General features: G+C 43.3%; 3 protein-coding genes across 3 annotated transcripts; 1 reads left to right on the top strand and 2 right to left on the bottom strand.

The window, feature by feature from the left end:
• Positions 1 to 37,447: 37,447 nt before the first annotated feature.
• On the bottom strand, positions 37,448 to 66,100 carry LOC132328012 (tyrosine 3-monooxygenase-like). Its single transcript, XM_059847801.1, has 12 exons — positions 65,924 to 66,100; positions 64,868 to 65,042; positions 62,864 to 62,952; positions 60,722 to 60,789; positions 59,505 to 59,555; positions 55,793 to 55,938; positions 50,777 to 50,912; positions 50,062 to 50,131; positions 48,322 to 48,378; positions 45,252 to 45,347; positions 39,722 to 39,855; positions 37,448 to 37,955 (listed from the first exon to the last, which is right to left on the bottom strand). The coding sequence occupies exons 1-12, from the start codon at positions 66,098 to 66,100 to the stop codon at positions 37,796 to 37,798; spliced, it is 1,359 nt and encodes a 452-aa protein (XP_059703784.1). The 3' UTR covers positions 37,448 to 37,795.
• Positions 66,101 to 68,529: 2,429 nt separating this feature from the next.
• PAH (phenylalanine hydroxylase) lies at positions 68,530 to 103,725 on the bottom strand. Its single transcript, XM_059845834.1, has 13 exons — positions 103,567 to 103,725; positions 99,409 to 99,516; positions 88,792 to 88,975; positions 83,402 to 83,490; positions 81,164 to 81,231; positions 78,626 to 78,822; positions 77,564 to 77,699; positions 76,547 to 76,616; positions 74,985 to 75,041; positions 73,919 to 74,014; positions 73,465 to 73,598; positions 71,197 to 71,312; positions 68,530 to 70,661 (listed from the first exon to the last, which is right to left on the bottom strand). The coding sequence occupies exons 1-13, from the start codon at positions 103,606 to 103,608 to the stop codon at positions 70,618 to 70,620; spliced, it is 1,341 nt and encodes a 446-aa protein (XP_059701817.1). The 5' UTR covers positions 103,609 to 103,725; the 3' UTR covers positions 68,530 to 70,617.
• An 8,245-nt stretch (positions 103,726 to 111,970) lies between these two features.
• ASCL1 (achaete-scute family bHLH transcription factor 1) lies at positions 111,971 to 114,788 on the top strand. The gene is made up of 2 exons (XM_059847858.1): positions 111,971 to 113,370; positions 113,590 to 114,788. Exon 1 carries the CDS (start codon positions 112,692 to 112,694, stop codon positions 113,346 to 113,348), a length of 657 nt encoding a protein of 218 aa, XP_059703841.1. The 5' UTR covers positions 111,971 to 112,691; the 3' UTR covers positions 113,349 to 113,370; positions 113,590 to 114,788.
• The last annotated feature ends 29,391 nt before the right edge of the window (positions 114,789 to 144,179 follow it).

Below are 144,179 nucleotides of genomic sequence, written 5' to 3'. Positions count from 1 at the left end.
ATGATTCTGAAAGTCACATTTGACTTCATCTCAAGAGGGTTTTCTCTGACTCTGTTATGATCGCTCAGAATCGCTCACCCCTCCAGAGTGTGCTGGTACCACTACCAGCAACAGAAGTAATTTCTTTTGCAAGGAAACCATGGTCTGTGCTAAGCCAGCAGCTGTTTCTGTACATGCCTGGAGCTGTAGCATGACTGAGACCTCTTCCCCAGTTAAGTTGAAATGGAGGGTGTTCAGTAGATCTCTGCTGGGACTCTGTTGCTTATAAAAATAAGAACGCATGACTTTTTACAGAAATTGTCATGGCTGTAACACATTCTTTAACTTACAAAAGTTATGAAAAACTCACCATTGAAATTATTTAAGTAGCTCTGTTGGAAATTCTTTTCCTTTAAAGATCTCAGGCCAAAAAATTGGATGCATTTCTAATTTCTTTTTTTTTTTTTAAGAAAAAGAAAATCCTCTACAGAAAGAAAGTATCCTTGTGAAAAGTTGTTGGTTTTGTTTGTTTTCCTTGCCAAATCCCCAATTTTCTATCACATAGTTTCAACAAATCTTTTTCTGAGAGCCCAAAGACCAAGAGATCAAATGAAATCTATGAAGTGCTCTTAAAATTGAGAGGAAGGGTAAAATCCTGCAAATAAAAAAAAAAGTTAAGTTGTTTGGACCACAAAAGAATACTTGGGGTGATTACTAAGGCTTGTCTGTGTCTTGTTGATTTGCCCTGAAACTGCTAAACAGCTAATGAAGCAAAAGTTCAACTCGAACAGTTTAATCTAGAGCTGACGGAAAAAATACTTGGAGTAAAACATTTCAATATAAAATGGCTTTTTTCCAAAACCAGAACTTTCAGGAAAAGCTTTCAGTTTCTTCTAAATTATCTTTTTTTTTTTCAATTGGAAACAAATATTTAGTTCTTCTATTAATACTGTTTTCCTCCCTCCCTGCACCCTACTTTCTTTTGCCTCTGAATGCAATGTAAAGACTAATGTCTAGGGACTGTTCACTCCTGAAATTTCCTTTATAATTTTCTTTCTTTGTTTTGTAGGGGGTTTTGTTTATTTCTCAGCTTTGAAAAGCCTCCAACGTTACAAATAGAGAAATATTTGAAAATTCACAGATTAGATTTTCTGCTGAATAAAATTAATGTTGTCAAGAGAAGAAGAATGGGCTCAAAAATTGAAATTTAATTTAAAATTTGACAAAAGCTTCATAGGTCAAGCCACATATGAAAGAACAATGTCAAAATGTTTTTTCCAGACCATCAGATTATTCTGTTTTCCTGTAGATTGCAGACCATAGCATGTTACCAGTTATTCCTGCTTGAGCTTAGTTACTGTGCCCAACAAATGTGGGACTTCTGGGACTGCTTGTGGACCTCCCTTGTGTTTGTGAGGTTTCAAAGTCTGGCAGATGCTGTCAATTACCACTTGAAACTTGACTGATAATCTTGCCACTGTGCAACAAACACTGGAGAGCTATAGGAGTGCTCTGTATTTTCTTCAAACTTCACAAGGCAACATTCAACAGGAATGGTTGAATTCCCTTGTAGACATGCCTGGGCTCCTTCAGAAATACTTGGTTTTGGCACCAGGATTCAAGGCTGCAAAACACAAGGACCTGTGCAGATGCTTTGACATTTTGCCTGTGCTGAACCTCAGTCTGCTGCAGATGAACTCCTGCCTGAGGCACCTTAGGTCTCTCTGTACAGCTGTTCTCACTGTTGAACAGAGATATCTTTAGATATGAGTTTAAATATTTTACTGACTCTGGACCTCAGTTAATGTGAGATATCAGTCAGAGGAGCTGGTGCCTCTGGGAAGGCACAATCAGCCGGCATAACCCACGGGCTGAACAGAAATGAAACACGGATGCTAACTGAACATCTGGAGCAGCACCTGAAAAAGGACAGCAAATAACTGCTGGTTTTGGGTGAAAAGAGGTGTCAGGCTGTGGATGGGTCAGGCTCCCCCTGAGGTGTCACTGCAAAATCTCAAGGTTTGCTAGGTTTCCTCACCTGCCAGTTGGCAAGCACCAGTGCTGCAGTCCCACCATGATGGAACCACTGGCATTGCTGTGAGAAACTCTATTTTGCTCCCCTCTGCTGCAAATAACTTAGGTGCTCTCCCTTACTGTTTTTTATTTGAGAATGGATAATAGAAAGTCTGGGAGAAGAGTCAAGGGGTGCTGAGACAAGAGGCAATGGAACTAGGTTATTATGAAAGAAACAGGAAAGATTTTTTTGTGGTAGTCTGAATTTTAAAGGATGGGTTCAGGAAAAGTGTATTGAGAGAAGGCAACAAGTAACTGTGAGATTAGTAAGAAGTCAAAGAATTATTCTAGATTTTGAGCAATACACTATCAAGGATATGAAAGAAAATTCAAAGGAGTAAGTGAATCAAACAGAGGAGCTTTTGGTAGTTTTGAGGAAGGAGGAAAAATATGTAGGAGAGGAGAATTTAAAGCAGAAAGGCATAACACAGGAAAGAAAAGTAATGAATTGAGAAATGTGTGTCAAATTTGATTCAGAAATAATAGCTTTGAGTAGGTGTGAAGAGAAGGAAAAAGATCACAGAGGAAGTGGCAGGGGCTGCAGAAAACACATGGAGATGGAAAAAGAATCTGGAGCTCAGAGAAATGTAAAAGTGAATTGTGAAGAGGAGTATTTTGAGGTGAAAGGCATTCAATGAAACAATTTTCTTTTTCTTTTTATTTTTCCTCTGTTGTTTGTTTATTCCACTTATAGACAACCTTATTTTTCCCTCCCTGTCCATGCTTTTGCACCTCTGGCTTTGCTGGCTTGATAGCCATCCATATCTAGAGGATTTGGTGTGCAGAAACCAGAAGGATATGACTGCACAGTGTCATCTGCGTGTCCCTAGCTAACAGCACAGGAATCAAGCCTAGACTGACTCTAGCAAATTAAGCCATGCCAGGGAATGTTCCTGAGAGCTGAAGACCACTTTTTGCTATGAAATTTTTAGCATGGATGCTGGCCACACTCTGACCCAGGTCAGGTAGCACTGTCCTAGATGATTCCCTAATATGGCTGGGGAGCTTGTGCATGCCAAAGGCAGCTCCCAGGAGGCAGCTTGGCGGGTAAAGGAAGTGAATGGGATTGAGGCAGCCTGTTCTGTGCCAGATGCTGCTGTGGGCCAGGGAACATTCCTTAGCACATTTAGTTTACTAGCATGGATGCAGCCAAAGAGTGCATTGTTTCTTCTCTTTAAAAGAGAGGATGCAGTTGCTCCTTAGCTTGGAACAAGGTCACTTTCCTTTAGATAGAAAAAGGTGCAGAGTTAGAAGCCTTCTGGAAGGAGCATGTGAAATGGAAGAGACAAGGTACACACAAAACTGTCAAAGAACCTCCAGGCAATGAAAGAATGGGAAACTACATAACTAGAAGTGCATGTATAAATCTGGGGTGGGGAGAGGAGCTAAACTGAAGCTAGAACTGTATCTGGATATGCTGGAACCATTGCCCACCCTGATGAAAATATCAGTGCTGTATTTGTAGAAGTGATAGCACAGGCGGTCTTTTCTGTGCTTATAAGCACTGGGACAAAACATCAGACAGGGGAATGGACAGTGTTGCTTGTTTATCATCCTCTGTAATGCTGGTGTTACTTATTTATCATCCTCTGTAATGGCTGTACTCATGAAAGCACATGTAGTGAATTATGCTGCTGTAGGCAGAACACGCAGTCTAGAAGAAACATGGATCTAGTGGGAAATGTGCACATGCTGAACCTGCAAATTGGCAGAGGATCTGATGGAGGTACTTGGATGTTAGGTACAGCTAGACCTGGAAGTAAATACACAGCTATCAAGTCTTTCTTCACTGCCTGCTAGCATTAGTAAAAGTCCAGATGTTGATGAAAAATGCCTTATAAAATTATAATTAATGTATTTAAAAATTGTTTTGTTTTACTGGCTTACCTAAATTGTACCCCATACCTAGATCCAACCAGTCAGCTAACAGAAATTATTGTTTAAAACCAGCTTTTAATGTGAATGCTCTGCCAATGAATAAAGTCTTCTGTTGTGCCAGAAGTGTTGCTTTGCTCTGTTAGCAAGGGGAGCCTGCAGGAAGATCCTGCATGTTTGCAGGACTTTGGAGAATTTAACAATGGAGCACATGCGGTGCTGTGATCTTGTCCAGTGAAATCCTCTGGCCTTGTGCTCTCCATCTGTTTCCATTCAGGTCAAGTGCATGTGCTTCTCATTTATTACTGTCTGTCATCTGCATGACAGGAGCACTGAGAGGCCCCACCTGAGATCAGCTCCTGCTGATTCTACGTAGTGTGCAGAGACTCATGATTACTCAGTTTATAGCACAAATGGCTGGGACAAACTAGGGATGAAGTAAAGGGCTTCAGGTGAAAGATCAAGAGCTCCAATGCGAGGCAATTAAGATGAAATCCTGCCCTCATGTCAAGAGGAGTTTTGCTATTTATTTCCACCTGACCTGGATTTTTACCCTGGCTGACTTGTCCAAAACTGTAGGGGAAGTCTGCATCAGAGACAGGAATTGAACTTTGAGTCCTTGTCCCATGACATCACCCTTCCTGATGAAGGGGTGGGGTGATTAGATCTGCCCTGTGCATGGTTCTCTCAACAAAATTAATGGAAGTTTTGCATTTTGAGGGACTACAGGCTTGATCTGTTTGTTCCTTGTACATCTTTTCCACTTCACTTCTTGGTAGAACCTCTGAGTTCTGACTGTGTGAGATGAGTAAACTCAGCAGGTTCACAAAGAAGGCACGTATGAACCTTCTACAGCCTGAATGAGAGCTTAAGGTTGGAAGGAATCCAAAACCACAGAAGGAAATTCAGCTGAAATGACCAACTTTTGCCTGGTTTGGGGTCAAAACCCAGGGAAAACAACACTTCAGATGGTTTCTATATAAAAAAACATGAAGCCACCCAGGTTTATAGAAAACCACTTCAAATTTTCTTACTGTGCAGCCAGGTTCAGAAAGTATGGAAAATTGAGTAATACTGCTCAAGTTCCAGATTGATGGCACAGATTCAAAATATTTTAAACCTGCTGTACTCTAGGTTCATTTCACTTTCAAAGCTTGGCAGGAATCCAGCAGCTACCTCAAATGGTATAGTACCAAGATACTTACCAGACATTTGTAGTCTTCTCCACCAAACCATTTGCTAAGCTTTCTTAGCCCTTTTTTCCTTTTTCTTTTTTTTTTTTTTTTTTTTTTTTTTGGCATTTACATTTAAACCTCAGGGACTTGTGTTGATCCTACCAGAAAACTCATGACTTCCATGTGTTCCTTGGAGTTTTATTCTCAAGAATTTTAATTTCAGACAGGTCTGCCCCAACAAAGGAGACAAAATGCTAAGGTCTAAACTAAGTACAATACAGGAGTTCTCCTTAATGACATGCCATTAGTCTACACTGCCTGTAAAACACAAGACTGTAAAAATGCAGCAAATCAGTAATTTTGGTAGAGCTAGGCTTCATGAAGACTTATTCTTGCAGCACTTGATAGTTGTCAGCTTCATCTTCAGTACTATGTGAGTGCCTTGTTTTCATGGTGAAATGTGGGACAATAATCCTTCCCGTGGACTAAAAAAGTGTTTGCTAAAACTTGATGGTGTTAGATAATGGTTTGCAAACAATGATATATTGGCCATTTACACAGAGAAAACCTGGAAAAGAACAAACATCCAAAGAGAAAATGGTCCTGACTCAAATCTCACTGAAAATATTTGCACTGCTTTCCTCATAGAATTTGAGTACTATGCTTAAGCCTGAACTGGATAGTCACTTGCTTAGAATTAAGTCAGGTGAAAAAAATCACTATGCTTTCAATAAAGCCTTTCTTCTTGGGGAAATCTGCTAATGATGAAGCTTGAATGAAGCACTCCAAACAAAAAAGTAAGAATTTTAATTCACTAGATGTGTTTAAAAGTTCTTTCTTTCTGAAAGCCTATATGCATAGACGTTCTTGAAGGATCTCAGGGAGAAGTTATCTCTGGTCCTGGGGCTGCCTGTTAGAATGATGAGCTGAGAAAAACTGCCCTTCACAGCATCTGAGCAATGTTCTTGTCACAAAAGGAAACCAGTTTAGCATCCATGAATAAGATACAAAAGCAGGTAACACAGAGACAAAATGTAGCTTCTCTCTAAGACATCACTTTACACTCTGTATGTGTTTTTAGCAGTCCTCTGGTTGCCTTTAACCTTCTCAACCAAGAACAAGGTTCTCATAGAAAATCAATGCTGTTTTCAACTTTACTGAATTTAAACTTTGCTAATGTTTGTCATGACATGTGAACAGCATTCCTTCTGCTAGTCTCTTTTATAATGATGAGAAACAAAATTGAAGTGGAGAAGAAAAAAATAAGAAGGATATAAACTGCTAGTAAACTAAATGACACCTAATCCATGACAGAAGAGGGTCCATCTTACACCATTTTACTTATGTTTCTATTGTATCAGGTAATACAGAAGGTTGTAGGATACAGATGCCCTAGGGAATTACCTGCAATTAAATCCTACCACTGCTGCAAAGGAAGAATTTTGTCCAACCTATGAGAGTGATAAGTGCTTAGATAAGAAAAGTTCTGATTTCATTTCAGTGCTACCATCTGGTGGGCAAAATGCAGACAGCAAAAATCCCATTGCTGCAACACTGGAACATTCTGATACAGTGAGTTTTTGTTTTATTTTGTGAAGGAAACATAAGATATTATTAAAACAACTTGAACATCTGGTTTGGGGATAAAGTCATTTTGCAGTGTTGCTGCCAATCCTCAGGGCCAAGTGCAAAGAGAACAACCTTCCCTTCCAGACTCTCCATAATGCATAACACCAAACTAAAATTTCATGTCCAACACAAATGAAGAACAAAATATACTGTAGCTGTACACATCTAGGGAAATTCTGCTGATGGCTTGAAAGGCAGAGAATTGTATGAGATTGAAGCTGCAGAATTTTAAAAACGAACAGCAGGGAAGAGGAGTCATGTTTATTTTGTTATGGGTAAGTTAAAGACAGAGTTACATCAGGCATTTTGAGGAAAAGAAATAGAAAGGAAAATCATAGGAAATCTATGGGATTAGTTATTGAAAGGATCTGTTAAGACACCATAATGAAGAGCAGTGCTGTTTTCTTTGGTACACTTAGAACTTACATTGTGAAGGTGGAAATAAGGGTCAGAGCCCATCTTCTCCATCTACTGCCTGAACTTTTGAGTCTGGAAGAAAAGGGAATAATTGTTCCAATTTTGTTACTTACTTTTGAATGAATCTAGCCCAAACCCTCAAACATTTATGCACACTTCTTGCCTGTTAAGATGTATGTAACTGTCATAAGCACACCACTTTAATTTTTACAAAACTTTGAGGGAGTTTTTGCTGAAAAAACTTCTTCAGGGTAGAAGTTCTGGTTTCATTTAACCTTAGTGTGGCTGAGATTTTACCCTTGGCATTCTTCAACTTTCCTATACTCATTTTCTCAGATGTAAGTAAGAACTAGCCACTGATGCTTCAAATGCTTCTAGTCCCAACACAAATGCTCCTTTTGGCTATCTGCCTGCATGCAAAAATGAACTGTCTTTTTAAAAGTGATTGAAGTTGTATTATACCATCAGGGGTTGCTGTCACTTTTAACCTGGCATAAATCTGCTAAAAGGAAACCCAGCTAGCAAAATTTAATCAATAATGAGGTTTTTGAGCAGGTGTGAATATTGGTCTCTTAGACTGATATATTCAGTCCTTTGATTTAACTTGGCAAGCTTTATATAAAATCTTCAGTGATTAAATGCTGATATTGGTGTTTTTTGAGTCTTGGGTGATGTAAATCTACTGCTTCAGAAGGTCAGCCAGTAGGTGACTTAATGTCTCTAAGAACCTCCACTAATGAGTACAACAGTAATTCATGATAATTTCAGCCTTGGTAAGAAGGTTCACAGAGATCTGGTCAAGCATTCCAGAACTCCAGCTTCATCAGGAAATTTGTACTGTGGCAGAATAAGAATAAATAACCTTCTCTGAGATTTGTCTCTAATGTTGTTCTACTGGGTTCATGCCAGTCTGTCAACTAGAAAAAAATATTAATTTCTTCCAGTATAGATTAAAGTAATTTCTATTTTTTCTACTACACACTTGGCCCTTGACTTAGAAGTGATAAAGATCAGATGCAAGAAAGATTGAGATGAGTTACTGTGTTATATGTTAAGAAATTGAAACTATTTTTTGTCTCTCAATTAAAAATATTCCTGAGGTTTCTGAGGTTTAAGCCCCTCTACACATTTAATAATGAAAAGGTGAATAGATAACAGAAATTCACAGATTTTAATTCTGGAAGAGTTGAAAGAACAACTTCTGTTCATTTAATCAGATTTCCTACAGCAAGTATTTCAAGGGAATATGGGAGCTTGTGGAGTCTGTGGTGTGTCTTGGTTTCCTTTTCTTTTAAATGCAAGTATATTCTCTTTTGAGATATCTCTTTTTGCAGTACCCCAGAACATCAATGATTCAAAGATTGCTCCCATTAAGACCTTCTATACAGAGGAAATGACACATCCTGGCTCAGAGATGCTGCTTCTCCCATATGAACTGTTCTGTATTTCTTGAGGAGCAACACTATCAGAACTCCTTTTGCCAAATGCAGAGCTTTGAAAGGAGCTCTGGGAGTTTGATACCGTGTACTTTCCCTTCAGTTTAAAGAGTTAATCAGGCACTTATTGTCAGAGACAGGCTACTGGGCTTGGCACAGCTTCTCTGGGACTGTGCTTGTGTTCAGTAGCACACTCATGTAGGCTCAGTTACTGCTTTCCTTTATGCCAAAACCACCTCAAAACCCACAAGCCCAAAAGAAGATGTGGTCTGGTATGGCACAGAGCAGCTTGGCTGCCTCTCTCCCTGGACAGAGACCCCAGAGGAATCTGGGGGTCAGGAGAAGCTCGCTCAGGCCAGAGGCCATATCCCAACTCAGTGGTACTGGCTCTTGGATCCAGCTGAATTCAAAGTTTACCACATGCCCCAACTCCCATGGGGATGAAACCTCTCCTGTTTGAGAGGCAAATGGTTTTGTGTCCCCCTTTACTGACCTGTATTGAATCTTTTCCTTTCATTTGGAGCTCCTCCTGTATGATCCCAGCCATAAATTATTCCATAGAAATTGCTTTATTTAACAAATTTCTTCATTTTGATTGAGATGGTATCTTTTAGGAGGAGATCTAGTTCTGATTTGAAAACTTGACCTGATAAATTTTCCTTCCCCTCCTCAACATTCAGTAACCCTACTACAGATGTGTATATACATTTATTTATTATTATTTATTTGGCTTTGAGTTAGGATAGTACATGTCCAGGGAAAAGACATAAAAACATGGCCAAAAGAAAAGGATGAAAAGAAAACTGCAAGGATTTCTTAGTCAGGCTTTAGTGCCTTTTGAGGAAAATTCTTTTTGACATTTTTTTCACAGATTTTGGCTTGTGCTTTGTGGTAGTTTGCAATAACCATTTTGAGGTAAATACTCCTCAGAGAGCATGACTGGAAAGATCTCCATGTCACAATAAGGCACTGGTAAAACTGTAGGAACAATATTCCTTTGAGATGACCTAGGAGGTCTGCTGGGTTTTCTGCTGCATCACCCCTTTTTTTTTCTGATGACCCACAAAAATGGGAGCACAAAGGTTGTTTTGGGCTCTGGTCTTCCATAGAAGGCGTGATTGTCATCATTGGAATGACCTGCTCCTTTATGAAGATTTTCTGGCCTTCATAATTCTCTTCATTGCAGACTTCTGGCCTTGCTGCTGGTTTCTGTATCATTAGATGTACTCCTAGAGTTGCTTGCTTCCTCCACAGGGGGCCCAAGTTGATTTTTAAACTGAGAGTAGCAAGGATGGATCCCTGCAAATATTATGTACTTTTTGATATGTCTAGCAATACTAGATTTGAGAGAGGCAATTTCCTGTCTTTAATGTTTTAGCATGCTGAGTGGTGAAGTAATGACTATTTTCAATAACAGAAGTTGTTTTTTTTCCAGTGGAAGCTCTTTCACTTTTCATACAGCAGCTGCTTCCTACAGGGCGACTTTAGGGCTGCAGACATTACAAAGAGGTATTGAAAGTGACAATGGCTGGATGTGCTTCAAGTATATGGGAAGAGAACCCTACTGGCCCTCAAAGTGCCTGGGATGGGTGGCATGGGATTAGAGGATGGGGAATGGTACTCCTATTGATCTGAAGCTGGATCCCAAGAGTCCATCTGTTCTGGGCTTTTGTTACTAATCCATGCATTAGCAATAATTTCATGTATATTCTGCCAATTCCCCAGGCCTGTCTGCTTGTAGGGTTCCTTCCGCCAGATTTTTTCGCCTGTCTTCTGGAGCCCTTCTCTGGGGGATCCCTCCCACTTCCTTCATGTCAGAATGGATAACAAGGCACTTACCTCAGTGAGCCAGCTGAGTCTGTCCAACCTTTCCCTGCAGGCTTCGCCTTGGATAACGAGGGGGATTGTCTCTGGCAAAGACTTGTGTCTTGTGATACAGCCCTTTTAAAAGCTGTGGTGAAACAGGGTTTGCAGTGATACTGGCTATTGAGAATTTCATTTCTCTGGTGCTGTTAATAGAGTTGTTTTTCCCTTCCTTCAGCTTTTTGTCTCATAGCAATACTATCCATTCATTTTATGAACATATGAATCTTCTCATGGCCAGCACTGACATCTGGCACTATAACATTTGATCACGGACAGCAGAACAGAAAGTGAAAATGTAACCTCCCTACAGAAATTTCAGAAACTTCAGGGGAGATGTATAGAATATACAGATTAGAGGAGAACCTTCTTGCAGTAGTGGCTGGCTTTCCAGGCTTTTGGTATTGGTGCAGTATAGAATAAATGTCACGGTATCACCATTTAACTTTTTGCTGCTGTGTTCTGAATAGTACCACAGCCTAATGAGTGAAATTCTTGGATTCCAGTACAAGGTTTTTTCAAGACCCGGTAGAATCTAGTGAATTTTTTTTGTTTTGTTTTGGTTTTGTTTTGTTTTGTTTTTCTTTTCTATAGTGTTAAGCTATGGAGATAAGCATTTCACCAGACCTATGTAACACATTCTAAAAACCATCCTGAGTTTTATATTTCTCCTCAGCTCTATTATTGTGATGGGGGAAAAAAGCCAGTCTCTTTTAGAAAGCTTAATTAAAATAAATGGAATGGATAAAAACTGCTTCTGACTTCATTAGACCTGGGATAAGGATGATGAGTATATAGTATTCCCAGTGTAAATCCTCCTATATACCTATGTTTGTAGACATAGTGCTTTCATTTGTAACCTAGGATTACTCAACGAGTCACAGACAACTGCAAGACAGACAGCAGGCAAAACTGCCAGCAGACAACTAAAAAAAAAAAAAAAAAAAATCAAAAGACCAAACCATAGACAATACATTTCTGTAAAGGCAAGATAAAGTTCAAAGAGAGAGCTCAGACATTCATTTGTGAGAGATTTATGACTGTATTAGAGAAATATTTAAATATTACAGTTCCCTTGTTTATGGGCAAAATAGCATGTTCCCATGCAGATAAATAAAATGCATTTCAATATTCTTACACTAGTCTTGTTTATATGAGTTTATTCCAGAATTCAGACTTTAGATAAGGATTTGCTACTGCAAATAACTAAAGATTAATTCAGATGTTGGTGTTGTTTCTTAGAGGAGTAGAAAGCAGATTTATTGAGAGCAGTAGAGCTGCTGTTGATGGTTTCTTATCTTTGGTATTACATTTTGTAATGTGTGACAGAGATGAAAGCAGTGCATAGAATGGATGAATGATATTTTAGTAATTGGTACAGAGCAGTTAGTAAGAAACAAATTTTGTACTGGAAGGCGGATAATCTTAAAGTATCCAGCCTCATCTTCAGTGTTTCTGTTGAATTATATGTCCTTATTAAAAATCTGATTTTCCTTATGTCTTTTTCATTGTTATAGGGAAAATCATGGTGGTTTTGCCATTAAGAGTTGTGGGGTTTCTTTTTAGGAAAAAAAAAAAGAAAAAGGTGTTGTTCTGCTCTGTAAATCTGAATGCTGTGTTAAAGAATGGGATGGAATGTGAGCCCTTTGACTTTACTATGGATTAACAGACAGGGAAAAACCTGCTCACTCCTAGTGCACAGAAGGACAGCTGCTACTCACTGAATGTGATTTCCTGGGCACCATGGGAGCTGGAGACCCCATTCAGTCTGACAGCCAGTTTTTAATCTTGGCTCATATTTACATAGGAGAAATACCAACAGACACTCAGTGAGACCATGAAGAGAGTGGGGATTGCAGGGAGAGGAGCACCAAAGCTCCCCTTACTCTTACAGACACATGACACCTTTTAATTTCCAGCCTAACTTTAGTCCTAGCCAATGTGCAGCCACTGACATTGTTATTGTCTAGATTTTCAAATTTCTTCTCTCTGTCTAGTTTTATACTTCTCCTTATAATCATTGGGATTCTGAACTTATAATCATTGGGAGATCCAGCAGCCATTGATTTGCTGGGCTGAACAACCAGTTGGTTTAGGCCTTCTTCTACAAGGCAGGTTCTGCTCAGCTGCGTGGCCATTCTCTCTACCTGCTTCATTTTCAGCACATCTTCGCCACACGTGGGTGGTCAGTATTGTATTGTATTCAGAGTGGAGGCTTGCCAAATCTTTCTGGAATGACAATAATGCTTCCCTTTCTTCAGCAAAACATGCTAGAGTCATAGCTGTCATCTTCTTTGTGGCTGCATTTCATTAATGACTAATCATCAGCCTCTTCCCCCTTCTGTCTTGTTAGAGCTGTCCTAACAGGATCTGTAGCTATTCACTGTAGCTAATAAGATGGATATTTTTTCTTTTACAAGACAGTGTTTGGATATTCCCATAAAAGTTTCAAAGGGGAAGTTCATTCTCTTCACACTTTCTAGGCAAAATTGACTGCTCAGTAGCCAAAAGATTCTTTTAATAGGTGTGGCATTTACAGGTAAAGACTTGGCAAGTGAGGCTGGTTTTGTGGTGTTCTTTTCCCCTTTTTCATGCTTTGTTGTGATTATGATGAAAGATCCAGGGATTAAGATGACCATCCTCTGTCAGTGGGCCCCACATCCTCTTGATTCACAGAGAGAAAGGATTCATCAGCGGAGTGGCAGGACCATGTTTTCTAGGCAATTAACATTTTCCTTTACAGTGCCACTTGGCAGCTGTGCTCATGGCCAGAGCTGGAGCCTGCTTAGCCCTGCCTGCCTTCCCTCACACCAGCCTGGAGGAGCTGCCTGGACCAGGGGTCAGTTATTAAGAAATACACATGAAATCTGACAGGTGTGGAGGAACAGAACCACAGTCAGGGGTCCCCTTGTTCTCCCAGCAGCACACATCCTGATGCTCCCTCATATTCCAAATCACAACCTGCTTCCTAATGGGACCCAATGCCCATCTCTGAAATTGTTACCTCCAGAATGTCTATTGAAAAACTTCAGAGATAGAATCATATAATGGTTTGGATTGGAAGGGACCTTTAGTGGTCATTTAGTTCAACCCACCTGATGGGTGGATCGAATGCTGATTTGTCTCTCTCTGGGAAACAAATTTAAATCAGTCTGTGCTGTTCTCTATGTTGTGGTCATGATAGTCACCACGAGTTGGAGTTAGGGACATTTGAGTAGTTGCTGTGAGCTTTTATCAATAGGATCCAGCACCACCAGTCCTTGATTCCTGCTTGATATAACATCCCAAGGCTCTTTCTCCATATTTGCAGGGATGAAGTGTCCATGTTATTTCAAGGATTCTTGGGACACTGGTTCTTCACAAAGAAGGCAAAGTCAGCGGAGAGGCAGGCTGGATCTTTTGTCAGTTCCTAAAAACCTCCTTCCCTCTCCCTTAACCTCAGAAGAGCTGCAGGCATTTCCAGGGTGCATCCCAGCCTACTGGTTTGTATTCTTCTCCAAGGAAAGTAGAGAAAAGCAAGAGGAAGCTTCTGGCCAGAATATCTAACAGCCCACGAAGCTGGGCCTGAGGATACCAGAGAATCAGCAAAACCAGCATCTATTTTCCTTTGCCTTTGCCTAACACTTAACCGGTTAGAGGATTTTAAGAAGCCTGGATAATCCTCTGCCCCTGCTTCCAGTGTTAGGAGCTTAAAATCCTAACAAACTAAGCCCTAGTCAATGACTTCAGAATGGATTATTTGGAATGCTCTAGGACTTACTAGAACTCTATTAGGAATACACTAGGAATAGAGTTTATCTCTTCACAGCCTATTGATACATTAATGCTGCTACTGCTACTACTATAATCATAAATATTACAGCTGATAAAGTATCTGAAGGACACCTAAGACTGATATAAAATACTATGTATATTTTAGATAACACTCAATTCAATTGTTAATCTACTTCACGTTCATTTTCCTCGGGCATTTGTTGTTGACATTGGTTCTCTTGTCCCTGTAGCCCAAATTTCTCTGTGAGGCACAATTCTCTGCCTTCCTCTCCTGAGTAATTTGTTTCAATTTTCAGCTTTCCAGTGGGTAGAAAATATGGCCATCAGCAACAAGTGACTCTCTCTGGCATGGAAGACACATGGCTCTCCTTTTTTTTTTTTTTTTTTTTTGTAAGGCCACTTTGGTGCCTTAAAGTGGCTTTACTGCTCTGCTCCCAGCCCTGTGATCCCAGAGCTTTTGGTCAAGCCTCTCAGTGGTTTCTCTACCACCAGAAATTCCCTGTCTTATGCTGCTCCTAGCTCCCAAGGGGCTGTTTCTCAAGCTAGAGAGCAAAGAGGTCTTTCCTTCTACACTCATCTTGCTGCCCTGTCCAATGAAGGGACTTGAGCCGAGTGCTGCAGTATTCCCAAACTGCCATCCTCTCTAATCCAGAGCCCTTCCCAAAGGCTGTGGAGCCAGGTGTGAGGTGTGTTTATGTCCCTGGGCTGCTGCACTCTAGTCTTGCTGGAGCTGGCAGGCTGGCCTGGACCATAAGTGTGCTCAGAGAGGCAGGCAATTCAGAAACTCAGGAGCCACTTCTCTGTGTGCTGGCCACAATTCCTGCTTCCCCTGCCAATGTGCTTATGGTTTGGCATTTGTAGACACACCACAGCTGTCCAGCTGATAAACTGACACACTCTGGGTGGCCCTCATCTCCTGAGATTTTACAACTGCTCTTTGCTCCACCAGACATGAATTGAAGTCTTCCAAACTCTCCCACAGAGACTTTCCTGGTACTTTGGTGTCAAGTTCAGAACAAGAATCTGGAGCAGACTTTTTATTCCTAGTAACACTTGTTTTCCTGCAGTGCTGCTCTCTTCAGCTAACCAGAGCCTGTGATGAACACGTGTTTCTGTTCACTGGTTCATCCTGCTCAGCAGAAGTCAGAAGCTATTTACAGAACCTTGCAATCCATTAGCCCTCTACCCTTGAAGGAAAAAGGTCTGTGTATGCACAGTGAAACTCAGGATTACAGATCAAATGTGCTGCTGTGTGTGTACATTTATATGACCCATGTGACTCTTTCTGGCCTTTCCTGCATGCTCCTTGTTAAAGAAAGAGGCATCACCTACTCATGAACAGTAAAATAATATTGAAAAATGCCATATGTGTAAGAGTGCTCCTGAGAAATACAACTGATGGGCTGTCTGCATGTAATGTGAATTCTGTAGCAGCTTTCAGGGAGTGGTATGTGTCTCTCATACAACTTTTCCTTTACTCACATATCACTCCTGGAATATGAGGCTACTTCATCTAGTAAAAAAGGAAGGAAAAAAAAAAACCACCGATAGGAGGTGATGTTTCAAGCATGGGGAAATTAAATAGTTTTAATTTTTAGTGGCCACCATCAAAATCTTTTCAGGCTGGCTTTTTCCAGCTCCACATCATGGCATTCAGGTAGCAGTGAAATGCATTCACAGACAACTCTCATTTAATGCCAAATTGATACCACGGTGGAGCAACTGTTGGCTTGCAGAAAGAAGGAAAGGTATTAATTTCCTTTTGCTTCTGCAGTAGATTCATTGAAATGTGTTAGCTCAGCTGTGTACAGATATGCTGATGTAATCAAGCCAGGTGCATGCACAGGATTTTCTAACAGGGGGTGGAGATGAGTCTGGATCACGTAAAGAGGAGCTGGAGAACGGTGCAGGATGTTTAGAGGTCACAAGGATGCTTAACATTTTGTATCAGACATGTGAGGAAGAAAAATAGCACAGGTGTAGAGCCATTATTGCACAAAATAGCAAGAAGGGTACAAGCTGGGCATTTCTAGGTCCAGAATTCCAGACTAGGTATGGTGCAAGGGGGAGAGGAGGAGACTATGCTCCTGAGTTTTGATAGAGAAGGCTAAAGAAGCTGGGAAAGGCAGGAAATTGAGTAAGGATTATTTAGGGAACATTTTACTATTCCACTTGAACCCAACCATACTTTTCAGTAGGCAAATATTTGTTTCAAGCAAAACACGCCCAGAAGTAGCTTTTATAAAATGTATAAGGTTTTTTTTTTCAGTTGTTCAAATACTGCATTCTAGTTCAGTCTTTGATTTTCAAGAGAATGCAATTTTTTTCTTTGCCTTAGGAGCAGAGAGAGAGATGGGGCAAGAGTGTACAAGAGGAGAGGCAGATAAACAAGGCTGAATTTGTAGAGAAAGCTCTCCAGACTGATTCTTGTCACCAGAGACTCATACACCATTAAAATTCCTAGATATCTTCTCAGATTGTATAAGTGAAAAAGACGTTACATAAACTGCCAGCATTTTTCTCCTTTTTCACTTTGAGAACCACCCTTGTGGGACAATTGTAAGGAATTTAGTGGGGTTGGCTCTAGTAAATTTCTGTGGATAGTACTCTAAAAATACGGACACAAGAGGAAGCAGTGTTGGTTTTTTCTGGTTTTGTTTTTAAGCAGTTACAGAATTCTACAAAAGGGATACAATTCTTTTAAAAAAGCTTTCTAGGTTACTGTGAGAAACCTTTCAGCTCTCATTGCATTCTGTTCCACTTTCAGTACAAAGGAGGGGCTGGCAGGTATTTTCAGTGGAAGAGAGTATGTGCTTTCAGTTCTTACCAAATCCCAGCTGGATTCTGTGTTTATTCCACAAAACTTCCTGTGACCTGATAACTGCAGGTTACTTCAGTTTTGCATTCCTAAAGAGTTCCCTGCTTTGACAGGGATTGTTATTCCATCCCTACAAGAAATGGCATGCTGCTGCTTGCAGAAACCTGCATGCCCAGCTACAAATTCACTGAAAGAGTAGTTAAACAAGGAAGTAAGACATGTTCCTCCATGCTGGTCATCAAGGGTGGCCATCACAAATTAGTATTACCTTTGGCCACCCCAAGCAATAACTCCCTACATTCACCCTTTCTTCTAGATCACAACTGCTCTCTCTTAATATTAGTGGTATTATCCAGTAGTCTGGGATAGCAATAGTCTGTGATAGAAAAAAAACCTTTCTTTTTTTCTAGTTTCAGTAAAAGTTTTGCAAGAAAAAAAATGAAGTCTTGCATGAAATCCAAATCCAGTTGCTTTAGTTTCCAGGTTATGTGGAGGTCTGAGGTCGGTTTCTCACAAAGATCTGGGATGCAGGGCAATGTGTGGCCTCACACAGAGTTCTGGCACCAAGTCACACGGGAAAGACCTGGCTCATACCTGTCTCTCTTCAGCTCTGTCTCTTGTTCCTCCATGGGGTTGTTCATAATGAACTGACTTATGCAATGAAAGCTGACTGAGGTCTCTGTTGGTAAATCCAGTATTACAGGCCTTTGCATAATAATTCCAGGACCAGTCTTTCCATCTTCCAAGAAATTTGATAGCTAAAGATTATGACACCTCTGCAGAGTGACTTTTCCAGAGCAGTGACCATTCCCTGTGAAAGTTTCTTCTGTCACTGCATGTCTACAGTAACTTTGGAAACAATTTCTTGTCTCCTTTTTAACCTACACCAGTTTGGTATTATTAAAGCTGCTTCCAAGGTCAAATCTATGGCAGTATTCTTTTTCATGAGGATCACTAGTAACCTCTTAAACACATGACCTCATAAATGACACTTTTGGTCAAAGGCTTTTTGGGGAGAACAGTACCATAGACACACACACACACTCACTCTGCAGCTGGGAAAAAAAGGCTCTTCTCAGCACCCTTCTTTATGTGTGTTTTTTGTGGCCAAAAACTAGAGTGGGAAAGGAAAAGATAACATCTGAGTTGGGATGACCAAAGTACATAGAGAGAACAATTTAGTCTCTTAAAACAATGTAAGAAGTTAGATTCCAGTAGTAATTCAAGTGAAGGCAGGAGGTTGGGCTAGATCCAAACATCTATGCAGTCCCAGTGACCCAAGCTATCACATGTGATATACCTCACTTCTTTATTTGCTTGTTTATTCTGAATGACTACAAGGGCACTGGATGTGATAAAAAGTGGACAATGTCCTGAGTTCAGCTGGAATGAGTTAGGATATTATCTTTCTGGAGCTTCTCCCTACAGTAATGATGATACCCGTTTTGGGGTTAATTTTCTGTTGAATAAGCACGTCAGGTTTTAAGGCACTGGTCCAGACTGTAAACAAGTCAGTCTCTTTGGAGCCTGCTTTGGCAGCTCTGCTGAGGTTGCTATTTGTATTAAAATATTTGCTAACCTATTCTTCATAAAGCCAGGTATGTTTCCGTGAAAAGGAGAGGCAATGTTGACATCTGTGCTCTTGCCAGCAGCAGCAATCATATTACCTTGTTATCTCAGCTAGCCCTCCCCCATGCTGATGCCCTAAATAAGGGACTGCTGGAATTCTGACCCAGGGCTCATTACATTTCTGCTCCACACACAATTCTGTGTACCTGTGCAAAATTCAGTCCCACCGTTTCAGTGGCACTGGGATCAGAAGAAACCTTACTGCTGAGAGAAATCAGTGCTAGAAAACTCTGGAATGTAAATTTTAGATGAGCTAGATATTTTCACATGTGGCGACAAGCAATTTAAAGCACTAAGGAGAGTTCAAGAGGGAGTTAAGTGGTCCACATAGATATATGGATACTGGAATAATTTGGATGCATTTAGGATACAGTATAGACAAAGAATTCATCTCGCCCCTGAGGTGTTTGGGGCTGTGACTGCATTCTGGTTCTCAGGTCGTGCAAAGTTTTCTGTAGCGAATCTGGCCCAGCTCTAATAGATCATTGTCAGGGCTTTGTTCACATTGCGAGGTTGGGGAGCGGAAAGAAAACAATCTAAACAATGTAGGACCACCACAATTACTTCAGCTGTTTTTATAGGCTACCCATAAAATTGTGGGCACTTTTCAGACACAGAAAATTACATGGACTTGGACTTGGATCTTTTAGCCTAAAGCTTTAGCCCAGTGCCTCTGCCTTCCTCCTTCAATGCTCCCATTGATGACTGTAGTAGATGTTGGAAAAAATGCAGGAAGTTTGGGATTATTATTTATGTTCCAAGATTAAATGGGGTGTCTACAAGAAGAAAAAGAGTTTGCTCTTGAGGACTGAAGGTTGCTGTCCCTTTTGTATAAATGTGCAATCTGAAGACATAGTAAGCTTTACCTGGTTGAGGGTTTGATCCTTCCATTTGCCATTGGGTAGAATAGGTAGTGATAATTTTGCTTTCCTGTAATCCATTTCCTTTCTTTTGATATACACTTCAAAGTCTGATGAAGAAATGCGAAAAATATTTGATGCTGTATACACAAAAAAGGAGTTAATTCATGCACCCTGGTGTTTGATTTTTAAATGATTGGCTATATCTATAAGGCACAGAATTTTTCTTTGAAATAGGTATGATTTATCAAAGCTGGCCTCATACTGCTCCCACCAAAATGACAGGTTAAGGTCTCCTTTCTCTTCAATAGGAGCAAAAATACATGATGAGCATACTTGGTAGCACTCCCTGTCAAGGAATTAGGACTATGGATTGCTCCTGGGCAGATCCTGAAGTGGTTTATCAGCTGATCAAATTAGATGTGTGATCACTTTATTCAGTGCAGATGGATCAATTTATATCTGACTCTTTGTTCTGGGGATTCCTAGTGACTTACTGATATAACTATGAGGGATTAAATATACAGGCAAAATTAATTTTATGGGAAGTGGTGGTATGCTTGTTATACCAAGTTGTATTGTTGGAAATTTAAACAACCTTCAGGGCATTTCAAGTCCTTTCCCCGTTTCATACCTAAAGGTTGATCTACTTTTCTGAAGACGTGCTAATTCTTTTCCTAATAGTATCAGTTGTACTGATGTGAGATACAGTCTTTCTCAGCAAAGTTAGATACGGGGATTTCTTCAAGATGTGATGGTCTGTTACCAATTTTTCTCAGGTGTCAGTCTCATACACGGCTGCCTCTCTTTTTTCACTCACTACTGCTGTTAATTTCAGCCCATTTTCCTCTCTCTCTCCCAGTTCTGCCCATTCTCATCCATTATGGTTCCCTTTTGGTAATCACTGTGCTGAACTCCTTTTAATGCTTTTTCCCTTATTTGGTGGTATGAATGGGCTTGCTCTACAAAAGACAAAGTACTCTGCAGTATCTTTATTACACGTTTTTTGATTCTCATGTCATTATAGGCTGAGTTACTTTGATTTGGATCTGATCCAACTTCTGAGTATTTTGTCAGTTTGCATACACTCAGTATTAAAAATTACTTTTTCCTTTTAAAGTGTCAAACTTGCCATATTTTTCCCACCTTTTTTTTTATTAGTTTTTCTTGACAGTAGGTCAGGTTAGGTGCTTTGCCACCTCTGCTGCTTCTGTCATCTCCTAATGTTGAAACTGTCTTTTACAGGGGCTATTTTTCTTATCTTTGGGCTTTCAGAGTAAGGTCTGTATGTGAGGTAGTTTTGTTTTCTTCTTTCTCTGTCTTCTTTGCTGTCTCTGCTTCTTGTCTTTTGGTTTGGCTTTGGCTTTTGTCTTTCTGTTTTTTGGCTCGAATGTTCAGTAGTAGAGGCGCAGTTATTGTGAGCTGGCTGAGAGAAAATACAAGATGGAGAAGCTCTTCCATAATTTAGCTTTCTGCAAGATCTTCCATTTTAAGGTTGGTTTTGATCCCACCCTAACTTTGTCAAGCTGAAATTAATCCACCTGAAATTGCACAGGGAAACTTCTATGTCAGACTACAGTTTTCCAGGAAAACGTGACTGATACTAGGCAAAATATTTGAGAGATAAAAAGATATTTTACAAAGTGGGGTGATCTCACTTTTTGGATAATTTCCTGATGTTTATTTTAAAGAAATGTCATGACTCAAAACTATCTCGACCGAGAAGCTCCAAACTTGGGTTACTTTATTGTCCCTGGCAAGGACTGGTACTTTGGACTCTGTTTGGAAGGTGGAGGAGGGGGGAGTGTTTATAATTTAGATATTACTTACAACAACGTCTACATACATTAGAAACACATCAGCTTTCCAAATACCACATTCTGGCTTGTGCATTATTTATAAACCACAGACCCAAGAGCCTTTGTGCTGTTTGACCAGTGTGCAGCACCACACTCTCCTTTGGAAGCACATAGCCAAAGGCTACCAGATGCCTGAACAGTTGCTATTATATCCATAGAGCAGGATGTGAGAAGCACTCAGTTTGAAGCATCTTCTGATCTCTACAGGAGTTTCTACAGAGTCTGTCAACTTCTTGGGCATCCTTAGGATTGTGCTGGCTGCCTCCCTCAGTGCCTCCCAAACGTGAGGTCTCAATGAACCCTCCTCCAGCCCACTGCTTGACTGGGAGTAGCTCCCTGCATTAACTGTGGCTTTTAAGAAGCACTCACACATTTCTCTTAAGGCCCAGAATGCTGAAATATGGGCATTCTCTAAGCAAGAATTGAGTCCAAGGAGAAAAGTATAGGTGAAAGCGGATGTGGAAGTGCTTGTGGATAAAAGGATAATCCTGAAATAACGTAATTATCTGAACTGCTCAAGTACTGGCAAATAAACATATGAAAAATACAAAATTAGGGCAAACTGGACCTAAACACCTTGTTAGGAAAAATGACTTTGTAATACCTGAATTTTAGTACACTTAAAGACAACTTGCTCTGACATGGAAGGTCTGCACAGCCTCTAAATATTCTGGTCCGTATTTCCTGGAGTCCCAAGCCTGCTTTTTTGTGTTGTTCTGCTCTTAATAAAACTGATGTAGGTCTGGCAAGTACTTTATTAACTGGTATTAGTATGGCACATACTGGGACGTCTTAGGAGTGAGTTTTGAGTGAGCTGTGATTCCACTGAAACGTGGAGGTGGCAGACTTGGCCTGCAGCTGCAGAGGAGTGCCAGCAGGGCAGTTCTGGTCATGGGAGCAGGAAATTCAGCAGAGGCTGCAAAACTCTCCCAAGATGGGCAAATTAGCCCTGACTAAGCTCCTTGCTGGCACAGTGAGTCAGCTACCGGTGTGCAAGCAAGGCAGCTTAGGTTAGATAAGTTTACATTGCAAAACCATTCCATCTGCCACGCAGAGAAATGTTGAAACATTTAGAAATTCCTCTAATAGCAGTACCTTTATTCATTATGAGTCTGGGAAATTGTACCACCTAGTAAAACCATAGTCCAGACATATTCAGTGTGTAAATAGTCACAGTAATTAACTCAATCTAGTGCAATCAAATCCATTTCTAAAAAAATAAGACCACACACCTCCAAGATACCAGCTTGAGTGCTTCTCTTTTGAACATCCCAGTGGTCAGGGGAAAGCAGTGAAGCTGAAATGCTTCTTTCTGAGATCCTCAGTAGAGCAGTGCACTGATGAGGAAAAGCCATCCTGTTGTGGAATTCACTCATTTTGCTATTTTGGACCCAAAACCTCTGTTCCACTCTGGAGGAATGAGAAACAAATTTATTACATTAGTGAAATGGGCAATGACTGCCTCTTCAGTAGAGACCTTGTGTACTCCAGTGATTAGATTAGGGATAAGCTGTCCAGGCAAAAGCTAAATGGAGCTAATAAATTTAAGTGCATCTTCTGAGAAGCACGAACTACCTTTTGCTCTGGGAGGGGGAAATTTTGACTGGTTAGGATTTTCTAGAACACTATTTTTCCTTCAAGAAGAGTAATTCCTTCAGTATCAGTCTCAACTGTGTTTGCTGTCTGTTTCAAGCAACAGCAGAAACACTCTGGGGATAAAGGATCATTTTCTAGAGAAGGCTTAGGTAAAATGAGGGGTCTTTAGCCAAATACGACAATAGTCAACATAGTTCCTTGTGTACTTCACAGTTAAGTAATCTTACTGAAAGTTCAAAGGATTGGATTAAATTCCTCTTGGATTTCCTGTGATAATCTCAGTTGGATCATCTGCTCCTACATGCTAAAGTTCAACAGTATCTGAATCTGTTAAGGGAAAATTGCATTTATTAGACACAACTTTCTTTTGCAAACCTTCCTCATCTGACTGGGACAACATATGCTATTTAAAGGGCTGTCTTGCAACTAATGAGAATTTTGCATAGATAACAAAAAAAATATCTCAGATGGGAAATAATGAACTCCATTAGCCCTTTACAAAAAAAAAAAAAAAAGTGTTTTTGGGCTTGGTTTGTCCCTTTCCACTTGCTAGAGTCCATTTAATTTATACTGCAAATTCTGGGGGTTTTAACAAAAGTTAAATTCATCTTGCCTTGCATAACTGTGTGAGAAGTAGTTTAGTGAGCTTTAAAGAGCAGAGTCCTTGAATATAGACTTGTATTTCAGGAGATGGGGTTTGTGGGTATTGAAGGATAAAACATCAATCAAATGGACAGATACTTCTTTTGGACAGAAGAATTATTCTTTGAATTTGCTCCTTGTATATTTATTGGCAACCCCCATTAGCTATTTTTAAGGACATCTACAGTTTGGAATGGATGCTTATATGTTTGCTGTGTTAAAATCAAAGTGGGTAAGTACTAGTTGTTCAGCTAATATAGACTAACATAACACCACTGATATTAAATTTACTCAGCTAGTTATCTCTTCTGGTCTCTGTGAAGTAATTGGGAGTTCTTCTGTCAACTTTAGAAGACCAGGTTTTGCTCTTTTAAATGTTCAAACAACTATATTTAGGAATTGTGATGCTGGTGAGTGCTTTGAATTCACATGATAATGAATGTTTGTAATGTGTTGTTCCACAGGGTGAGAATGCATACATTGTTATTTTGTGTGGTTTATTCTACTTGTATAGAGTACTTGAGGAGAAATACATAAATCTGTATAGCTTAGTCTTAGTCTATTTTATAGCTTAGTCTTTAAGTTAAATGAGAGTAGTGACCTCTTTTGGGCTAGGTCTCAGTCTCTGTATTTCTAATGCAGAATTTCTCTCGTAAAGATTTACCTCTGTGACAGAGGCAAGGTTGCTAATTCTGCCTATTAACAAATATCTATTTTACTTGAGCAAGGTTAAATGACTGAGAGTGATCTGTGTCATGACACAAATACAAGTATGGAAGGAAGTGTGTGCGGCCTTCCCTGAAAAAATGCCTGTGCTGATTTTTATAGGATTCATCCAAAACTCAAAAAGAGAACCCTTCAGCGCCATTAGAGAGGCAGAAACTTTTCCAAGAAAAAGGAAAATTCAAAAATCTGCATTTTCAGCAGTGATTATTACTGGTTTGTCCTCAGTTTCAATGTTCACAAACAGAGAATTCAAAGGAAAATTTGGAAGAGAATCCAAATGAAAAGGGGCTCTACTTTTCTGCTTTTCAGACTCCTCTTTTGAAGTGCCTCCACCCAGGCAACTGAAGCACTAGTCATTTTAGAACTCTCAATCTCATTCTTCTCTTTTCCTCATCTTTTTCTCTTTTCCTCTTCTCTTTTCTATTAAGGTCAAATCCTGCTTCTCCTGATGCCAATAATAAAACTCCCATTGATTTCAACATCAGCAGGAAATATGCAGTTTGTTATTTACCACAACCACCACAATGAATCTCTGGGAAGAATTAATTTATATTCATTCCAACAATGCCATGAAAAATGGGCCCTTGCTATTTTATCACATCCAAACTGTTGCTCTAACTCTAACATCCTAGCTGTTGCTAACAAGTCAGTGATGATTTGTAAACCAACAATTTATGGTAACCACATTCCATCCCCATTATGATGTGTGGTTTGGAAATGGAAAAGTAATCAAGACCTCCTGTTAAGAGACTTTATTTCAGTTGAGGTTTTCTGTAAATAAAAGTATTTTGAAAGGATCATTGCTATATGATTCTAACTCCAAATTGTTCATTTGATCTAGGTCCCATCTATGCTCCAAATTCCTGCCAGGCTCTGTCTGTCAGGAGTGTGAGATCCCCAACAGTGGCATGAGCATACTGGCAAAGCTGTTTTTATCAGTGCAAGTATTTTCACTCAACTGGATAGTTTCACCAGACTGGAACAGCAGTTCCATTTCTTGGAGACAGCTATGTCCATTCCTTGGAATACTCTGTAATACTTTATCAGCACACTGTAAGGGTACTCTGACATAAATAAAGGCCTCCTACTACAGTTACAGTAAGAGATGAAGGATTGTAGTCAGCCCCATGGTATGAAGTGATGCCCCAGGGAACAAAGAGCCTGCGTAGTTTGTGCAACACTTTGTCTTGGTTGTGAGGGCTGTGGGCAGTCCCTATGACACTGAGGAGGACTTTCCAGCACTTTGATGGGAGACCACCTAGAAATACTGGTAAATAAACTCAAACAAAGGAATTTTGTTCCACTACTAGGTTTTGGTACCAGCCAGGTTGAAAACCTTCTTTTGATTTCTTTGGTACTGAGACACCATGTCCTCTCAACCCTGTGTAGGATGCCCAGCAGCCTGGATTTGAGGCTAGAGACACTTTGTTTGGTGACCTGCTGAAAGAGAGAGCAATTTAGGCAGTCTAGAGAGGGCCCTACTAATCAGCCCTAACTATTATGTGACATGATGATAGAGACCACACTAATTAGGAGATAAAGCTCTCTTCCTACCTCTTTGTCTCCAGCAAAAATCACTACTTAATTAGGTGATATATCCCAGAGTTGAGCACAAGTTGCTGGGGTAGGAAGTCACCTCAAAGGGTTTACTCTGATTTTCTATTGAACAAGAGACTGACTCTACAAAAAACATTGTTTAAATTTACTTTTATTTTGTGATCAAATTCTATGAAGAGGATGGATGAATCCTCATGAGGTGTTCATTGGCTCGGCTATATTTTAATAATGGTATGAAAATGAATAGGTATTTTGTTATTACATAACTTTCTAAATAGTTATCTCTGTAACATTAAGGGGAATTACATGTTTTGAAGGGAAATTTACCTCATGTAGTACAACAGACTGAAAAATAAGACACCGATCCTGCCAGGAGACCTTGTTCACCATCAGAAACTAAGCATAACTCTATGATAAGATGGATTAATGGGTTTTGCCCTGGTTTAATGTGTTTCTCCCCACTTGTAACCCTCTGCTGTAAGTAGAATGTCTGCTTGTTTGTGATGGCACAGCAGCTCCTGAACCACCATTGCACTGCTGCAATTTGGTTGAGAAAAAGCTGTTTGTATAATGGAGGGAATAATAATGGCAAAGTAGTTTCCTGACCTGTCATAGTTATGCTGCCAGGTGTGGTGTGTAGCAGCAAGGGGTGGAAAGTCAAAGAAGGTTTTAGATGGGACTGTCTGAAACCAGTAGCAGTAGTGAAACCAGTAGTAGTAGAGCCAAGGACAAAACTGTCACTTAAAGTAGTTTTAGAAAAGACCTCAAATATTTCACTAGAGAGATGCCCAGCTTATTGTCCTACAAGCTGCTGGACATGGATTCTGGTGGGCCTTGAAAGGACAATCTGTCACACTCTGCAACCACTCGAGTGTGATGATAGGGACCACTGCAGCCCAGACACCCCGGAGCAGCATTCGATAATATCTGGCCTCCCCAGCTCTGGAAACAAGTCAAAATCTCCAGGCTGGGTTACATGATTTTATCCCTATCACTCATTCTTTCCACACAGCCCTTTAGGGCATGGAATAGATATCTCTTCTTTATCCTCAAATATTTATTCCTAAAGATGTATCGCGCTGTTCTTTAATTAGAAAGCTAGCGAGCGGGAGGAAAATTGCCCACGTTTCTGCAGCAGTAGGAAGGTGTCAGGTAGGAGGGCAGGAGCTCAGCCAAGCCGTGTTTACACCATTAATCTGATGCTGCGCTACCACCTTGTGGGCAGAAGGTAAATAGCGCGGAGGGACCGGCACGGGGGACACGGGGACAAACACCACACCCCGGGCACCCTGCTGCCCAAGGACGGCACAGCCTGCATCCTCCAGGCTGAGACACTTCGGGAGCTGGGCAGCCAAGAGAAGCCGAGCAGATTGTGAAAATCTGCTGGAGCTCTGAAGTGAAGGGTACCCTGCAAAGGGATGTGGCAGTATGGTATTCCTGTGGGATATAAAGAGAAGCAAGCAGGATGAAATCATGTTCCTGTTATACTAGAGTACCAATGCCTTTATATAAAGTAACTTTTCTGATCTGCCTGCTCCTAACCACAATCCTCAGAGCTACTTACAAGTTTCTTGACTGGCTTCCACCTGCTAACTGCACTGACAAGTCCCTTGGCAGTGTGTTGCCTTGGAGTACCAACACCTCCATGGTCTTCTCTCCACGTTCCAGGATTGCTGCAGCTCTCTAGAATTTCAGTGCCGTGCTTCAGGGAAGGATAGAAATAAGAAAGTCACCTAAAAGTCCGGTTATTGAATATGTTATTAATAAGAATACTATTGGTATCCTCTTAATCCCTTCAGAATTTAGTACCCCGTGGTACTTAACAGATTCCAAGAGAAGATCTATTCAAAATATTATCTTCCTTTCCACTGAAACTGAAGGAGTCTCCCTGAACATCTGAGGTTTTGCACAATCAGATGTACTGTCTGCTGTGCCTCCTCACACCTAACTGCAGAGGGATTTGAAAAACAAGTGTTTCTCTGACATCTGTTACATGTCAAAGACTTCCCTGGAATTGTTCAAGGAGCATCTTGACCTGGCACTTAGTGCTGTGCTTTAGTTGATAAGGTGACAGCTGGTCAAAGGCTCAATCTTGGAGGTCTTTACCAACCTTGATGATTCTATGACTCTATGATTGGCACAAGCTTTTGGGGAACTGAGCCTCCTGTTAGTCAACAGGCCAGAGTTCCAGATTTATACCCATGCCTCATTCTGGGGCGGGATGAGATGCAAAATCTTACTGAGGGTTTCCACATCCAAAGAATCTGTCCAATAAGCCCAGTTCATTTGATGTTACAGAACAAGCCTTTCTCAATTGCTCTTCATTTGCTTTTCGTTTACCCTTCACATGGTAAATTAGGTGTCTGCTGGAGTATGCATGTGAACTTGGGTCTCTAACATGACTATAGGTTGTCTTAGTGGAAGGCAGTAAAATTCTTTCTACTTTCCTTCTCTTTTACCTCCCCATCCTCTACATTTTCATAAGACAGTTTGAGCATTTAGTCCAGCATTGCCACTTCCAAGCTCAAGAATGATCCATCCTGGCAGACAGGAAGCCAAGGAAAGATGCCATGAAGCCTGCATGGATGAAACAGGAGCTCCAGACAAACCTCAAACACAAAAAAAGAAACATGCAAGAGGTGGAATTGGTTTCAGATCTCCCATAAGGAATACAGACACATTCTATCATGCAAGGATGAGGTTAGGAAAATGAAAGCCCAGCTGGAGCAGAGTCTGGTAAGGGATGTAAAGGAAAACAGGAAGGGTTTCTACGAGTGTATTTACAGGAAAATAAAATGAAAGGGGTGGGGGAGTGGGATGTAGGCTTGCTGCTGAATGAGACCATGGAATGACTGATGACTTTTTGGCTGGAGATATGGGACAACCAGAATCTTGGTAAAACAGTGCACCCGATGATTAGCCCCAGGCACCAGTACAGACCAGGGAGATCCACCAGCTGCAAAGTGGCTTGGCAGAAAGCACCTGATGGCCTGTGGGTGCTGGGGCAAAGCAAACTGACTACTAGCCAGGAACCTGCCCTCAAAGCAAAGATGGGCAGCAGCATCCTGGATGGCATGAAGATGCAGGCACAAGGAGCCAGGTGAACTCTCCTTTGTGCTCACCAGTGTTGAAACTATGTCTGGAGTGCTGCAGCCACGAGGGTGACAATAAAATCATACAGGGCAAGTCTAATGAAGGAACATGAAGATTATCCATGGATTGGAGCATGTGATGTAGAGGAAGACGCTGAGAAAGGAGGAACTATTTTGAGCCTGGGAAAGAGAAGGCTCAGAGGGATCTGAACAATCTGTATAAATACCTGATGGAGACAGTAAAAGGGTAGATACTCTTCTCAGCAGTATCCTGTGAAAAGAGTCAAGACAATGGGCCCAAAAAATCAAATACCTGAAATTCCTTTCAAATTTTAAAAGCTTTTTTTTTTATTATTATTGTGAATGGTCAAATGCTAAAACAGGCTTCCCTGAGAGTTTGTGCAGTCTCTATCCTTGGAGCCATGCAATCCCTAGCTAGTCACAATACTGAACAACTGCTCTAGTTGACCTCTCTGTGTAGGGTGTTGTAGTAGACAATGTCCAGAGGTCCCTTCCAGACTCTGTGATTCTGTACAGAAACACATTTATTATTCCAGGCACAGTTCTGATAGGACCAATGCTTCTATGTACGACTTCATTTTCCCTTTTTGGCAGAGACAAAAACCACTTCTATCTTTTGATTCTGCTTTCAGGATAACATTCAGCCCACAGTTATTGTGGGACATGAGTGAGTCCTCATGCTTTCTCCAACAATTTTCTGTGCTCTACTTCTCCTGTTGCCCAAGGAAACTTAGTGAAGCATCAGAGCTCATCTCTGTCCCCAACTTGTCTAGCAAGGACATGGAAAGGACCAAAGTATGTATTATCTTTTCATGTGGCATAAGCACAGGATACTCCTGAGGCATGAAGAACAGAATATGCACTGCAGGCACTCCTCCACTCCAGCTGTGTGTGAGAGTGGTCCTGTAATTCAGGAACAGATCACACACCCCTCACTCTGCTTCAAGCACAGCAAAATTGCTGCTCACAACTACCATGCATCCAGGGCTCTCTCCCATTTTTTTCCCACCTGCTGTGCTTTTTGCTTTTCTCTTCCACTGACCAATGGTGTGAAATGGCAGAGCTGCTGTGGAGTAACAGGTTGTGTAGGACATATCTTGAGGATGTGCTAATTTCATCTACCGAGATCTTGTTAGTGAAAGATTTTCATGTCATGCTCAAAATAACTCCTTTGCTGAGGGTGGAAGTCTGTTAATGTGACAAATGCTGAACCTGTTTCTCTGGAGAGAAGTTGCTAGCAGAAGACTGTGATGGTGTTGTAGGAGAAATTCAGAGTAAAACAGCTCTTGATGGTTTTTGTTGGTGTCCTCAGCTACATGAGTACCTTCTTCCTCATTTATATGAGTGCTGCTCCTTATGTAAAAAATATTTCCTCTTGCTCTGTGTTTCCTAAATGATACAATTTATCTTGCTCTGTGTTGCACACAAATATAAACAGGATTTCACAATATCAAATACGTTATATTAGAAAGCAAAAGACCTGAACTACCTTGCCTAAATTCTCAGGCAGCATAGCACACCATTATCATAGCCTAAGACAGCTCTTCTGAAATTCTGCTGGAATACCACTTTTTATCAGCTTAATACAGAACTAAGCACTGGTATGAATCACACAGGGGCCCACAGACCTCTGTAATAATTTAAGTGTCTTCAACTGTTAGTCAGCACTCTAAGGCTTTGGTAAACTTCTAGAATGTGAGGAAGAATTTGCAGAAGTTCATCAGGAAGTTCTTTGTAGAGCCCATCTTTTCCATTTAAGTAGTAAAGAGTGATGTGTACTCTAGCTTTCTGTGCAATGACATCATTGCTGCTTTGCTTCAGGTTTTCAGCCTAGCTCTTGGACAAATAGAGATGTCAAGGCAATAGGAAGTCAATTTTCTCCATGAATTTTTTTTCTTAATCTATCTTTAGCTCTATTTATCAGAGTAATATAGCAGTACAGAAATTAATAATGTATCACAAAGTACCGAGAAATTGCCCAGACAGCCAATATCATCAGAAAGCCAGTACCACATTAGAGATGGGCTGGAATTATTCCCAAACTGTGTATGCACATGATAGCAATATTGGATGACACATTTGTGACAGAAAACCCACTCTGGTGACCTTTAATTTGTTTTCTGCCCAAGGATAAGGATTATAATTGGAGGAAAGTTACTAAGCAACAGTGGCTAGCAAGTTTCATTTACCACACTCCTTCCTCCCCAACCTCCCTGCAGCTCACACAGAATTTCACAAAGGGGCTAAACTTCAGATTCAGTTGCAAAACCTGCCTTTGTAAGACACTGGAAACACAGGAATCGAGTTAAATAATTTTGTTTACTCAGATTTAAACCAAGAAATATGAACTAATTAAAAAGTCAGAACCAAATTGAAATGTCTGAACTGGAAGAATTAAACACTGTACAAAATTCATATCATCATCCAACACACATTCCATTTCTAACCCATCAGTTTTGGGATTCATTCAGGAAATACTTAAAAACAGGCCTTTTTTCTTTTTTTCTTTTTTCTTTTTGCTTTTTTTTAATTTTATAGGTTCTATTGAGACTGTTCCTAACAGTCTTGTACAAAACACGTTGATCATCTGTGTCATGTTGTGAGATACTATTGAAAGACAGCATTTGTTAATTAACAGATTAATAGATATTTTCCTTCAATGAATTAATTTTAATTGTCTGTTTATAGCAGAGTCTCTAAAGTCTGCAGTCTACCACTTCAAGAAATATTTCATCATTCTGACACTTGGGGTTTTTTTTCTCAGTAAATATAATAGGAAACTACTAAATCTGCACAGTGATATGACTGTAAATGGATCCTCTATTTTTACTTCCACATTTTAGCTATTAGCCAGCTCAACAGAAATTTAGCTGTTGAATGAGTCTGCAAGTGAGATCAAACTGGCTTCATTAAAGTCAGCAGAGCAATCTGTTTTATTGCATGCCATGCCCAAACTCCACAGCTTCAAGAGCTGAAAGAGAACACACCATTGTAAATGGCATCCAAAATTGTTTTAAGGCAGGATTCTTCTAGTAACTGTACCTGACAAGTGCTAGGTGCTGTTTTATATTTAGATGTTTATGCTAAATCTATCACAGTCAATGCTGTGAAAGACGTACCTTGCAGATGAACACCACTGGTTGTGGATGGGAGTAGAGATTTGTTTTGGATACCTCAGATAGTAGCTGTCACCTTCTTTACCCAAGTGTAGCCATTTTGCCAGGTCTTAATTGCCTTCCTCAGGGGCCAGGTTTATGTTTAAGAATGTCCATGTGTTGCTCACGTTCCACCCAAAACCTTGGGAAAATAATCTCGGACTTTCTCAAGTTTAATGAGCTAATTTTCCCCGTTTGCAAGCACAAATGAATGGCATCGATAAATAACATTTTAAACTAATGGAAATAAAAAAACTCTTGACAAAATGGTTAAACAGGGTAAAAGACAGCACCTTGCATTCAGTTACAGCTACAATAATTTTACCATCTTCTGCTGAGAGGGCAGTGCTTGGCCAGCTGCTCCCTTTTCTTTCCTAAGGCAGCCTTCACTCAAAATTTAGGACTCCCGTGACTTACAAGGCAGCAAGGCCTTGACAGCTTCAGCTTTCACAGAATTGTAGAATCATAGAACTGTTCAGGTTGGAAGATACCTTCAAGGTCATCCGGTCCCACTGTCCACCAGCACTGCCATTGTAACTCCTGAATGATTAAACACATCCCCCAGTGCCAGATCCAGACACTCCTTGAACACCTCCAGGGACAGTGACTCCATCACCTTCCTGAGCAGCCTGTTTCCACACCTGACCACCCTAGCAGAGAACAAATCTTTCCGATATCTTGTCTGAATATCCCCTGTCTCAGCTGAAGGTCATTTCCTCTTGTGCTCTCACTGCAGGCCCAGCAGAAGGGACTGACCCCCACGTCCCTACAGCCTCCTTTCAGGGAGTTGTAGGGAGCAGTGAGGTCCCCCAAGCCTCCTCTTCCTGATACTGAACAAAACCACCTGCCTTAGCTGTTCCACATATTTTTTCTAGACCCTTCACAAGATTTGTTGTCCTTGTTTGGGTTGTTTTCCACACACCACAAAAAAACCTCTTTTCTAAAGATCTCTTTTTCTGTTCTCTATCTTTTATATCCCGTGTTCAAAGTTAAATGCCTCAGGTAAAGCAAACATTTCTCAGGCAGGGTTAAAAAATCTTAAGTGACCTTGACTCCTCCACCCTCTAACAGGTACAAAATTGTGTCCTTTATGCTAAAAAGCTCCTGTTCAGACAGAAATGTTTCTCAAATAAAATGAAACAGCCTATGCAAAGCAAACATGTTTCAGGCATATCTATGGGTCCTTTCTGTTCCTCATGCCTTTACTCTGCCAGCTGTCAGCCTTTCTGCTCCTTTTCTAGTCTGTCTGTCTTTCCCCTGGGGAGTTTGTGTGGCAGGAGAGGGTGCCAGAGATTTGCTTTCACTTTGGGCCTTGGCCACCAGCTTTACCCAAACCTAATGTATATTTAATATGATACAGCCAATAACCCTTTCTGCCAACCTCTGATCATGTGCCAGCTGAAGAATGCTGCAGAGTAATGTCTTCTGACTACATCTCGAAGCCCACGTATAAACTCCTGATTAGTGGTGGCTGAGATTACTGGGGATGTGTGTATGTACCCCTCTGTTTCTGTGCCAACTGGAACTTCTCCATACTGTAGGATATCTATGGAAGCCTTAACAGAAGGATATCTAGAGGGCCTTCTGTTTTTGCAATAGGTGTGTAAGGCAAAGCTGCTGCAGGGTTTTTCCTGGTAGCTTCATTTCCTGACTCAAGAAGTCGTGTAACACTTCTGTGCACTTCTGTGCACGGTTAATTGGTGGCCATGATTCACTGGGGGAGTTATGGCATTTCAGGGATGGGTGTAAGGAGATCTTCATGCCTGAAGTTGTACATGGAAGAATTTAATGATGTAGGTGTCTTTGGGAACACACTATCTTTTCCATGGAAGCTTGATTTATTTTCTTCTTTCTTCACGGCTCAGCAGAGACAAAGAAGACTGAGGGCAATGAGGTTTCCTTTCTTGGAAGGTCTTTTTCTTTTTTATTTCTTTTTTTTTTTTTCTCTACTCACCCCTCTTTCACCTCAGCCCCCCACCCCAGCCTTTCTTGAAGTGGTTAAGAAAGGTTTATATTCACCAGGTAGTACAAAGATCAAAATGTTAAGGGAACAAGAGGGAAGTGATTGAGAAGGTCTTTCTGAGGATGACAGCTCTGCCTTGTAATACAATACTATTTCTCATGGGAGTGGGTGGGAGGCCAGCCTAAATTTCCCCTTGCTGTCCTGCCAAATTCCCCAAATTGCATAACTGTGTATTCTCCTAACACAGTGGTACCCTTGGCATCACTAGCAAATCTGCAGGGAAGCAGTGAAGCAGCTGGAGGCTTGAAGGTGGACCAAAATTGGTGGAGGACAGACTTGGTTAGCCAAAAAACAAAACAAACCCAAACCCACAAACTGAATTTACTAACTCTCCCATGTATAACTGAAGAGCACAATACAGATTTAATAACATACACTCTTTGGTTCTAAATGCACTCCATCTAGGAAAAATAAGTTTATCGGGATAAGCAAAGGGCCCACGGGGAGTTCATCAGTTCAGTTTCAAGTCACAAGATGTGTTTTACTTGGCTATGGAACCTTTTTGTGCAAGATTAATATGAAACTGCTGAAATGCAAACTGACAAAAAGACATATTTTTACTGGTTGGTGCTTTTTCCTCTGTGCCATTATTTTCATCGGGAGGCCCCATCGCTTCCTTTCCCATCACTGCTGCCTTAGACTGACAGGAGGATGAGGTACTTGTTGGCTTCTGTGAGGAAATGAAAGAATGACTTTTGGAAGCGCAGAATGACCAGTGTAACTCCTAAGGATGTAACCCTGAAGGCTTTTGTTTTGTCACTACACTGAATCAAAAGAAAAGAATTTGGACCTTCTCGGAGGGGAGTGTCAAACATGGCTAGCCTGGAGTAGGTTCTGCCTGAGCAAGGAGGGAAAGATTTACATCCTTTGGAAAAATATTTACTCATCTTAAAAGTTCAGGTAGCCAAACCCATTAGTTCTGCAGCTTCATCAGGTTTCACTGCAGCCTACTCTAGCCCTGTATGCCAGCTGACCACCACTAAGGCAAGGAAAAAGCAAGTACACCACAGTGGTTTTGATAATCTTGCTGATAAAATTGCCTGTGTGCAGCACCTTAAACAGGCTCAGTGCTGTCACTGGGATTGCTTGAGAGGCTGGGTACTACTCAGCATGTGTAAGGGTGGGAGAAGCTGGCTCCAAAATGGTTTCTTTTTCTCTCCTTGCTACAGGACCTGGAAAAGACAAGGATGTGTGGGCGGGCCTGGAGTCCCTCCAAAGAAAGTGTGAGGCCTTGGGCAAAACAAATCCATCAGGTCTCTCATTTCTTCCAAATATAGGTCTGTTCTGAGTAATAGCCAAACTCAAGTCTAAATTCCACGTTCAGCCGTTTCAGAGGGAATACATGAAAAAGACCCTATGGCCAAGAGAGTCCGTCTATAGAAAATATTTTGATAGCTCTTCCGCTCTGGCATTATCTTCCACTTAAAAAGAAAGAAAAGGAAAACACACAGAACTGGAGCACATGATTTAATTTTCACTGTAAAAGGACCGATTGATGAAAATAATACTTCTGAAAACAATCTGTTGTGAGCTATCAAATATTTTTGCCTATGCACCAATTGGCAGGAAGCAGACAGAGAAATTATTACAATATGTAAGAAAACAAATTGCTCTGAGGAGGAATGGTATTTGTGTGTGTGTGTTTACGAGCAGGATAAGTAGAATTAAACCCATAAAAGCATGCTGAGAGATCATCTTCCATCACAGCAGAAATATACTGGAAGCAAAGAAACTCACTTCAGCCCTGTCCCTGGCTGAATTTCTAGCAAAACAGGGTTTATGATATGCAAGTGTTCTCCTGGAGTAGAATTTTTAAACAAATTAAAATAAAATAGGAGATTGGGATGTTCCTGCTGTTAAGAGGAAGGAGGTCTCATAGCCATTTTTGCCAAGATACTTCAAAATTTTTCAGGCATCACCACATTTTAATAAAATGGAGCAGTTGCAGCAGATCCACAGATCCTGAATATTGCTGCTCATGGGAAAATTTTTGGAAGTGCTGTAGACATGAAGCTTTAAGAACCAGCATTCTATTAACTTTCAATAAGACAGCTTCTATAGAGCCTGACAAGTGGAAAAATGACATAAAGTGAGATAAGGTCTGTATGAAATAGCAGCCTGTGGATTTCTCTGTGGCAGCTGTCTGTGTACCTGTTCCTATCCCACAGCAAGCAGCTCAGGCAGAGATGGTAACTCATTTTCTGATAACTCCTTTTCCATCAAGAGCCAAACCACCTCACATTTTCCCCAGAGCTCTGTACACTGGGTACTGGGCAGCTGGTGGGTAGCAGTGGATGAGGCAGCCATGTGCTAAATACAATTTTGAATAAATAAGTAGAACTTCTAAGTGGCATGAGATAAATCTACCTTTACATTTGTAGATAACTATCACCCAGCTTGAGCCATGAGATCCACATTTTCCCTTCTTATGCCATGCCTGTAACCTGCATCAACCCCATCTGCTTGCACTGTGGCTGAGAGGAGAGGGAACCCTTCTGGCCTGGAGCATCATCTTCTTTCTCTGAGCTACCCTCTATTTGTGCACTGTAGAGGAAGGAAGGGGACACAAACAGCATGGAAGTCTGGAATAGGCAATAATAAGACTGATTCTGGGAAATGGGACCTGTGGAACATAAGTAAATTTCAGGCACATCTCAGGAGCTGGAGAGGGAGATGAGATGAGTTGCCGAACATACCAGATATTTTTTCTGTAGCAAGGCTATACGGCTGCTAGTGGTTAATCTTAGGTTTTCCACCAGGTGTTCCATAGATTTGACCTTTTGATCATTACTCCAATCATCATGACATCAACAAGAGGCAAAGATTTCTAATGGTATCCAGGGGAATCTGAATTCCATGAAAAAAAGCAATGGAAGCCTATTTGCTAAAGGGCTTTTTACAAATCTTTCCTTACAAAGAATTTCCTTCCTAGAAGTTAGATTTCCCATTCAAATTAAGCACCCTTATATGTGACAGAGCCAGAGTACCTTGAACCCTTTATTTTCTTCCTTTTCTTTCAATGAAGGTACAAATATTCTGTGATCTTAAATGTGACAAGAAATTATCTTGACGTATTTCAAGGCTACTGGATGAGTACTTTAAATAGTGAGCAGAAGTGCTCCTCTAACAAACACTTGTATTTGCATATTTTTAGGGGACCATTCATAGTTTGTGAGCAATAGGTGATGCTAATTGCTAGCAGCAAGGAGTTAGCTGACTGTGGGCAGCTAGCCAGCCTAAGAGGTTGTGATCTTATCATTAAGGCAGCAAGTACAATTGTGTGGATGAATAGTTACTTTGTTTTGTGACTGATAACTTGAAAAGGTGGCAAGGGAAGGAAAAAATCCTGTAAGAGTCCCATAACACATAAATATGCTCATATCACCTACCAAAAATTGGAGTAAGGCTTGTTTGTGATAGAAACATTCTAAGCAGGAGCTCATTACTTCATCTAAGTCAGCAGCCCAAATTATAGTGAAAACATTACCTGAACTGAGCTGGTTTGTGCATTTAAGATTTCTGCCTGTGAGTACAACTTCATCACTAAGCACCACCTACAAGTATCTCAGTGACAGGTGAGATGTACTGGTGTGGTTTTAAGAGAGGTTTTCAAGGGCCAGGCAGAAGTTTTCCAGTTCCTCTTTTATCTGGTGGAGTGCTCTCTTGACTTTCTGTGGTGTGTTCAAGACCTCTATGCTGCTGGTGTAGGGGTCATAGTGCAGAGCAAAAGGCTTCTTGATCATCATGGCATAGCTCCTGTGGGGAGACAGGACAGAGCTTCTGGCTCAAAAGGCATTTCTTTAAGTGCAAAACCTGCAGGACCTCGTTTCTCAGGGTGCACTCATGGCCTGACTTGGGACCAGAGGCTGCTGTGACACCTCCTCACTGCTTCTCCTGAGCTTTGCCTGGTGCAGCACATCCTGCCCACGGCTGAGCCTCTTGCAGCCCCAGAGATCAGCAGTGCCTGGTGTCACCCTGGCTGGCTGAGGCTGAGCCTCTTGCAGCCCCAGAGATCTGCAGTGCCTGGTGTCAGCCTGGCTGGCTGAGGCTGAGCCTCTTGCAGCCCCAGAGATCTGCAGAGCCTGGTGTCAGCCTGGCTGGCTGAGGCTGAGCCTCTTGCAGCCCCAGAGATCTGCAGAGCCTGGTGTCAGCCTGGCTGGCTGAGTCCCGTCTGTGCTCTCACCGCTCTGCCTTCACACAATTCAGAGTTATTACAACCACAAGCTGTGGAATGCAGGAGCACAGCATGTCTGCCGCCTTCACTTCCAAGAAATAACCTGGAGCAGCTCTTTCTGTGTAATATTCTAAAAACCTGTTGATACTAGGCATCCTGGGCTATTTTTCTGTCTCTATTAAAAGAAAAAGCATGATTGCTTGCCATTTTCTACAATATTTCCATTAAGTGCACGCTGGTAGGAACCCCCTGTACTGATGTTGCCTTATGTTTTCCGTGCTGACAGATTCTTGTGCTTTCAGTTATTTTGAGCAGCCTTGGCTGTGCAACTGTCTTGAAAAAATGTATGAAAAAGCTCCATGCCTGAGAGTGGTGTATTCCTTGTCCTCGTACGTTCTTTGCAGGTTTGCCTGAGTCAAATGCTTTGCAAGTCCTCTCTCTTCTGCCAGTGAGCTCTCACCCACGTTTTTACACATATTAAAAATTTAATGTGAATATTTAGATTTAAGATGATGAGCCTAATTAGCCATGGCTATAGCCCCAGCAGACAGTGCTTCTGGGGAAGAGGAGAGGAAAGTAGGGAAGAAGTCTGGCTCAGGCTCTCTTCCTCTAATAAATTCCTCATTTCAGCTCCTGCATGCTCCCCAGTAGCTCCACAACCAACATCCTGCCTCCAGCCAGAATTGGTCATGTTGTTCTAACTGTTGGAGATGAAGGCCAGAATTTAAACCTTACTTACTTTCAAAAAAAAAAAAAAGGGAGAAAAGAAAAAAAATATCCTTACTGCACAACATCACACAGTTAAGGGAAAGTGTTTAGAAACACCTCAAACTAATTTGAAATAATGTTATTTAGGTTGCAGACAGCTACTTTGTAGAAATTAGATTGCCCCATGAATGCTGATTCTGGATTCTTGTGCAGATATAATCAGAGGAGAAAGGCAATCTTGTTTTTAAGCCCCCTGCTGATCCTTGTTAATTCCAGAGACTGCTATGAAATTTCCATGTGACCTTGGGTAAACCAGTTCTTCACGACCTCCTGTTTGTATGGACTAGCACATAGGGTGGGATTGCACTCTCCCAGTTCAGTTACAGAATTTACTTCAGAAGGTGCTAAAATGAAGCATTGCTAAGATGAAGCAGGGGACAGGGCAGAGCAAAAATAAATTCTGACTTTCTGTGAACCTTTTCTCAGATAAGCTTAACTTTGTGGTACAAAAGCCACTATGCAGGTGCAGCAAGATAGCCTGGCATGGTTGTTGCAATAGTTTGTAAATAGATGTATTTGAGATTAAGAATCAACCCAGTGTGCACCCCTCAATGAAAATACCCACAAACACTTTACTTACTTAAGCTTGACCTTGGCATCTTCCAGGTTTTCTGCAATGAAATAGACAGGCTGGAAGGCTTGATCCTGATAGGGGTGAACTGCAGCCACTTCTGGATCAAAAGGCTTGTGCTCTGGCTTGTTTGACAAAGCATACTTGTAGCAGGAGCAGCACCGGTTAGAGCAGGTGAATGAACAGAGAAAGAATTAGTCCCTGCTGGGCAGTAAAATTCTCTTTGGGGAATAGTTAGGCACCATATAAAGTCCTGTTCTTTCATACATCAGAGCTGATTTTCATAATTAGCATTTAATAAATCAAATAATAAAGATTTTTTTTAAGATAAAAGAAATATATATTTGCTGTATTACAGTGATGTACAACTGAATAGCACAGCCATGTCCTCAGACAGGGAGGGGAAAGCCTATGCCACCCCCAAAATATAAATATCCAGGATAAAAAAAAAAAAAGCTGCTTTTTTTCAAATAGCATCACAGAAGTTTCACAGTCCTGTCTAGCATCACTTAGAGTCCCCTAGCCCTTGTCACAAATTTCATGCCTCCTGCTGCAATGAAGATCAGAAGACAGAATGCTTCTGGTACTTTATACACAGCTCCCCGGCCAGTATAGCAACATAAAATCTTCCTGAAATCCAATATATAAATAAATACTATACTGCATGTGCACATTTGTATTTTTGAACCCATAGAGGTCCTCCTATATGTTTTTTTCCAGTTCTCTTACATTGCTCCCCCCTAGGCAAACACAAGGTTTATAGAAGCCACATCTGTGCACACTGCAGTCAAAGGTACATCCACAGAGTTTGTTTAAATATACAGGAAAAGCTTTTTAAACCAGCCACCAGCTTGGCACTTGCACAGAGTCCTGGGAAGACAGCTCTGCTTAGGCTTAAAGTGAGTTCCCAAATATTTTGTCTGCCCCTGAAACCCCAGTGAGGCCCTTTAAACCTAGCTCAGCCCCAGTGACATTTGAACTGCATCACAGATGTGCCTGGCTGGGCCTCGAGCTGGCCAGGTTGGTGAAGTGTCCCGAGTACAAAACCAAAAGGAGAAAGGAACTCATCCCATCAATGCTGAGACCTTTTTTTCCACTTTCAGCCTGGGCAGTGGGCCCCATTCACCTAGGGACATTTTTTTGTACCCACCCTTCTCTGAGATGTGTCTCTTTCCCTTTCTCTCTTCTTCCCCAGTCTTCAGGAGACTCCCTTCACCATTTTATAATCCAAATGTCTACTCTCAGGGTGCTACTTGTAAATAACTGGTAAGAGTGGTGCTGCTGCTCAAGACTTTCAATCTGCCAGCTGGAAAAATTCAGACAGTACTCCTAAGCACATATTTAGACATTTCAATGAACTGGTGCAGAAATAAATACCAGGCTTAAAAAAAAAAAACAAACCCAAAAACCAATCCCCCAAAACTCCCAAGAATATATAAAATATGGTGTTTTTCTTGCTCTTCATTTGCAGTGTGTAATTGAAGAGTAAACCTTGGATAGCACTCATACAATCTAAGATGGTTGGTATACACAAACATGAGGCTGCTCTTAGAATCTTAGAAGCTCTGGGGAACTAAAGGGAAAAGATTTCAGTAACTCAAAACCTGACAGGGGTCCCACTATACTGTCAGTGCTGAAGCAGAACTGAAATCCCATTGATTTCAGTGGAAGTTCAGCTTGAAACCGGATGGCCTTAAAGGCCTCTACAAGTTAAGTACTGGGTGTGCTGCAAGAAAAGCATATGTAGCACTGAGTGTTGCCAGAATTGTGGTATGAGCCATAAGATTTTACAGTATGTAGGACAGGGTCCAGCTGAGTGTTAACAGAAGAAGCATTTGGGATAATGTAGAACAGCTGACAGAATATAGTGAAATAAACAGTGCAATACTGAGAGCTTTTGGGGAGGAATTCTTACAGTTCAGAGGAGGCAAGTTTGGCCAGCAGTCAGACACATTACAACTGCTCAGTTTAGACTTGGGGATGGTTATCCTTCTGATACCTAGCTGCTGTTACTAAATGCTTTGTTAGATAACAGGGATTCAAGTGCAAGACTCATGCAGAGAGTGCCTAGCTCTTCCTCTCAACCTCAGCCTTACCCCCACATTATGCCCTGAGTTTGGGCAGGATCAACTCATGCACAGAAAATATCTACCTGAAGCTGACTTCAAACTGGTAGGAGTGGGTGCTGTGGAGAAAAGGGAAATGTTTTAGAGATTTCATAGTCAGGATGTGGTTCCCTTGGTTACAGTCACACACCCACAGCCACTCTGTCCAGGCTGCAGCTCAGGGATGTTCCCAGGCTTCTTGCTGATGCTAAGTTCTCATATAACAAAAGCTGGATGACTGCTGCTTGCCCTCTGCCACTGGTTAGCTGTTATCTTCTTGTAGCCAGCCATTTAACCTTGACTCATGCCCTTATTCCCTCCTTGGTGACTGAATCACTCTGCTGCTCCTGGCCTAAAAGTCTTCAGGTCCAAGGAAAGCCCTCCCTTGCCCAGGCTGCTGCAGGGTGCTCCTTCAACACACGAGCTGCAATGAGATTCCTACAGGATTTGCTATGTTCACTGCCAGCAAAGTGCCAAAACTTCTCTGCCTGTGCCAAATATGTTGATCAGCTAAGAGATAGGGAGTCAAGTCTGGGACCTCCATGCAGAAGTCTGTGTCTGGTCCCACTGAGAAGACTGGCAGATAATTATTAGGTCAGATAATTGCTTTCTGCTGAGCAGCAACAAAACTTATCTAGAGCAATAAACTCAAGTCTATCATGAGCCTCACTACCTTCCAATCTTCATCTTCTCTGACAGATGTGTCTAGACACTGCTTTATTTCTAAAATAATATCTTTTCTATGAAACAGGCACTGCACTACACATTTTCTCTCTTCAGCTGTAAAAGAAGCAGCTGGTACAGGTTTGCAATTTGCTAAGAGGTGCTCAGGCACTGGACCTCACCACTTTACCCACACTGCCAGTGCCTACACTGAAGTTAGAATCAGATGAACAGGCAGACTAGAATGAATAAATGGAAATATTTCTGTATTTTGGCTTTGTTCTAAATAAAAATCAATGAGATTGAATCAATCAGCTAAAGAAGGAAACTTCAGCACTTAAGTTCATGGATGTAATTAACTTGTGTACAACAAATTTCAGGAGCTCAAGGTGACTTGCACAGAACCACTGTGCCATGGTCCCAGAAGATGCACAGTGAGGAACTTGCAGAGCTCACAAAGGAATTCTGCAGGGTGCATGGCAGAGCTGCTGGTTAACTGCTTGCCCATCTTCTGATTTAGGTGTTGTACACAAGATGAACATGCTGAAAGGGGGATAGTCCTATTCATTACCTGTTGAATATAGAGGCTATCACTCCTGCTTGTATTTTCACTAATAGGAAGAATGAACACTGAGGTAGACCCAGCTTTATCAAAAATTTATCCAGTAGCTTTACCCAACAATCACCAGTGATAAAAGTAGTGACAAAACCCTGCCATTTATCAGCTCAGGAACAGTTAGGACTTCCCTCTCAGCCTCAGAGGTAGGGAGTTTGAGATTGCACTTTTTGGTTCTATATAGCACAGTTTTGTGCACAAGCAGTCCTTGCCTATGGTTTTAACCAAAAGCAGAAGAGCTGGTTGGTGCCTGAGGAGGAAAAGGGAGGAAATAGAGAAGAGAGAGTACAAGTTTGCTAAGCTTGACCCCAGACACCAAAAGTGAGTATTTCTGATGTGATTTTTACCTTCATTTGAGTAAAGCTTAAACAGAAAAAGGAAGTGAGCACATCAGATGGATTTGTCATGCATACTGCAATGGAAGCTACATAAATATCAGCAATATGATTACCTCTGCCCTTTAGGATCCTGTTTAACATGTAAATGAACTTGATTTAGAGCCATAAAGTATTAAGCCAGGCAGAGTAGAATAAATATGGCCTTGAATTGTGCTTTGATTGGACACTTCTGGTTTCACGAGGTAAATGAAAGCAAGTTTATGTTTCCTGTTTGTTTTCAGTGAATATAAGAAGGTACTGAAAGATTCCCAGATAAACAGTAGCTTCAGCAGCACATAGTGTGAAGTTGATGAGCAGTCAGGCCAGGATCAGGTTGCTATGTAGAAAGGAATAAATAACATAAATAACATTTATTCCTCTAGAGGGCTAATGAAATAAATAACCAATAAATAACATTTATTCCTCTAGAGGGCTAATGAAATAAATAACTAATAACATTTATTCCTCTAGAGGGCTAATGAACATGCAGATCTTTCAGCTTATCAAGAGAGAAACCTCTCCACAGAGTTACCTCACAAACATCTCCAAATTGCGAGTGTTGTGAGGAAAAACAATGCTAAACTCACCAAGTGGTAAGAGTGAAGGTTGATGTCTGGGAAGGTTCCTCTTTCCCTGTGTTAATTTCAGCTGCCATTCTGTTGGGACTACTACTTGAAATGCCTTGAGAGACATCAAAATGTTGTTTTTCCCTCCTGTCAATTGACTGGGAAGTGGGCTGACCTGTACACAACTGGGAGAGTTTTGTAAAATGTTTATTGTCATGACAACCCAACTATCTCCAGTTCAGGGAGTCCAAGCTATGCTAATTCAGCCACAATTCCATGTCAATGTATCATGCATCTGGCTGTTAGGCTGCTGAATTTATGTGTTAAGCCTAAAATATATCTCCCATGAAAAACAAAAATGGATCCTGGTTTATAAAAATGCTTGAAAAGAGTGGTATTTATTTTCGTTTGGCTCTTACCAATTTAAAAAATAATCATCCAATATCTGCACAGCTTGAAGCATTTGAGCCCTGCTGATACCAGTTTAGGGCTTCTGCAATTAAAAAGTGATCACCTGCATCAGTGCTCTTCAAAATTAAGGAGAAATTAATATCTCTCCTATCAGCTGTTTGGTCAAAGGAGGGGAAATCCACTTTCTGTCAAAGTGTACAAATCCTCTTTCTATAGTAAATCTACCTAAGCAAGGCAGTACAAGACCTGTGCTTGCAGATTTTGATCTATGTAAAACTAGAGCTGACATTAGTTTTGAAATGTATTTAGGAACGAAAAATGCTAAAGTAATTTCTTTTTATCAGTGTCCATGCTACTTCCTGTTTCTTTGCACTTCACTTGGTCCAGTCAATCGGTGCCTTTTTGGTTCATGTGTGTGTGAATGTCAATGGCATGGAAAAAATAGCCAGGCTCATAATAGGCATAATATTGCCCTCTAGTGAGTAACTCAGAAAGGAGCCTGAGTTTTGTGTCAAAGTCAGCTGCATCACTGCTGGCAGTAGCAGGAAGAAACAAATCTAATATTTTATGGGATGGTTGCTTTCATTGTATTTCATCTCTTTAGATTAAAGACAGGTACAATACCCCAGCACCTTTTCCCCTGTGCAGTAGCTTCTGTGAAGGAAGAATTATTTCTTTGCGAAAGAAAAATCTGAATTTTAAATCATACTGATTTTTGTGGAAAAACACAGTTTGCTTTTACTAGAGTTCAGGAAAGTGGATTACAGAAATCTTTCAATGTTTTCAACACTTGACACATACCATCAGCTCCCCATAAGATGAAAGCAGCCCTGCCCCATAAGCTCTGATCAATCCATTTTGCTTGCAGAGGCCAAACTCCACAGTGAACCAGTAAAGCTGGGAATAAGAACAACTTGTGAAAAAGAATCTGAAAAGGCAGGAATTTTTAAGCTTCTCACGTTTCCTTTAATTTTCTTTTATCCTCATTTCTTAATACCATTGTGTCTTCAAATGTTATAGTTGCATATTTTAAGAAAATACTATTTTCCCTCAGCACATAACACACACTAAATGTAACACAGAATTTTTCAAAACTTGTTGTCCCACTTAGAAAAAAAAAAATTAAATGATAATACATGAGTAAATAAATTATATCCTTTTCTTCCTTTGGAAGATGTTACTAATTACTCTGCAACCTCTTAGCCCAGAGCCTCACTGTAGTCAGTGGAAGCTGTCAGATTTCTGCTCACAGTCCCCAGAAGGACAGGAAGATCCTGACAGAGGGTTCAGCCCCTTTGCAAAGGTGCTTGTAAGGAGAGTCTCCTTCCTTTTTTGTCTGTGTGATCTCATTCAGAAGAATTGAAGAATGCCTTTTTCCTTATTGTGCTAATTATATCTTAGTAGTGCTCCAGCAGAAAACAAAGATGCATTTCTCAGGACTTTTCTTGTGATAAAAGCATCCTTAGGACCATACTTCCCTTTCCTGCTGGACAACAGCAGGATCAAAGCAACTCTTGGCCCTGCCAAACTTTTAATGCTTCCCTTATTATAAAATCTGAGGAAAATGGCAGTGGAGGACAAAGTCCTGGACACAGCCTGATGTCCTGAGAAGCTGGATAGGCATTGTGCCAAGGGAAAACGTGGAAAATGAGGCACTTCAAGGATATGGCTTTGTCTCACAACTCTTCAAGGTTCCTTTAGAGAGAGAGCACTTGGCTGCCTCATACACAGGGACAGACCTTGGCTTCATGGGTATGGCATTCTCAGGACTCTGCTTAAAGAACCACAGACAATTTGTCAAACTATGTGAAGCTCCATATTAATCTGTCTGTTTTGCCTTTTTCATACATTGTGTCTCTTTCTCTCACCCTCCCTTACACACCTTTTCATTTTGATGAGTTAGTTTTAGACTTCAAATTTATCACTGAAGAAAAAACATGCCAGGATCTTTCCTTTTGCAGGATCCTGAGTTGCTTTCTTTACAGTTCAGCAAATAATTAATGTGTTTATATTCTGTTGATAATCTTTATTCTTATTATTTTACAATGAAAAGTCCTTTTAGTGAAAATGAAGAGATCTTCATTTTGCAGGAGGCTTTTTTGACTGCAAAATGAGACAAGGGAGGAGGAGGAATTCTTTTTGGTGTTCCTTAAGATATCCTGCATTTGGATTTTGGATAGTAAGGTTCTTTCAAGCTCTCACTGTTTTAAGAGAGTTTAAAAATGCATTAGTGGCACTCTAATGGATGAGAAGGACACTGGCAGTTTCTCATCTCTGGTGCATGGATCCACCTGCTTGGAGAAGTCACGGGGCTGAATGAAATAATGGCATTTCAAAAGTTGTCTTACAAATGTTTTAGACCATAGCAACGATTTTGAGATTCTTTAAAGAAACTCTAAGCTAGTTACCAAAATTCTCTTTATGAAGAACAGGGAATGACAGGGACTTTGAGAGATAATCTTAGAATTCATGTTCGATTTCATGTCAGGATAATGAATACACTTCAGGTTCTCCTCTATCTTCCCTTTTTAGAAAAGGAACTCAAACAGTAAGCCTAGATTAAGTATATCAATTTTAAACATTTGACTATTGGGATGTTAATCCAGAATAGGTTCACTGTTCAGAATACTTGAATGGCACTTACAAAATTGCATTCTCACAGACCCTGAACTGCAGGGAGTCCTTTAAGAAGGTGCCCTTATTCTACCTCCCCAAACCCTAGATGATGCTAAGAAAGTTTCAGCCATGAGACCCTTTATTCTTCTGATCTTAACCCTATCTCTTTCCTAGGCCTATTCAGTTCAGGATCAGGAAGAGGTGCTTGCAGAGGAATGCTTTATAAACCACAGGCCTTAACCCAATCTCACCAACTCCTGGGGAAAGATGCAAAATGCCTCTCTGGGACTTGGAATTTTTTAACCCTAGCAAAGGCATGGATCTTAATCTCACTCTAGCCTCTCTAGACTCAGGTAGTGGAAGAGGAAATGTGAACTGTCATTGTCTCCTCATATCACCAGTCCAGGACCTGGATGAAATCACAAAGGATTCAGCTCTTGTAGCAATCTTCAAAAATAATGGTGGTTTTACCTAGTCCTAACCCAAGGATGGATATGTGCAGATGGATTTTAGGTGAGTCACAACCTCCTTCCTGAGTGGGATTGTGCACTGGGTAAGGAACTTCAGGAGTGACATTCTCCTCCCATTCACTACCTGTACTAAATGAGTCTCATACAGCTCAGTGAGGCTAAGGCTCCTCTCCTCCTCTGGAAAAATCATCAAGACTGGTAAATGGGTGCCATTATCAGAAAAAAAAATCACCTGGCCTCCAGACAAGTTTCAGAACAAGTTAAGATGGCAGTAAGGGGCTGTACCAACAGTTTTGATGGTTGTAGAGAGCCTACTGACTCAGAACTGAATGGCAGTACCTGCTCCCAAATTGCTTTTAAGTGCTCACCTACTTGGTGAGGTCAATGAATGTGGGGTGAACCAAATTGTGATGGTTCTCTGCACCTCGTGTAGGAGAAAATACAGGTATCACACTGGGTGTCTAAGGTTTTAGGTGAGTCTGGAACGTGAGTTGGGACCATCCTGTGTCTGAAATTGTAACAACTTAGCTTAAGAAATATATTCTTATAAAATCGAGAAGTGTAAGCATTTCCTCAGGAGGAATCACACCATTCTGGGCTCCCCCAGAGGGATTCCAATCCCTGCTCCAGCACCTTCCTGACCTGTAGAGGAGAGGAGACAATCCTGCTGATGCTCCCATTTCTGTAGTCAATCTGAGGCACAAAAAGCCTTCCCTGCACAGCAAGGGATATGCAGTGAATCGTTTGGGGTTTGCCTCTAATATTAAACTGCCATCTGTACTTACTGTGGCCAGTTTCTCAATCTCCTCTTCAGATGATCCAAGAGAAGCCAGTCCAATATCCTAAAGCAAGTAAGCAAGCAGACAGTGTTACACTAGTGTGATTATTCAGCCCAAGGGAGAGAAAGAGGGGAAGGGGGAGGGCCACATCATTTCTAGCATGAATAGCATGAACTATTCATTGTTTTTGTCACCCAAAATGACCTTCCATGGCTTCCAGGATGCCTACCTCTCCCTGGCCCCCAGCTACATACCACTGGGAGCCACATTAGATGAGTGATTAATCCTCAGTGTTCTCTGTATAAAAATTAACCATCTCTTGTCTTAACGCTGGACTATCTGCACCAGGCAAAAATTTACAGGGAGGCATGAGAAGGAAGGACAGCAAAAGTGGGTTTTATCTTTGCCATTACCTTTCTGTCCCTCACTCTTTCTGACAGCCCTTATGAGCAGGCCAGATCTGTGCAGGGATGATTCTGTTTACTTTCATCTGTGCTCCCTGGTAAATGTTATTCTCACAATAGGAAATCGTAGATGTCTCTTTTTTTGCTATCCCAGAAGCCATATCATGCAACAAACAAACAAAATAAGGGTATTTTCACCATTCATTGTCTCATATTGAATGGAGCAAAAAAGAATTTTCATGGGGTGAATTTTGACTGTGAAAATACTTTGTGGAGACAAAAAAGTGAAATGTGAAAATTCACTGAATGTGATCTCATGTTGTATAGTCTGTGCTATTGATACGAAAAGAAGAAAATGGAAAGATTTGAAATTGCTGAAGTCTTTTATTTTTAATGTATCTGAAGTTCCAGTATTGAACTGAACCGAATAGGTTTCTTCCAGAATAAATTATAGATGACTAGGATGCTTAAGGTACTGCTCTTTTGATTCTGGTAATAACCAATATTATGATCAAAATGGTAACTGGCATGTATTTAAGTTGATACGACTGGAAACCACATCATATTAATTGAACTGATCTACTTTTAAAGATATTTCTTCAGGGACCTAGGTCATGTTGGGACCTGCATCATGTTACCCCTCTGATCTTATCCCCAGTTTCCACACTGGCCACTGATTGATAAGCCTGGACAATGAGATGTCTTCTTCCCTCTGCTATGGTTTTGAGGAACACTCAAAGTTCTGAAGTCTTTAATTATGAGAGGTCATTGAGTTCAGTTGGGTCTGACACTGGCTGCTGGTACTAAATAGCCCCTGATTGTACAAAGAAGCTCTGTTTGCTTTTTGGAGCCTCCTCACCAGTGAGAGCAATGCTGTGAGAATCTGGTGAGTTGCAAAGGGAAAAACAACTCTGATGAATGACATGGTGATGGACACAATTAAAAGTCTCTTATGAGACAAGAATGTACATCCAGAGACAGAACCAGCTTGGAGGCTCAGCTGTGTAGGTTCATGTGGTGGAGAGGACAGGAAGCCAGGTCAGCAGAGCTCAGCCTCCAGCCCCACAGAGACATCCTTCTCCAGACTGACACAGCCCTCCCACAGAGAAGCCCCAGGAGCTCTGTCTGCCCTTCCTCTCACACTGTGTCTGTAGGGAGCACTGCTACCACTCCCTTGGAGGAAACATCTCCCAGGTGGCTGCTAGCCCACCAAGCCTGGAGGTCGTGACTCAGGCTCAATCCAGTCTTAGAACTGCATTGCATGGTGAGCTGCATGTATCTAAGGCACTCTGGCCTGCTATCCAGAGCAGCTGGTTAAAGGGCCAGCAGAAAATGTTCTTACCTGTGAGAACTGGGCAAACTCCTTGTCAGCCAGCATGGGAACATGACCCAACAACTCATGGCAGCAGTCTCTGAAAAATAAGTGACCTTCTTGTTTATTAAAGGCTTCCTTTCCTGCCCTTCACTGAACTCCCTGTGAAGGACTTTGGCCATCAGACCCCAAAAAGAGCTGGTGTGAGTGCTGCTCCACGGTGCCTGCCTCCACACCTGGCCTGGCTCTGCAAGGATCAGAGCATTCCCTCCTGTCACAGGCAGCCAGCTGCCCCCTGCCCCCTTGACTATTGTCTCCTTGGGATGGCATGGGCACTAACCTCCTATGTCACAACATCTTTGAAAGGTCCCTGTTTTGTCCCAGCGTACAACAAAAGCCTCTGTGTGAACTTGTAATTTCTCATGAAATGTAATTGCTCTTGTCTGGCCAGCACTTACTGGGAGAGTTTCACAGCAGGAAATCAAACCCCAGCAGATGGTAACTGAAGGCAGGATGAAAAGATTAAACCAGATATTCTTTAGTCTTTTCCTTCCCCAGACAACTTTGCAAAAGAGACAGAGAACCACACCCTCTCATGCATGACTTCCCCTTCTAACTCTCCAGCTACCAGTTTCTCAAATTGTTTTATTCTGTAGACTACTGGATGGAACTCCAGAGCCAGTCCCAAGAGAATGATCCCCAACACATTCAGAAGGATGGAATTATGTCAGGGCATCAAACTTACGGTTCTGGGGAATGCATGGGAGAGGAGAAATGCCTTGTGTACTGTGTGCACTGAAAGACTCGAAATGCCAGGCTGGCAAGGAAGTCACGAGCAGACAGCTGTCCTGCAGCTGGTCTCAGCTGGAAACCTGTTCTCTCTGCAAAGGGAAGGGACACCAAATTCAGCTGTTTCTAGGGTTAACTACACAGTAGGTTTACTTTATCAGGGATCCTTCCTGCTCTGTTGGAACAGTTCCCTCCACCAAGCATAGCAGGCACACCATGGCTTATCATGATTGATGTGCCCCTGTGCTGGTACAGGACCAGTTCCTGCAACATGGGATCACCTGTCCATCCATTCTGTGTGCAGTCACAGAGCAGTGTCACAAGGTGTGGGAGTGCTGCCCACCCCAGTGCACATTTTTGCACATATACACACAATTCTCTACTTTCCACACGACAGGGGTGCGTCTGAGGTCACACATGGTCCTTACAATCAAACAGAGAACAGAACCTGCACCTGGTGTGTTGGAAGCCTGGATGCTGAGAATTTTAAACTTTCTGTGCTGAAAGGCACAGAACCACAAGAGAACCCTGCATTTGACCTGTGGCTGTGGAGAAGACTTCCAAAATTGGTTAATGGCACTGGGATTACAGGTGTGTAGCTGGTTAGAAGTGTCTAATATCACAGGGTGGAAAACTTAGAGTTTAGTGGTTTAGAATATAGAAATAAATATGAAGCAAGGTGGAGGTTTTAGGACAGAGGCAAGTTGTTGTTCTTCACCTTCTTCTTCCTTCTTTTTCACAGATCTGGGTGATTTTCTCTAATTAGATGAAAGATGCCCGCATTGCGAGTTTTGGGTGATCATAATTAGGTTAGAAGCATAAATAATATAGATGTCAACTGTTTATTGGGTAATTAGGACTTAAATAGCCTTGAACAGGCACCATTTTAGAGCACTTTCTCGACTTGTTGGGGAGAACTCACACCTCGTGATTTTCTAATAGATAAGGATAATAAACTTCAGAGTGAGACTTCAAAAACAACATTTCCTGAGTATTATCCCCCTGCCCTTGGAACAAGAAAGAGCCTGAAATTCCAACACTGGTGTTTTTCTTTTTTTTTTCTTTCTTGGCTTTTTTTTACCACTATGTTTTTCTAGAACCCACTGCACAGCCTCCCAGTGATGTGACCATAGGTGTTTTGCTTTGCACATGTCCACAGAACAGGACACAGAAAGATGCTGCACTTTTGCACTGTGATTTCAGCTTGTACACCCAGTGTTACCCCAGAGCACCCTGCATTACTTTGAAAGGACTGTGAGAGATAACCAAAAAAATAACCAGTCTGGTGGCCAGTAGAACACACACTCTGCATTTCCATGGGAAACATGCTGGTGGTCTGCAAAGCTAAGAAAATTGAAAATCACCGCTTTCAAAGTGAGCCAATGATAATCTTTTTGAAGTCCTATATTCAAAATCTGTGTTTCATTCTCAGCTCCTGTAAATGACATCTTGTCTTCTTTAAAGCATAAAACTGCATTTGAAAAAAAATCAGATATTACTTTATTCTCAATTCTTCTTCTATATTCTATTGTGTTGTGAAGCCTATAACCTTTTTTTTTTCCTTTTTAAAACAAACAAAAAAATCCCACCCAGAAACCAAGCAGTTTACGAGATTTGTTTTGATTTGTTTTTTCGTGTTTCTTCCAGAATTTCTTGTCTTACTCTGTCAGGCTATTAGTACTTCTCCCATTACAAAACAAAACAAAACAACCAGAGAAAGAAAAAAAGGAAAAAAAAAATCAAAGAAGTGACAAAATACATGAAGAAATAGAGGAATGAGAGGACAGCAAGAAGGGCTTCTTCCTGGCATTGTGATGGACTAGGTGGTGGGCATTTGCCACAGATATCCTCTATTGCTCCACTCAATTCAAAGGTAATTAGTACAGAACTGCCTCAAAAATGAACAATTACAAAAAAAAAAAAATCCCTGAGGAGATTATGTATCTACCTTTGTCTATTTGCTGGTCCAGTCCAGAGGAATGTGAAAATTTCAGAATCTGGTAATCTTTGGGCTGAATTCAGAGTGAAAATTACATTAGCTGAAAAATATATTATATGAAAACCAATACCTTAGTAACTCAATTTTGGAAAGACTATGAAAGAGTCTAGGGAAATTTATATAGCTTTAGCATCCATGCTGGAGGAGAAGGAGGGAAAATGAAAATTACAGCTTGTGATCCCTGAGATGTCCTTTTAAATAGAGGCCAGTGAATCAGACAGTTTGCTGGTGGAACAGACTTGGCCAGCTGCCTTGAAGAGCCCTAGGAAAAAGTTATCTGCTGAAGGTAATATCTGCAAAACCTGAACTCCTAGTTCATGACTGCACAATAAAACCAGCAATCAGTCGAGAATTGGGGGTGTGGCTGGTCAGACCTGCTGCCCAAAGATCTGGGAAATCAAAGTGCATTGCAGAGAAGGTCTTGAGCAGTTGACCTAAAGTGATCTGCAAGGCTTAATTCTTGGCCTAAAAACTGGTGTATACAGGCAGCCTGTGCATTGCAGTGTGAGCTTGCTCGAGTTCACTGGCTGTAATTTCTTCCAGCTGTGGAGCACAATGACTGCCTAAATCCAAACATCTTTCCTAGAAAGAAAGATGTGCCTAGGTTCATCCAGTTAACCCTTTAGGGAAACGCTCACCATGTGTAAGCAATCACACTGTTAACTACTCAATTCCCTTTAACTGTGAAATATTTATGAAGTACAATTCATTTCTCTTCAAGCCAGCCTCACTAATAGCTAATAACAGACAGATCTCATACCAAATCAAAAGGAATTGCTCTCTTATGTTCACAGATACTGCTAAGTTAAAGAGAAGATGGAAGTTTATCTGGCTGTGTGGGCTGGTTTTAACATGATGACTTTCTTTCCAGGTTATCCCCCTCTCTCTGCCTCCCATTTATTATTTTCAAAGCTGTACAATGGGAGGTTCAGAATGGACATTCAGAAGCTTTTCTTTTCTGAGGAGGTGGTCAAACACTGGAACAGGCTCCCTAGAGAACTGGTCACTGCCCCAAGCCTGACAGCATTTGAGAGGAGTTTGGTCAATGCCCATAACAATATGCTTTAACTTTTGGTCAGATTTTAAACCTTGCAGATGCCTCTGACTCAGCCTGAGTTTGGGCCTTGCAATAATGTCAATCTTCATGCTATTCTAAAAATTATTCTGCATAGTGAAATGACCTTGTTAGAGGAAAGAGAGCCAAATCTTAATTGTGTCTAGCTGTTAACACAGCTCTTCTGAAAAAAATTTTGTTTCATTCATGCAAAATCTGTTGGCTAAAGTAACCCAATTTTAATCTACAGTTTAGTGAGGGTAGGACCAGTGGTCTCAAGAACTATGAACAGTTCTACATTTTCCTTAGCTGTCCATTTCAGAATGGAATAAAATGCCTCTGGAATGCTTGATACTCATTCCTAGGTAGTTTATACAATTAGCTTGTTGTAGACACCTTATGTTTATAGTAAATGATTTGAAACTCACTGAGAACAGCTTTCCAAACATTACTGGCAGTTTTTTTGGAGTTGCTGTTTAGTTTGTTTTGTTTATGGCACAGAGAATATTTAGAACCAGAGCCTGTAAAGGAAATGAGCACACTCCAGGCAATCAAATCCTGTCAAGTAACATGAGCAATGCAAATAGGATTATGGCAGCATAGTCTCACACTATCCTAAATTCTTCCACTTTGAAATCACCTGATACACTTGAAGGATATGAATATCTGTGATAATCAAGTCAGAATCACAATTCTTGGAGCTTCCTGCTGTCAGCTATTGTGTAAATTAAATGAGATCAACTATTTTAAGAGAAAAAAATATTTATCAGCCCAGTTATTATAAGAGGGAAGTAAGATGTGTGCTTGAATAGAAGTGAGAATGCATGAGAAAATACATAATGCCTACACAGAAAAATTCCTACAGCTGGGTGCAAGGGTGTTCATGGAAGATGCTTTTCACATGGCAACCCTCCCTTCCCTCACACTAAACATGCAATAAAAACCTTGTCATCTAACAGCTTAATCTTCATGAGAAATGCCAAAGTCTTAGAAAACCTTTCAGACACAGAAAGCTTATTCAAGCTAACTGGTATCCCCTACTCTTATATGGAGCAGGTCACTCGAGTTCCTGAGTATTGTATTTAAGTACAATTTATTTAAAGTTAAGCCATATTTTTTATTGTGTATTACATCATGGTGATAAGCTGTCCTCTCTCTGTCACATCTTTTCACTGAGGAGGAGGCTTTAAAGATCCCCTTTCTTTAGCAATTCTTGATAATCTGGTGGTTTACACAAAGCACCTGGCCTTGGGAATCCATGCAGCCTGTAGCCTCACAATGCAGGCCCCCTTACTCTCCTGCTCCTTGCTAACAGGTCAGCCTGGCAAGCCTGTGTGTCCTTTTCCTAAGGTGACCTCTTCATGCCTATATGGGCCAGCACCACAGCCTTTGTGCTCTCCTGTCAGCCCCAGGGCAGGCACCAAAAAGCTCAGTGTGACAAGTGGTGCTCCAGAGGCAGAAGGAAGCAGAGTTGTTTCAAGGCAGCTGCTGGCTGACTAGCAGGATCTCCTGGAAATCATCTTCTCTAGCACACATCCCCATCCTGCCTGGTGGATCAGGAAAAAAGTGTACTTGAGAGGTATGTACCTGTGCTTGTGTTTGGGTCTTACTATCAGCATGGCTATAGAACATAAAACAGAGCCAAACCCACAAAAAGGCACTGTGAAAGTCGTACTGAGCAGTGTCTGCTGTGACTGGAGCCCTGCTCGTGCAGGGATTAGCTGGGTAGTGCCTCACCAGCTGCTGCCACTCACAGAGCACAGACAAACTTCCAGCTGGGTCCCTCCACGTGCCTGGAATGAGTGCCCTGTGCTAGAGCTCATCAGCTCTGCTCACCAGCTTGTTTCCTAGGAAATGGTTTGTGGAGCATAAATACGTGCAGGGAACCCTAGAATAAACCATGGTTTATAATGGCTGACCTTTTAAAAATCTGGAGACATCCTGAAGCTGAGGGATGTTATCCTCTCTGTAGCCACAGTGCTTCTCCAGCTGCTGGAGAGCATCCAGGTACTGGGTACAGGCGTGAGTAGGGTAAAGGCTCCTCAGCTTCCTGTAGACTTCTCTCCTGAAAATCAAAAACTGGACAGAGTGAGACACCTCAATAAAGCAGTACTTACCTGTGCCATCCACAGATCCACAGAGAGAGATGTAAAGCCCCAGCAGAGGGGTCATGGTCTAAAAATCTGAGCTCAGGACATCTCGTGCTTGAAAGCTGATCCTGGTTGGATGCAGCAAACCATAAGGGCTTTCACTTAACCTTCAGAAGGTGTCCTTTAATATTACAGGACTCTAATAATGAAGCAGAAGTGTTTCTTGATTAGGCACCTTCTTGCTGAGTGTGTTGGAGGCACCAGGGAAATCCCAGGAAGAGAGCTGACTCTGGGATACTCTGTCACCCAGTTTAGGAAAGGAATGAATCAGGTATTCCCCTCCTTTCTGTGTTTGGGTACAACTTGAAATGCTGGTCCCCCTCTTCCACCCTGAAGCCTAGCCTAGATTTGCCTCTTAAAAGCCTCGAGGAAAAGCACCTTTTCTGATACTGAAGGGTAGTATCTGCACAGGTGAAGAGGTTTGTGTTTTTGCAGTTCAAAGTGCCTGTCATGGGCTATGTATTTGAAAGAAATGCCAGGTTCTTGAAGTATGTATCCCACTATACAAAAAGAGACCAGCTGAAAATAATATATGTAACCTGATTTGGGCACAGGCTTTAAGCTTCTCACAAACTTGATGGTACTTGGATTTAGAGTTGTGGTTTGGAATATATTTAGCTGTTGCAAAATAAGCAAGTAGTAATGGGATGGCAAAGAACCTTATAGAAATGGTTATTTTTGTTCAGACACGGCCCTAGGGTCTCAACAACTTTATAAACATTGTTTTATGAAAATTGAGATCATTCTTGGAAATGCTGGGTACGGGAAATGACCTTTTGTTGGTTTTGTAATTTTTTTTTAAACCATTATTATTGTTATTATTATTATTATTATTATTATTATTCTCCTTTTTGTGATGCTATTGTTGCTATGGAGGTGATAGCCAGTCCGTGGTAATGGCTCTTTATTTGCACAAATGTCTTACGCAGTGTGGGAGTAATAATGAACCAGAATGAAGCGGGGGAGGAAAACCTTAGGAGGAAAAAAAGTTGAAAGAACAGAGGGAAACAGTGGCTGCTGTCACTATTGCAAAAGCCACAGGAGACTGGGCCATTTCCATGGAGGAATTAGGAAAAAATGAGGAGGACTAGAGTTCAAGTGTTGCCCTGGCTTATTTCCTCATAGAATACTACTGGCTGCAGTGGGGCTGTGTGGGATTTGAACCAGTGCAGGGTTCATGCCCAGACTGGAGTCTAGAGAGAGCAGCCTTGTTTACACTTGTGCACATATGGTCTCTTTTATCAAAGTGTCATTCTGCTGTGTGTCCAAACATTGGCTACCACAGAAATGCAGGCAGTCCCAGGGACCAGGGATGAATTACCCAAAGCTAAGTGCTCCTCTAAGACAATAGTCCAAGTAAACTCTCCAAAGTCAAGAGAGGAGCATGTATGAAAGAAGTGCTGGAAGCAAACTTAATGAAACACTCTAGAAAGGGGCATCCTAACAAAAGATGGAGCCAGATGCTTGAAAGACTAAAGATAATAACCTAATTTTATATAAATTTCCTTGTTTTTTAGAGGAAAAAAAAAGTGGCACTATTCAGCTTCATTATGAAGATGTGACAGGTGCATCCCCATAATTTTCTCCTGAATTCTCCGTTTTTCTTACACAGCTTTTACCCATATGGCATTTCTGACTGCTTAGTTTCAGGGCCTTCCAAGAAGTTGCTTTGAAAACCAAAGCCCAGATCATCTGTACCCTCTGTTTTCTGAAAGTCCTATTTCTTCGCTGGCTTGGTTTTCGTTTTTATAACCACGTTGCTACAAACTGAAGGCATCCAGCAGCTCCTCAGAGTGACACCAAGGGAATTTAGTTTGTGCTACAAATTTCCCCCGCAATTGCACAGCCCAATTAAGCTGTGCTGTAATGCAGCTGACCTCAGGGCACAGCCTCAGGGGGCTGTGATAACAACTGGGAAGGCTAATTTTGGAAAACAGCTTTACATAACAGGACAACCTGGGTTGCTGGGGTTGGCTGTTTAAGGAAATGAGCAGATACTCCTTTAAAAGTCTATTCTGTTGCCACAATGGGTCTAATTCGAGGTGGAGAAGAGCTGGAATGACGAAGGTTGGCAATAAAAGAGAAAAACAGGAAAGAACACAAAATTAAATTTTCTTAAATACGACATTCCCACACGCCATCCCATGCCAAGATTGTTGGCTGGTGGTAGTAATCATGAGCATGACACTGACCATCAATCTTTGACTATTGAAAGATGCTATAAAAACCTATTTGAGCTTAATAAAAGCATGTCCTCCTGGATGAGCTGGATGCAAGGTTTTTATGTGGTTGTGGCTTTCTGTGGCAAAGTAGATTTTACTTAAAATAAAGTATTGAAAGAGATGGGATGCCAGAGAGGTTCTGGCATGAGACATCTGGTTCTATGGATTTAAGTCCTGGCATTGGAATAAACTTTGCATGTGATTTAGGGAAAATTACTCAAGTTTTAGGGTTTTCAGTTGCACAGTTAGAAAATGTGGTCTTCATTCTTCTTTCTCCCACCTTTAGTCCTTCTTTCCATTTAAATTTCTGAACACTCTCTCTTATGTGCACATGTGGCACCTTGCACAATCCCAGGACTCTGCTCTTGCTTGAGACTCTTGGACAATTAATGCTTTGTAGATCACACAAATGTGGAATTACTGCTGCTTACTGATATATCTTAAAGTTAGTGGCAGCTAGTAGAAACAGAGGGTTTTGAAATAAGAGCTCTGCTCTCTTTCAAATTTGCTACATATTTCACATAGTGTTTAAAAATGTGCTTTTAATTGAATATTTTGGCTAATTCATTGGTTATGTTTTGGACTCTTTTTTTTTTTTTTTTTTTTTGAGTGGCAGACCTTCAGGAGAAACAAAGCCCCAGTGAAGAAATGCTGCACCCTTGTAACAGTAACTTACTATAATTTCATATGATATCTATATGCTATCTAAGGCCCTTTTACAGTGTAAATACTGTATATTGGAAAGGTATTTCAAAATTTCCTCTACCTTCAGTTTGGAAAATGATGCATATTCATATTAAAAGCAATGAATACTTGAAGAAGAACAAGCAAGGCTCCTCTGTCCTGTGAATATTGAATTAGCCATGTCTTCTGAGTGAATTTCTGTCCTGTGAGTGGGCACTTTCTCCTGGTAACAAGTTTGAAAATGTGATATTTCTGCCAGCACCATAACTATGGTGAATTGGAGGTCTGTCAGAAGAAGTTATTCTATAGGGCCCAGATGTTTTCTGGCTTATGAAATCCTGATGGGATCTGCAGGCAAGGAGTTAGTCAGGAAAATGCCTTTTGCTCTAGAAAGTGACCAGCCCTGAGAATGGCTTTCTGCAAAGCAAATGACCAAAAGATGACATTTAACCAAAGAGCAAAATGTGAGGTGGATGAAGAACACTTTAAAAAGGTTTTAGCTGTGTCACCTTGCCAGTCTTTCCTGGGACTGCTAAGGAATGGCCCAGCAGTGGGAGCACAGGTACCAAACTCACCAAGTTGCTGTTTCCTGTGCAGTGTACTCAATGTGAGGTAAAGGGTCTCCTCTGTAAAGAAGAGAAGAAATATGACATGTTTTAAGATTTCAAGTTCAGTTTCCAAGAATTTTTTTTTGCCTGCACCATGAGTTTTTGCCATAATGAAAACAGAAACAGCGAAATAGTAAATAATGAACCATCCATTTGTCTTGGGCAGCTCTAATGTGGGTGTTCTCTCTTCTGTTACAATGTGAGGAGGAAGCAGAGGGATATGTGAGAAAGGGAGCTGTGTTCTGGTTCACAGATGGAACTAGAGACCTCCAGGCTTGCCATCACCTCTGCTGAAGGCAATCTAGCAAGCAAAACACAGTGTGTGTGCCTGGAGGAGCCCTCCCTGGAGGATGGGATCAGCTCAGCACCATCACAGAGAAGCTTTCAGAAACCCATGAGCAGAGAGCTGCTCAGAGAGCTAACCCACTGTGTGGTTAGCACTGATCCTCTGATGGGTGGTCTTTTCTCCTCTTCCTCACTGTAGCTTCTTCTGCAGCTCTGAGTCAGTTCAGTGCTGGTTTTGGGCTGCTCTGACACTTGGTGGAAGAGAGAAAACTGTACTCAGAAGTCTCACAAGACTTCACCCGTTCTTGGACAGCATGAGGCTGATAATCCACAACCAGTTGTACCTATACCTTTGATTAACTCTATTAGAAGGCAGTGTAGCTCTGGTGAAGCTCTACATATAAAGGTAGAAACATTTTCCATCACTTTCATGAGAACTGAGAACTTTTCATGTTTTTAGGTAGTTAGTCTGCATAGACAGAAACATTTAAAAAAGCAAATAAGAAAATTAGTAAATCACTTTCCACCACCAGAAATATGTTTGTAAATATTGTTTCTTAAATTTTCTTGAAAAACATTAGTCTCAGCTCAGGACCAAGTCCTAAAAGGAACTTGAAAATTGAAATAAAAGGTCATATTGCAATCACTTCTGCTAAAACAAAATCCAGCACTGGATTGGGATATGTGAATGCAATCTTAAGATTTTTGTCTTAAAATGTATTTGCTGTGTCATCACAAAAGTCTATTTCATATGGAGTAAAAGCTTTGGTGGGTGAATTTTGTTGTCTCAAAAGTGGCCCCACTGATCCATGGGCAAAGGATGACATCTCTGCCATGTCTTGGACATGCAGTCTGACAGTGTGGGCCACTGCACTTTCCCTCAGCAGCTTTGTACTTACGCTCTGTAGTTCAGGGCCAGGTCAGCAAAGAACGCCCTCCGCTTGCTGTACTCCAGGTCAGAGTATCCCTGGGATAGACAATCATTTGGAAAAAAAGGTTTACATCATGAGAGATCTGTGGGCATAAGTAGAAATCATCAGAACCACCACTGGGGCTGTGGGAAGTGCAGGCTCCCCCCCCCCAGTTCTCACTGCCCATTTATTACTACGTTGTGATAAAGACAGACTCAGTGGTATCTGTTTAAAGGGGAAGTTTACCTGCTGAATACCAGCATTTTCTTTCTGCTCCTTCTGTGTTTACCAGAATTAAAACTTCAAGCAGTCTTTGCCAGATACTGAATATGCATGCAGACATGGAACCACATTCCTTTTAATTTTACATCATCCATACTAGGAATTAAAACTTAAATCTGGGACTGTGTGCTAATATAATACATAAAACAGTGTTGACCAGCATTACTGTACAAATATTTATTATTCTGAAATATTCAGCAGTTACTGGAACCACTTTGTGTGCTGCAAGCCAAATCTGTCCCTTAGGTTTATTCACATAATTTTTAGTGTAGCAATACTACCAGTAACCCTGCAGGTAATGAGTTTTGTATGCATGAACCTGAGGAAAGGGCTGGATCCTGAGAGCACATTTTTTGTCATGTGTTGTGGATAATATGTTCACTCAGGTGCTTGTCAGTGGCTGTAACAAGTCCATGCAAAGCACACAAAGAGCTGTTGGGCCAGACTCACGCAGATGCTGTGCCATCCCAGCTTTGTCCCTGTGTCCCTGTACCCACCCTCTGGGCAGCAGGAGCCTCCCTGGGGGACCTGCAGCCAGTGACAGGGCAGCCCAGAAATTGGTCTCACAGTGATGTCAGTTTGATTGTTTTGGCCAGTAAAGAACAAACTGAGGGTGTGGAGAGAAACAACCCAAACTGTCCATTTGGTAGGAAATGTATAGGCAAAATCTTTGCTGAGCTCCCTGTACATCAGCTTCTTTTGTGCTTTCCTCCAGCCTCTCCACTTTTGAGCCCTGGTAAATCAGCCCCACACTGTGCTCTCTCCTGCCACAGACAAGTGATGTTCAGTGCCTGAGCTAACTTGTTTTCAACTGGTTAGGTATTTCTAAATTGCACTACATTCTGCAATTTAGATTTATCCCCACTCAATACTTCAGTAACTCAGCACCACTGCTGCTTTCTCTCAGCCTCTTCAGTGCTCACACCTTCTATTTGGCAAAGGATGAGGGGAGCTTAGTCCAGTTCAAAGAATTCCCTATGTGTGTTCATTTATCTAATGAGAAGCAGCCTAAGAGCTAGCTCAGGAAAATTACAAACACTTGGACATCCAGAAAGAAATAAGGAACAATGAAAGATGTCCTGGTTAAGGAGAACATGAAGCTCTCCTACAGCATTATAGTGAATGTGTGATTCTCAAAAATAGAAGATAGACTTATAGACTTGGAAAATTCCACTTTGTATTACACAGGACTGTACACAGCTCACAACAAAACCTGCTGTAGGTTAATGAAAGGGACTAAACAGAATTCAGACATGCAGAGAAGAGAATGACAAAAACTTCCTGGTAGATTCTGTTGACACACACCTACATCTTCACTACATTTCTCAGTGCAAAGTAACTCTTCTTTTTGTCCTTTCCATGGATTGCTTCTATGTGATGCTTGACAGAATAAAATGCTTCTGTGATCTGACTTGTCAAGTGACAAAATGGCCTTTTGGGGTCCCTTTTGTGTCTGTGCCTAACTCACATCTCATCTGCACTAAAGCTGGGAAACTCTGATGAGAAATCAGTGTTAGATTGTTTGTTTGTTTGTTCCCAGTGCTTTGCCTTACTGTCATCACTAGAGCAGGACTCTACAGTGCATTTTTCTTTCCCTCTCCTAGGGTTTGTGCTTAGGGTGTGGCTGAGAGGGCACACATAAAGCTGCTACAGCAAAACCCTTTTTGTGGTCCATTCCTGCAGGGACACAAGCAGTCCCTAATTCCACTGAAGTTGAGCTTTTTCCTGCCCCTGTGGTTTTTTCCCTTCTTTCATGAGTATTTCTTTACTCCTGAAGTTCGCCTTGTAACAATCTCCCTACAGAGAGCTTCTCTTTTAAAAATGAAATCACAGTAATGTTAAACTCACAGGGTGACCATGGTCCAAGCTGGGGTCATATTTAGTCATCAGATGGTGACACTTGTCCAGATCTTGGATTTTTCTGGGGAACCAGGACACTGGAGAGAAAGCAGAAAGAGGTAAATGAGAAAGAATCAAATGAATTTTGGAGCAAAAATAAAAGCTGTGCTGAAGATTAAAAACGTTCTTTTCATCAATATCTAAGAATTTTCATATCTGCATGTTACCATAATTGTCATACATCTCAATAGTTGACTTGCTTCCTGACCAAACTGGCAGATTGGATGAAAAATTATCTGAAATTAACTTGCTGTGATAACCTCTTTTAGTTTTAATTAGTAGAAACAATTTTTAAAGGCAAAAATATTTTTTAGATCAAATGTGATTTTTGTTTTACTCAGGACAACAAACTTATCTCTACATTCTGGATTTAAGAATATATTTTGATCTTGTCTAAAAAGCAGTCTTACATTTTCATGCCTTTAGAAGTTAGGCAATATTTTAAAAAGAAAACATGATATTTATAAAATTTCTGGAAACCAAAGAGGTGAAGAATCTTCAAGTTTTTTTTCTTCTGGCTCATTATTTTTTCCAGCAACATTATTCTTTAGCTATATTTCTAAACAGCTTCCTTCTCATGAAGTGGGAAGGTTTTCCAGTGACTAAAATAAAAATAAAATGTGATAATTTTATTTTAAATGCCAGCATTTATGAGAAATTAATTTTAAAAAAGAATTGCTGGAAAAACACAAAGTTGATATTGCTTTCTGAGCTCAGACTGATGCTGTAATCAGACTTTCTGTGTTACAGCTCAGAAAGGTCCATTTGGGGTCACCTTAATCTCATACTGGACAAGACTTCAAACATCTCTCTATTGAATGGTAAATTTAACTGTTGCTGTATTATATTAGATCCAAGAACATCAAATTTAGAGAAGTACAAATCTAAAAATACCAAGGGATGTTGGGGAAATTATGTCATTTTCATGCATTACAACCAATTCTGTGATAAGTAGGAAGAAATACCAGTCTGACAGGTGCCCTATATGCACCCAGAACTTTTTTCTGAGCTCTGTCTGTGCTGTACCAGTGGTTCTGCATGCAAGGCACCTTTCCTGCCATCTGTTTCCATATCCCCTCAAAACCTGTACCTGACCACAGCTGCCCCAGTGTGTTTCCATACACATCTTGCCTGTTCCCTCCAGAAAAAAACATAAACACACCCTCTTTTAACAGTCCCTAGCTTTTATTGTAGTTCTGAGTCCTGGCACCTCTGAAACCTCTCAAATCCCAAGGAAATCCTACAGAAATTCTTCTCCAGCTCCAAAACCTTCTTTGGCTTTCCAGTTTCCCTGATATCAGTGGTGCCCTTTTCATATGCCCAGAGATCCTGAGAGCAGCTTGATGAGGGCTGCCTCTCATGTTAGCCTGACAGAGAATTTCAAACAACACCCAAAGGTGCCCAAACAGGACTGTGTAAGTTAAAAGTGCTCTGGGAATATCTGTCTGGCCTTGTCCAGAGAGGGGAACCCCACAGCAATTCTGTACTCAGAGAGCTCAGTCTGTGAGCTGGACCCTCAGCCTTCTCAGCTGTCATCCTCAGGATTGTTTTAAAGGTGTCTAACAGCTGTATTCATCCATTCTTGCCTGCAAACAGGAAAAATACCCATCTGCCTCTGTCTTTGTCTAGAAGCAATCAGTTCTCTGCACAGCTTTCAGCACAAAATCTTCCCGTCATTGAGGAGTTTCTAGTTTCTCCTCAGCTTTTTTGTTCTGCTGTTCTATCCTTCCCTTCTCCCTCTTTGCTGGAACATTTCTCACCTCAGTTCCACTGGCTATGATGAAGTGCCTCTCTTTCTGCACCAATGGCAATGGACAGCAGCCATGCAGAGACAAATAATGAAAGCACTCTCACTGGCTTTCCAGACAAATTGAATTATTATTATGAAGCTGAAGCTAAAACTAAAAAAGTTACTCCAAAAGGACTGCACTAAGAGATGCATACATTTCTTACCTTTGTCTTCTCTGCTGGTTTCCACATCCTTTGCTACTCTCTTTAAGGAGGTGACAAGGATACCAACATCAGCACTGTGAACTTCACATTCAACAAAAATGTCAAGATCATCCATGGAGTTCTTGGGCTTTTTGGCTTGACGGGTTTCAAAGTGATAGATTTGAGTTTCAAACATCTGCAAGAGCCAAGTGTTTGTATGATGAAGCTCTTCCAAAGACTGAAAATCCAGGTAAGTCTGGATGCATTTCTACAGTGTCTTTAAAAGGTGACTAGAAGAGGTATTAATTAGAAGTACATGTTAAGCAATGAAGTCCAATAACATTCTGGTTTACAAAGTGCTAAAGTACAGACAGAGCTAAAGATTAACACTACAGAATTGGGGAGAGAAAGAAGGAGATGAAAGATGAGATACTGTTGACTGTAGAATTTCATCTGTGCGGAAATAGTAAATGGGTAACTTAAAACCCTGCCAGAATGAAAGCAGATCTATTGATGTATAATAGCACCATAATCATTATATAATTGGGAGAAATAAGTAACAAGCACAATACTTTTCTTTAGAGTTATTCATTTTCCCAGATAAGAGTGAGCACCTGGTGGGGGTACTTCCAGCGTACAGACTACATAATGCCTGCGTGGTTCACAGCTCTTATAGTCTTTGTATCTCCTGCCAAATATGCAGAGAAAATTCACAGGCTTCTAACATCCCCTCAGTCTGAGTGCTTGAAATGCTGGCCACCACAACTGCTAGAAAGAAACAACTGATTGGTATCTGCTCTAAACAGCCCTTGCATGAAATGGTGATTTTTCTAAAAGACTGTGCCCAGATGCTTCCTCCCTCCAGAGCTCTCTCCCTCTTCACCATGAGGGCAGCCCACCTCTCTGACAGCTGGAGGAAAACCAGGGCAGGGGGAAAGGGGGAAGGCAGCATGAGGTGTAAGTCAGGCAAGGGAGCAAGAGAAGGGTGAGAGGGGAAGAGGTGCAGACAGCGAGACATGGAGGCAGTAGAGACAGAAGAGAGGGCTCAGCAAAGGAAGGGGATATTGAGGTCTGTACCTCAAAGACTTTGGCTGCCTTAGAGAGCTCAATCTTCCTCACGTTGTAGAGCGTGAGGGTCAGGATGAGAGGCGCTCTGTCATCCTCCCTGTTGGAGTCCAGTGTGCCTCGGCTGTTCAATGACTGTATGCCACACATCTCCTTCTCCTTGTTGGCCTCTTCTTTTGGGCCTGACATCCCCACCAAATCAGTCTTCATTGGGAGATAGGGGAGTGGATCGCAACAGCCAGATATTGAGTGGAAACTGCCTGAGGGCGCGGGGGCAACGGCAGGGGGAATTGGTGGGACTGGAGATGCAGTGTGTGGTGAGCTCAGAGCTGCCAGGAGCAGGGACACGAGCTGGCTGCTGTGTGTAAGCTGTGGGGACATTTATGTTGGCCGTGCCAGACACATCAAGGGAAGCCGCCTGCGTAGGATGTGCGCAAGAGCCAAGATGGCCCTCCTCCCCCAGGGGACTTCAAAGTGCAGTCCTCCTGCCCTGTTTGAAGGTGTCTGCAAGCTATTCAGCCCTGGATGGGGGTTCCTTTGTGGAGAGGCAATCAATTAGCCTGAGGTCCATTTACATCTCCCAGTCTGGACTGACCTGCACAGTGTCTGAGACTGCCCTTCATCCCCACTCGGTCTCGCCCCACTGGGACTCTCTCTGTATTGTCTGTATCCCCAGTGAACCAATGGGCTCTTCTCCCAAATCATAGCCCATTCTGGCTGTTGTCTCCTCTGCACAGACACAATTCTGGGAGTACCAGAGAGATTTCAGCCAGAGTCAGAATCCATTGCCTACTTCTGAGCTTTTCCTTCCCACAGAATCTGAACCTTATCCTATCTTGCAGTGGAGTGCTGCCCCCAGGCTACATTCCTGCCTTGCAACTTGTTTCTGTCACCATTTTATCTCCAGTGAAATGGGCTCTCAAAAAGACCAGGGTCACATCTTTCTTGTGGGTGGCAGCATATGTTCCAGGGGGGTTTAGCTCTGCTCCTAAAGGACAGGGCAGGCACATCTTCCCTTCCCTTCCACTTGACATCAAAACAATTATTTCTGGATATGAGCACCCATACCTTCATACCTCAAGTTACAGTGTGCCAGAGCCCCTGTGAAGGTCATCCTGCAGGTCCAGAGATAAGACCTCTGGCCTCTCTTTGCAGATGGAGTCATTTCTTATGCGCCCCTTGGCTTATCCTGGCTCAGCCACACCCCTAAGTGTTATTGTGCTCTTACTTCTTCCCTGGCCAAGAAAGATAAACAAAATTTTGTTCTCTAGAGATCCTGACAGCACCACATCTTCCCTTGGGTCAAGACAGAGCACTGGGAAGGTCTTGATTTCCTCATCTCTTTCCCTGCTGACAGACAAACCCAAGGGGAATTTCGCGGCTCTGTGCCCAGGAGGGAGGTCTCAGCATCCTGGGGAATGTTGGCTCTTCCAGACTTCAGGCACAGTGGGCTTTGCAGGGTGTGGTGAGTGCCAGCCTGGGAAGAGAGGTGTCCAGCCATGCCCAGCCTGGACCCAGGGGCCATGGGGTAGGCCAGTGTCTGCCATGCCAACCTGCCCCTGATGCAGAACCCTTCCTTCATGCACCCTGCAGCACCCTCCAGGCCTGGCCTGTGTCCCAGGTGACTCCAGGAGGGCAAGGGGGCACCCTCAGAAGTGGTTGAAAGGCAGCTGCAACTGAATTAGTTGGCTGGAGAAATAGGCTTTAATGGGCTTTTTCCCAGTCCCACGTTCCCCCAGCAGGGGTGGCAAGGTTTGGCACAGGAGAAGAAGGCCACATCTGATCACCACAAACAACCTGCCCTTTTTTTATCTGGTACCATTTCAGGTATCTTTATCCTGTATGAGCAGAGGGCCACTCATTTGAGATGGATGCAGCATTAATATTTTTACTTTATTTAGGTTAATTTAGATGGTTGCATCTGAACACCAAAATGTCTTCTCTGACAGCTGCCAGCACTGTCTGAAGCAGCAGAGGGAGGTTCAAAAATGATGCATTCCTGTGGACTGCTCCTATGCTTAATCCCTTTTTCAACAATTTCTGCATTTTTTGGGGATTAAAATGTCCCTTCTCCAAGGCTGCTGTCAGATGTAGGCATCTTAAGACACCCAGTATGGACTGGTGTCCCTCCATCCCAGTCATTGACTTGGGCTAAGGTCACTGTAAAGGAAAGGGCCTCACAAAAAGCTTTTTTGATTGCCTGAAACTGAGCTGGAGATGAGGACACCAAAAATGTGATCACAGTGGAATAGAAGTGAGGAAGATTACCTTGGGGTAAAAGATTAGCTTGGGGTAGGTTAGTCAGAGTAGCACCCAAAGACTTTGGAGTATGCAAATGGAGAGGAAGCTGGGCTTGGTTGTGCATTTCTAATGGCACACATCAGGAAGTCTCATAATCTTGGCTGGATGAGTGACAGTCAACCAGCCCAAGAGAGCCTTCTTCTGTTCTGGGGAGCACCTCAGATGGGCATTACCTCCTGCTTGAGTATTTAATTCTGGTTGACTTGGATGCTTACCATACAAGGAGGATTTACACTGGTCTGATAATGCAAAAAGCATTTTCCTACACAGCTGGATCTTTCTTTTGGCATGGAAATAAGAGGTCACCCATTAAAGAATACTATTTAAAATGTGATTTATTTGTAGTATTTAAAGTACTTAGGTACAAGATTATTTGTTCTGCAAGAAAATCTACTTTCCATACATTTCCTCTGCTTTTAAAATGCTGAACATTGAATTTTTTCTCATCTGTCTTGCTGAGCAGCCATGTTATGCTTCTTTGGCTGGAGCTATTGCTCATTTAAACCTGAATTAAGGGACAGAGAATCAGACATGTGGCATCAATATTCTCTAACTATTCCACTTGTACATAAAAGAAAATCATGAATCCTGAGCTCTCAATATCACTATAGAACTACTGCTGCTGTCATTCAAGCCAGAAGCAGAGGAGCTTGGAAAGCTGTCTGAGGATTAGTTTGAAAGACTTCACCCTTGGGATGAAATTGCCTCTTTGTAGTATACAGTTACCTCATGGGTCCTATTATATGAAGAGAAAAAAATATGAGCTACTTTCACACTGAAAATACATGTCAAGTGGGATTGAAAGATCTAGAGAGACATTGTGATGAGAAAAAAATGAATAAAAAGATACTGAGATAAAAAAGGTTACTTCAAAGCACCAAAATGATACCATTTTGCATAAATATATGTCTATTGAAAAGGATTCCAGCTGGTATCCTTAAATTAATGTCATTACCTACCATATATGTAATGAAAAGAACTGTACTTTCTATCTTCCTAAAGGAGGACGCTTACATTAAAGCCATATTGATTTTCAAACTGTTAATACAAAATTAGTACTATCACAGGTATGAGACTCGTGGGCTTTCAAATCCCTCTCCATCTTTCAATCTTCTGACAGAAATGTGACCCCTGAGCTATGTTAGTGTCATGATGCACTATTGCTTCAAGCTGGAAATGCAGCTCAGCTTTGCTTTGCTCCATTCTGCTCCAATGTTCCAATGCTGAGTTCCCTCCTTCAACCAGGGAGCTACAGGGAGGCATTATACCATGTGGACCAGTCCAAGAGGGCACTTAGCTGATTGAGTGAAATTTATTGGATAAATACAGAAAGAGCTTCCTGAACAGCAAAACTCTTCTCTCTCCACGCTCAGCCACTGAGTTAAGCTGGAGCCGCCTTTGGTTCCATTTGCTGACACAGTTGAGATATACTCCAGGAAAAATAAAATTGCTTTCAACAAAAAAACCAAACCAAACCAAACCAAAACCAAAAAAACCCAATAAACCAAAACCAACCAAAAAACAACACCAAAAAAAAACCCAAACAAAAACACCAAAAGGAGATTAAAGCTCAGATGGGCAGCGGAGATACAAAAAAGGTGTCGTTACTTAGGACCTGTCTTGGAAGATAACATGTTTGGGTTTGAATGCAGTTAGACTGGGGCACAGCTGAGCCATGCCTTCCCTGGCTTTGGTGGAGTCTCTAGCCACAGGCACAGTGAGTTAGGAGTTGCAAGGCTCTGGGTCTTCAGCTGCATTGTAACAGGCACTCTGCATTTCCAAGGTGCTGGTATCCACCTCCTAGGTTGTGAGACCAGAAAGTTAAAAGACACCTCTCAGGGAAGGACACACACACAAAAAATGTACCTTCACACAACAGCCATCCACTGTGAGTAGCTGAGTATGCCTGTTAAGAGAAATCTCCCCTTGTACCCTTACAGATCTCCCTGTATCTCCTGAAAGGTGTGGAGGTCCAGATCCATGGGAACCTTGGACAACTGGGAGGCACAGAGTGCAGAGTGACTGTGAGAGAAGGCAGGGTGGGTCACTCTGGTCATCATTGACATCCCATCCCTGGTCCCAGAGCTCACAGGTGCAGCAGATTATGCTCTACATGGTGAAGATCTCCTTCTGCTAACCTTTGGCACAAAACATACACAGACTTCCCCCAGGTTCCCAGGAATAAGGTAATTTTTATACATTAGTGAGAAAAAAATGGATTAGTGTCTGAAGGCCAGAAGAGTTGAGGGTAACCTATAGATGTCTGTTTCTCTGCTAATCTCTACTGATTAAGATATATAACATAATTATTGATGCAGTTCACTGGAAGATAACAGACTGAGGCTAGATCAAGACTGGCACTTGCACATGACAGCTTCTAGTCACTAGCAAGTTACAGCAAATCTTCATTTGATCTTCTGGAGGGCATTGCAAAGGATCCCAATCTCACCTGCAAAGGAAATAATCAGAGCAGTTAATTCCAGAACTAGCCCATTTCTAACACTCCTGTATGATTTTGCCCTTTATATCCATTCTCTTAAAGAACAAGGTGAACACAGAAGTGCTGAACTGGACACATTTATTAGGGTCTTACTGGAGCTGGGTCTGCAGAGTCATCCCTTTGCCTTCATCAGCCATAGAAGGCTGGCTCACAGGATCAGAGGAGCTGGCTCTCAGCAGCATAGCCAATGTGAGGGGAAAAATGTGATCAAGGATCCACCTCAAGGCCATCTGCCATTTCCTAGCATATCCCCCAAAACTGGGTTTTTCAGATTTAGAGTCAAGTGGAATTGCTTGTTAAAGCTTGGCTAGAATTGGGAAGTAATTTTTCATGAGAAAGGAGATATGTGCTGCCTTATCTTGGGTAGGCTCAGAGCATAATATGCAACCAGATGGAATCTGCAACCAGATGGAGTCTGCCTTGTGGTTCCTATTTCTGACCCAAGTTTTGAGGAATTCAAGGTAACAAATGTGCAATTCCTTACTATTGATGGTGTCAGCTAAGTTCTTCAGCTGCTTTGCATTGTCCAAGACTTCAATCCTCTGTGTGTAGGGATTGTACCGGACAGAGAAAGGACGAGGGATTGTTTGAGCAAATTTCCTGAGGGAAAAAAACATTAAAAAATGTACAGTTTAATTTTTTCTTTTTTTTTTTTTCACTAACTATTTTCTTGTGTGTGCATTTGTTGGTTGTGGGGATAAGAAAATCCACAGGAAGAGATAACTGAAATTCCTACTGACTGCTCTGAGACCTACAACGTTCTGCAACACACTTGAAACTGCATTTGTCCTGATCACCTCTGGCTTTTTTCTGAACAGAACTGAGCTATTGGCATGGCAACACTGCTCCTGGTATAGGCCAATTATGTAGCAACTGGGATCTGCCAAGCTTGAAAACCTCATTTTCCTGTCATTAGTGCAAAAGGTAGGAATTCTAATCCAAGTATGAGTTTCTGGGGAACTAGGGTCACGGATCTGCATTATCCTGGTATGGCAAGGAGCAAGCAGGCACCTAACTTTTGGCATTGTCTAGCTCTTAGCTCTTAAATTACCTGGTAGTTTGCAGGTAATTTGAGAGCTAGGCTATAGTTAATCGAGTAAAGCAGCATTCTCTTCTGCAAAATAGTTAATCCCACGTCAAAAACATTAAGATTTTGGTGTCTTGGGAAAATATTAATTTGCATAACCACAGAATTGCAGAAAGAAGGGTTCTGAATGGGATGAGACTGTCAGAGCTATTGTTCCAGGCTCCTTGTAGACCCCAGCAGGATACTGGCTTATATATCTGCTTTGTATTACTGAAGTTATTGCTGAAAGAGGAAGGGAAGCACGCAGGAGTTGATTATGGAGCCCCACTACACAGACTGTGACTCAGCAGGGTAAATCCCATACGCCCAAAACAGTGGAATATGCTGGATGCCACCCTCACCAAGCTTCTTCAGTTTAAACCTTATTATTAACCTTATTAAGGACATTGTCTCAAACAGAACTCAGTATGAGCAAGCCACAAGGTAAGACAATTTAAAAAATTAGTGTTGGTTATGAAGAATTTAGCTGCATTGGTCTAGTTTTTCTAAGAGGAGAGATGACATTAGAAGATGGCTTTCCTAAATCTCAGGTGAAGGTAAGATCCCAATTAGATGATGAATGCCTTAAACTGAGATCTTTTAGGTCAGTCTCAGAATAATTTTTCAGAAAGGTATTCTGTTACCCACAAACACACATGTCCAGGTGCAAGCCTCTAACACAGGCACTGGACCAAACCCCAGAACTTCTTTTTCAATTTAACTGCTTTTTTCAACTTGGTCATTGAAGCAAATAAAAAAAGCTCCAAGGTATTTTCTTGCAGCTAAGTGAGGCAGCATTTTCCACTTCCTCAAGGAGTTTGCTGCTCAGGGATACATACATGGAAGACAGAAGCTCTGTGCAGGATATCATTAGCACAGCCCAGAAGAAAAGGCCATCTTTCCCAGGTATTTCCCCAGAGAAAAAGGCACAAGGAAAAGCTGCAGACTTATGACAACTAAGGAAGCAGCAGGGCAGAGAGCCAGGGGGACCTCAGAGCTGGGGAGCCTGAGGTAGCAGAATATCTTGGGATGCAGAACAATTTATCTTTGAATGGTAGAAAGATGTGGGACTGCAGGTCTGGGACAAGCCTGTGTGTGGCATCTCCAGGTGAGAAATAAGTTTTGTGTGAATTAAGGCAAGCCCCCAGTGGCTTGACTAACACCCAGAAATGTGGTAGTGCATTGGTGTATTAACAGGAATAGAAATATTGTCAAGGTGAAAACCAAGCTGAACCCCAACACAGGCTGTTCCAAGAATCAGAACTGAACCTGGACATAACTTCAGAGGAAAAGGAGTAGATACTATGAGGTTTTTTTTACAAGAACTGTTAATTCTAGTAATGGTAAAGTTACTTGGTTTTCATTAATTAGCCAGATTTAACTTGAAATTTTAGTATCACTGCAATTGAACAAATAGCTTTTTTTTGTTGCATTTTGGTTAGACAGATGAAGCTCTTAGTGTAACTAAGCACAAATTCTTGGTTTCATGCTTAAGGTATATTCCTGTTACTACTCATTTTTGCCCAAGATTCTGAGGATATAAAATGTTTATTATCTTTAAGCATTGCACAGATTTTTCAAAAGCCTCTCAAAACATGATTGTCAACCCACAACCCATTATGGCAATGAGATCCACTGTATTTGCAGCAGACAAGAATCAGTTCTTCTCTGGAATGACTGGAGTACCTTAGCTTTTCTTTTGCATCTTTAAAACTTTCAGCAACATAGTAGACAGGCTGGAACTCAGTAACACAGTACTTCTGCACAGAAGTCTTCTCCAGGACAAGAGGCCGAATCTCAGGCTTACTTGATAAACAATACTATGAACAAAAAGGTAAGAAATTAATTTCAGTGTAAGAGTGCTTGAACATGCTGTGAAAGAAATCAAGAGCCACTCCATTTCAGACAGGGAAGAGTTTCTCCTGTGAGATACAGTGATAATTTCACTTACTGGGAAGGAAGGAGGTATGAGTTCCCTGTGTATCCATACACCTACACATTTATCAGAGCTCTACAATGAAATGCTACATTTCATCCTACTTCTAGGCACAAAGTACAAAACAAAACCAAAGATCTGAAGATGTTCAGAAAAGGAAGTTGAACAATTATAAATATATTTGAAATATTTTCTAGAACACACCTGCAGCTCCCCAAATGAAGACAGCAGCCCTGCCCCATATGCCTTGAGGGAATCTCCTTCCTTACAAAGTCCAAACTCAACTGTAAACCAATAAACCTGGAAAGAAAATGAGACAGAAACTTATTATTACTAGATAAAAAGTACACCATTTATTTGAATACATTTAGAGTTTATTGTATAAATGCAATAAATGTCCCTTCAGACTGAAATGCTTCTCCTAGGAGAAGCACAGTACTAGATTCTCTGTGCCTGAGAATGAGTTCAGTTCCATTACAAACAAAGTTCTGTTTTACTGTGCTTATCTTTGTCAGCAGGAGCAATGAAATTACAGCAATAAAGCTTTATTTTGGCTGGCCAACCCAGTGGAAGTTTGAACCTTATTTTAGAAAAGTTTGAGTCTTGTTTCACACAAGGGCATCTGACTGCAGCAGCAGCGTGATCAGGCTGTTGGTGCAATAGGGAAGGAAGATGGTGAGTGGCCTAATTTGACTCCTGGGTCTGTCCTTTTGAAGGGATACCTGTCCTGACTCAGAAAAAACTACCCCATCTATCAGAAGTGTCAGAGCTGGTGGAATTCTTTGCCCAGGTGCTCCCCATTTGGCACTGGGGACACTACTCTTAGAGCAATACCCCCAATTTTATTCAAAGTTTGCACCTCTGGGTCTCAGTAGTGTCAGAGTAGCTATCCAGGTGCTCTGTGTTGACTACAGAGGATCGTGCCTGCCTGGGAAAGTGGAAGAGATGCTTGAAGGTGAAATAACTACAGAAGCTGCCTCTTGAAATTTCCTGTGGGGATGTAGCAACATATAATCTTTTCTTGCCCAATATGTTTGTGCTGGAGGAAATCTCGTTTGGGCTTCTGTGTTTAATCACAACTGTCACTTTGAAAAAGGGGTGCCAAAGCTATTTTCCTTTAGTGCAACTGTTTCAGAGTAGGGTTTTCCAATCATGGTCTTCACTCTGATCCCATTCAGCACTATGGGAGTTCTATCAGTGACTTCAGTGGCAACAGAATTAAGACAACACAGGGCGCTTTGGAAAATTGAGCCCTCATTTATTAAATTACCGTAGCAAGTTTCTCGATGAAATCATCTGGAGCTCCCAGAGATGCCAGTCCAATTTCCTGTAACAATAAACCATTATTCTTCAAGCTGTTTATTGCAAACATTCTTCCTGCCCATCTTATGTAATTGCTCGCATTTTAAATGTTACCATTGCTTACTACCACACACAAATGTTTACAGGACATGTTCCTATCATGCAAGATCAATTTTAAACCAGAAATCTCTCCAAAAATGAACAAAGGGTCTTGTCCAAATGTCATTTACAAGGCATGATCCTTTGTGCCTGGTACAAAGCCCATTGAGGTCAAATAAAATTTTCCTCTTGCTTTGACAGGCTTTTGATCAAGTCTACAATGCACATCTGAGAGAATGAGAGGGACAAAAGGAGGCAAATCAATCACACCTACACACCTTATGTATTTCTCTTTGTTTTGATGGGTCCTGATAAAAGGAGTTTTTCTGGAGCCTTGAATGAGCTATTTTTTCTGAATGGCAGGGCATGATTTGAAAGAGCTTATTCATACCTTAGGAGCTAATGGAGATTTTTCCAGCAGGCATGCAATAGTTGGATTCAAATACAGATACATGAGACTACATATAGCCAGGTTCCTTTCTTGATTTGCTCTAGTGAGGACTGCATAGTGCAAAAATCAGAGGGCTCTCCCCACACACGGCAAAGGCATTAGAGCAGCCCATCACCATGTCAAATCCTAGCAAGCCAAGGTTCAGTAGGGCTCATCTGGAAGGAAACACCACTTCTGGGAAAGGGCAAAGCCTAAAGGCAATACTGAAAACTTATGAGATCAAACTGACTTTTGTCTTTCAAGAGGTTACATCAAGGCTTCCTGCCTTCCTTCTTCCCTCCCTTTCTTCCTTTTCTTCCTTCTTTCTTTCCTTTTCATTCCTTCCTTCCTTTTCTTTCCTTCTTTCTTTTAACCTTCCTTCCTTCCTGTCTATCAGTCTTTCTATCTTTATGCCTTTCTCTCTATGTGTATTTCCAAGTTTTCTGTCTTAATGCCTTTCTTTCTTTCTGCATTTCCGTGTTTTATGGTAGGATGCAGCCAAAAGTTTACTGCTTCACCAGGGTTTGGCTTCTTTTCCAGAGACATTAACACTACTAAAAAGAAATCTCCTCTCCAGCCTTCTCCCAGGCTTACAGCTGAGACAGTTCCTCACTTCACTCAGCCTCCAATGTCACTTCAACAGAAAACAAAACAAAATCTCCATTTTCCCTAACATTTGAATATCATCATGAGGTAATAATCCATCTGACTCATGAGTTGTGTGATTTCACTCAGAAGGATCAACATCTGCAGGAAGGTTTTAAAATGATGGCTTCACAGGGTCTGTCAAAAACAACTCACACAAGATCACGCTTGGAGTTGGACTTTATGTTTTCACCCACATGAAGTGTGTCCAGACTTCAAGCAATAAAGAAACCACCTCAGGTGCTCTTACAGAGTATGCTTAAAGGTGAATCTGCACCATCCTTCACAGCTCTTGGATCCTCCTCTGAATTTCTGTGTGTTTAATTATATACATAATATAACCCTGAATAACTTACCTGAGAAAACTGAGCAAAACTGGGATCAGCAAAAAGAGGCACGTGTCCTAGCAGCTCATGACAAATATCACTGCAGGAAAACATGACATCTGAATAACTGTGATTCAGGAAAAGTCCAGCAATGCTGGAAGAATGCCCTAGAACCAGCACACAGTCAAGAGCACAGTGCATTTGTTCCTACCAGCAGATATTGTTCACAGGAAAACATTTTGCTCGGAAATTATTCTTGTGGTGGAAATGCTTGCAAAGCCCAGGGTTTTCTGTGCTTTTGCATTACACATCCCTCAGCAGCAGGGACTGCTAGATTTTTCAAATACAGATAAGTGATTTGGTGAGATGGAAAGGGGAAGGGTATAACATGTCAAAAAAAAGGCCTAGAAGACCTTTTTTGAAGAAAAAAATGAAGAAAAAAGACATTTCAGCCTGGCATGATGACAATGGGGTAAACAAAAGCAGGAAAGAAAATCAGAATAATCAAAAAAAGATAAAGGAAAAAGAGTTTGTGGAAAGTAGGAAGCTAAAAAAAAAACAAGAAAGAATTGCAGCAATATGAAGCAGAATAATAAATCTGTTTTTAAAATGGCAAGTAGAAAAGGACACTGGACAGGGACAGAGAGAAGCACTCCAAAATGAAAAAGAGATGGGTTCTGGGCTTCTGAGGAGTCTGGGCTTCTCCTGTCTTACTGCCAGAAGCTTGCTTGCAGCAGGTTATGCCCTTGCTGCACTACTTGGGTGCTAAAAGTGCTCTTGTACACTGCTCTCTTGCATCCCAGCCACCACACAAGCAGGCCTTCAGTAGCAAAACTATCTCTTCCACCCACTTGCAGAAGTGGATGCAGACTGCTAAACACACTAGAAAGGCTCCATAAATGTTTCCAGAAGAGAGCCATCCCTTGGCTGCTCTCTCTTAGCCCCGTTCCCAGGAGTGCTGCAGAGTCCCAGGCAGTTATTCCCAGCTGGTCTGAGCCTGCTGGTGGCTGGTGCAGCTTGACACCCTTTGTGTGGCAGGGTACTCACGGCTCCGGGGTGTACATGGGCTTGGAGGAGTGGCGGATGTACTGCGTGGAGTGGAACACGCGGAACGCCAGCCCAGCCAGGAAATCCCGGGAGGAGAGCAAGCCTGCAACGGGACGCAGCCGAAACCCAGTGCAGCCTGAAGGGACAGAAGGACAGCACCTTAAAAACAGCTGGTGTGTTTGATTTATCCTCATCCAGATTTCTTAGAGTGGGAAAAGTTTGTTGATGGTGTTGTTTTGGTTTTTTCTTTAATGTCCTTGTTACAGTTGGATAATGAGATGATTGGTTCTCGCAATTAAAATATAACTATTGCATGAATATTAAGAAAAGCTTCAATGATGTATAGTTATGTTATTGTAGTTTAGACGCCCTCTGTTCTCCCCATGGTTCCCTTTTCCCTCCCTATATTGTTACCATCAGACAGCCAGGGCTGTCTAGGACAGGTAGAGAGAAGGCTGCACATGTGTCCCTTGCATGGGGCAGCTGGGGATGGAAAAGCTCAGGGGGTGCTTAGGGGGTGCAGCATGGCAGCACCTGACCTCCAATCCAGTGACAAGCAAGCAGTCTCCACTGATAAATGGCAAAGAAGAGATGACTGACAGACTTTGGGAGAGGTCAGGGCTGGCTGATGCAACCCCCAGGGGTATAAAAGGCTGAGCATCCATCTTGAAGATGAACTAGCCACATGTTTTGCACACAAGCAGTTCCCAGCGCTCCAACATTTTCCTTATGTAGTCCTTTTGTTGTATTTTAGTGAAGGTTTAATAAACCTTTTCAAATGTTCAAAGTGAGCCATTGTTTCTCACATCCTTATGTTGAGTAGAGTTTAATTGCAGGCAATTTTCTGCCCGGAATACAACCAGCACAGTGTCTGAGTATTTGTCCCATTGTATCCCCAGAAGCATTAGAGAAAGACCTGGTACACAGGCTAAGTGATGTGCCCAAACATCATAGGGAACCTTTGATAAATCAGGAATTGTTTTTCCTTCTCTGAAAGCACCACCCCCAATGATAGCTGAGGCCTTTCATTTCATTTGGTGCTTTTAGGTGCTTCAAACTTACTCTGCAAGAAATTTGAAATATCTTCAAGCTGGGGAATATTGTCTTCCCTGTAGCCACAGTACTTCTCCAGCAGTGGGAACACGTGGTTGTGTTCATAGCAAGCATGAGTTGGATACAGAGTCTTCAGCTCCCTGAAGACAGTGCCCCAAGTTTTCTTTTCTTCTTCCGTGTAGGTGACACGAGGAATAGGTTGGCCACTAGAAAGAAAATTGGTGTCCTCAATAACAGCCACAGAAAATGTCCTATGCCATCATGCTCTTTGTCTTTTCCCACTTGCCATTTTCAAAACAGTTTTCTTAGTCTGCTCCATGTTGCAGCTTTACTAAGACTGGCCAGGAGCTGCTGGTGCAGGAGAGGAGATGTTTTTTGGGCTGACATGCAAGTGCAAAAGGAGCCTCACTTGTCTCTAGGCAGTGTCTGGAAAGGACTCTACTGACCTTGGCTAAGATAATGGCCTTTAGACAGCTCCTTGCATTATTGTGTTAAAAATAAATCAGTGCTTATTTGTCTTTTAAAGGTGATCTTCTAAAAATGCATGCTTGCTGTTGGTTTCAATTTATTTTTTCTTTCTTGATATGAAGGAGCTGTTTTACTTCTTGCTCTAGTGAGCATTATATTAATGATTTTTGTAAAAACATGAAACCATCAGCTCCATAAAACTGTTGCAGTGGCTGAGAAATTCTGATCTGTGCTCTGTGCTGTAACAGATGCAGACTCCAGCCAGTTTGACTTTTTATAATTGTAAGGATCAATTATGAGTTAAATCCCACCCTCAGGCCTCCACGTGCTTAGCTCATGTTGAAGCTAACAGGAGTTGTACATCACAAGCAATGCAGTTTGGCCTCCTGTGAATAACCAATTCCTTAGCAATAATGTTAAGGCCATAGGTGAATCCAGCAGCTTAGCAAAAAATCAAAGGGTTTTAAGTAACTTAATAGGTTTAACAACACTGCTGGAACAATGCTGAAGCTTTCCAAACCCCAGAGACCCATTGTTAAACTCTTGATGACACCCCACCATCTCCCACTTTCTCTTTTTTTTTTTTTTTTTGAGCCTCAGGGCAGCTCCTCTGGAGAACTATCACCCTCTGTCTCTCTGTATCAGCTCTCCTTGATCTGTGGAGCTTTAAACATCATGTTGAATTATGAGGGTTGCTGGGTGATTTTTGTTCCTATAGCACTCTTAAATAATCCTCAACCACCTTCCAGGGCTACTGGGGGAAGCTATGGCCTTAAAAACCTTTCAAATTTCAATTAAAAAAAAAATTCTAGGGATCAGTGGGGCCAGAAGCAAAGTAAGGCAGAGGGAAAAGAAAAGCTAAAAGCAAAGAAAAGATAAATCAGGGAAATTGAGCATTCAACAAAAACAGTGGGTAAATCTATCATGAGAGGAGGCAAAAAAACAAAGGCAAAGTAGGGGCAAACAGCACAAAGAAAGAGGACAGAACAGATGCAAAAGAAAGGATACAGGAGAGGATTAAATTAATGTTAGGAAGAATACAAGGCAAGCAGCCTCTGACCCATCTCACAGTTGCAGCTGTGAGGTGGCTTCACAACTTAAGAACCCTTTCCTTTTCAGTGAAGCCTGATAACTTTGGTTGTGCCTCTCCTCCTGACCATTTCTCTGTATCTTCTGTGGGATATCTAAGAATGGACATTAGATCTGTTCACATCTGGACACAAAAATCTTATCCAAATTTTCTAGCTATAAACTGGGTTTCTGACTTTTTTCACCTGACATTTTATACTTTCCATCAACCAGTCCAATTTTGTCTCTCATTTTGTGATCACATTATTAGCTCTTTGGCTCAAGGGCTAACTTTTGATCCTGTGCAAATGGTAGCCCAAAATTTATAATATATGTTATTTTTTTTCTTTGCAAACACAGTTTTTACCAGTCCCATCAAGAATCAGACCCATTAGTACCCATCTATACATGTGAGTGTCACTGGGAACAGAATTTTTTCTCCTCCAGATCTGATCATTGAAAGCAATCAAAGAAGCCTGTTCTAACTGAATTTATAATTTCTATTAATTTATTTTTCTTGGGAAATGAAAGCCTAAATTGCTGATTGCAGCTGGATTAGACATGATAAAAGTAGGGTAACAGACACTGGATTAGCATCAGAACCATATGTTATTCATTATTTTAATAGTGTATGCAGATCCTGCTTTAATGTTAATGATAGACACTCCTCCCCCAGCCCTGGTTTAATGGGGAATACCAGATTTATTCAATGCTCAGGTCTTTGTAGCAGCAACAGTCTGCTGCTCAATTAGACAACAAAGCTGAGAAAGAGGGGTGTTGTAGGGAGAGAAGGAAGATGATGTCTCTTCTGAACATGTGCCTGGAGCAATTTACCTTTGTTTTGCTGCGATATGGGGATAAATGCATGAACAGGAAGATTTAAACTCATGGCAGAGAAAAGCCAACAGCAGGAGGATGCTTGTGGAAAAGCAGGAATAGGCAGCAGGGTGAGCAGCCTAGGAGAGGGCAGGAGATGAGGGCTTGCTCTGCTCCCATGCCATGGGTACTCACTGTCTGTAGTTGTAGGCGATATCCGCAAACTCCTTCCTCCGGGCCCGGTACACGGGATCTTTGAACCCCTGCAGAGAAACGGTGATGGTCAGTCCATGCAATGTGGTCACTAAGTGCAAAAGGTGAAGAGCCTTCCTTCTAGTGAGCACCCTCAGGCATGGCTGGTGCATCCAAGAAGTGCAGCAAAGTCAGTGGGAAAGCTGCCTTCGTTCTGCCAGGCTCCACTCAGCCGAGGCAGTGCTCCTTCCTGGGCTGCAGAGCCTCTGAGCAGCCACAGTCTCTCACCACCCCTGCCCCCCAAGTCCTTTCTTTTTCTCATTTCCACTTCCTACAAGATGGGGAAACTTGTTCCTTTACAGCAACAGCAAGGTGCCCCTGGCAAGAGCAGCCCAGAATTATCAGTACTCGGATAACCATGCCCTTCTGGCTTCCCTTGAAGGTTCTTACTGTCCCTGGCACAGCTGAGCTGCTCCAGAGAAGCAGAATCAAAACACATTAGAAACACATTCATCAACTCAATTGGACCTTTTAGGCAGATTTTCAGCCAGCATGAGAACTACCCTTAAAAGTGCTCATTTTCAAACTGCTGGAGGATCAGTATCTACTTAGCAGGCCAAAACCCCTTATTTGTACTACAAATTCAACCATTTGAAGGCAATTAATGACTACAAAGACTCTCTAATAGACCTTGTGGCTGGGAGCTTGACCTTTGCAGCTAATTAGCAATAAAACCAAGGATAAGAAACAAAACCTCTAAATCTTCATCTGGGATAACCATTCTCCCACCCCAATGTGCCTGCTGTTTAGACTAAAAGATCCTCAGGACCAGGAGTGCCTTCACCACCTGGATTGCAGAAACATCCTCCTTCCAAGCTTGGATGCCCTTCTTCAGGGCAAACAGGAACAGCTCCCTGGGCACTGCAGCAGTCTATAAATGCATCTCCTCGTGGTTAGTGGCACAACTGGACTGGGGCCACAAAACACAGCCAAGTACAGGAGGCAGCTGGAGTGGAGCGTAAATTCTCAGGTGTGAATCAAAAAGGGGTAGCCAATGGCCAAAAAAATGCACTGTCCAAGGTTAACCTGTCATGGAGGTCATGGTGATTGAATTCCATGCATCACTTTAGTAAAAACACAGGCTCCTTTTAATTTCTCTTTTTCACGCTCTATGGACTGTCACCTATTTACCCCAGCAGCTGGCTTTCTTTTGAAAGGCACAAGTGCTCACTAACTAATTTGAGGAACTGGAGGGGAGACACTTCATTCCTTTTTATATATTTTTCTTTCCTTTTATTTTTTCTTGGTTTTTTTCAAATACAATCTTGGTCTATTCCCACACGACACACAAGGGGGCCATTGGCTCAGTGTACCTCCTTTCATTCTGCCCCTCATATGACCACAGTGAACATCATGAATCATTGTACATGGTACATAACACGTCTTGAATTAAGCAATAGGTAGTGAATGACTAATCACCCCATCTCAATTAAACTAATAGCAGCAATTTTTGGTGCACTGCATGTAATTTATTTATAATCACCCCATCTCAATTAAACTAATAGCAGCAATTTCTGGTGCACTGCGTGGAACTCAGTGTGTTTTGACAAATGAAAGTAAGTTGTTGTTTGCTTGGAGAGGGAATAGAGGCTGAAAATATTCTTCTATCTGAATAAAACTGAAAAACCACAAAACAATTTTTTTTTATCAGCTAAGTCAATGAACAAAACTCTCTGATGCTACCATTTAAACCATAAACTTTTCGAACCAAGAACATTTTTTTTTGTCATGTCTCACCATAAAAGTACCATGTCAGATTTAGTATCCACATAACAAAACACTGACCTAAATCATGTGTATGTAATCAAGGATGAAAAAAGTCTTTCATTCTCTGGGCTATGCCATGTTGCTTCTTTTTCTTGTTAGTGATACACAAAGTGAGCCTGAAATCACTACATCAGAGCCTCCTGGGAAAGCTAGATATGTCCTTGTGGTGGCCTTGTGCTCTGAAAACTACTACAGCTTTTAAGATCTCCTTTCATTTGCTCAATTATATCAACCTTTGGTTTGATTTACTCCATAGCCAGGGATTGGGCTGATTATAACCCTAAAAATGTGGTAGCCTTCTTGTCCTGTACCATTTGAAATTTAGTCTACAAGATCTGTACTAAAAAAGAGCAAATTTAAATGAGAGAAACAGCAGTGCCAATAACAAGAAAAATTGCTAAAAATAATTCTTACAGGATGATCAGCATCCAATTCTGCTCCATAGCTTAGGATCTGATTGGCAAACCTGTCCAGCTCCTGGATACTTCTTGGGAACCACGGTACTGCAAAACAGAAAAGAAATAGAGATTAGTATTCTTCTTTGCTGCTTGATTTTTCACCACCTTCTGACATTTTCATCTTTTCATCATATATATAAGGACACATAGGCAAGGGGCTAAATTCTTTCAATCCTTTTCCCCATAGTAGGGAACAAGAACAAACCAAGCAAGTTGTCTTGAACTTGTGATTGCTTCACACTCTTGGAAGAATACAGAACATTGAGAGGATCTGAACCTTGGTGCAGAGCTGGCTTGTAATGTTTATGATTTTCTGTTTATTACTTCTGGTGTCTTGGCTTATCAAAATGCAGAAAATTTTCACAATAAGCCAGAATCAAGCCCTTCAAAGGAATCATAAGAAGTTCCACAACAAGGACAGAGAATTTTTGGACTGTCGGAAGCACTCTTTCTAAGACCTACTTGGTGGCCCCACTTGAGCTAGGATTCTGAAACAAAATGACAAATGGCATCCTAGTACCTCAGACTAGCACTGTATCACTGTGCTAGTCATTACACAATAATGCATTAACTTCATTAACCTTCCTGGTCTGGTTCTCTGTTGCTGTGTAACTCACAGGCTATACACACTGTCCCAGGCACAGCCAGCATGTGAGAAGGGACCATGTTGACCACACAGAGTGTAATGCCTGTGTGACCTCGTTACAGAAGGATATAAGGTGAGAGACAACAAAGAATCTCAGGGATTTCCAGATGTGTTGAGATACAAAAAAGAGTAAGTCAAACTTCATGGCAATTCAATACAGGGGACTGAGCAGGGGCAGCCTCTATGGTTAAAAAAATAGCAATTCATCGAGAGACTTTCTTGTGCAAATGGGTGTTGCTTGCTCAGCCAGTGCTTGGAAAACAGCTGATTCCCCTCTGTGGCTCTCTGCTCAGCTGGTAGCTCTGCTTCTGGACCATACCTCCCCATCTTATTTTGGGGGCTGTGCCAAGTGAACCTGATCCTCGGCCAGCAGCTGCTGAATGAATTCCCTGCAGTGCCTTGGTGATGGGGCTCATCCCAAACCTGATGGACCACCTGCAGGGTAAGAGGATCTCTGTCTCCAGGACTATTCAGCTTTGTGCCGAGCCTCACAGCGCGGTGGGCGCTTGTGGCACTGGGTTTCTACGAGGCACCTGCACAGAGGCGCTGGAGCAGCAAGAGCAGCTTTTACAGAGCTCGATTTGGAGCCCCAGGCAGAGAGAGAGAGTGCTCACAGCCCGGACTGCTGTCCCATCCCAGCCTGGCTCCGTGCTGGGAGCCCGCACATTTGTTTGCAGCAGGCGGCTGCCGGCCAGGAAGATGCCGGGATGCCTGAGCATCCCGGGATGCAGGGACCCGCTCAGCGGGACCCCTGCGGTGCCTCCCCTTCCCCCGCCCGGCAGAAGGGGGATTTGGTCCGCCCCTCTCCGGCATGCGCATGCTTCTCCTTGCCCTAAAAACCGGCGCTGAGCAAGTCACTAGATGGCAGCAGCAGACCCAGGAAGGTCCCCAGATGGGTTTCTGCGCTGCTGGATGCACCGCTGGTTATCCTAGTTGCTCCAGAAATACTCTCTCCCCTCGCTGTCAGAAAGTTTCCTGCACCGCCAACCCCTTCACTTAAACTAGTCAAGGGTAGGGGTGGGGTAGAAAAAGGTGTGTTGGATCTGTAGAGAGTGGTCACTACTTACACCATTTTCTATCTGGGTTTGTCTCCTGGCTGCATCACTGAGCTTTGTGGGATGGTGGGGAATTGCTTCACTGTTTTGTGCTTCACACTCCCCCATACCAGCCTGGGGTGAGGCACACTGGTGAATGGTTTTGTGTTAGGCACAGAGGAAAAAAAGGCTGCCTGGCAGCCACACAGCAAAGGATTTGCCAGTGTTGGAGAGAAAACCACTCTTAGAGACGCACCATGGTCTGGAGGGCCCAAGCTTTATAGAAAAATTGGTGGGGGCTGAAGTCTGGACTTTGGTAGTGATGTCTGTAGGGCTTTGCTGGCCTGAATCAAAAAGGTCTCACTGGGCAGGGTTTGAACCACTGCTGACTTACTTTCATACAGACTTATTTTCATTAAATGTCTTATTGAGATTGTGTTAGTACTTAGTGCAGACCTCATTAAAGACTCAAGGAAAAACTGACTCCAGGCTGATGTGCTGTCAGTCCTGGGTGTGGAGATGGGTGACTTGCTTTTTCCCTAAACAGGAGAAGCAACTTTTCTTCCTGGTACCTAGCCCTGATCCTGCCTACCCAAACACTGGCAGTAGCTAAATGAGAGCAGCTGTGAGCTTGCAGAGCTGGACAGACATGGCAGGCTGTGAAAGGGAAATGCCAAGGAGACTTAGTACTGCTTGCACCAGCCTAAGTTGTTAAGTTGGGTCCTGGAAAGTGCTGAGCTTTCTCAGCTCTCGAGGAAACAAGAATCAAAGACTCCCAGCACAGTTCTGGGGCAAACAGTGCATCAAGTTCATACAGCCCTCACATCGAGGCCCAGGGTGAAAAAAGACTACTGGTGGGTCTTCTGCCTAGATGTGATGTGCCAGGACACTGTCCCCAGCCCTCCCAGAAACGATTCAAAAGATCAAATCAAATTAGCCCCTGGCTGAATCTATCCCATATTTTGTTTGCAGCATCCTCCTGCAGTCAGACTCACTGTCTGCACAGCCATTAATGAACTGCCAGGGCCAGCTCCTGCAACACTGGGCCTCTGTGAAGGTCTGAGGAGCAAACGTGGGCTGAGCAGTAATAAATATTGATTTGTCTGTAAGTGAAACAGCAGCATTTATGGGATGGTGCTGGACACCCAAGTGGTGACCAAATTACCGTGGGGTCAAACGCTGAGCAGAATGCTAATAAGCCATTTATATGAGAGGCAGCAGAGCAGGGGCAGTGAGGACTTCTGCAGAATCCTCCACTTGGACCATTGTGAGGAGGGTCAAAGACAGGTCTATGCAATTTATAGCAGTTCAAGGCCCAGGTTTAGCCCTTTTTTAAACACTCAAATGCTCTGGGCTAGCCTCAGGGTCTAGAAAACAAGGGCCCTACAGATCCTCAGCTCTCAGCTTGTTTCAGAAATGCAATAAATTGTCTGCATTTCCCTAATGCTGCAACAGAATAATATTTAATTACTTTTATTCATGGGCTCCAAGTGGACTGCAGCTACCATCTTGTTTCCAAAAAGAGCCACTAGGAGATGCACTGTGTTTTTACAACAACAAAGTGCTTTTGGCTCAGCAGCTGCCAGCCCTTCTCATCTGAAACTCCAAAGCTACATTTGGATTTAGGCACTTTGCTGGCCTGCTCTCACCTAAAATTACTCTGTTGATCCAAATCTGATATTTGTAACTACTACAATGTGTCAATTAAATGTTGCATTTAGTTAAGAAAAGATACTAAAAGCAGTTAGTGGGACCCCCCCCCAAAAAAAAAAAAAGAAAAAAGAAAAAACCATTCACTTATCCCTTGCCCAATAAATCACATACACACAGTGTTTAACCCTGAGCTGTACAGAAGGGACAGAATACAGAAATTTCCTCTGAGTGCCAACAAAGCAGTACCCCAAAAATGGGACTGTGTGCTTTCCACAGGAAATGGAAAAATAAGGGATTGTTTTCTCAAATCATGAGCAGGAACAAAATGAATCCTTTGCAGGGAAGAAATGACAGCATCCTAGGCTGCAGCAAAAGAATCAGTCCCATGGGATCCCAGATTGCCTCTGGAAGAAAACCTTCCCAGCTTTTACCTGCCCACTGAGACAACAAGTGTGGCAACATCCCCATAAACCATCTGTCTGAGATTGTGCTCCCTGGAGGCACAGTGCTCTTGTTCTGTGTTTTGGGAATAAGATTTCACACAGGCACATCTGTGGACTATGACCAGATTTGCCAGGAGGATACATTTGAAAGACAAGCTGGCCTAAAAGGCACCACAAGGCCTGTTATTTGTTAGTGCCATCCCTGATAAAGGACAGCATCTCGCCACACTTCCTACAGCTCAGGCTGTTCCCATCTCACTCTGCCCTTACAGTGCCTCTGCCCAGGATTTGCCACCCACAGTTCATCCCCTAAGCAGGGCTCATTTGACCTTTCAAAATATGGTCCTTGGAGGATTTCAGTTTGACTGGACCCTTATTGCTCATGAGAGGAGTTGAAATTGGAAAAAAAAAATGAGAAAGGGCAAGAAGAAATATCAATCTTACTCTCTCTCTCCCCAGCAACAAATTGTTCCATTTTATAATATTTCTGAATTGCTGAAACTAACAAACACAAGTTATCCTCTCAGACAGAAGAGGATCAAGTCCCTTTTTGAAGCTGACAGGATAATCTAGCTCAAAAACTCCTTTGATCAACACAGTAACATGCAGTGAAATCCTAATCCTACAGCTGACCACAGGAGTTTTGATTTCTGTGAGGTCAGAATTTCACATGCAAGACTTTCCTGGATGATATTTAGAGCTCTATCTCTGTCTGACTCTGGTATATGTTTATAGACAACTTTATTATTTCATAAACTTCTTTATTACCTTCTTCATAGTAACTGGAAAAATGAATGCTAAGCCCTGGCAGGTTCTGTAGCTTTCTTTTGGAAATAAAAAAGCACCCAAAAGTGAACCCCTTCGATCTGACATGATCATAAATCACCTAATCAACCTTTTGTCCCTTTGTCTATGAATGGAGAAAACGGACTCCAAAGAGAATCTGCCTTCTTCTTTTTCATCTTCAAATGTAATGTCATGGGTAGGACACAAAGGAAACGGTAAAAGGATTACCAGTACTGATCTCAAGAAGGTATTAATGTCCTTTCATGTTGTTCCTAGGAAGGAAGAGGAAGATCCAGGCCTAAAGTATTTAAAGTCTGAAATCCTATTAAAATCACATCTGTTATCTGAAGAGGCATTTAAGTCTGTCTCAGACTATCTGCTAGGCAGCCACCACTGCACCAAGCAGCCTCAACTCCAGCAAATCTCTGAGAATTAGGAGCAGAAAAAACTCAAAAAATCTTTCCTTATTTCCCTCCGAAGGCAGATCTGCAACTGACCTCCCTGGGATTTCTTACAGGGATGGAGAGTTAGTGCTGTTCCCACCAAAGTGGGTGGCAGAGCCTCCCACGTTTCCCAGGAGACCTAGTAAGGATCATGGCAAAAATTTACACTACAGAAAATCTCCAAATGAAAAAGTTTACAGTACAGGAAAAATAGAGCCAGAGAGAGGGAAATGCAGCCATAAAGATCCAAGAGGATCCCCTTTACTACAGGAAAAATAAGTAATTTCAGTATGTGACAGAAACAGTCCAGGTCAACGTTAACCTTGTCAGCATATCCTTACCAGTGTCCTTCTTCTTTGCTCGTGAGAGCTCATGGACTGTTGCTCCAATATCACTTCTCAAGGACTTGATGATCTTGTCCAGTGCTGGAACATTCTTGCCTTCCAAGTTAATGAAGAATTCATACTCATCTTTGTTGAGACGGGAAGGTCGGGACTCAATGTGGGTCAAGTTAATACCTTTTTCCTATGAGAAACAGAAAATTTGGTCCCACAGGTTTGGGGGAAGGAATATGACATAAAGACTGGATAAATACATGTGTCAGTCAACAAACCATACCAAATAACTCACAAGCAGCCACTGGACTTGAGGACTTACACAGCAGAGAGAGAAGCAGGAAGAAATATGTTGGATTCACCCTTGTACAGAGCTCCATCACGAGGACTGGGCACTACTGAAGGCTTAGAGAAAGGTGGAATCAGGATACAAGCTGTAAACAGGCTTTGTATTGTAAATGGCAACTCCAGTCCCCCAAGTACATAATGAGAGCTCATCTTTGTTGACAGAGACATTTCCCCAGCATCAACACAGGAAGAAGGCATTCCACCTGTAGAGTACCCTCTCCTGGGAAACTGAATGCTGTCTTGATGAGCATCTTGAGAGAAGATTGGATGAGCAGGCAGCTGGGCACCCTGTGAGATAAGCTTCTGCCAAACCTCTGCTCAGTCACCTGCAAAGCCACCTGTGCAGTTTCCAGGGCTGTGAGCAGCTGTTGGGCAAAGATCCAAAGGGAAACATGGATCTGCACTAAAAAAGGCAGCCCAGGTTTAAATCACAGGATCACAGAGTTGGTGAGGTTGAATGGGACTTCTGGAGATCAGCAAGTACAATAATCTGCTCAGGTTGCCTGAACACATTGCCCAGGGCTATGTCCACTCAAGTTTGGAGACAGTTTCTCTGGGCAACTGTTCCCAAGTCTAGTGACCCTCACAGAGAAAGATTATTTTCTTTAGCACAGAAATTCAAGTTCTGTCTCACCAAATATCTTTGCTGACCATCAGCAGTGTCTCCTAGCTCGGAAGAAAGAGATCATTGGCAGCTGTAGCATTGACGACTATAGCCAGTGGAAACCTGACCTCAGACAGGCTGCCATGTTGATGTGTAAGCATCAAACAGCTAAAAATCCTATTTTTCCAACAAAAAGGAAACAAAAAGGCTAGGAAAACAAAAAATGTTTAGTAAAAAAAAACACCCAGAAAGTCCAAAAGAAAAGTCCAGGAACATCTATCCCTGTTAACTAAACTCAAATGTTTTCCTGAGCACTATAACTTGAATATGAAAATACTTCTTTCTTTCCTTTTTTTTATTTTTTGAGAAAATCTTTTAAACAGGTTTCCATGGACATTGACTTTGCCCCCTGACCATCTTGTCAGGCTCACTCTGGTGCTGCAGACACAGCATGGCCAGGTCTGGGCTTCTGACCCCTGGGAGGAATTTAAAAACCCCTGGAGGAAATCTGGGCCTGAAGATCACAGAACCATAGAACCATTACCCTCAGAAGAGTCTGAGGGGCTGACACATGGTGATCAGCATTGCTGGAGAAACTTTTGGGTTTTGTCTTTCAAGCTGAAGAAGACTCCAAGCTACATGGGGTGAAGCACTGTCCCTGCTGGTGTCAAGGTCAAACCCCCTGTGACAGTGGGGTAAGGATTTCATCCATGAAGTAATGCTGTTAGGATCTACTTTTGACCTACAAGAAAGAAAAATTGAAGATTTTTTTTTTAACTGTACATCCCTCTTTCTGAGCCTCTTTAGGGTTTTCTTTGCTCCTATCAGTGCTTGCATAGTGCAGGAGGGCATCTGGCCATCAGCAGCAAAGGCCTGATTTACTCCTCCACAAAAGGCAGTTTATTCCTTGGTAGGAAACATATATGTCATTGCTCTGTTTCCTGAGCATTGCACACTAGAGATGAACTCAAATTGTTTGGCTACATACCAATACAATAAGTTGAAAAGGTCAAATGCTCATTCACCAACTGCTGCTCTCAAGAGATGCTGTATCACAGGGCTGTCTGCCCAGGGAGAGAATGGCCAGCACTGTCCTTGGCCCTGGGGACAAGTTTGTTTTAGGCCTCCAAAGCCCTGCTTCCCACACAGACTGCCCATTGTCCTGTCCCTGTGGTGAGGCACTGGGAGCTCCTGACAGAGAGCAGGCACAGGGAGCTGCTCTGCCTTCACTGTCTCACCATCCTCATCCTAAAAGTTTTCTTCCTTATGCCTACTCTGGCATCTACATATATACACTCTTTTAGCTTAAAACCGTCACCCCATGTGCCATCACAAACAGCCTTGCTAAAAATTCTGTCCCTGTCTTTCTTATAGGACCCCTCTGAGTACTGGAGGGCCACAAAGATCACCCCAGCACCTTCTCTTCTCTGGGCTGAAGGCTCCTTAAACTGCATCCCTTTGGGTTTTGATCAGGTGACTCTTCTACTCTACCAGCTCTCCAGTCAGGCCCAGGGAGCAGCTGGACAGACAGCAATGCCCCCAAAATAAATGGAATGATGCACAGGTTGGGAATGAAGAGATGAGCTACACGGTGGGCACGAGAAACATTTAAGGCAGCAGGAGTATCAATACTCCTCAGACTACCACAACCTAAGACAGTGAGATAAAAGAGGGGAAAAAAGAAGATGGAGGAAGGAGCCCATGGAGAGAGTTACCTCCTTTCTTACACCTGAGAGCAGCAGAACACCTTCCCACAGAGTGTCAAGCTGCTTTGATGTTTGTTTAAGGGATATCTGCCGCTCAGCAATGTCCAGAGCCAACCTGTAACCTCTTTTCTGCTGAGATTTCAGGACCTCGCAACAGAGAAACTGAAGGGAGGACCTTTCTGGTGGCTGGTTTTAGAGCAAGAATCCAGCAGCATATGTCCAACTCCCAGAAGTGGCACTCCTGGAGAAGTGTGTTCTCATGTGCTGTGTCTTGCTACTAAGCCATTGATTTCAAAATATTTACAGTGGCTCTGTTACTGAGTTGCTTTTTAAATCTCAATTTCATTTTAGTCCAACTACTCCATCTAGTGTTTAATCTTCATAGTTTCACATTGTTCAGAACATTTTTGTATCCTTGATGTTGCCAAATCTTGCTATTGCATCACATTTCTCCCAGTAGATGATATTTTCTTTAAAGCTCCAACTTCTGGAGACAAATAGTTGCCTGAGAAAGGAGAATGGGGGCATTTTTTGGGTTTAGTTGTACGTTTTAGGCAGTTTTCAATTTATATCTGTTTTTTAGTAGAGATTGTCATCTTGACAATATATGCCTTCAAAAGTAAGCTAATAAAAGTTATTCCAGTTTTCAGAGCTATTTTTTGTTGATGGAACCTAACTCCTAACCTAACACTTTGGAAGATCTCAACTGTCACGTGTTTGTGGCTGGGTTCCCATCTGAGCTATTAACATGGATCTCTTCTGCCCTTCCTATTTAAGAGCTGGTAGGGATCAGATGAGCCCATGGAGTGAGATCAGAGTTGCTTTGCTGAGTTCACCCCACCACCCAGAGCAGCTGCAAGGAACTTAGAGAGCAGGTTGGTACTTCTCTCCTTCTCTTCAGATTTATGAACATGGGAGAGGTTGAGTCCCTCCCCTATAGACCCATCCTGTCATAAAACCATGCGCCTGCTGTAGTATTTTTTTCTTAAACCTTTCTTAAAACCCCCACTCCAAAGGATGGAAAAACTCAGCTTTTGTTATTTTAATATCCAAGCCAATGGTACCTCTGTCACTGCCCATTAGAGAAGGAAGTTTCAAGACACATTCTCAGAGCTCAAAGATCAAACCAGAATTACTTCTAACAGAGTTTGAAGGGGTTAGCAACACAAATATCAACTTAAAACAGAGACAATGGTGGGTGCAGGGAGGAGATTGCCCATGTCCCTCCCTGCCTTACCTCACAGCGCTGGATCTCAGCCTTGGCTCCTTCTCAGAGTCTGTGAAGCAGCTCCAGCCCCTTGCCCAGCTTATTCCAGGTTTTCCATCCTAACCGAGCACCACCTATGCTGCAGATGCCTCACACCAGCAGGGGAAAACCAGACTGGTGTTGCACTACACCAGCAGTCTTGCTGAGGTCACTACCAAGAGAATTTAGTCCCACCCTCTGTTTAATGGCCTGGTCACTGGAAAAGGAAAGTTGTGTGTTCACAGGGAAGCTTTCAGTAGGGATGGATCCTTTCTCAAAATGTTATGAGTTACTGCTTCCCATGACACTCACACATCCTTCTGTTCAGTAGTTACTAAATGCTCCTATATATGGTTCTAAAACTAAGTACAGCTGTGAAATCCAGCTGCAGCTTGTTTTCATGACTGTTGTCATTAATGAAGTTTGGCTTCATCAGGAGACCCCACATTGTTACCAGATGGAGAACTTTCAACAACACTATGGTGCCACTAATCAACACTAAGTGAGAATTTGGGTAAAATCACCCCAAAAAAGGATTTTAATTGCACTTTCTGGCACAAAAAAAAAAAAAAACCAAAAAAAACCAACAACAACAACAAAAAAGATGAGATGTTCTTTTAACCCTTGCCATGGTATAGTTCAGTGTTTCCTGAAGGAGGACACTTTCAGAAGCACAAGTATAAGCTCAGTGTTTAATTTTCATAGATCAGAGGACTTGGGAAGCAATGCTTTCAGCCATGGATTCCTAAAGCAAAGGCAAAGGCAGCCATCTGATTCAGCTCTACTGTCCAAGGGCCTGTTCTCAGCTGGAGACAGAGAGAATCTTCACCTTCCCAGCTGCTAGGGTTTTCTTTCCAAACTCATGGAAGAAAAGTGTCTCAGGGCAGGTCCCTGCCAACAAAGAGTGCCAGAGGGCAGCTGGCCCTGGAGCAGCCCCTAGTGTCCATCACTCTGCTCCAGCCTTGAAATTTGGCACAAGGCTTGCAGCAGAATCTGGTTACAAAACACATGGAGCAGGACAAACCAAAAATGTGACAGCATGAGGCATTGCATAAGCCCCTGTGAAGAGAGCACTCCTCTCTTTAAATCCATGGTGATCAATTAGATCCATGAGTCCTGCTCCTGTGGCCACAGGAAGAGGAGGGATAAGACCAAGGATGTGTGTGGGAACCCAGGGCACAGGGAATATTTCTCTGTTTGCTCTGTTGTGCCCTGACCACCACGGGGAGCAGTGACTTTGACCCTTATCCATGGACAAAGTTTCCTAGACTTCAAGATAGACTGAAATCCACAAAAGTATGAAATAGATTTATAGAGAGTAGTGTAGGTGTATCACTTGGTGAGAAATTTAGGTGTTGGGATTTTTAGTATGTTGTGGATGGAAGCAAAATGGATGGCACAGGGTTTCATCCTGGGTTTCTTCTTCATGCTTCTTCTTCCTTCTTCTCCATGGGTTTGGGTGGCATTTTTGTAATTAGGCAGAAAAGTCTGCATTGCAGCTCTTTGGGATCAGTTATTGGGTTAAAAGGGAAAATAATCCAGGTGTCAGCTCTTCATTGGATAGTTTAGTCTTAAAAGACCTTGTAACAAGAGATTGTTGGCCATTTTGTGCCTTCTAATGAAAAGCTGCCAAACTCACAGTAGTGAAACTGTTTTACTGATAAGAAATGATAAATACTTGAGTCTGGACATGAACTACCATCTCAAGTGCCTTCAATCCAGACTCAGAGAAACCAACAACTGGGACCCCCAGAGATGTGGATTTGGAGCAGTGTAATGAAATGATCACTGCTGTGCATATGTACAGTGTAATGAAAAAGCAATCTTGTGGTTGAGGCAAGCCAGTTCACTTCCAGCACACCCCCTGGCCAAAGTGACTGTTCTCCTCCTCTGATTTGGAAACAGCCCCAACCACCACAGTGCCTTCCCAGGGCACAAAGAGATAACAGTCATGTAGGACTTTCTGTGGAATGAAGTTCCTAAACAGAAACAGAGTTGCCTCTGCTGACTCTGTCTGAAAGTGGCAGGTCTCATTTAGTACAGCTTGTTACTCCCATCCCATCCTTCTATGGAACAGTAACTTACCCCCAGGGGACAGTAACTTATGTTGGGAGCAGAAGTACTTGGTGCAAATCAACTTTTTTTTTGCTTTTGAGCTAGAGCCCTACTCACTGATGGCTGAACCTTGCACTGAAGTCCTGCTCTGTATCTGAGAAGGTCCCATCACTGAGGAAAAGATAGAAGGTTCCTCTCTCACAATGGGTTGAGCAAACTTGTGATGTATTCCAACGTTTGCCACTTAAAACAGCTGATGATCTCCTACTTGTAAATGCATCAGGAAAAGAACTTCAGAGAAGATTAGTGTATTCACAAATTCATGAGGAAAATCTGCAATTAAAACTGAAGGCAGTCCTTTTTGTATATGGAAATTCTTATTTCTGCTATTTTCAATGATGAACTTAACTACAGAAAGGTAATCTTTGAGGGGAACAATGTGGGTTTTTCTTAATTTTTTTTTTTTTCAGAATGAACTTTGTTGTTTAAAAAAGCTTCCTCAATTTTAATAGGTTTTTATCACTACAGAGAAACAAATATTTCTACCAAGTGTAACACTTGAGTCAACCCAAAGTTTTTCTTTTTCAGTTTTGATAAGAAACATGGAAGATTTTTCTTTTTTTTGGCCTCAACATATACTCTGAACATTTTTGATGTATCCAGTGAATCAAAAAAGAAACACAATTTCATCATGACTGTTCTGTCTTCCTGATTTTAAGGATGATATTTAGTCATGTGTGCTGTTCTGTTTCAGCTGAAAATAATTATTCAAGTTTTGGCTGCCTAGCTGTTCATCTTCTACAACACAAATAAACAGCACAGGGCTGCACCAAGGAGCACCTCAGTGTACAGCAGACCCCATTAAAATTAAGTCAGTGTAAAGACCCTGCTGGTGGATTTGTGCTGTCCCTACAGCCACCCTCAAGCCTGCAATGAGGGCAGAGGTGACAAAGGGGCTTTTCAAGTGCAAAACAATTGGGTTTGACAAGCAAAAAGTGAATGTCTGCCACATCCCAACATACAAACAGAGCAGCTAGTGTGGAAGCAAAGTGGATTCAGCTTTAGCAATCTGCTTATTGCTGAGCATGACCGAGCTGCTAACACTTCACAGCACACCAGAGTGTGAGTCTAGCCCTGCAAACATGTCTCTCCACAGGACAAGTGAAGAAGGGGCTGCAGGGGCTGTACTGCCAGCAGTGGCATAGCTCTATGCTACGCCAGTCCAGGAGGAACAGATTTATGCAGTCTGGCAAGGATTTGCAAACCAGAGAGAAGGGACAAGAGCCAGAGATCAGAAAAGCTTAGAACCCTGCTAAGATCAGGTGTTTAGATGAGTCTGCCTGAGCAAACATATGAAAAAAGTGGAAATAATCAAGTATGCTTTGGAGCTAAAGCCAGCAGACAAAAAGAGCCAAGTTCATTGAGGAGATTCCTCAGGAAAAAACCCTTCAAGCTACATAGGAAAAACAAGATTTGTCACAGTAACCACATACTTGTGTGCAACTGGGACCTGAAGAGAAAGCTAGAGTTTGGACCTTTGAGCAAAAAAACCCCAAATGTGAGCCTGCAGTAGTCTGCCAACTGCATGAGAAACCCTGAGGGATGTTTGAGTAGGAAAAACATTTCTTTTTCCACAAAACACATTGAAATTCTCTTAAACTTTGGGTCTCAGTTAGAGGACAAAATTCTGTGTCATGAGCCCTCTGTAGCCCTTAGCCTTGAGCCTCCCCCTACCTGGAAGAGGCTCCCCTACCTTCAGTCCATCCTGGCTCCCACAGTGGGGGCCTACTCCTTCCATCTGGGCTGTGTTTGGACATTAATTCCTTTTCTGGGTTGTTTGCTCTGTGACTGACTAGAGATTCTACCTGCCATGATGCTTGATGAGCCAGAAGTCTTGGACCTCATGGTATCCAGGGGCAGGCCCAGGCTAGAGCACACCTTTTGGCGTCCCTTTGTCTTGCTGCCCATGGAGAACAGGCTGTGACAGGGGCTAAAGTCTGGACAGTTTCACCCCAGCACAGGAGTGGGACATGGGCAGGGCGTGAACCTGGGAGTGCATCCCAGGAAGGGCCTCAAGTGTGGCTGAACAATGCTCCCACAGAGTAAAAAAAAAATTTTCCAGTTCTTAAACCAAGGAGAGGATGAGCCTTCCCAGGTCCCTACAGAAACCTCCTCTATAGAAAGACATCTTGTGAGCTAATAACTCCTCAAGATTTCTCCTTTCTTTAGGTATCTCCTCAATTCCCTGTGACTCAGTCTGGATCTTGCTTCCATGCTTCCTTCCCTGGGAGAAAGGGCAAATTTTCAAGTCTTTCATATTTACAGCTCATTCAACCCTCCTCCTCTCCCTTTCATGTCCCACATTAGTTTTACAGACTGTCTAGAAAAGAGGCAAGATCCTCAAAGCCAGTGCTGGAGGCACTGTCCCTTAATCACTCCCAAATCCGAGCTGGGAGGAGGGGGTTGAGCTGTGCCCTCTGCCTGCATTCCCCTGCAGGAGTGCTCAGAGAGGAGACAGCAGTCTGGGCACCCCCACCTCAGCAAGGAGCACAAGGTTTACAGACATGAAACATGTGCCCATCAGCACAGCAGCTGCACCAGGTGTGGACCCCCTCCACGAAGTGAACAATTGCAGCACCACATCTGCTCCTGGAAACAGCCTGATCCTGTTTGTGGCTTGTCAGTTTTCTCTTTTCCTACTGCATGTGGCTGCATGAGGCAATGACAGCTGGGGCAGCCATCCTCACATCTCCTCTTATGAGGCCCCTCTGAGACAAATCCACCACATTTCCACAAGCCAGCAACAAGCTGGTGACACAAACCAGGGGACAAAGCTGGGTGTCTCCCTGCCCAGGGAGCCCACCCACAGAGAGTCTGAGCTAACTCCAGTAGCATCTCTCAGCTAATGCTATTAGGCAGTGAAGGAGTACAAGACAAAAACGTTCCCTCAAGTTCTTCCTGTTTGTTTCCACTCTTTACCTGCCTATCACCACTTTCCCTGTCTGTGCTGTGATGTCAGTGAGCACAAAGTCTTTCTCTGAGGCACCAGAGCTATGGCTCAGATGGAAAAGGGGGAAGGTTTTCCCAGCTGGGCATGTATTTAAAACTTACACCTCTGTGCAGTTCTTGGAATAGAGTTACAACAGCCCAAAGGCTGCTCTGGTTTACAGCAGGAATTCACTAACAGTCCTGAGGAGCTGTCCTTGTACCATTAAATCCCATCCATCCATCCATCCATCCATCCATCCATCCCTCCCCCCAGTACAATGCCAGATGTAAAACTGATATAAGAGCACCTATACCAGGTTTCTTGTCAAGCCTTGGTGCTGGAGGAAGCTGAGAGCCAGCACAGAAAGAATTGGCTTTGTTGGGTGGAAAACCAACTGAGTCCCAACTTCTCATCTGCAATCAGGGCCACTGGGAAAAAGGGGCTCTGTTGGTCTAGTTTAGTTATCTGCTTTGGGGCAAGAAAAGTCACATCCAAGAAATGGTTACTCCTCTCTTTCTTATACTAGCTCCTCTACAAACTTTTCTTTAGAGCTGACAGCAATTTAATTAGTAGACATCAATGCATTTAATAAGAGGATACAAACAGTCCCATAAATTCATTTACAGACATGCACATCACTGACATATGGACATTTTGCAGCATTTTACTAGTCAATTCACAGACTTAGACTTGCTCTTCTGTTGTTGGTGAATTTCCTTTTGTCTTAATGAATCAAATGTGTCCTAAAACTCATAATTATTTTTCTTTTGTACCCATAACACACAACCTCTCATTTCCTAGTAAATCCAATTTATGAATGGAAAATATGCAGGCCACAACTTCTTAGAGTGTTCTAAAGAAATTGCTGTTTTCAGGCACAACTATTGCATTAAAAAAAGAAAAAAAAGCCAAAGAACCAATATAAAAGTGTATTTACTTGGGAGCACAGAGTACACAGCTGTGTGTTGCAACACAACCATCCTGAACCGCAAGGATTTCATGCTTTTCAAACAACATTCATGACATCTGGGAAATATTTCTGCAAGAATAAATAGGCACACAATGTCCTGAAAGGTAAATGGCTCCTTGTTTCCCCAAAAATTTTCCAAATCACTCAGCATAAGTTACTGAGTCCCTTTGGTGTACAAAAAAGTGCTGTCATTTTTATGCTGTTCTGTAGGCACCCTCTACCCACTCTGCAGAAGTACTGCAGGTGGGAGATGGTTGAATCTTTTATATCAGATTTTTTGGGTGGACAAGAGCTAAGATCTGCCCCCAGCAGAAACCCCTCGTGCAATGTGCATTGTGAGTCACATGGCTCACACGCAGGTTATATTTTCTTACAAGTTATAAGGCAAATCATTTGGTTATAAGTCAATCTTAGGTCACAGCCCAACTCACCCTTACCTCTTACTACAGCAGTTATGATTAAATATTTTCCTCTTAAGTGGAAAAAATGCATTTTTCCCACCCTCATGTCAGTGAAAGGTAGAGGCTTTAGTTTAAAAAAAGCAACATCTGCCATGAGACTTTAGGGGATTTTAAGCCCAGAAAAGAAATGGAGGCTGCTTTCCCCTATAATAGCAATGAAATAGAATCACAAACACAACCTCCAAGACCCTGAGAAAATGTGGCTGCAAGACAAAATTGTAAAGACCTGAAGGAAAATATTTACCTCAAATGTGCGCAGGACTTTAGCCAATGCCCCAACTTCTTCTTTCAGAGAGAAAATCAAAGAAATCACACCATTCTTGCTGGGGGAGTCTTCAATGTAGCTAGATTCCTGAAAGGAAAGAAAAAAATACAAACCCAAAAATTGCTACCATTCACCCTAGAGGTCAGTTTTGCCTTTCTCCATGTCCATTTTGCACAGCACCAGTGATGTAAAGGAGGTATAAAACAGCTTTGGGGCTGCTCTGATTTATTTGTAGAGACACAAATCCCTTCTCGAAAACTAGAGCCCTTCTGAGAGCAAGGTAGTCAACAAGGACATGCAAATAAACCTAACACCATCCTTGCCTCCCCTCACCCCTCAGGGATGACTGGAAACATTGCTGCACATTGGTTTCAGCTGCAGGGCAAAGTCCTTCCCTCAGGCTTCCTTTTCATCAGCACTCAGGGTTAAGCAGAGCAATGTGGGTGAGCTCGGTGCAGAGATGCAGACCATGACATGTATTTCCCTTCAGTTCTGCTTGTACCTTCCTGGTATCACCAGAAGAGAGGTAGTATTCACAGGAAGAATGTGGAAGGTGATTTAAAAACAAAACAACAACATCAAGCAAAGAAAATCAGAGAAAAAAAAAGAAGAAGAAGAATGTTGGAGCAAACATTTAGATCTTCCCTAGATCCCATAATGAGTAAAGACTCAGGGCAAGATGTGTTTTCATTTATGTTTGTTCCCTTTCTCTTATTGATTTTCTACTCTGCAAATTCCAAAAGGCAATTTCCAGTACTCTCAAAGGTTTATTTTCATTATTTTCACAGTTCTCATTACTAGAATGTCTTTGCATGTCTCTACATATTTCTTTTCATAAAAGCCCTGTTAAGAAAGGAAGAGCTATTTCACCACTTCTGAAGGAGGAAACAGCCCTGGAGTGGAGGCAGATCTTGAAAGCTGGGCACTTGGCATGGCAGGTAAATGCCTGCTGACATTTCAATCACCTAATTTTTCTGATATCAAAGTAAATTTGATGTACAACCATCACAAACTTTTGGAGGCCCCATTAATATCTTATTTGCATGTTTATTTTATTTTTTTAACATCGAATGGCTTTGGACAAATTGCCTGTGGTTATTTCAAAGATCACACCAGACAACTCCTGGGCTAAAGCTTGATTCAAGGTACCCATTCAAATATTCCTTATAAAGATCTGGATTTTTGGGCAGAGCTTGCTCTCATTATGGCTATTGCTCAATTGAACATATAAATCAGGGTAAAAAGAGTCCCAGTTCCCAAATATTGTCCTCAGTGAAGATAGCCTTTGTAGAAGACAAATTAACAATCAAAGCCAGCTGCCCTGAAGCCATAAAGCTCTTGGTGGGCCTACATTTCCTGAGGCAGAGCTATGAAGAGCTGCCTTCTTTTGTAAAGTAAATAATTGTTGATTCTTCAAGCCATCTCCAAGGCTGCCTCCAAGGCTGCTGCTAACAGACTGGCCACACATTTTTTCTATCTGGCTTTTTTTCCAGAGGCTGCAAAGGTTTTCCAAATATCTTACAGCTTTATGAGGGACCTCTAGTGCAAACTGTACTAGAAGTGCTGCACCAGAAGGAAGACTGCCACCTGTTCAGCTGTGACAATTCCTGCAGCATCTCTCTGTCTCCTGAGTCCCCATGCAGCCAGGCAGTCAGCCTAGCTCTTACATGGGGAGGACCAAGAGGAAAAGCAGCTGGAAGTGATGTGTCAGCTGGCTAATGAAACCCATTTACACCTCGAACAACCACAAGGAAAAATGATGACAGGAGTCTGGCAAAAGCCAAAACAAATGTCTGAAGTTCTGAAATTTTATGGTAGTGTGACCAAAACTGTCATCTCAAATACTGTCCATGCATTGCTTTTTCCTTCTGTTTTCACCCACTACAGCCAAAACTGATCTCAAGGACAGAACTGGCTCCACCATTGCCTGTCCAATGGATTGAGATTCTGGTTTTCACTGTCTGCAATGAGACTGCTGTAAAAGACATGCAACGATATATTTAAAATATTCTTGCCAAGTCATGCTGTGGAACCAACTTATATGGCAAATTGACTTGAATGTGTGTGACAAATAAAGAAGTCATGGTTTGCATACTTGCAGGGGATATAATGCAAAGTTGAAGTCCTGCAAGGCAATCTTGATGATAATAATTGATCTCTTTGTACAATGAGATTAGACAAAAAAAGCCTTAAAAAACCTTTCCAAACTCATTGTTCACTAGCTTTGATTTGTTGAGATCAGCTGCTTTCAATCTGTCCTCAGTCATTTTCCCACTCTTGTAACTTGATTTATATTGGTGCTTGAGAGAAAGACACTGCAGTAGGGAGTAGGCACTAGTGTTGTAAACAGCCTCATACTTGCTTAACTTCTTGCACATCTGCAGATGCACTCAGTTCCCTGGAAGGTCTTTTAACAAGCATCAGTCCATGCCTGAGCCTGTCACAGAGGTGACATCTTTAATTGCAAACGGGGAGAAGACTGAAATGATTGTTTTCCTGGTACCCAGTTCTTATCAGGATATATGGAGGCAGCCTGCATCAGTACACACTGCAGATAATAAACCTCAACACATGCACTGGAGGTGATAGCAGCAAAAACAGAGGCACTCACATTATTGTTGGGCTTTTTGTAGTACTTATGCATTGCTTTAGCTCAGTTTTACCATTCTCATTTTGGACTTTAACTTCTAGTCCCTCAACATACATGAAGGAATTGCAGATTTGGGTTGTTCTACTGTTTTGTTACTATTGTGATTATGATTCAGAGTCGAAGAAACAAGTTTATTGTGTTGAAATATTGTCTCTGTGATGTGTATATGTGATCTATAGTGTGCACAAATTCAGTCCTAATTTCCTTCCAGCTCTGTTTCTTTTCCAGGAAATAAAATGAGAACCAGTTGAAGAACATGAACAACCACCCCTGGACCTATGACAATCTCAAACAAAGTGTTATGTACACGCAAGATAGGTTTACCTGAGCACAGATCTGCCTTTTTAGTTAGCCACATTGCACGTATATTGGTATTGCCATTCTGACACAGGTAGCAGCATTGGGGGTCAATAACACAATCCTGTCAGCCTTCTAATCCATTGCTGGGACATTTAGCTAAATGCTGAGACATTCAGCTAAAGCCCTTCAGAGTGAATTCCAACATTGGTAAAGCCAGAGAGAGTTTTTCTTGCAATTTCAGGATATAAGAATTTTCATCTCACTGCTGTAAAGTTCAAATTTACTAGATATGCAAAATGGGGGGGAAGGGGAGGAAGAGAAAAAAATATTTCAAATTAAAAGATTTCCAAGTTACTTGTGAATATGGATTTGGTTTCCAAGTCAGATTTCTTAAAGCATTTAAATGCTTATCATGGTAGTTGTCATTGGAACCAAGAAATTACACAACTTGGATAAGCAGCAAGGTGAGACTCTAGAGAAATACTGTGGGAGCTCAGCCTCAGCACACAAAGTAGGAAGAGAGGCTTAATTGGCATCTCTGCTCTTATAAGAAATAGAAGCTCTTTCTTTGCACATCTGATGCAGCTTGACCCTGGCTTCAGCAGCATTGCATAGGACAGATAAGTGCAGAATTTTGTCCTAATAATTAACCATGCCAGCCTCAGGTTACATCACTTGCCCCTGCAGTAACATCAGTGCCTGTATTTAAAAGGCATGAACTTCAGGTTCTTCCTGTACTTCCCAAAGCAAAGAGTTCAAAGTCAACCAGTCAGTAAACATTAAAAAAGAGAGCCCCAAATTTAACAAAAAGCTACACCAGAAGAGCTCACAATTTCATCTGTTTTCCTTTAACAAAAGACAGCTTCTTTTCGTCACACACATTTAAGACCTCAAATAAGATTCTGGTCTTTTTTGATTCTTTGTCTTTTTGCCATGTACATAAGGATACTGCTGCAATGTTTGTTTGTATTCTCACTGTGTTTTTTGTGAGCACAATTAACAGCAGACAAATAGAGGAGCTGCCAAAATTGCTCGGGTACTGCAAAGTGTCAGGACAGGACACCTTGATTCTTCTCCGCTGGGGTCACACTGCCTCTCAGAGAGGGAAGGACAAGCATAGGAGTGCAGGAGTGAGGCAGGACACCCCTCCACCTCTGCAAAAAGCAGGCACAGACCCCATCACTTACCTGGAAAGAGTCCCCATTCATTTTGTAGTGCTGTGAGTCCATGTTGCAAAGGCAGCTATACCCACACAGGGAGGCCCCTCCACTACAGCAGGTGAAGCCTTCTGACTTAACTGCAGTGTACAGAGATCTGTGCAAAGGTATTTAAAGTGGAGCAGCCAAGGCAAAGCCATTCCCTTCCCCAGCTCCCTCCCCTGGACAGCACGCCAAGGGGGCGTTCTCCCTGCACGCCCACCCCGCCCACCCCACCCACCGCTGGCACACCAAGCAGCCGCTGCAGCTCTCCAGCAGATTGTTTCTGTCTGCACCCAACGTAGAGGAGCAGCATGCTCTGAATTAACAGCCTTCCTCCTCCTGATCAACATCAGCTGCTTTCATTTTTTCTCAAGTCAACACATGGTTTTCAGTTCAGCCTTGAGCCCGTTCCTTCCCACTGCAGCTGCGTGTTCAACCTCAGGTGGGTTTCACCTTGGGGTCAGTCCCCTTGGACAGATATCAGACGTTCTGCAGGATGTGTTCTTTGGATGTCAAAAGTCAGGTACAGAAGACTCTGGAGAGGCACAGCAGCTGAGGGATTTGTCCTTTAGTAGGACCTCTGGGGCTGCTTCCAAAGAGCTCAGAGAGCAGGAGATACCACTCCGCTCAGAGTGACACCAGAGAGAGGCACCCAGTCCAGGGGAAGCATGAGACAGGAGTTAGCAGCATGAACCTCACACTGGGATATGAGCCTGAGCATGGGAAAGGGAAGAAGGAAAAGGAAGAAAAGGAGCAGGAAAAAGTAGGTTAGAACTCCAGGGCAGGAAGATGTAGAACTGCAGATGATGTACATGTGCTCGCATTTGGTGTCAGCCATGGAAAGCACAAAAGGGGAACAAGGTTGGATACATCAATGATTTAGGAAAGGTTAGTTTATTGATATGAAAGAGCCCAAATAAGAGTCATCCAAGGGGGTAAAGGAGTTTGGAAAGCTGTAGCCCAATATCAGAGGGCAGGTGAAAAAATGTCAAGTGAAGCTTGACATGTATCTATCTTGCTATTTGGGAAATGAAGTCTTAAAAAGATAAACTGTGCCAAGGTAGGTAATCTTCCTATATTTTCATGATGAAGGCAAATTCTCTTTACAGATATTTTGTCCTTGAAGAAAGCTCTACTATGCACACCTGTGCAAACTCATATTGGTGAACACTAGAAAAGACTTACTGTAAATTTTTCATACCTACAAAACCCAGCAGCTTTACAGCGGAGAAACTGAATAGAACCATTTTCTTAATTCTTACTGCTGAGTCAGAATCCATCCCACTGAAATTATCAATTATATAACATGCATCTGAAGTGACTCCATGCTTTGGGTGCAAATACACACCTTTTTCAGAAGAGCTGCTTCTTTGTGCATCCTGAAACTGCCTTTAGGGTAGAAAATCATTTCTGAAGTGATCAGCAAGCCTGTGGTATCGACTGGCAGGTCAAGATAGCCAAATGTGATGCACACTAAACACACTGGATCCTGTTCACATGGCAGTAGGATGGGGCAAGGAAAGGCAGAGCAGTGGGGGAAAAGTATCCCCAGTAATTGCCAGCAGTAGAAAAACTACTGGCTTTTTTTTTTACTCAGCCAGTAAATTCATTATGGTAGCCAGTATTTTGTGCTCTGTGTTTGTGTAGCACAAGGCACAGCCCTATCCATGATAGGGAGACTGAAGGCCACCTTGGAAAAAAATAACAGTGAGATGAAGGTGGTGACAACTCTGATTATAGCCCCTGTGCAGAACAAGGCACACTCCAGAAACTAGTCTTGTTTACTTTCCCCACACACCATGCCTTGCCACCTGGTGTATTTTTCAGTGACATAAACTATTCTTTCCTCTGTTTGTCCCTTCCTCTTTCTTTCCTAACTCCTTCTCTTTTCACTAATCTTTATTCTCTCTTTTACTTCTTTATGGCTTTTAAATGCTTTTGGTCTTTGTTCCTTCCCTTTCTCCATCTCTTTTCTTACATTTGTCCACTCTACCCAATGGTAATGGCAAGACAAAGTGAAATATCAAATACCTAAAATACTGCTCATGCCAAATCTTTGTAATCATCTGTTGTGCCTCCTAGCCCCTTCTTTTTTGTATTTATTTTGCAAGATTATCTCTCACCTTTGTTGTTACACAATCATAATAATATCACCAGTGTATTACCACCAGTTCACAGTTTGGTCAGTCTGCACTGTCAGAGGTTGCCTGGTAGCAGAAAGCACTGGCTGAAGGAAACAAAGTTCCACCTTGCTAGGAGGAATTCCCAATGTCTCCTGTTTTGGAGCAAAGTGGTGTGTGGGGGTGTGTGAGTATGTGTGTGCCCAGTGACATTACTCTTAGGAATATGCAGTTGCATCAGCATCTGTAACCTTGGGCCATTTCAGAGTCCAAACTGCAGGAGCTTCCTGGTCCTCTTTGAAGTTCTACTTCAGTGTACCAAGCATGGGTTCATCCCCCTGCAGTGACACTGCCAGCCAGGTTTTCCCATTTGGGTTTCAAGCTTCCTCATGTGCCTGATTCCCCTGCCAGCGTGAGCTGCTGGGCTTTAAGTCTGTTAGTCCTGCTCTGGGCTTTTGCTGCTGCACTGAGCATCCCCTCTCCTTTCAGTGATACGCAGATATGTGCTGATGTCCCACTTTGCCTTTGCCTAAAAACACGTGTTTTCCCCCCAAAACACACCTTCTAAGGGCGCACACCCCACATGTAGTCCTTTCCGTCTGTGCTCTCAGCCACAGCTCACAGGGCTCTTTGCACTGAAGTTGGCAAGCTCCCCTGGCCGGCACGATGCGAGTTCAAGGAACCACGGGCTTTGGCTGCTTTTCAGACTGCTCTTTGCCACCCATTTGCAGAGTGGCAGCTTCCCTGGACCTGTGAGTCCTTGTGTCTGGGCAAGGATGTCCCTTCCTGTGCCAGGACACTGAGCCTATCCTTGGCCTGCAGCTCCCTGCTTTCCTGCTGGTTCAGAGTGTCCCAGTGCATGTAAGGGTGCAGTAAGCAGAGGAAGGAAATTTTGTAATGAATACAGAAACTGGTGGAAAAAATTCCCAGATGAGGATTCCAAGAGTATCTTAGGTGGTTTGTGTGTGTGTGTACGGGAGGGGGGCATCCCCCTTATCAACACCATGTATGCATTTACCAGAGATCTCAGGGTGCTGTAGCTCTCCCTTACACCCCACAAAGACAGCACTTCCTCTCACATCCCTCTGCGTCGTGCTGGCAAAGCCGTACCCCCTCTCACTGCAGAGCCGGGCTCCCCGAGACCTCAAGGCCGCACCCCATCCCTCCCCCCCGGATTTCCCCGGGTCCTTCCCTCCTAGGCGCGGGTGGCCGGGAGGTGGCACTGTGTCCTCACGGCAGAGGAGGCTGGCGGCAGTGGGGACCCCGGCTATCCCTGCTGCCTGCCCGCCCCGGGAGTAGCGGGGGATCCGCTTCCCAACCTGCGCAGGCATCACCCAAACCCTCTCCTACCCCTTCTGCAGGGGACTACCGCTTCGGAGGAGCCGGGAACAACCCACTCCCCACCCAAAATATTCAGCTCTCCAAAAAGTGGCGCTGGGGTGTGCGGGAGGGCAGCCCGGTGTGATTTATCCCCCGGGGCTCTGACAGACGCACAACTCGTGGCCGCACAATGGGGCCACCCGGCAGAGCCGGCAGCGAAGGGCTCCTCTCCGCGGGCGCGGAGGGCAGGGGAGCAGCGGGCGGCCCCGCCCGGCGGGATCCGGGGGAGCTGCGGAGCGGCGAGCGGGACGGGACCGCGGGGGAAAAAGCTGCTTCGGCGGCTGAGTTGGGTTTGGGGGTTTGTTTGGTTGGTTGGTTGGTTGGGGTTTTTTTCCTGGTTTTTTTTTGTGTTTTTTTTTTTTTTTTTTTTTTTTTTTTTTGGTTGGGTTTTTCTCTCTGTGTGTGTGTGTGCGTGTGTTGGGGGTTTTTTTGGTGGTGGTTTTTGGTTTTTTGTTTTTGTTTTTTGCAGCCCTATATGCAAACTGTCACTTCAGGTTAGCACAAGACCTGATGTAGCTCATTAGCATGAGCTGTATCTAATACGCTTAAAACCTCTAATTATTTATTATGCCCTAATTGGCAGCCCAAGAAATGTCTGCAAAGTGATGAGTGTTCATCCCAAGACGCCTTTCGAGGACGATTCAGCGGTGTCCCTGATCAAACGTCATTTTTAATTCTTCATTGAGGCACAGGCTTTATTCCTCTTGTAGAGATACAACACCAAGAAAACTCAAACTTGCTACCCCGATAACCCACCTTCTCCACCCTGGGCAGGACGGTCAACAATTAATCATGAATAAAGTTTCATGGTTAAGTTCTTATTTCCATAAAGGGATCTTTAGGAAGAGGCATTAAACTTTATCAACTATGCAAAAGTGCAAACACACGGTCCTTAAAAATTACTTACCCGAGGGACCATCTTGCCTTTTTAGGAGAAAATGTCTTTCCTCACTTCTGAAAGTAGCAAATGTTGAAAATTATATTCACATGGAAACTCTTTCAAAATAAGTTTAACTCTCTGGGGTTGACCCCCCCACACTCCACTCAAAGTGCCTTTTTTTTTTTTCTTCCAAGTCTGTATTATGTTTCTTCAGGCCGCACCAACTATTTATTTATCTTTATTCTTTCTCTCTTTCTTTTCATTCATTATTCTCTTTCTCTCTCTCTTTTTTTCCCCCCTTCCTTGTGTGTGTGGCTTCTCGGTCTGATCTGTAGCTTGTTACCACCCACTGCACGCTCTCTCCTGCAGCCGAGGTGTTTCTATACAAACTTCAGCGTCCAGTTGTCATATTAATTATTACACTGAGTAATGACTGAAATAGTCAAAATAAGGGGAGACTCAAGAGAGCTTTTTCTTGCTGCTCAAAGATTCAGCAAAGAAGCCTTGCAACAAAGCACTAATTGGTCCCCAGAAATACTCTGACAAGGCATGGAAGATAGGTTTCATAAAGCCCAGCAATTGTGAAGGGGGAAAAGATCCTTGAATAGACCCCACGCTTCTTTTCTAAACTCTCTTGCTGAGCAAAAAATGGACTGCTTCTTGAATACTGGACTGATCTTGAATGCTATACCCAGCAGAGAAAAAAATGCACCATTTATTGTAAGTTTTTTTTCCAGCTATTCATGTGTTCTATGTGGAGAATAAGCTGGTTTTGTTTACCATGAAAGACCTTTTACTTTATTTTCACTCTTGGGGGGGAAGCTGGAAAGGCGAGGGGGAGGGCGGGGGGAGGGAGAGAAACACATGTGCCCAAATCCAGACGAGCTGCCTACTGTAACAAAATGGAGTGTAACAAATCCTACAGAAGTCCCGAATGTATCGATTCTTTGAAGATCTATATAGATTAACGACTTTCGTTCTGCTTTTCCAAGACAGCATTTAATCATAACGTAAATGGCCTTTAAAAAAGAAAAGAAGTGGCAAGAAAAAAAGAAGCATACCAGAGCTGTTTTTTTTTTTTTTTTTTTTAAAAAAAAGGCTAAGATTTCAAAAGGCCTCATGAGTATGGCTACAATCTAGGCACACAAAAAAGACACTAGAAAATAATGTCAGTTCAAGATTTAAAAATAAATAAATAAATAAAGACTGAAATAAAAGTTCCAAATGAAAAGGGCAAGGGCTATTTATCATTATATTAGAATTAAGAATTTTAAGGCGCAGGTGCAGGACTGTGCATAGGAGTGGGTGGAGGCGGGGGACCTTGGAACAACATTTATTATCTAGGAATCTGGTCCCTTATTCGGCACAGTGAGCACACAGAGGAGCTGGTGAGATTGGAATTACCTCAGACATAAGGGGTGAGTTCTTTCCCCGGTGGCAGTGGGAGGAAAGAAAAGGGAGGAAAAGACTCTGCCCCCTCATCCACCCCTCACACAAACACACACCATGACCCAGGGTAGCCAAATGGGTGCAGGGCCACAGAGGCACAATTACATGAGTTACACTTGGTGACCTCTGGGACTCACAGTTTTTTGCCTTTTTAAGAGCCCTCTGAGACTGGAGAAGAAGGGACCCAGAAACCCTGGTCTTATTCTGCCACTTCCAGGAAGAAGGGCAGGAATGTTCCTATGTGGTGTTTCTACACCGGTTCTGGAAGCAGGCTGATCCAGAATTAGTCTGTTTAAGTATATATCTATATATAGTTTACAGGGCTGCTATTCCTTTGATATTTCTGTTAGCACTTCCCAAAGTTGTAATGCAGAGCTGATGATGCAACAACTGCTTCCAGTGCAATCTGTTCTGACATCAGACAAGGGATGTTGAACAAATCATCCAGGAGACCTGGAACTGAAGATGGAGAGCTCCCCAAACAGGAAATACAAGCAAACATTTTATCCTGCTAAGGGACCCCAGGAGTGGATAAAATAAGTTAAAACATTTCCCATGTGATGAGACAGTAAGCTAGAAGTCAGAAACTGGTCAGTGATCAGTGAAGAGGTCCCAAAATAAATATGACCACACAGAACTACTTCACATTTTTCATCATGCATGCTGAAAAGCTGACATGGATTAGCATGACACAGCATTAAAAGTTGACATTTTAAAAAATACAATTACTAGCTAGCAGGTGCACATTGAGGTTCTCCTGTGCTATGTTTCTGGTTAGCCCTTTTTTAACTCACACACCCAGCCAGGGTCAGAGATCCAGTGGCAGATAAGAACTGATTTCTACAGTACCAGATTGCTGTAATTGAGATCAACAACAGTACAAGGCATGTTTTTGCAGACATTTCCACTGAAACCTTAACATAGACTGTGCAGGTCCTCTCCTTCCAAGCTTTGGAGCTGGTGTGAGTACCAGGGATTAAAGCCACCTACCAGGGACTTCCTAGTGCCATTATATCACCTTGGCAAGGCTGTCACACCATGGCTCTGCTCTTTTTAGTGGGTTAGAGAGCATACACATCTGAGTTTACAGAGTTGAAAGATGCAGAGAGAAACGGAAATGAGACAGAGTAGAAGGTAGAAAATGTGCTAAAAATTTCAGATATATGTGAAAGGCAGGAGGGCAGGGGCAGAATGCCAAGATCAGCATTCTCATTCTCTGGTGCTGAACTGGTCATGCCTCCCAGGCTGCCTACACCTCTGCAGCCCCAAGGGTCAGCGTGACCCCCAAAGCCCATGAGGCTCAAACTTTCAGCAACTCACTGCTGCTTTACCTCATTTGCTCCTGAACCACAAGTGAGACTTCACCTGAGAGCAGTGATAATTTCCCCTGCATAGGCCAGGTCCATCCTGACTCCCCAGTTACAAGCCAGTGCCATTGCCTGCTTGGAAAGCTGGTGCCCCATTTCCACTTCGCAGTGTGCCACGGGAGGAGCAGGGGGTCAGTGGCTTCCCCGGGCCCAGCGAGAGGACAGTGTGACCTGGGAAAGGGGATCTGGCAGTGAAGGGTGGGCTAACTCCACACCTGCCAGCTCTGGCCAACACACCCTTACTCTATGAGGCAAACCTCCTCCCTTCCCGCGCCGGACCACTCGCGTGGGACGTGCCCAGGAGTGGTTTGCTCTTTCTCTCCTGACCGGCTGACCCCGCGGTGATCAGCATTCCAGAAGGGTAATTTGAGGTGACTTCTCCCCAGAAGCCTCTACCCTGCCCTGTTCTCAGCCGCCCTCCTCCTATCACCCAGCCCGGCTCACCCGCGGTTGTCGCTGGCTAATAGAGCCATCAGGCGGCCCGCGGGGCGTGTGCGGTGCCGGGCACACGCGGCTCCGGCCGCTGGAAGCGGGGGGGCACGGCAGCCCCCGGCGGTGGGTCTCGGACACTCATGGAGCTCCGCATGGCAGCGCTCGGTGAGCGAAGGGAACGATACCAGGATCCCGGTGCTCTCTAAGGACAAGGTGAAGCCGAGATCCCCCACACAAAGTTTCCCTGAACGCGCCGCGTCCCGCAATGGCAAGGGCGCTTCTCCCGCGGGCTCGCGCCGCTTTGCCTGCCCGCACCGCGGGACGGCTCCGTGTCTACACATCCCGCACCGCTGTTCTGCCCCCTCCAAACCCCGGCAGGTGCCGCTGAGGTGGCCCCAGCAGGAGATGCTCCCACACCCTGGGGCTTCTCCGGGAGTCACCCCCTGTCCGTCCCTCAGCGCGATCCGCACCCCGTCTCGGACGCCCCTTGGCGGGCAGGGCTCCCCTCTTTCTCCTTCCCTTTCCCCCTCACGCTTTCCCGCCCCCGCGCCCCCGCCCCCCCCCCCGCGGCGCCCACGCGCGCCGCCCCCGCCCCGCCCCCGGCCCGCGCGGCGCCCCGGCGCGGGTGTTTGCTCAGGGCCGGGAGCGCGGCACGCGCCGGGCGCACGCACTTGCGACAACAAACCCGCGAGCGGCGGGGGCGGCGCGCGGGGCGGGGGGCGGCGGGGGGAGGCGGGGCCGCGCGGCCGCCAGCGCGTGTGCGGCGGGGGGCGCGGGGGCTCGTGTGTGTGTGCGTGTCTGTGTGTCTGTCCGTGTGTGTGTCTGTGTGTCTTCTGTGTATGTGTGTGTGTGTGTGTGTGTGTGTGTGTGTGTGTGTGTGTGTGTGAGTGCGCGAGCGAGTGGGTGTCCCGCGCTGAAAAGGCGGCAGCGCTCCGCGCATCGCGGCCGGCAAAGCCGCGGAGCGTGGAAGGCGCAAGGTGCAGGGTGTGCGTGTGTGTGAGCGCGGGGGATGGCGGGGGGAGGCTTGTCTGTGTGTGTGTGTGTATGTGTGTGTGTGTGTGTGTGTAGGAGAAGAGGGGGGGCGAGCCCCGTCCGCCCCTTATAAGAGACACAATCCTGAGCCACTTTTTGCAAAAGGGGCTTTGCAAAGCAGCCTGCGCACACGCGAGCGCCACGAGCCTCCCCGCGGCCGTCGCACGGAGGGCGAGAGGGAGGGGGGCGGGCAGAGCCGCCCGCCGTCCCCGCCGCCCGCCCGGCTCCGCCGTCCGCTCCCGTCGGTCGCCGCTGTCCCTTTCCCCTGCCGTCTGTCGCCTTGTTCTTTTTCTTCTTCTTTTTTTTTTTTTTTTTTTTAATTTGAAATTGAACGTCGCAAGTTTTTCCTTTTTCTCTTTTTGATTTTTTTCCTTTTTTTTTTGTGGTGGTGGTGGGGGGACGGGGACCGGCCGTCAGTCGGGCGCCCCCGCCTCGCAGGACGCCCCCTCGCCTATGGCCAGCGGCAGCCCCGCCAGGATGTCCAGCGCCGCCGGGCAGCCGCCCTTCCTGCAGCCGGCGTGCTTCTTCGCCGCGGCGGTGGCCGCCGCCGCCGCAGCCGCTCCTCCGGGGCCGCCCCCGGGGGCGCCGCCGCCGCAGCTCAGCCCGGCGGGCGGGCAGCCCTCCCCGGGCGGCAAGCCCTCGGCGCCGCGGGCGGCCAAGCGGCAGCGCTCGGCCTCGCCGGAGCTGATGCGCTGCAAGAGGAGGCTCAACTTCAGCGGGTTCGGGTACAGCCTGCCGCAGCAGCAGCCGGCGGCCGTGGCGCGGCGCAACGAGCGAGAGCGCAACCGGGTGAAGCTGGTGAACCTGGGCTTCGCCACGCTGCGGGAGCACGTCCCCAACGGCGCTGCCAACAAGAAGATGAGCAAGGTGGAGACGCTCCGCTCCGCCGTCGAGTACATCCGCGCCCTGCAGCAGCTTCTCGACGAGCATGACGCCGTCAGCGCCGCCTTCCAAGCGGGAGTCCTCTCGCCCACCATCTCGCCTAGCTACTCCCACGACATGAACTCCATGGCGGGCTCCCCCGTCTCCTCCTACTCCTCCGACGAGGGCTCCTACGACCCGCTCAGCCCCGAGGAGCAGGAGCTTCTCGACTTCACAAGCTGGTTCTGAGCGCCGGCCGCCCTCCCGGCAGGTGGGTAGGAGCCCGCGGAGGGCCCGGGGAGGCGGGGGGTGGATAGCGGGGGGACGGCCGCGGGGCGGCGGGGCCGCAGCCGCCGCGGGAGGGGGCGCAGCCGGGGATGCTCCTCGGGCGGTCGCCGCGTGTCCCGCGGTACTTACGGGGGGCTCTGCGGCCCGACGCTGCGCTGGTCGCGGCGTGGCTCTGATCTCCTCTTTCTTTTTATTGTTACAGGACAGTCGCAAAAGGGAAAAACAAAACAAAACAAACAAAACCAACAAAAACCAAAAAAACGACACAAAACCAGATCACACACAGAGAGACAAAAATCCACGCAGAAAAAGAACCTGTTGCGTTTCCAGTTCCCCTGCCGTCGGAGGGCGGTGCGGGCACGTCTCTCGGCGGGCGGGCACAGCGCTGTGCGCGGCGGGGGCGGTCGGGGCGGTCGCCCCCGGCCCCGGAGACCGGCCGGCCTTTGCACTCCTTCGCAGTGCCACGGACTGCGCCCCGGCGGAGTGGCTGTCCGACGGGGGAGCCCCGGGCCGCGGGAAAGGGCGCTGCGCTCCTCGGCCTGCGGAGGAGCTCTTCCTCCTCAGCAGAAAGGCGGCCCATCTCCGCACCTCGCCGCCGCCTCGGCCCTTCAGAGACTGGCGTTCACCTGTGGACTAAGTTAGTTTCCCGATGTCTGTGGAGATGCTGAAGTTAAGCTATGCTGTACTCAAAGAAGTCCCTGGAGCCCCATCTACCTTCCGTCTCCCCGTGCTTCTCCTTCCCCTCGATCCAAGCTTTTCCCCTCGTTTCCATCATAGAATGCTTCCAATCTTTTTTTTTTTTTGTGAATTTTTTATGATAAGAAAATCTATTTGTATCTATCCTAACCCGGTTGGGGATATATTAAGCTATTTTTGTACATAAGAGAGAGAGAGATTTATAGATGTTTTGTACAAATGGTTTAAAATGTGTATATCTTGATACTTTTTTTAATATGTAATGCTTATTACCTCTTCATGTTTAGACTCGTAGTCAACATTACCCTACAACTGCCATTTTTGTATGTGGTTTTGTAAAAGGACTTGGATTTCCTCCAGATGTACTTTAGCACCAATGTGTCTTACTTTATAGAAATTTTGTTAATGTATTAATAATGTCATTAAACAATGTTCAAAGTGAACAAAGTTTATGCAGCTATTGTCCAAACGCCAAACGGTAGCCATTTGTTCTCATATGCTGCCTTTTGGGAAAAAGAAAAAAAAAAAAAAAGAAAAACCAGACAAGCAAACAAACAACCCCACCACCACCACTGCCTTTTCTTACTATTTTACTACAAACTGACAAAGGTCCTGTATAACCCTATTTTATACAAACTAGTTTCGTAATAAAATTTTTTTTAATTAAAATGATCAGCTGCCTACCGCATGCAATTTTTTTTCTTTCTGCCATTGACAACGATGAATGTAAGGACAGAATGCTAATCGATGTTATACCGGAGCTAAGTTGCATATGAAGTGTTTGTACCTGACGGATGTAACATATATATCTTTATCTATCTCTATATAAATATGCAAAGATCTAGCGCTATCACCATTGTTTCCTTGCCCTTCTGTGTTGCAAATGTGTATCCAAATCAAAAGGAGAGGGGATGATTAATGATTGCATTGTCCTTCCTGAAATCACTGCACATTACAGAATTCCTCCTAAAGCCCAAGTCTTAAAAAAAGAGGGCGCTCCATCCCGCGTTTCGGGATGCGGTGTGACCCTGTCCTCCTCCGCGGCTCTGACCCAACGGGGCAGGAAAACACGGGGGATGGCACAGCCGCCGCCACGCAAAACACGGGGCGCTGTGTTGCCTCTGCGAAGACTGGCTGGGTAAATAAAACCATGGCGGGGAAGACGGGAAGCGAGAGGAGAAGGGAGATAAAATTAAATAAATAAATAAAGTAGTAGAAATCGGTGGCAGTGTAGAGCTATTGGTCTTTCCAAACTTGTTATTCTGCCCAAATAGCGTGATCTGCCTGTAAAAGTACCCAATTACCAAGACTCAAAAAGAAATTGGACTCTTCCCCCCATTCCCTGCTTTTTTTTTTTTTTTTTTTTTTTTTTTTTGGCTAGCCTGCTTGTTGTCAGTTAGCAAGGACGTGACTAGAATTCGTCTTCTTTTCGCCTGGCTCCTGCATCACTTGCAAATTCAGTTTGCGTGCACCAACCCAAGCGGAAAGCAAAGCTCACAACACATCTTACCAAAAAAAAAAAAAGAAAAAAAATCCCAACAAAGACTGGGGAGAGCCAGTGTGTCGTACGGAGTTAAAAAGAAAAAAAAAAAATAGTGTGCTGTCGAGTTGAGAGGGATGCGCTATTTTTAAAAAAGAGGAGGGAAAAACTTTGGTGGAGGAGCCCGGAATTTTCCCTCTGTGTGTGTGTATGTGTAACTATAGATAGATACAGGTATAGATATAAATAAATAAATAAATAAATATATATATATATATTTATATGCACGGACGCATATGGACGCTTACACGTGTGTATTCCTGCTTTGCTTTTAAAGCATACACACGTTTGCCCCTTTGCCTCCTCCCCCCACGCCCAGAAATGATCAATACGTGATTTAATCGCGGGGAGGGGGAGGGCAGAGGAGGGGGAGGACGGGACGGGAGCACGGGACACGGTGGGGTCACGAAATCCCTCATTACTTTAGCACAAACACTCATTGTTTTAACCGCTCGTGGAACTAATGTTTAGTTATGAAAATAATAACCGTTATATGCCGCCATCCGCTCTCCCTTTACAGCATCTCCCTTTTTATTTACCCACTTTTGCAAGTGTACAGATAAGGTATGCAAAGAAAGTGTAGCGAGTAATTTATAGCTATGAATATAACATTAGGATAATGTTTCATTCTGTTACAAAGGCGAAATTTCTCTTCCTTGTGTAGACAGGTGTTCTTTTTTGCTCACTTCTGAATAGTAAATATCCAGACTCATTAAACTAAAGGCAAAGTTACGCTGTTGTTCGCTACAATGTATAAGACAGGCTCAGAAATTCACCACCTCCTCCCTCCCTTTTCCCCTCAGCCCCCTCCAGAAAGAAAGAAAGAAAGAAAGAAAACACACACACACAATTTTACTGAAGATAGGGAAAGGGCAAAGCAGGATTGGGGTAAATCTCATTACATCTGCTCTAATCGCTTAGCAACACAAAGCCTTTTCTTGTATTAGCGCGGAGAGCCTTTCAGCGCTGCCTGACAGACAGTATTCAGTTAGCATTAGTAAACTCCATAAATCAGGGACTTCTTTGGGCGCAGTATAAGTTTTAAAGCTACTCAGGATTTGGTTGGGGGTGGAGGAAGAGGAGCGGAGAGGGGATATGCGTGCAGATGAAGGCTGCTTGGCCACGGAATGATTAATTTATCTACCTGTGTGTTTATTTATCGTAATGCACGAAAACTGTCCCGTCAACAATTGCCTCTCCCAGAGTGAGTGCCCTCCCCCAAGCCAAGACCCTCGGGCAGCGGGGTAGCCCGGCGAGGACAGCGGCGGTGGGCAGAGCTGCCCCCGCCTCCCCACACCACGGCCCGCGGGATCCTCGCCCGCGTAGCCGGGCCAGAGCCGGGGGGAACCTCCCCGCGCCGTGGGATTTACCCTCTCTCCCTATTCCTGCTCCGCCGCTGCCCCTTCCCCACAGCCCCCCGTGATGCTATCTTATGCACAAACTTGGCTCCGTACGCGGGAGCAGCGCCGGCCCCGCGGAGCCTCCGCGCCCTCTGCCCCTCCCGCGCAGGTAAGGATGAGGGGGAAGCCCCCTAGGCCCTGTCCCGGGAAGGGCTGTGGGCACCGCTTTGAGCATCCTATTGCGCCTAACCCCGTTCTCACCTTCCCCTCAGAGAGGCGCCGACCCGCACCCAGCCCCGCTAGCACTGGCTTTTGGGGAGCCCGGGGGTTCATCCCCTGTTCTAAAAATATTTTTCCCCACCTCTCTTTTTCCTTTTTTCTTTTTTTAATTAATTTGTTTGTTTGTTCCCCCTCCTTCTTCCCTTTTCTCTCCTGCCCCTCCCCGCGGCGCAGGTCCTGCCTTTTGTGTGCGGGCTCGCCGGGGCAGGCGGGGGGGCGGCGGGGGCCGGGCAGGCAGCGGGCAGCGCTGTCCCCGCGCGTGTCGTGCCTCAGCCTTTATCGCGGCGGCGGCGGCGCGGCGGGGGCCCGCCGGGCTCGGGGGCGGCGTGCGCCCGCCGCAGCTGCCGCCCGCCCGCCCGCCCGCGCTCCCCGCCCCGCGCCGCGCCCGCTCCGCTCCGCGCTGCCGGGGCCGAGCGGCGGTCGGGACCGGCAGCACGCGAGGGGAGCGGGCACCTGCCCAAGGAGAGGCAGGCGCGGCCGGGCACACATGGGGGGGGGCACACACGGGACGCCCTGGCTCGCCGCTCCATAATGCAGCGCGTATTACTCAGTGCATTCAGGGATTAGCTCGACTTGAAGTGTGGGGCGATTCTGAGCCTCCCTGCTCCTCCTCGCCTCTTGGAAAGGGGAGAGGGGAGAAGGGCCCCCCCACCCCGGTCACCCCCCCCCCACCCCCCCCACCCCGGTTCGTCTCAGGAACTTCAGCTCCCAAGCGAGCGAGCTCTTAGCGTGTCAGGCCGCACAATGCGGGGCTAATTCCTGCTGCAAAAGGCAAGTGGTGAAGAATCAATCGCAGGCTTTATACAATCAAAAGCGATGATGGGCTTGGGGTTGCAAATTTTTTTTTTTTTTAAGTTCCCTACCCCAGTCTGAATTTCTCCTGCTCCTTACCCCCGTCCTATCAATAATCCCATGCAGGCGATTGCAGACCGAGGTAAAGCTATCATTTGTATGCGCCTGAAGATTAATTTCCCCCATGTACCAACTCAACGGCATAGTTATCTCTTTAACAGGGAAAACAGTTTGGCTCCATTGTCGGGTTGCCAAGACCGCCTTTTGAGAAAGGGAGCCCGGCTAGCCTCTGATCAAACTCAAAGGTTAGTTAAAAGACAAAAACAGCTGAAAATCTTCATGAATAATGCTGTTTCCCCGAGCCCAGTGTAGTGCAAGCGCACATTTCAATGCCACAGCATTTTGTTATGCTGCTCGCCTAAGTCAGAATTTCACAGAAAAGGCAGAGAAGAAAAGCTCCAACAATTAGAGGGGGCCTGTCAGAAAACATTAACGCCTTCCTCGCCCAGCCTGTCAAGCGTGCTGGAAATAAAAAACGGGCATAGCGAATCGCACCTCCACCCTCCGGAGCTGCAGGAGGGAGAGGGAGGGGGAGTTAGGGACAGAGAAGTAAAGAGAGAGAGACAAATGGACAGGCCCAGGCAGTTAACAGTCCCCCTCGGCTTTACAGTTCATCCAAAAGCTGGAAAAAGAAGGGGAAAGGACCTGCAGCTGGATGTTCTCGCTTGATATTCGTCCTTCTGTTTCATGCCCCAGACCTAAATTTGTTCTCAGGACCATTGAATACACACACACAGACACAAGCACAAACACACGTGCATGCACTCAGACTGTCCCTTTACAACTTCTGCCCATTCCTGCATCAGCCCTGCAAAGCACACGAGGTACCTGGTGAAACAGCAGCCCTGCAGAGCTGTTACTGCTTTCTGCTTTCTTCTCCCTCCAGTCTCATGTCTAAGTTTCCATGTCTGTAACCATGCAGATGTCCAGGATGGCCAACCTGCAGCTGGGCTGAAGGACCTCATGTCAGAGAATGTGTTTCAAATGTACAGCTTTAACTAGCGAGATCAACTACTTGTATGCTCGAGTAATTTTCCCTAGTTAAATACCTACTGACAAGGACACTAAAATATTTAAAGCTTCCCCTGCACTGATGTTGATTTCTGTAAGTGAACATCTAGACTTTGACTTTCCTGGCCAAAGCACAGAGTTTTACCAGTAATTTAAATAACAAGAGAGCTCTGGTTCATCTCTTACTGTGAGCAAAACCTCAGACCACCACTTAAACTGTTTTTTTCTTTTGCCCTTGTTGCCTTTGTTGTCTATTGCAAAGACATGTATATGTTAATAACTGATAAGGAGCAGATCAGCACTGAGCAGCTTCTACATTCAGCCTTCTGCTGGGTGAGAAAGAGTGAGGGAGATTACTCCTGCGCATTGTAGTATTGATATGGGGGTTGAAAAAATGAAATTCCAGCAAAATACAAAGTAACCGAAGGGAAGGAGTACCTCCAACTGCCCAATCTGAGGTGTTCCAGGGGTTATATCTGCGAAGGGATACAGCAACACAGTTCAGACAGCATGTGAAAGACATCATACTGCCCATGGTTAGAGAGCTGTGTGATTCCTATACATCCTGTGGGGAGAAGACTCTAACCTTGGGGACAGGAACCCCAGCCCTCCATCCATACACACCCTGGAGCAGCGCAGTACATCCAGGCAAAATGGTACTTGCTGCTCCCCTTCAGAGAAGGCAGGGATCTCCTGTGGCTTTGGAGCCAGATATATCCCTTGAAGGATGTACGCAAAAGAAAAGCCTCACAGAGCGCTGGGACTTTCATTGGCTCTGACACTTCTGTCCTGGAGAAACACAAGCAACTGGTAGGAGAGGGGAGAAGTTCCAAGAGACACTTTTTCTCCCTCTATCTGGCTACCTAGTACTTACTATCCTAATTACAGAGGAGTAAGATGGGTAAAAATGCAGGCGTGGGAAACTAAAGGATCAGATCAAGGACTGAAGCTACCTAGATTCATTGCTGGCTATCACTCTGCCCTGACTCAATCCATTTTAGCCCCAGATCCACAAGTGCTAAGCAGAGACCATAAGTAGTTCCTCACAGGTGCCTGGGAATATGCAGTATTGGGACAACAGGAGAAAACTGGCAAGGGAGAGGGGGTCTGTGATCCAGACTCTGCTTTGTGCAAGGTGCTGTGGGAAGAGCCAGTGCATACTAATAGTCTGCCTTATTTTTCTGGGGGACAGACAATCCATGACTCCTTTTATCCCACTGCAAACAAGATTCAATTCAGTTTTTGGTCCTTACCTACCACCCAGAAAACGACAGTTATGTGTCCTAAAATATCAGACTAAACATCTGTATATTGTACAATATGTGACCTGTAAGTTGCTTAAGAGTAAAACTCCTTTGAAAATGTTACCCAACAAACCATATATTTCAATCTTCCCTTAGACCCTGTAAACAACTACAGCGGTCAATTGAAAAGTTTTCTGCTGGTCACTGCTGCTTTGCACAAACATGCAGCTTTCTTGCTTTCTGCTTCTATATATTCCCAATAGCACTGGGGAAGGAAAGATAAACTTCACAAAGATTCTCTATAATCAGCTCCAGTGGCATAACCCAGGCCTTTGCTATAGGGGAGGGGAATTGTCTTCCTAAATGGAGCCCAAACTCATCTGGTTCAATTTCTCAGAAGCAGATCACTGAAAGAGCACAGGTTCCAGTTTTGGGATGAGGTCCTCCTCCCTCTGCACCAGTCGCACCACTGTCTTGCTCACTCTCCCCTCCTGCTGCTGGCCACAGCCTGGAGCTATTTTAATTTGCACTTGCTGGACTGTCAGGGCAATATTACTCTGGAAGAGGAAAGGAAAAGCCCCATATTAGTAAAGTGTGAAATGCAGTTTTGACTGAAAAGGGAAGCCATTTTGACATGATTATACCGTGACAGTACAGATTAAAACCCTGCCATATGGCCTAAGGTAGGTTTGTTCTTACTTTCAGGTAACAACACATTGTTAATTAAGTGGTGATGACATTTCCAAAGGAAAAAGAAAAAAAGAAAAAGAAAAGCCACTTGTATGTGAAATAAAGACAGTCAAGAGAAGGGAAGACATCAATTGGTGCTCATAATAGTGGAAATCAGCTTCTTTTTATCATTGTGGTTTGGTCTGAATAGAAGAGAATTTGTTTGATTTGTTATTGAGTAAACAATAATTCATGTGTGCACTTGTAGATGTGAACACAGTGCTCCTGAAAGGCACCTGACTGACAGTGCAGGAGAGCAAAGCCCTGCATCACATCCAGGACAAACACAGCATGTGCAACAGCACAGAGAGGCTCCCCACCCTGCTTTGCCAAGGCTTTGAAGAAGGGGATGGAGGTTTCCCTGAGCAGGGCAGGAAGCCAGCCTGCCTCTTAAATAGCAGTCACATTTAAGCACATACTTTAGTGTCTCTCTGTACTGGAGATCTTTGCTTTTGCATCTCAGGGGATACAGCAACAACTGATGGCAGAACTAGCTGACACAAAACCCACAGTCCTATCTACACCCACTACTGTGTCTCTATGGAATAGCAGTAGCTTTAAGAGAATAAATGGAATAGTATCACACTGCTGGTTTACAAGCAAAGAGTCACTTTGCCCACTAATAACCAGCCCTTTGAGACTTTCAGATGAAAGCTGTTCTTTAAAGACCCAAATTTTACTTGCAGTTTCTTTTACTTGCTTGTATATACCTGTACATATATTCCTCCATGCCATACAGACTCCATTCAGATCAGCTGACTCAAAATTCTGAAAAACAGGCAGTGGGACACATTTTGCTTCATCTTGTTTTATTTTTCATAGCAAACCTCATGTACATCATGTGGGTCTGCCTAGTTATGAGCCCTGACTTAGCAAGGACACTTACAGTGCTATCCTGTCAAACAGGAGGTACTGTCAAAAAGCAAACAAAAAAAGAGGCACAACTTCCATACTTCCATCTCTTCTTGACTGTGTTGCTGCTCAGACAAACTCCAGAGCTTCAAGTGGTTCTCACAGAGTTTGCATGCTCAATGATTTGAAGTTGGGGTTCAGCAGCCAATTAAGGTTCTAGACAGATATATCTCCATGGACAGGCCTGGCAGCACTTTATACTTTCTGCTCTCAATTTTTTGCTTCTTCCTCTTCTACCTCTTTAGCCTCCCACTTCTTATATCTGGGGCTGCACCAGCTTGAGAGTTATGCCTGAACCAACTTCCAGGGTAAATACTCATTCTCTTGCAAACATCTTCAGGCAGAAATTCTCACACCTCTCCCTAGCACAGTATATTGAGAACAAGTGTGGGTTGGAGGGAAACCAGCAAACCATGAGGAGAGCACAGATGAAGCCTTCAGAAGAGTCTGCTAGCAGGTACTACATACCTTAGTCCCAAATCCCCCTGGTCTTCACCAAATGTTTGGGCTCTGTCTCTTAGGGACTCTCTGGTGAGGAGGGTGGCCAATTTCTCTGGCCTCTGAATTCAGCAAGCCTGTAGCAAATAATGCTGTGTAAAATGCTGGTAATTGTCTCTACATGTGGAGAAAGAAGGATGGCATGGACCTGCAGCGTCAGAGGATGCAGTGCAAGTGCTGTGGCAGAAATCATGACAGGGAGAGGGGGCCCTAGTGAACCACAGTGCTGTGTACAGCAAATAGTAGGGTTCTGAGTTAAATGGGAGCATATAGGAAGAGCAATGCTGAGCAGATCCTCCTGATACCCAGGAAGTGGGTGTCAGATTCTCTTGGCATCCAGCCCCAGGAGACTATTCCACAGCAGCCAGCAGCACCCCAGGGCTGCCACAGGTCCCTCTTTTTGTGTTCATGCATATGTCAGAAGAGATGTGTTTATGCAGGTAGAGATGCTTGTAGAGAAGGCTGGCAGGAGTGTGAAACAAACACAAGAGGATAATGGTTTTATCCTTACTTCAGCTACTTGGTCCCTATCTGAAGGCAGACGTGTTTTCAGACGTATTTTCACCTTCTCCAAGGCCCTGTGGCAATCACTCTGAAGAGATTACAATGTACAGAGAAACAGAAACAAAACAGCTGCTGGAGAAAGCAGTGAGCAAACCTCCTTCCCTCCTCCCTTGCTCCAAGTTAAACGTCAGAAGACCACTGAAGCCCCAGGGCAGGTGAGGAGGACAATGACACATCCAAGAGGGGCCCTTTGCTCAGTCTGGGCTGTCCCGTGGCTTCTCTGCATGGCCAACCCCCATCTTCTTGGCACTTCACTTTTAGTTACCACCACTACTCTCTCTCTGTGTGGGGAACTGCCACTGACCAATGGAGCATTTATAAATAGAACAATGTTTGATTAACACAACAGTAGGACAGACTTGTTGAAATACTTCCCAGACAGCAGGCAAGAGTCCTGACAAGGAGACTATTATGGGAATTTTAATGAATCCTTCTAGAGTGGGACAGCTTCCATACACCTACATTGCAATGACTAATTTTGTTTGTGAAAATTGTATTGGTAAATGATGCAGAGTGACAATAACACTGGGGACAAGCAAACTGAATAAAGTCATTGGGTAACTGTATGAAACACTGCCTACAGACAGAGCAGAGTGCTTACTAAATGCAGTGCAGCCATGGGTCTGAGTGCCCAAAAGCCCAGCTACAAATGGAGTTTGCATAAGGCAGGCAAAGAAGCAATTAAATAACCCAAACAAGGATCTAGCTGTGCCAGATGACACCACAGCATGAAAAGAAGCAGGGGCTGAGCAACTACTTCTGTGAGACACAACCAGGAGCATGTGCCTTATTAACACCACTGTTAAATGCATGCTTGCTAGCTGCTGCTGCTGCTGTTATTGAGACCACTCACAGATATCCTTGCCATCTCCCTTTCTAAGAAAACAGGAAATTAAAATTGTCTGCCCCAGTGCTGGGCCTGTGTAAGGTTCCCACCTGTGATACAGCAGCCTATTTCTTCTAACAGGGATGTGAGAAATGTGAATCAGGGGGCACTGGAAGGACAAAATGTACGATGTCAGTGCATTCCCTTGAGATCACCTCCTCCTAGCTCTGGAAACTTTTCTTACTCCTCTAGCAGAGACACTGTACACCATCAGTAACCCAGTGGCTATAATCAATAAGTACTAATGACCTCAGAATTTCAGAAAGAAATCTTAAGAAACAAAGCTCCCAGGAAGACAATCTGCAATGACAATTGTTATATTCAGATTTTCCAGTTCAGTTCTCCACTGCTGTGCTGTACAGACAGTAGCCAACGAGGGACCCTCTGCAGGCCCTATTCTTCTGACTTCATTGTTATACATCTGAGGTTCTTTTCCCCCAGAGATCTAGATTTTAATGAATGGATTCAAGATATGCCCTACCTATCTAGGGAGACTGGGCACCACCAGTTTTCTTCTCTGATTTTGCCATTTTCTCTTCCTTACAAGCATATCACTTTTTTTTTCTGGAGTACAACAAATAAGGTGAATGCACATTGACTACTGAAACACGTTGCAATGCATTCCAAACAAAACAGCCTTGGAAAGTGAGCTTGGTATGGAAGTGTATGCTAGAATAGTGAGAAGAGAGTAAAATAAAGATTTTGGTGCATTACTTCAAAAATTCAGGAGCAAAATAATTTCTCAATTATTTGGCTTGACAATGATGTACACAAAGCTGACCAAGAAAATCAACAAAATTATTGTTGAAAACTTCAGTAACACAGAAGGATTTCACAGAACTTCAGTCAAACTTTGCAAACTGCATACTGTAAGTTTTGATTTGCTGAGGAAAAGATATGACAGAGGAGAGAATGTATTCTTTTTAGTGCTACAGATGCTGCATTCAGAGGTGCAGGTCGCAAAAACTTTGATTAATTTTTGTCCCCACGCTTCTGTTTCCTGTTGAATTCTTCCTTTTGCATAATGTGGAGTCTTGCCTGTCAGATTAACGCAATGCTTCACCCCCAGACAAAAGTGCTGGCCTCTGACAAATCCATCTAGAGCACACCTAGCTCCATCGGTGGGCATATTATAAAAGGTAATGAGCTTGACACCCCCTCCAGCTCCAGCTGCTGCAGCAGCGTGTAATGAGCCCTGCTCTATGGGCTCCGACACTCGCTCTGAAACGCCATTGAGAGCTGAGACAGCATGCCACTGAATTTAATTTACTGCTTAGCATCAGCTGGCCCCAGATGATGGAAGGTCATCTGTATGGAGGGTCAAGTGGGATAAACAGCTCCAAATCTCCCTTCTGCCCAAGGGCTCAGAGCTGGTAAGCCCCAGGGCAAGCAGGCACAGACCTGATGGGGGCATGTTGGCTGAGCAGGCTCCACAGGCAGATTCCTTTGGAGCATCTGTTCTCCCAGATGAGAAATCCCTACCATTGACCATATCCCACCAGCATTTTCACAGAAATTTTGAGAAAATCCAATGCAATAGGCCAGGTTCCTTGGGGGAGTTTGTCTGCCACTGCAGGTATTTCTTTTCTGATAGAGTAACTTTCCTACCTTCATAACAAGACATCACACTGTATTTTGTTGTAATGTATCAAGAATTTTCAGATCATAAAGTACCATCATTCTGTTTCAAGAAAGCAAGGCTGGAGGGAAAGTTTGAATAGCCCAGAAAGGGCCAATTCCAGAGAAAGAAGGAAAAAAAATGAAAAAAAGGGAAGCATATGGGGATACTACCTTCAGTGCTGTACAGCTCAAGGATGTGACAAACCAAGGCAGTGATATTGTATTTAATTCCTCCCTGGGATTTTTTCTGCCATGCCATAAATATGTTGTAAGTGACTCTAACCTTTGTGTGTATATAAAACTAAACTCAGCCAATGAGAAAACTTAAAATATTCATTTGTTATGTTCAACCTAAGGGCTGGACCTGCCTCTGCTGAGGGACTAACAAGTCATCCCATGCTCCAGAAGATTATGGTCTTGGAAAGGCAGGACTGAGAAATGCAGGTCTGGCAGGGAAGAGGGGCTGTTTCCCAATGAGAAGATGGGTAATGCTCTTTAAGGATATTCCAGACTTAAACCCAGAGATGTGACTATGCAGTAAGAAATGGCACAGCCAGATTCAAGCTCTGAAAAGTGTAAAGATGCTAATGGGAATGGGGGCCTGGGGCATGGTGTGCTCCAGGCAATTTCTGCATCTGCTCTTCAAAGACACAGCCATTGAATTCAATGAGACCACCTGAGGAGTAGGAAACCTTCCTGAGAGAGCAACACAGGCAGAATCAGACCCCCAGGGAGTGTAATATAGGTCTTTAAAAAATTGTCTCACTGTGTGGTGGCAGGTTTCTCGCTGGCTTCTCTGCCTGCACGCCCACCCGCACGTCTGTACTGCGCGATGCGTGTGCGCTTGGTTTGATGCAGCCCTTACGTGTGCGTGTTCTTCCTCTGCTCACAGGACACCAGGGGCTTGGGACAGTCACACATGGGGCTGGCAGGGCCCAAAGGCAGAGCTGCACAGGTACCTCCATGTGGGCAGGCTGTGCTGCCTAAAGGCAGGTACCATGGCTCTGTGCACACTGGTACTGCACAGATGTATTTATGCCCCAAACGTTTCCCTTTCTTTAGATATTGCCACCTCTTCCAGTGCAGACAAAGACCTGTTGTGGGGCTGTGCTCCTTTTCTGTGCAGATGACAGGTGGGAATGAAGGTTTGATATAAATATACCCTGGTCTAAAGCGGATCAGAAGCAAGACCTGGCCTAATTTTCCTCCCTGAACAAACAATTTTGCTTTGCTCAAAACTTTTTCTAAAAAAAATAAGCTCAATTAAGAAAACCACAACAGCACAACTTTTAAAAAATACCATTGTTATTGTTCATGTGGGTTTTGGGTGGGCTGTGGAAATTGATTTACGAGTCAACCACTTTTCTCTTTTCTTGCCATCTCTCGCTTGAGTGGTTTGTAGGCCTTGGCCCTTTCTTTCACTCAAGGAGAATAAGGTTGTCTATGGAAGAGGTCAGCATTTCAAATTGGTGGAGTTCAACTGCACAAATGACATAGAACTGACAAGAAAAGACAGGGGGTTTGGAGGTCATAGACTGCATAGGTCCTGGTTAGGGTTTTCGCTTTGTGATGGGACCTGGCACCAAAATGAATTAAATAACAGGCTTAAGGACTATTGAGGGAGGGCTGAATGCAAATCAAAGATAAGTAGAAGTTTTCTTTCCTAAAAGGGGAATAATTTTTTTTTCCTTACCTCCCCCTTTCCATATCTGCACAGGCAAGGTCTGCATGTTAAACATGATTTAGCAGGCATTATTCTGGAGCCTTTTCATCAGGTTTCTGCAGTGATTGCCTATCTTGGCCTATGATTAATGATCTGCTGTGCAATTTGGAGGCTATAATGACTCAACAATCCACACACAAACTATATAGTCGCATTCCTTTTGCAGATTTGCCAAGCTGTTACCAAGGGGCCCACAACCAAGCAGGATTGTTAGAGAGATAGCTAAACATTTCTGCAAATGCCATTCTGTCCTTATCTTACTGAGAAGTGCGTTGGGTAGCAGGCTCATTTACAAAATTCAAAGCCTAGATTTTAGCGGTTCCTTTAAAAAAAAAAATCTGGACTGAAATAATCATTAAAAAGGCTGGTAAGAAAAGATCCTGGTATATGGCCTCTCAGTGATTATACAGACAAAATACTTTCTTTGTTTCCAAATTTTGAATCTGATTAATTGATGCCTAATGCTATTAATGCAGTTTGAAAGCAAAAAAAGTTAATCTTTGGAAACCTATGCCATAAATGAAATCTGAAAATCCAAGCAGATTTTGAAGTGAAAGCTTTGTCTTCATTTCAGTTTCTATACAGAAATAGGCTATGGGATTTATTTATAGACTTCAACTGGATCTGTATCCAGTTAAAACTGTCTGTAGAAAACTGCTTTACCAACTTTTTTTTTAAAGCATAGACCTTGATAAGAGTGATTTTGGAAAATCCACTTTCTGTTTATAAGGTTGTTTTAAATAAAAGTAAGTGTAAAAAGGGAAAGTGAAGATGGCTACTGATGGAATCTGTCTTTCAGACATAAATTATCTTCCAAAAAATAATTTTAGGATAAGACAAATATGTTCCTGTTTCCATTGTTAGTTATTACATGATGCCCAAATAATTCCACCACAACTGAAAAGATTTCTCATACTGGCTGGGTTACAGTCACATTCAGTTTAATAATTCATCTAGTTTTAGCTTCTGTCTTTTTTGTAGGCAAGAGGGATTGTGAACTAGAGGGATAATACAGCATATCCATGCATCCATGTCCATCTATGTTCATGTTATTGCTATTGTTGTTGTAATTTTTATTAGTATTAAATGCCTGGGAGCTTTAAACACTGTGCTAATATTGAAGCCTCATAACAACACTGAGTTCCATGAAGAATGCTGTCTCCCAGTCTGGTTCATAATGCCCTGAGACCCTGGCTGCAGAGAGGATTCATGGTCCCAGATTTAAGTACAAGTGTAAGTAATTCTCTGCATCCAGGCTTAAGCAAGTAAATCACAGTTTAGTTTATGTCCAGAGTGAAGACAGAGATGTCTCCAAGCCTTTGGGAAGAAGGCCTTTCTGATTCCACTGTAGGCAACAACAAACCTCAGAGACCAATGTGTTAGAGTACATCTGTTTAAAGAAAAAATTTTAACACTATAGCACAAACAGGAAAAATACAATATTCAGCTTGAAGACTCAGAACACTTCGAGTTTCCTACTCCTTTCCTACTGGGAGGGGGAAGGAGTAAGAAACATCCAGCTATGAACACAAGCAAGCAAAGCAGCACTTGCCCTCTCTTTATCCAGGCTTTCATCCTTATGCTAAGAGTCAACCCACAGCTATGCACTGTGGATATCCTACTGTTTTATAGGTTTTAAACTAATCTTTGCCTCAAATATGTACATAAATTAATAAAATCAGCCGTGAGCAGACTGCTGTACAGCCATGATAGTGTTGCTGTACATATAAGTCTATTAATCTCTGAATGGTTGTGTAGCTGACACTGCCTTCAGGGTAAAGAATCGGGACAGATGAGAGTCAACAACTTTTCAGTGCTCTTCTAGCCTGTGGTTAGGCAGGATAGACAGAGACCATTGGTAGCTGAAAGACAGTGCCTCAGAGAGGCAAAAACCTGCTGCTGCAGGGGGATCATTGGTCTGTGTGAGACAACCACTCTCCTGACTCAGGGGATGAAGCAAAGGCAGCAGCGGAGAGACCTTTCACTCTCAGCATGCCATGGCCTCTGGCTCCCAGCCTTGCCTGTGCCTCTGAAAATCAGTGACTGCTCTCGCAGGCAGGTGAGTCTCCAAGTCTGTTTGGGACTCCTTTAACTTAACTGAAGCCAAGAAGCAACAAAGTATGCACTTTACACACAGTAAAGATAGGATCAGAGTGGGCCTATACAGAGGAAATATTTTGTCTGGGAGCCCACAGGTGATTCTGAGAAAGATGGAAAAGTCAAGAAAAAATTAATGCTAATTTAAAAGCATCTTGAGTTGCTTCCTGTGTGTGAATGTTCCTCGGCACGTTTGCATCCAAATGGATAATAACTTAGTTGGGAAAAAGGCAAGGGTCCCCAGTGGCATCAGACCTCCCCCATCCTCTGTCAAAGATGGCACTAAGAGGGACACAGAGTCTCCACTACAGCCATGTCCTTGGCTGTTCTACTGGAACCAGCTGTTACAGATGTGGGACATGCTTCCTGTGAGACAACTGCCTGCTGGGCGGTGTGATGTGCTCAACCTTATTTCACACCTCTCATCTTCTCTGTTTCTTTAGTTATCTTAGCTTGAACTGCTGCTTAAATGTGAACTGGATGGAGATTTCCAGAGATCTTGGGTGGCTGGAGACCATGGTGTCTGGGTATGCAAGAGACACACTTTATATTCCAAGAATGACTTGTATACGGACACAGGAGAAAAAGAATTACTCCAGCTCTGCTCATGGCACCTTTTTGTAGTCCAGGTGCTTCAGAAGGAAAGACTGTGGTCTTCAGTGATGGCTCAGTATTCCTGGAGGGCCAGAGTTCAAGCACAGGGATTCAACTCTTAAGGAAGTTAGAGACTTTTACAGGTGTCTGTAAACTAGTGTGTTTTAGTATCTGAGAATGACTTAAGGCATACTTCTCCTTTGATGAAAGTAAATTTTATACCCTTAAGAATGTGGGTAAGTGTATAATTTTACACATGGCAGTGAAACAAGAAAACTGAATTTCATCAGAAGCTGAAAAATCTGCCCCAGATTCACCCAGAATCAATTCAAGCACTGGCATATATATCAATGAGTGGTTGCCAAACTAATACACAGTGACTATCTCATCTAGTAGATCATTTATTCAAAATGGGTGTAACAGACAATTGTGCTGGCCACTGGCAAACAGTGGCTGACAATGGCAAACACCATTTTTATGGGCTGTTTATAAAGTGAAAATTGTATAATTTGAGACAGGCAAACAGGGATGACCACAGTTATTCCTAGGTAAGCCTGTCCACAGAAGAACAGCTTGCCCAGAGTTGCTGTATCCCTCTGTTCACTCAGGAACCATCATTTTTGTCCAGCTTACAGCATCACATTTAGGATGCATGTCAGCCAGTTGCAAAGGCAGGAGCTAGAAGTTAACCCTTTTAAATAAACAGAAAATATTGAGTGATCAGCCCCTCTACAGACAATCCCTTTCTCCATGCCTTTTTTAAAGTTGTTTGAGCACCTTTATGTGCTAAAGATGGGTTAAATGGGGTCATAGGGCTAAAATAGCTAAGAACTTTGGAGAGACTTGGAAAAGGAAGATGAATGCCTCCTTCCTACACTGCCTCTGGTCATGCAGAAGGACAGCAGTGAATGTTCCAGAAATAAAAATCTTGGCCTTCTGAAAAATTCTGCTATATAGTTGCTGACTAAATGCAGGGCAAGGCAGAAATCTCTATTATGTCTTGTGTACTCCACTGGTTTTAGTAGGAACCATGGGACAGAGTTTCCACAGACCAAGCTGGTAGGTTTTGATGTATTTTTTCTAAGACAAGAAATGTAATCCAGAGATCAATAGAATAAATACCAAGGGTTACAACACAGTATTTTTCAAAGCTAAGAACAGTTGTGTTATAGAGGCTGGACCAGAAATCTGAGCTTCAGATTACCTAGATAAAGGATCAGAAACACATAAAGGGTTAATATCTGCTCTTCCAGATGTGAACTTCACAAATTTAATCTAAAACATCTTGAGAGATAATAATACACATATTTCCAATTACAACAATTATTTAAACAGCCCTAATCTTGCACTTCATGAAACCATTTACATTCACTGTAATGTCAAGCTCTGCAGGGGAATATGTTAACAGAGGAAATCTAGCATCTTCTAATTACAGTACTTCTATAAAACAGAAACAAAACAGAGTTTTGAAGGTTGAGCTGAGAGGAAGAACTATTCCATGGCAGATGGGAATGCAGAAGCACCAGGGCAGATAAATGAGTATACCATACTTATTTCACTTCTCAGTGGAGGTACTGGCACACACGTCTGGGAAAAGATGTATAATCATAAAACCTGCATGTAATTTTGGGATAAGAACACATTGTCATTGACTGAGGGGCTTCTGTAGTTGTAGGTCATAAAAGAGAACTAACACGTAGTTATATGCTCTAATCTTTCTAAAAGCCTGACACAGCTCATCAGAGTCACAACCCAAAATCATTTACAGAATGAGTTGCATCTATGCAATATTTTCAGATTCTTGCTCAGAACAAGAAAGGCAACTTTGATCTTAGCTATCTAGTGGGGAGAGAGAGCAGCAAACAGCAGCACAGCATTTCCCTGTCAGTCTGTCAGTCAGTCAGTCAGTCAGTCAGTCAGTCAGTCACAGTCCTGTTTTACTCCTGGGGCTTTACCTCAGCTCTGAAGGCCTCCATGGTGCTCCCACCACAGGCAGCTGCCTCAGGCTGGCCTCCTGCATGGCTCTGAGGAGCCCAGCTCTTGGGGCCACCACGGCAGCTGGGAGGGTACAGCTGAGAAAAAAGTCCCAGTGCAGGATGTCACATTAATGTACTGAAGTTTTAAGGACAGGAAACACAGTGTGAATTTGCAGATGGGAAAAATTCTGATTAATTCTCCAGACATGGTGCTGACACTGTACCAGTGTGATGTCCTCCATGGCACTGGGAATGAGCCCACTGCTATCATGGATATGTGGGTGGGCAGCTCAGAGGCGCTCACGGTCCACTGAAATTCATGATGGGTTGGGTGCCACATTGCTACACCTGTCTTTGTAAATCTTGGTCTTACTTACTTGGCTTTACTTACTTACTCAAGTGCTTACTTACTTACTTACTTGGTCTTATCTAGTTATCTGATAAGATTTTCCCAAAAGTGACAGTGACTTCAGTGCTTTCTAGCAGTAAAAATCTGCAAGTAATGTGATAGAAGCAAAGACATCAATTTATGCTAGAACCCTTTGTATGACATCAGACAAAAAACAAAGACTATTTCTATCAAGTGAGACTTGCTGTAAAAAGCTTTTCTCTCACATCATTATATTTGATCACCAAAATATGTACGCAATTTTTTGGGGATGCAGCAGCTTGGTTCCTCTTTGAACTTGACTGAACCACTGATGGTCCGCAGTTGACAAAATGACTGCAGAAATGCAAGCATAACAACATTTAATTCCTGAAATAAATCCACAGGTGTGTGCATCCAGCACACGGGATTACCTTGACCATTCCATAATATGACTTGCTGGTGCCATGTCTATGCCGTACAGTTATTTTAGTGACCTCCTTCCCACCCTCCATCCCCCTTGGTAATTGGTCATTGGCTGGTGGACAACACAAGAAGTATGGTGGTTCTTGTAAGGGCTCTGGCACACACAAAGAAATCAAAATCTGTCTTAAAATAATGAAGCAATCTTTTGTGCAAAAAGATTCAAAGTGTAGCAAAAGCTCATCCATCTAATAAATGACCCTCACCCACCTGCCAGTGCCACCAGCAGCGCAGGGGACAGGGGCTGTGAGAAGGTGATGGGGAGGGATCTTTTTTTTTAAATTGTGATTGTTTGGGTTTCTGATCCAAGGTAAATGACAAGAAATCGAAAAACACCCCCAACACACATATTTCAACTAAAGCAAGTGCTTGGGATTACTTTTTCCCCCTCTGTGTCTGTTTGAAGGTATTCTCTGAAGTTGACAAGCACGTGTTTTGGAGACCATTGAAAAGTTTCTGCCATAAATAGAGGAGGCAGCTTGGCTTAAGTGTTGCTAGGGAATACCTGGCAACAGGCAACAATAGTCCTTTTAGAGAGCCCAGGGCAAACAGTGACCGTGGTAATGGGGTGGGCTTAAGGGAGGCTCCTTGCCCAAAGCCCCTCCACTCACACTGCGCCTCCAGCCCTGGGCTGTGTTCCGGAAATTCCCTGCACAAAGCCCGCCATTCAATGGGAGGTGGGCCCGTGCGTGTGCTTTTCTGGCAGGGAGGGGGGGCCGCAGAGGGAGGGGGCCTGCTTGCCAAAAAAAAAAAAAAAAAAAAAAAAAAATTCCAAACTTTTTTTTTTTTTTATTTTTATTTTGCGAAGGATAAGAGAAGCACAGAAAGTGCTAAGTTTGTAAAAGAAGCTGAAAAGGTTCAGAAAGGAACATAATGGGGCCAGGGAATGCCCCATGAATTTTGAACAGAGAGCAGAAAAGAGACCCTAAAAAGCAATTAGTGATGCTGCTTGTCGCTGAAGAGGGAGCTTGAAGGAGGTGGGAAGGCGCAAAAGGGAGAGGGCAACTCCAATCACTTAGTAAAGTACGAGGGAAAGGGGGGGCAGGCACAGGGAGAGAGAGACTGGCGCCTTCGGGAATTTTTATAGTAAAAGTAGATGGAGGCACACGGCAAGGGCAGCGTCCAAGGAGTGTCTAGAGCCGACGGCACATGCCAAGATGCCTTTTGGCTTTGCATCCCCTGCCCATTTCTTCAAAACCAGGGATCAACAGGACTGGGCTGCTGTCTCTCTGCTAGCCCGATGTGTCACAGGCTCAGCCTCAAATCCTCTCCCATCCCTGCGAGGAGGATTCCTCAGCCAAGGCTCTCTGCCTGGCAGATGAAGGCGATGGGGACATTTCTAAAAGATCTCCAGCCTCCCTTCCTCTGCTTCCCTCATTCGAATTTCCAGAACCATGCACAGACACCTATTTAGCCATACATTCCCTGCACAAAATAAAACTAACGCTGTCTGCTCATTAGCTGGGAGTTGTTAGGGGGAAAAAAAGGAAGGAAAAAAGGGCTGTCTGAACAGAGCTGAATAGCTATAATCTTAATGGGTTTTCAGAAGTCTGCAGGCAGCAGGGTGAGGGGAGCCAATCCCCCTCTAGTCTTTTGTCCCAGACATTGTTTAGGATCAGTGGTAGCTCATTAGGTCGGGACAGTAATATTCCTAACGATCCTGTGGGGCTGAGGCTTCAGAATGTGTCTTCAGCTGTTTTCCTGATGTCAGTCTGATTCATGGAGAGGCATTTATCTCGACACAGATCTTTGGTGGAAAGCGTTATTTACCTTTCATACCCTGATTACTAACCTTTGACAGAAGTTGCAGCTGGAAGGGGGAAATGGGGAAGATAAGAGACTCCTGTTGGCATAAACTGAGGTATGTTATAGTGAAAGGCAAGCTGCAAAAGCCAAGTAGATGGGGCCTTGGCCTACAAAATTTGACCTTACAGTTTGCTTCCTTGTATTTCAGATTCCATTGGTAAAGTAAGGATAATCACCTGTTTCGTGTTCTGGTGGTGATGGAGAAAACACTGGAGTGTGAGGTTTCTAGGAAATGGACCAGATAAGTAGATAAATTAATACCTTTCTTGTATCCAGGGATCATAGAAGAGCTGGGATTTTTTTTGTTGCTCTTTTGGTTTTTTCCTGGTTTCTAACAGAAACAAAACCTAACTGAATTAAATTGTAAATCAGAATGAATTTTTCGGTTGTGTATGATTTCCCTTACATCCTATACTTGTTTTCAGCCTAGAAACATAAATCTGCTGAGGAAGGGAACAAAGTTAAGCTCCCACCTTCCCTCAGGCATTTCTGCAGGCAAGGGGCTGAGCAGATGCTGTTCACTGACACAGGCCAAATCCCCCTCATTGGTCATTTGTGTTGCCCAACAGGGTCACAAATCCGAGATGACATATTATTGAAGTGATGAAATTAAAGAATAATTGATCACATGGCAGATTTCCTTGTGATTAGGCAACACATTATATATCCATTTGCCAGTCCTGCCAAACACAGAGAGCAAAGTACATTGTCATTCTGTACCCTCTCCAACAGTTCACTTCTTGTATTTAAGGCCTGGGGTTTTCTAAGGAAACTCTCAAAGCTCCATGCAGCTGCCCAACATCCCCATTAAAAAACAGCCAAACTAACAAGTAATGATGAAATTATTTCCTTATTTATTTTGTGTTAGAAAACAGAGTGGACAATGAACTGCTCTCTGAAACAAAGGGGCAAGAACTACTCATCCCTTTCACTCCAGTAAGAGGAGGGTAAGTACGCAAAGGTCAGCGTACAGACACTGAAAGGTTCAAACCAAGAGCACGAGGCAATGGAAACAACATCCCCAGATCCTCAGTGAGTGCAAAGCAGCTGCCTCTGAGGTGCTCCAGAGCTGGCCAGAGCTGGAGCAACTGCTTTGGGTATCTTGTGAGCCAAAATAGCTCCCAGTGGCTCTGTCACATCCCCTGTGCTAAGATCCTGGGAAAGGATTTGGTACCCCTTAGGAAACCATCAAAACACACGGAGAGACACACAGGAAAAGGCTTTGGGCTTCTCCACTGAGGTTTAGCTGTGATTGCATTTGGGTAATTCTGCTACCTGGGGTGAGTTGCAAAGGAACATTGTGAATCATGAGGTCTCCACAAAGAACCATCCCACCACCCCAAGGATGAATGGAATTTCAGACCCACATTTGTATATTCTAACAGTCGGGAGCATTATTCTGCTGCCAGTGAAAAGCCTGCTGGGCTACATGTTATTCTTCCCAGGTTACCTATTTATAAGAGAGCATGAGCATCAAGGGGTACTTGCCACCAGCAGAACATGACAGAGTGAGCAGGTCACACCTCCTGAGTAGATCCAGAATAGTTTTCTAGCTGATGAACAGCAAAAGAAACGCTGCTCAGAAATGAAGCAGTGGGACATATCTCATCATCTGCAAGACAGCTCTTGCCCAACAATTTTACTGATTTCTCTGGTACCACAGAAATATTAAATATCGATTCCCATACCTGGGCTGCAACTGGCAAAGGTGTCTGTGCCCATAATCACATGAATGAATCAAGCTTGGTACACTGTAGCAAAAAGGGTGGTTTTCTTCAGCAAGATTTAAAATAATCAGCAGCATTACTATTATATGGCAGAAATACTACAATAACTAACAGGACATGTCCTGCTATCTACCAGAACCAAGCAGAGAAAAAAATAAGCATCAGAATCACTCAAAGGTTTCTGAAATATTTCAATCTCTTTTAAAATGGTCTCTGTGTGGTATTTCTAACAGGGGAAGTAAAGGGATATGAAGACAATACTAATTCATACAGTTTTCCCTAGTCCATACTAATTTATGTACCTTGTGAAGGGTTTGAAAATTGCAGGCCTCTAAGGAGCTTGTGGGAGTTGCACTGAGATCCTGACTGTGCGCAATTATATCAAAATGATACCATTTTAAAATTTTATCATAAGAAGAGACTGGTGAGGCACAGGACCAAGTTTCCTAAAGAAGTTGGGGATGCTCCATCCCTGGCAGTGTCCAAGACCAGGATGGATATCTGCCCACAGGAGGGAAGAGGGAACTAAGTGACCTTTCATGTCCCTTCCAGCCCAACCCATTCTGTGACTCCACGATACACCTAACACATAACCCCTCACCCCTCAGGACCCGTCTGCACACACCTGTACCCTCGCTCACGCTCACACCTGCGGGCACAGACCCGAACGCCTCCCGCACGGGCACCCCCGCGCCGCGCCGGGCAGCACCACGGACAGCGCCCGGCCCGGCCCGGCCCGGCCCGGCCCGCTCGCCGGAGGGCTGGCAGCCGTGCTTGGAAAGCATGGAAATTCCTCTGGGAGCGACGGGCTAAACCACACTGGAAACGCTTCCAGTTTCTGCAGAATACAGGAGCCAAAGTCCCTTTGGCTTCAAAGGGAATATTTTTAAAATCACCTGGTTTAAACACTAGGGAAACATGCCTACTTGGAAAATATTCCTACGGCTGAGCACGTCAAGAAAAGCTTTATTTCCATGCTGCATCTTAGGACAGCAAAGGCACAGACATTTTGGCTGAGATCATTGTGTGTTCTCAGGTATGTTTCAGGTATGTTTCTAATACTTTGTATGCAGCATGGTGATACAAGTCATAACAACACTGCACATCCCCATGCTCCATCACAAACCCACAAAACAGCTTCTCCCATAGCCAGTGAAGACTTCAGACACTCATGTCAGCCAGGTGAATGTTGTTGTGGTTCTTGCTGAACATGCAATGGTTAAAGCACTCTGGGTGTTACTGGGACACAACAGCTGAAGTTCACCAGGCTTGGTTCTCACCACTTGGGCACTAAAAAGGCTGCTTCAGCAGCAAGATTGAATGGGCTGAGCCTGCTGGTGATGGTTAGAAAATCAGGTTCACAGATGGATGACATACAGTGTATGTGCAGAAGCTAATGGCTGGCAGGGAGGTCTGAGAGACATCAGCACCCTTGGAGAACTGGCTGTAGGCTCTGCTCATACTGCATTGGTCTAGATGTACTGCAAGGTTCACAGAGCTCAGACAATGCCAGATGTAATCTAACACCTTCAGCATCAAGTACTCACCCAATGTCTTTTTTGATCAACTATACATACACTCTTCTGTAGGAACACCCCCTTTCCTGATACCAGAAGAAACAGATTTTGGGTGCTACACAGCAGTATTCACCCAGCCAAGCCTTGACCTTTATGGAATTAGGGATGTGGGACTAAAGGAACAGTTAAACTGTGATTCCCAGATGCCATGTGGAGTCCTTCCTCTAGGATTTTAAAAACACATCTAATAGAAAGGGTGAATATGCTGTGCAGAGCAAGGATTTTGTCCAATGACCATGAGACCCTTCAGAGTGCTCTGTGGTGTTCAGCCACCCATAAACGTCTCTAGAATCTCATGAATTAGCAATGCTTATGTGAAATAAGGGTGCAGATGTGCCAGATACAGCCCCTTTACAGCTGTAATAGATCTGACAGTTTAAATGGGTACCAGGTGGGGCAAAGAAAGCTTTGCAGCCACCCTTTTATAGGAAGCAAATTGTCCATTTCCCAAATCAGTTTGGAGTGGGAGCAGAGCCCAGCAGAGCCCAGTGCTTGGGGGACTGTCCCTCTGTGGGAGAGCATGCTGCCATGAAGGCACACTTGCAGCAGGATGAGCAGCTTTATCAGCCTGACACACACACGGGCTTTCCCTCTCAGCCAGGAGTATTCACTTGTGCTCAGCTCAGCACTCTGTCAACACATGCACGGCCTTGAACTAGCAAATTCAGAGCCAACAGGGTGTGTGTGTTCTCACTGAACTCCCTGACAGTGCAGCCATGATCTCTCTCACCCTGTCTGAGGCTCAGCCAAGCATGCAGAGTAAAAGACCCTCCACTGTCACTCCCCTTTGTGCTTTCTGGCTGTTTTGTGAGGCATGATGTGAGACAGGGAAAGACACTCCTGTCATTTATTACCAATCCTAACTTCTTAGATTTCTTTGCAATCATGCTCATGACAAACACAGTACCAGATACTGTGTATAGCGCATGCAGAAACAAAGCTTGGCTTTATTACTGCACTTTTATTTTCAGCCTTGTGGCTGTCAAACAGCATTTGGGTCTAATTCATGGCATCAACCAGAGAGGCTGATATGCAGGCAACACAGATCTGGGCAGCAAGAGTTGAAGCATGTGCTTGAAAAGCCCAGGCTGGCCTTTGCTCAGAAGTTTGCAGTAGCCCAATCCCTTAAACAGCTTATCTCCTCCCTGCTGCAACACAGGGGGCAGTGGTGCAGGAAGGACTCCTGCCCCTGTCTGCTGCTGCAGAGACACTTTGTGCAAGTTAGAATGTTCAGCAGAACCCTAAGAAACTGAAGAGGAAGATCTCTGATCTGCATTCTCAGAGAGGAGAATTGAACACACATCTTCCAAAGGCAGAGGGCTAGATTTTTGAGCCTAGCTGGAGGTAAGCATCACTTTACTCTGGTGAGTTGCTGCTTTGTGATGCAGACTCTGTATCCCAGAATGAATGGAATGAATATTACAGCCTGAAGAGTGGAAAAAGCCTTCAATGGTGTGACTCAATCTATTCCTACCTAGATAATCCTCTAGCAATTAAAACATAATTAAAAACCTTCTTAAGTAAGGGTGGGCAGTTGTGATTTGTAGAGCACCTTGAAAGGAATGGTGAGATGAAGAAGTATGAAGGCCTTAAAAGAGAAATTATCATCTCCCAGCCCAAAGCATTAGTCAAGAGACTTTCCACAAAAAGAATAAGCATAGAAAAGCATTTTCAAAAGAATTTTAGAAAAAAGGCAAATGTCCAGTAATGTATGAGGAATATTTTTCCCCAAAGTAATACACAAAGTGACTGTATAAAAGAGAAGAAATGGAATTTTAGGTAGAGCTGCCTGAAATTATTCTGACAAGAGGACAAGGTAAAATTGCTTGTTTATATTACATGAGAAGGTGTTCTCTTCTCTTAGCTGTGATGGTGGTGCATGATGCCCACTTGCCTTATTCACACAGGGATTCATCGTGCCTGCACAGAACCAGGCAAATGTGAGAGTGCCAGGACTCAGAATCTTCCCCTGGGCAAGACCTACCACACATCTGCCCAGATATGTGGTCTGTCAGACCTGGAGAGTGTTCATGTGGAAACCCTCAGGAAGCAGTGTGGACCTAACCTTGTGCCCACCACAGCACATTCCAGAGCTTCCCAGTGACTCTGACCATTGCTGGGCCATGCCCTGGAACACCCCAGCAACCAAAGCAGAGCATCCCTTCAGTGGCTGCTCTGTGTCATGAACACACCAGTAAAGAAAAGGAAAATCTTGTCCTTGATTTTAAATAGCCACAAGGATATAGATCACAGCAGCAGCAGCCAGCTAATAGTCTCCCTCAACTTGCTAAAAAACTGTTATTGCCCAGGCAGAAATGTCAACTTGTTTTTTGACTTTCAGCTGTTGTATCAATAAATCCTTTCAGACTAGGACAATTAGCCTCTGAAATAGCTAATCCTTGAAGGGAGAAGAGGGACAGACTTCCTCTCTGCTGAGATAACTGCTGCAAAGGCAGGCCCTTTCTTGTGGGGGGCAAAAATTCCATCTCTAATTCTTGAAAAATACTCATTTCACTAGCACTGAAAGAGAAATTGAGGACTTACATTTTTTGGAGAATAGCAAACCATTCAAGAAACAAGTAGGAAATCATTGTTCCAATTTAGTTTATGAAGCATCTAGAACAGTCTTTAGTGAAATAAATAACCAATGCTTGCTGAAAATTTATCTTAAAATTTTCATTAGCTGTTTTCAGCACTGTTAACAAGTTATGCTATTTTCTTTTCTCAGAAATGTAGACTCCTTTTCTCTCTGTCTCTCCTTTTCTTAAAAAAACCAAAAAATCCATAGATTTTTAAGTAAAGATAATCAGTGAATTTTGAATTCAAAACCATTATGAAAGTCAAGGATGCTGTCCATCTCCTCCAAACAGAAATTGCATCTTCACTTTGTTGCCCTCATCCCTCTCAGGACTGACTTTACCACATGAATCCTTCCCTTTTTGAAGTTTCTCTTGTCTCTGAGAAGGAGAAGATCTTTTCTCCCCCATCCTCTGTAGTGCTAGCTCTTTCCTGTGTGAGATCACTTTGAGTAATTAATCTCTAAAAAGCCTGTGCCTGTATTTGCACTGCAAACACACACACTGCATCAGAAATCTCCTTTCAGTACACTCTGCTAAGCTTAAACAAAATTCTTGATTTTGGAAACACTAGACAGGACATTGTAAATCACCACCTTTGAAGGCATAAGTCAATGCCTTCCTTTTGCTAAGTACACTTGTAAAAGTGCACACGGACATTTTCCAGAACTTTGAACAATTTGTTCTCCCAGTTAGACGAAAAATGGTTTGCATACACCTGTATGGAAAGTGATATCTAATCTTTTATGTTTGCCATTGGAGAGTGCTCAGGTCAATCAACATGCAATAGAAGGTAGTGGCAACTCTTATTTTCTATTTAATTTTACAGTCAAGGTTGAGTATTTGTTTTTGAAAGATTGGAGGAGTTGCCAGTGCCAGGGAATCGGACTCTTTTTATCTTTAGCGTGTTTGTTATGAGGAGGAGGCAGGTGCAAGGCAAGCGTTCGAGCGCCGTCGGCAGCAATAATGCCCACCTGAGCACTGCCTGGCCACCTGCTCTCCAGGCCCAGAGATAACCCAGGTCTAAGTCAGTGCACCTCAAAGCCTTCGCCAAGTAAAGACTCATAAAAGACTCCAATTACGTTAACATCAGTGGCTAGGACAGTATATCAATATTTGATCGCTGACAGTGATTTCTTCCGGATTCACCCCGAGGCATGCAGCCCCATCTGAAATGGCTTAACCCAACATAATGCACCTGTGCTTTATGGAGAGCTTGTTCAAAGCCTTGCTGAAGATGGCATCTAACTTCCTGATAACCCTCATGCCACCAGCCACCCAGTTGTTATTAGAGCCAAGGCACCCTCAAAGCTACTGAATGCTGTGCTTGTCTTTCAGTCAGTAGTTACAATCCATAAGCTTTGCATGCAGAGATTGGCCCTACGTTTACATTTGGATTTATCATTGTTGTGGGAAATTACTTTCCCCTGCTTAGTGGCACATCCATCCTAAAACTGTCTGTGAGGTGGCTGCTAAGAGGTGCAGCAGACAGGAAAAAGCAGAGGTGTGCAGAAGCAAGTCTGTTAAGGGGTAATGCAACGTCTCTTATTTTGAGGTAAAAAAAAGAAAGAAAAGACAGATGAGGCTTGGCTTCATTTTCTGTTATCTAAATAGATTCATTTATAGCCTGTAAATTACAACTGTCTGCATGGCAAGCATTCCTTGTTCCCCAGTCCTGATACAACGACGTTCCTTCCCACTGATTGAACTACGAGGTTTTACTCTCCTGAGAGATTTTAAAGCTGCACATTTTGGAGGTGCCTCAAGACACACCCAGGAAACCATCAGCAGCAGGGAAGCCCTGCAGAAATAGAGCTTAACCAGCAGATTTGTTTATTCATTTCAAAGAAATACACTATATACCACTGGAAGGCCTGTCAGCTAAAAATTTACATCACTCTTGCTGTCCTGCAGGGCAGACATCCCTGGGCTAAGTGGAGGTAGCAATGGCTAAGCCTTGCTGGAGTCTGAGTTCCTGAGAGGATTGGAGGAAGATGTGTGAAGGAATAAATGCTCACTAAAAACCTCATTAGCACATAATTAAGAAGCAGAGAAAGTTATTTGAGGCTGATTTTACAACTATGCCAGGGGAAAATTAAATAAAGGCATTGGCTTCCCTAAGTTTGCAAGGGACAAACTCATCCATCACGTGATGAGCACAATAAAAATGAGACAATAAAGGAACTGGTCATTGCTGACTCCTCTCATGGAGCCAGATCAACAAACCCACAGTAAAATTCTAGCCCAAAGCATCCAATTTTCCCTCACACACTCCCCCACTTTAGGAAACAGCTAAAATTCACAGCCTGCTCTCTGAACTGCAGATGAAGTTAGGAGTTACCAGTAACACCTTTCACAGTGCTGTTGACTTCTTCTTCGATTGACACCTGAGCTGCAGGTGTCAATGTCACCACAGTGCACACAGATAGGGAATGGAGAGTTTGGATGAAAGGGGGAAAAAATGGAAGGGAAAAAATGAAGATACCTGGAGAAAATGACAGGTATGTACTGCTGGTGAAAGCTGGACTATCAAAAAATTATGAAGGTTTTAAAAGCTCTTTTGCTCCAGATTATGCAGAAATATTCTTAACTTTGAAATATTTTGGGTGTTTTTCCTTAAATAAAAGCATTACTTATTCCATTCTTCCAATCAAGGGGAAAAAGTAAAATAAATTTAAAAATTAAAGCCAGAGAAATCAGCAAGTATTCTGTTAATGTTTTAAGACCTTTTGATGCTTCTATCCTCACTCCCTATAAGTCTGTCAAACCTCACAAAAATTTTAAAATTATCTTAACAAGTCCACTTAAAAAGCCCCATCAAAAAAACAGAGTCATGGTCTCATGTATTCTAGGAACTCTAGAGACTATAATTTGTAAATTCTGTAAATTTTGATGTTCATTCTTCTGTGTGTCTTCAGCTTATTGACTTTGTGTGCTCCTCTAGTCAGGGCTTGTCTTTCATTTTGTTCATGCATGACACATTCTCATAACAAGTGCTGCCAATGGCTGACTGAGGATATACAGGCAATGAGAGGACAGGAAACTGCAGCAACACTGTAACTTTCCTCAGTCCTAAATGTGGAACAAGGCCTAGAATATTTTAGGGTATTCAGGAAGAAGAAGAAAATAGAAAACAGCACACAGAGAACTCTGAATGGAGTACAGTTACTTTGTGCTAGATTTATTTCAGCACAACATAACAGCTTTCCACAAAGTGGTTTAGATGGGATTCCCAGGTGACTTGTTGTGTATTTAAATACTGCCTGCCTAGGATTTAAATAAACAGCTTTATATTAATTAGAAACAAATCCTCTCAATTGGAAGGTATTAACTGTTTCTAAATTGCACACACAACACTTACTCAGACTTTGATTCAGTTACATGCTTTTAAACTTGCCAGCCACTCATAGTCTAATATGCTATAACCACAGTTTACAGCAGAGCAATAAAATATTGATTCAACTGTTTTAACCTTTCATCAATCGGTGTAACATGTAATTAAGTCCTAGGAGCAAGAGAGCAGCTCACTGCTAGCACATCAGCCTGGGTACATATTTACAGCCTAAGCCTAGCAGAATTGGTTTATGCATGTTTTGCAGTAATACACATGCCAATTATCTCTTTGCTGGTTTCTGATTACAGTTTAATCAAAGACACTCCACACCGTGCAGGCAGGACCTGAATATAGACTGCCA

Source organism: Haemorhous mexicanus, chromosome 5 (assembly GCF_027477595.1).
Source record: "Haemorhous mexicanus isolate bHaeMex1 chromosome 5, bHaeMex1.pri, whole genome shotgun sequence".
NCBI lineage: Eukaryota > Metazoa > Chordata > Aves > Passeriformes > Fringillidae > Haemorhous > Haemorhous mexicanus.
This window is presented reverse-complemented; position numbering and strand designations above follow the sequence as displayed.

Bases quoted from the DNA above. Each gene is read 5' to 3' on its own strand.
- LOC132328012 (XM_059847801.1), bottom strand. From the start codon at position 66,100: ATGTCAGGCCCAAAAGAAGAGGCCAACAAGGAGAAGGAGATGTGTGGC. The intron at 48,379-50,061 runs GTAAGAACATTT...TACTTGCTTTAG, and splicing joins AGTTTGCCCAGTTCTCACAG to GATATTGGACTGGCTTCTCT. The intron at 37,956-39,721 runs GTAAGTAAAGTG...GTCTCCCCACAG, and splicing joins GATGCCAAGGTCAAGCTTAA to GAGCTATGCCATGATGATCA.
- PAH (XM_059845834.1), bottom strand. From the start codon at position 103,608: ATGGACTCACAGCACTACAAAATGAATGGGGACTCTTTCCAG. The intron at 99,517-103,566 runs GTAAGTGATGGG...CTTTCCTTTCAG, and splicing joins TGAATGGGGACTCTTTCCAG to GAATCTAGCTACATTGAAGA. The intron at 83,491-88,791 runs GTAAGGATATGC...TCTGTTTTGCAG, and splicing joins AGCAAAGAAGAAGGACACTG to TACCGTGGTTCCCAAGAAGT.
- ASCL1 (XM_059847858.1), top strand. From the start codon at position 112,692: ATGGCCAGCGGCAGCCCCGCCAGGATGTCCAGCGCCGCCGGGCAGCCG.